The sequence below is a fragment of the Miniopterus schreibersii genome (genome assembly GCF_964146895.1).
Source record: "Miniopterus schreibersii genome assembly, chromosome: X".
NCBI lineage: Eukaryota > Metazoa > Chordata > Mammalia > Chiroptera > Miniopteridae > Miniopterus > Miniopterus schreibersii.
The window spans coordinates 16,039,909-16,162,279 of record NC_138104.1 but is presented as its reverse complement, the minus strand read 5'-3'; the positions used below and the strand labels follow the sequence as shown (position 1 = coordinate 16,162,279).

The 122,371-nt window shown below is 38.1% G+C and overlaps 2 protein-coding genes and 1 pseudogene across 7 annotated transcripts in view; 2 read left to right on the top strand and 1 right to left on the bottom strand.

Moving 5' to 3' along the window:
- Positions 1 to 29,657: 29,657 nt before the first annotated feature.
- On the bottom strand, positions 29,658 to 65,872 carry CUL4B (cullin 4B). 2 transcript variants are annotated; one of them, XM_081126375.1, is made up of 21 exons: positions 65,797 to 65,872; positions 64,506 to 65,048; positions 62,048 to 62,163; positions 51,176 to 51,279; positions 49,712 to 49,781; positions 48,200 to 48,273; positions 47,289 to 47,451; positions 47,054 to 47,143; positions 46,673 to 46,755; positions 45,966 to 46,033; positions 44,898 to 45,016; positions 44,243 to 44,435; positions 43,264 to 43,368; positions 42,378 to 42,488; positions 41,829 to 41,920; positions 40,675 to 40,782; positions 40,295 to 40,408; positions 39,525 to 39,630; positions 38,237 to 38,409; positions 36,344 to 36,496; positions 29,658 to 32,911 (listed from the first exon to the last, which is right to left on the bottom strand). In XM_081126375.1, the coding sequence occupies exons 1-21, from the start codon at positions 65,822 to 65,824 to the stop codon at positions 32,816 to 32,818; spliced, it is 2,709 nt and encodes a 902-aa protein (XP_080982501.1). In that variant the 5' UTR covers positions 65,825 to 65,872; the 3' UTR covers positions 29,658 to 32,815. The 2 variants fall into 2 exon arrangements, with proteins under 2 accessions (XP_080982501.1, XP_080982502.1); XM_081126376.1 differs by having other exon boundaries at positions 41,835 to 41,920; positions 65,797 to 65,839.
- Positions 65,074 to 105,054, top strand: MCTS1 (MCTS1 re-initiation and release factor). Of its 4 annotated transcripts, XM_081126420.1 has the most exons (10): positions 65,074 to 65,306; positions 65,711 to 65,849; positions 75,643 to 75,680; positions 77,673 to 77,902; positions 80,744 to 80,859; positions 96,827 to 96,979; positions 97,527 to 97,624; positions 101,957 to 102,090; positions 103,995 to 104,062; positions 104,848 to 105,054. In XM_081126420.1, exons 4-10 carry the CDS (start codon positions 77,852 to 77,854, stop codon positions 104,927 to 104,929), a joined length of 702 nt encoding a protein of 233 aa, XP_080982546.1. In that variant the 5' UTR covers positions 65,074 to 65,306; positions 65,711 to 65,849; positions 75,643 to 75,680; positions 77,673 to 77,851; the 3' UTR covers positions 104,930 to 105,054. The 4 variants fall into 4 exon arrangements, with proteins under 4 accessions (XP_080982546.1, XP_080982547.1, XP_080982548.1 ...); XM_081126421.1 differs by lacking the exon at positions 75,643 to 75,680; XM_081126422.1 differs by lacking the exons at positions 75,643 to 75,680; positions 77,673 to 77,902.
- Positions 105,055 to 121,415: 16,361 nt separating this feature from the next.
- Positions 121,416 to 122,371, top strand: part of LOC308551726 (GPN-loop GTPase 1 pseudogene) — a 1,238-nt pseudogene continuing 282 nt past the window's right edge. Inside the window, exons 1-2 of the transcript in view lie at positions 121,416 to 121,753; positions 122,018 to 122,371. The exon at positions 122,018 to 122,371 is cut by the window's right edge and continues 282 nt beyond it. The product of the transcript in view is annotated as a GPN-loop GTPase 1 pseudogene (transcript). The remainder of the gene's footprint in view (positions 121,754 to 122,017) is intronic.

Here is a 122,371-nt window from a genome sequence, read left to right as displayed (position 1 = left end):
CATCATTAATATAAGGGAATTAATAAAAAATTGATTTCAGAGAGAGGAAGGGAGAGGGAGAGAGATAGAACCATCAATGATGAGAGAGAGTCATTGATCAACTGCCTCCTGCATGCCCCCTACTTGGGATCAAGCCCCCAACCTGGGCATGTGCCCTGACTGGGAATGGAACCGTGACCTCCTGGTTCATAGGCCGATGCTCAACTACTGAGCCATACTTGGCCAGGCAATATAAGGAAATTTTAATAAACCATCTGTACTTATGTCACTGACTTGAAAACTGGATACTTCCCACAAGATAAGGTTTATTGGTGTGACCAGAGCAAAGTGGAGTCCTGCAGTTGGGATGCTGAAATGGATTTTTGGAACCCAATTCAGCCATCAGATTGCCATGCAACCTTAGGAAACTCAGTTCATGCTCTTTGTGCATCTGATCTCCCTCTTGGCACACATATGAAAACTATCCCCTGCCCCTCCAACCCCCACTTGGAGGATACAGGGATACAGTCCGCTTATAGCAAGCAGTTGCTTCTTGTAAGAGGGAGGAGTTAAAACACGAGTTGGTCTCTTGTGTGTATCACTTTAATCATGTAAAGAGGGGCAGCATAGTGCAGTAGTCACAAGCCAGGGCCCTGCCATTGGACTATTTGGATTTGATTTCTGCCTTTGCCACTTAATAATTGTGTGATCTCTGGGCCTCAGTTTTCGCATCCATGAATGAAGACGATAATAGTTGTGCCTGTCGTGGAGGATTATTGTAAGGATTAAATGAGGTGCCTGGAAAAAGCCGACATGTAGTAAGCATTCAACAAATGTTCTCATTACTGTTATTATTAGTAGTAATTACAGTGCTCCCTTCTCTTCCTGTCAGTGTATCGCAAACCAAAGGATATTCTCTTTGGTGCTCACTGATTAAGAGAGGGCCATTGTTAATATTACTCAGCCATAAAAAAGAATGAAATCTTATTTGCGACAGCATTGATGGACCTAGAGGTTACTATGCTAAGTGAAATAAATCAGTCAGAGAAAGACAAATACCCTATGATTTCACTTATATGTGGAATATAAAGAACAAAATAAATGAACAAACAAAACAGAAACAGACTCACAGACACAGAGAACAGACTGATGGTTGCCAGGGGGTAGGAGGTTGGAGAACTGGGTGAAAAAGGTGAAGGAATTAAGAAGTACAGATTGGTAGTTATAAAGTAGTCATGAGGATGTAAAGTACAGCACAGGGAATATAGTCAGTGATAACTGTGTATGGTGCCAGGTGGGTACTTGAAATATCAGAGGGAACACTTTGTAAAGTGTATGATCATCCTACCACTATGCTGTACACCTGAAACTAATACAAAATAATATTGAATATATACTGTAATTGAAAAAAAATTTTTAAATTTAAATTTTTTAAAAGAGAGGCCATTGCTAACCTTCATGTTTTAAAATTCTTTCTTTATAAATGTAATATATGTCCAATGAAGAACAGTTGAAAAACACTGCTAAGCATACCAAAAAAATTTAAAATAAACTGTAGTACTACTTCTGCATAAAATATTCCTTCCCCTTCTACCTCCTCCAACACCAGTCTGGCTTTTGCTTCTCCTTCAAGTGACATGACTTTCTCCAAAGAAACCTCTTTTAACCAGCCAAGGCTGAATTTTGGGGGATTTCGCCTCATACCCTGGACTTCCCTCATCATGGCATTCATCATACTATTATCATCTATTATTGGCCCAGAACCTATAGTAGCCTGTGAGCTTCTTTCAGGCAGAGAACATGGCCCTTTTTTTCATTAGTCTATTCTCACAGTAAGTGCTCAGTAAATGTTTATTGAATTAATAAATAAATGGCAGATCTAAGAATAGGTTCTGGCTTTTGGAGACTATATGACCTAAGTGCTGAGCTGGTGAAATGGTCTCCCGAGCAGAGTATTTCCCAGATTTTTTCCATCTGCCTCACATCAGAGAAAGTGGCAGAATATATGCTTTCTTTCCACTAGACTAGCCAGCTGACCCTTGACACACTTCTGACTTCCACTTCCATCACTTTCTCCTTGTCTGTACTGTGTGTCTCTCTTTGTCTCCTCTCCTTTTTCTGAGTCTTTCTTTACACCTCTCCCTCCCTTTCTCTCTCTTCACACACACACACACACACACACACACACACACACACACACACACACTTATGCCAGCTTTACTTATCTCTCCATTGTAATCTCTACCTTTTTCTTCAACTCAATAGATTATGAAGGAGAGTGATCCCAGGACATTTTGACCCATGAAACTAAAGCAATGTGTTGCTTAGGAAATAATCTCATATTGTTCTCTTCCTTTGCAGTAGGGCTTTAGAGGAAAGACTTCAGATTCAGAAATCATTACCTACTCTTTATGACACTATTGATGATGACAATGACCTGACTCTGCAGGTGTAAATGAGAAGGCTGCAGCTAGCAATTTGGCCTAAGATTGATAGTGGGGAAGGGCACGTAATAAGAATAGAGCCACAGATGTTTAATAATCATCCACCTTACTAACTATAGATAAGAAGTTTTCTTCCAGACCCTGGGAAACTTGAGGATGAAAAAAGGCTGTAAAATGATAAGATGCCTCGGTGGGTCTATTACTCAGAAAAGAAATACATTTTGAGAACAGACCAAGGACAGAACACACTTTGATTTGGTTGCTGTGCCCAGACCCTGACCCCCTCCGGGAGTTTGCCTCAGGATCGTTGAACATTCTTTGGTCACAAGAATAGGCTGAGCTGTTTGTAACATCATAGAAGATATGCATGGCCCCTGCGCAAGGATGGCACGCAAATTCGTGAAGCATTCCATATTTTTACTAAACAGAGAAGATCAGCACCTGGTTATAGGACTTGGCGCTCCTGAAGGCCAGACTGCAGCCCCCTCCCCTCCCCTTTCTGTTACACTTGCAGCTCACAGCTGCACGTAGTTATCTTCTCCCTCACTGGTATGTAATCAGTCAAATGGCAAGGAGTGGTCAGAGCAGAATTTCCAGCAATAATGGAATAAGTGCTCAAATTATTCAACCTTGTCTCTGCTTAATTGGCTGAAGTAGCGACAGGCAGCCCAGACCCATTGTGTCCAGTTTCTAGATGGCAGCCATTTGTTGCAGACTCTTGATATGGAATGATAGACATTTTAAAACCAGAAGAGCCCTTGTCTGCTTCAACCCTTTCATTTTGCCTAGGAAGTTAAGTTACTTGCCCAAGCAGGCACCAGAGCTGACAATAGAACTCTTACCTCTGTATTTCTTGTCTGGGGCTCTATTCTCAGTTTGCTCAGACCCTGTGCTCTAAAAGGCCCCCTTCATTAAAGTTTCATGTCAGTGAGAAAGGCCAGGAAAACACTGAAGGCCCTGTTCAGTTCCCATACAGAACTTATTAGATGGAGATCTTAGTACTCATATGAATTGAAATGTGTAAGTTTCCTAGCAACTTCATTCTTCCAAATGTTATTTATTCTGTTTTCCAGCTGACTGTTCAGGAAAGTACTTGCTGGCTTTACAATGGGCTTTCAGGAAGACAGCCCATCCCACTAACCCCTTCATTAGGGATTTACTAGAAGTTAAGAAAAGTGAGTACACTTCACTTAATTCCATCCCTTACTTTCGATCCATATTTCCCCATCCTTCCTCCCCAGACACAGTGATTTCTGGGAGCCAAGCTGGCTTTCAGGGGTAGACACATCCACCTGAAGACCTATAAACCAGGATAGAGACATCAACCACCTGGATGAATCCTAACTGATAGGTGTCACAGGGCTCTGCTGAGCCTTCCCCATAAACTGCCACATCTAGCACAGTGCTTGCACCTAACAGGTGTTCACTCTCCTGAGCATAAAAACCAGAAGAGCAGGTTTCTGATCCCAGTTTGGCGACCACTCACTCTGTGGTCTGCTCAGGTCACATAATCTCTTTGGCCATGTAATCACACCTTCCTGTACTGTCTGTTTCAATTCCATCAGCGTTTCTCAAAGTGTGTTCCATGGAGTACTTGGGTTTAGAAGAGGTATCTCTGAGCAGGTATGGAAGAGATTGGGTGGGCAGGACATCCTGCTTTTCACCCCACACCAACCAGAATGGATCCAGTTTTCTGTTTTTAGATCATGGATTTTTGGGTGAAATTTTGTTTGAACAAGGGGCTCCGTAGCTAAAACATTACATGAAACATTGGACTAGAAAATCACCACAGTCATTTTCAGCTTTAATAGTCTAAAATCCTAGGTTCTTTCTGGGTTTCCAAGTTGGCCCTGTCTCATAATGAAACAGTATGGTGTATTTTGCTTTAAAAATAGTAGCTCAAATGAGAACACTCAAAGAGCACATCCATGGCAGGCCTCTAGGATTATCTACCTCTAAGCTGGTAACACCCAAAAAGTAATAGTAGCTAGCACATCCTATATAGCAGGGACTGCTACAGCCTTGTACATGTATTATCTCATGCAATTCTCACAACTCTATAAAATAGGTATCACACCCGGCCGGGTGTGGCTCAGCAGTTAAGCGTCGACCTAGGATCCAGGCGATCAGGGTTCGATTCCCGGTCAGGGCACATGCCCGGGTTGCGGGCTGCAGCCGATCAATGACTGTCTCATCATTGATGTTTCTAGTTCTCTCTCCCTCTCCTTTCCTCTCTCTGAAATCAATAAAGATACATTTAAAAAAAAATAAAATAAAATAGGTGTCACTATCTCTGTTTTACAGATGAGGAAACTGAAGCACAGAAAAGTAAAATAACTTGCCTGTTTTTGTCAGTTCAAACTGCTATGACAAATTACCATAGACTGGATGGCTTAAACACAAACTTTTATTTCTTATAATTCTGGAGGCTGGGAAGTACAAGATCAAGGTGCCAGGAGATTCTGTGCCTGTTGAGGGCCCACTTTCTGGTTTGCTGTGTTCTCACATGGTAATGAGATCATTCTGTGGAGCTCCTGAGAGAAAATAAGATCATTTTGAAGTTACAAGGAGACAGGAGTCATTTCAGTAGGAAGGAAGGGTTTTTAACAATAAGACCTGAAAAGTTAGTAACTCATACTGACCTGTTCCAAGTCACTGGAAGTATTTAAAGAGAGGCTGAGCCCTAGCTGGTTTTGCTCAGTCATCAGAGCATCGGCCCACATTCTGAAAGGTCCTAGGTTCAATTCCGGCCAAGGGCATGCACCTCGGTTGCAGACTCAATCCCTGGCCCCGGTCGGGGCACGTGCGGGAGGCAGCCTATCGATGTGTCTCTCTCACAGTGATTTTTTTCTCTCTCTCTCCCTTTTACTCTCTCTCAAAAGCAATGGAAAAAATATCCTCAAGTGAGGATTTAAAAAAAAAAAAAATAATAATAAAATAAAGAGAAGCTGAATGAGTACTTGTCCAGAAAATGTTGAACGAGTTTCAACATTAAGGAAAAGTTAGATAAGGTGACCTCTAAGCACTCTATCAATTTGCATCTCACAGCTTTCTGATATTCCTTGTGCCCCAGTAGTTGTTAGAGAAAGGAATTTATAGTAATGAAAATACAAAGGACAGTGATATGATAAAAGGAAAGGGACCGCAAAATAAGGAAAGTGAGCGGCCTATATAAACTAGAAAAGGCAAAGAAATGGATTCTCCCCCAGAGGCTCCAGAAGGAATGTAGCCCTGCTGACACCTTGATTTCAGGACTTCTGACCTCCAGAACTGTAAGATAATAAATTTGTGTCATTTTAAACCACCAAGTTTGTGGTAATCTGTTAAAGCAACAGTAGAAAACTAATACACTGTTATTGACTATATTCCCCTTCACCTTTTTTACCCATCCCTCCACCTCCCTCCCCTCTGGCAATCATAAGTTTGTTCTTTGTTTCTGAGTCTGTTTTTGTTCTCTTTGTTCATTTGTTTGTTTTTTAATTCCACATATAAGTGAAATAGTCAATAATAGTCTTGTAACTTTGTACGGTGACAGATGGTCACTAGACTATGGGGCGATCACATCATAAGGTGCACAGATGTCGAATCACTATGTTGTACACCTGAAACTAATATTGTATGCCAACTATACTTTAATAAGAAATTAAATTAAATTAAAAAGAAAACTAATTCAACAACCCTTGTATGGAAGACTAGCAGGCTTTAGAGAAGAAGAGGTGGATCCCTGAGCATTTTGCCCCTGAAGTCAGTATTTATAAGATTTTATTTTTTTGGTTGGTTTGTTTGCTTCCTTTGCCACTTAAAAGTCCTAGGATAAGAGTGTATGCAAAGGCCCGGCCGGGCGTGGCTCAGCGGTTGAGCATCGACCTAGGATCCAGGCGATCAGGGTTCAATTCCTGGTCAGGGCACATGCCCGGGTTGCGGGCTGCAGCCGATCAATGACTCTCATTATTGATGTTTCCATCTCTCTCTCTCCATCTCCTTTCCTCTCTCTGAAATCAATAAAGATATACTAAAAAATAATAATAATAAATAAATAAAATTAAAAAAAAAAAAGAGTGTATGTAAAAAAAAAGTAAACACTAGTTTTCAATGGTCTTAAGACTTAGGTTTCTCATCTAGCCCTATAGAGACCCGCATGTCTGGACAATGATCATGGAGTGGTTTGAGACCCTGGCTCCATTTTATAGGTCTTCTCCACCTTCCCTTCCACCACTCAAGTTCCAAAAAGTCTATCTAGAATTGTCTTCATCGACAACTTCTTTCCAACTCAGCACCTGCTCAAGCACTCATACCTTCAATTTGCAGTATGAGTAGGGTTTTTTTTCATACTTGCTAACCATCTTGCTTTGTAATCACATATCTAGCCATTTATTCATTTAAGCAATAAACTTTGCTCCTTTCCATCAATGTTCATTGCCTTGCTGTTCTTCAGTTACAATTCCACTCCAGGGCCTTTTATACCAGCTCTTTTCTCTGCCTGGAACGTTCTTCCTCAGATATCCAGATGGCTAACTCTCTCACTTCCTCCAAGTCTTTGCTTACCTGTTACTTTCTTAATGAGGCCTGTCCTAACTATGCAATTTAATACTGAAACACACACACCCACATACTTTTCAAACTCTCTTTTCTTGTACTTCTTTCATAGAACTTATCTCCTCCTAACATAAAATATAGTCTATTGATTATTATGTTTATTGTTAAGGGTCTGTCTTCCCCCCATTAAAATGCTAATGATACAAAGTACAGAGATTTGTGCCTCTTTTGTTCACTGATATATCCTGAGCTCCAACAACAGTGCCTGGCACATAGTAGATAGTAACTATTGTTGAATGACTGAATTAATTCTCTTCTCTGTGCTAATGTTAGGCTGGATTCTGGGGTAAAACTATAAAAGAATAAGACACTGTGTGCCTTAGAATCCTCCTGCATAATACTGCACATGGGTTTGAGTTCATTGTAACTGGCTGGGCTGGAAACACTTGGGGGTACAAACACTGTTACTTTCCTCTAGTCCCCTGGAGCTCAATCCCTTTCTCCCCTTCCTCCCCAACCCTCAGTGGGAAGGAATGAGTGGGAAGGGAGTTAAATCATTCCCTTACCTCATGGAGGTACTTATGGATATATATGGTGTTGAAGCGCTTTGGAAAAAACACAAAAGATGCTTAGAACAACAGTTTTATAGTTTGGAGGTTATTTCAAATATACATTTGTAGAAAACCCTCAACTCCCAAACTTAAAAAAAAAGACAAGTGTGCTTTATCTTAAGCAAACCCAATAAATGAGAACTCAAAAACTTCTGCAGGGGAGCAGAATCTGCCACCCCAGCATGTGCCACTTTTGCATGTAGATTGTTTTGAGCTGAAGGCAGTTAAAATCCATCAGACTCAGGAAATGCTTCTTACCTCCCCCTTAACTACCTAAAATAATCTAGATATGGGTCCTGTGCCAGGAAGAGGGCTATTGCCAGAGATAACTTTTTATACCAGAAAGACTTATCTGCATAGCTTGGCAAATATTTGTTTGCCAACCATCCACACTTCTCATCTTCCTATGAATTGTTTTCTTCCCCTTTGAAGCCCCATAGCCCTACCCCCTTCTCTTTAGCTCAGGGTGGCATGCAGCGTTCAATTGCTTGGCTTCCTGTGGGTCTCATATTCTTATGGGACACCTATGTATAAAATTAAATGCTTTTTCTCCTGTTAATATGTCATGTCAATTTGAATATTAGCTAGCCAAATAACCTAGAAGGGGAAAATTTTCTATCCTACACTTATAAAAATAGATCGGGTCTGTTATAGGCAGTTAGACAAACATGAGCAGAGCAAGGACAATGGGCTAGGTACAGAAACTCACCAGTGAAGGAAGCCCCAGGTGCCTAGCAAGGGGAAAAACTGGGAAAACAAGAGCCTCACCCCCAGGGTAACCTATCCTCCCTAGCCTATCACTGGTCATACGGTTTGGACCCCTCATCTTTCATATCGATGGTCATGTGGTTTAGATCCCCTGACCTTTTCCTCTCTAAAGATAATATCTAGGCCTCATTTGTATTTCAGCTCAAGGCCCAGGAAAGCAGCAAAACCAGACAAGTGACACCATGGCTGCCTCAGGACCAACCAGCTACATTAACTAATGAGGACCAGCTACATTAACTAATGACCTCCTGGCCTTGCACTCACCAATCAATGGAGACCATAACCCTGAAAGAGCACGCCTGGAAAGCTAATGAGTATTCTATTGAGACCCTCCCTTGAGACCTCCCCTAAGATTTTTGCCTGCATGAGAGAGATAAATATGCTCAGGATGAAGAACCCAGCTTGTGCTCTGCCCTAGGGGAGCATGCCCTCGCCATTCCTTTCCCCCTTCTTCCCTCTGAGGGGACTCCACCAGACTAGCAACCAGGGGAGCAAAGGGCAGCGGCAGCTGGTCCGGGGCTAAGCCCCTGAACCTGTCTCCAAGGCCCCCTTTTCTCTGACTTCCCAGTGACCAAAGCAGCCCAGCCTAGGTTCTCCTGTTACTTCTTCTATGCACCTTCCTTGTTTCACTTTCCTAAGTATATTTTCACTGTGGCCAATAAATTCTTATTTTGCTACACTTTGTCTCTTGACTGAAATCTTTCCTTCAAGAAGACAAGAACTGAGGTCTCGAGGTCTCTTCATCTCGGTAACAGGGCTAGGAGTAGATATTTACGTTTCAAAGGATTCCTCACTACACAGAAAGAATTTACCACAGGGTTATTTTTTAAAAATATATCTTTATTGATTTCAGAGAGAGGAAAGAAGAGGGAAGGAGAGATAGAAACATCAATGATGAGAGAGTCATTGATCGAGCCCGCAACCCGGGCATGTGCCCTGACCACAAATCGAACCCTGATTGCCTGGATCCTAGGTCGACACTCAACTGCTGAGCCACGCCCGGCCGGGCCCACAGGGTTATTTTAAATAGTTGGCTCATTTGAAAATATTGAAGTTGAATGTTTCAAAATGGAAGATTAAGTGATGCATGTTACATTCATACAAGGGACTATTAAACAGTCATTAAAAGTTACGCTCTTGCCGGGCCAGGCGTGGCTCAGCTGTTGAGCATCAACTTAGGATCCAGGCGATCGGGGTTCGATTCCTGGTCAGGACACATGCCGGGGTTGCGGGCTTGATCCCCAGTCGGCGGTGTGCAAGAGGCGGCCGATCAATGACTCTCTCATCATTGATGTTTCTATCTCTGTCTCTCCCTCTCCTTTCCTCTTTCTGAAATCAATAAAGATATATTTAAAAAAAAAAAAAAGTTACACTCTTAATCCAATGGGAAAATGCTAACATTGTAATGAGGGAAAAGAAGTTGGAAACACTATTGAGGATGTGGAGAAAAGGGAACCCTTACAGGCTTTTGGTGGGATTGTAAATTGGTGTAGCCACTATGGAAAATGGTATGGAGATTCCTCAAAAAATTAAAAATAGAGCTGCCATACAATCCAGCAATACCACTTCTGGGTATTTATCCAAAGAAAACAAAAACATGAGTTTGAAAAGATACTTGCATCCCTATATTTATTGCAGTATTACAATAGCCAAGATATGGAAGCAACCTGGGTTCCCATTGATAGAGGAATGGATAAAGATGTGGTACATATACACAATGAAATATTATGCCATTTGCAACATGGGTGGACCTAGAGGGTATTATGCTAAGGGAAATAAGTCAGACAGAGAAAGACAAATACTGCGTGATTTCACTTATATGTGGAAGCTAAAAAAAAAGAAAAAAACAAAACAGAAACAAACCCATAGATACAGGGAACAAGCTGATGGTTGCTAAAGGAGAGGGGTGGGGGATGGGTAAAAAGGAAAAAATGTATATATAGAAAGAAGTTGGAAATAAAATTGTACAAAGTTTTTTTGTTTTTTTTTTTAAATCCATAATAAAGAGTGGAAAGCAAGACACCAAATTAATGACAGGGATAGTTTCCAAGTGTTGAGATTATAAATAATTACCTTTTTGTCTTTTGAATTGTCTGATTATCCATATTTTCTAAAATGAGTATGTATTTTTATTATAAAGATTAAAATAAATGTTTAAAAACAAAAATAATGGTTTGAGTTCTAAAAATTCAATTTGCACAAAACTTTTCAGAATTGTCACTATTGGGGTGCACCCACTATTGGGGGGGAGAGAAAAAATTCCAGGAAAACTGTTTATCGAGTCTTTATCTAATTATTTTATTTGCTTAAGAATATGGGTCTATAATAAGCCTGAACTAAGGTAGAAGAGTGGGGAAAAAACACACCTGATGATCCTTTGAAGAAAATGTGTGGCAGTTGCTTCCCTGGGGAAGGAGGGAGGAGACTGTGTCAAGTGATTATTTAAACCCCTATATCATTTTGCGGGCTTGAAATGAATTAAAAGGGTGATTTATTTGTTATTTGTATCAAATGGAAAATTCTGCTTAAATGTTCAAACAGGGTAGGTAGGGCTATACAAGAAAAGGTGAAGGCGGTGATGACAAACCAATAAAGTAAAGGAGGCTGAACGGAGAAATCGCTGAGTCATGAGTCGGGCAATCACGTGAAGTTTTTAATAAAAACGAAACTTAACCAGAAGTGGTTGTCTTTCTCTCCCTTGTCCACCCTTTCTGGGTATTGTTATTGGCGCCCGGAGTATCCGTTCAGTCTCTCGTTTGGATCCTGGACGGGGCGGACCCCAGCGGGTCAGAGGGAATGAATGGGGTGGCGGAAGGAGGGGGATTTGTGCTGGCTGGCGCGCATTGGATTGTCCGTCAGCGTTTGGGGAACACGAATACACAGATCTGGGTGAAACATTAGCTCTTCGTGTCAACAGTGTTTGGTACCTTTGGAGGGCTGGCTGCACCTTTGTGAGACCGAGCTCGCTGCCAGCTGTCGAGGGGACCTCGCTCCACAAAGCAACCATTGCACTTTGACCAAGTGACTCAGAAGCTCTGCCCTGGTCTGGGCATTCTCCCAGGCACTTTCTCCCCCTGGAGGCCTAACCTGTAAATGCAGTTTGTTTTTGCTGTGTGCTGGTGCTTTATTCTTGGCGTTGGCGCCCAGAGTAGTTTGTAATCCTTACCAGTTAATGATGGCCTTTCAGAGAAAACAACAATAAAGAGCTGTCCTTTATGTGCAAAGCTGGTGCTTCTGAGTTCACTGGCAGAAGTTGCTTTGAAGTTTTTTCCAGCCTACTGACTCACCTGGTATCCTTTATGACAGGAAGAACCTGTACCAAAGCCTAGTGCTTTCCTGGGTTGGCTATAGATAGATGACGTCCACATAAGAGACACCACCATGATTTTGTGGTAGGCAGTCAGACAAACATTAGCAGAGCAAGGATGATGGGCCAGGTACAGAAGGTCATCAGGGCAGAAAGCCCCGGGTGCCTAGCAATGGGCAAAACTGGGAAAACAAGGACCAGGCCCCCAGGATAACCTTTCTTCCCCTAGCATATCACTGGCCATGAGGTTTAGACCTCCTGACCTTTCCTCCTTATAGATAACATCTAGGCTTCAGTTGTGTTTCAGCTCCAGGCCCAGAAAAGCAGCAAAACCGGGTGGGTGATGCCAGGGCCAGCTGCATTGACTAATGATCCTCTCCCCTGGCGCTGACCAATCAGTGGAGACCAGGACCCAGAAAGAGCACACCTGGAAAACTGATGAGTATTCTGCTGAAACCCTCCCTTGAGGCCTTCCCTAAGATTCCATCCTGCAAGAGAGAGAGAAAAACCCTGAGTACAAAGGACCCAGCATGAGCTCTCCCTCTGAGGAGCACACCAGCACCATTCCCTTCCCCCTCTTCTGCCCCCCAGGCACCTCCTAAACTCTAAGGAACCCCAGGAGACTTGCAACCAGGGGAGCAATGGGCAGCAGCAGTTGTCCCGGGCTAACTCCCTGAACCTGTCTCCAAGGCCTCCTTTTCTATGACTTCCCAGTAAGCTAAAAGCAGCCCAGCCTAAGCTCTCCTGTTGCTGCTTCTATGCTCTTTGTTAAGCCCTTCCTTGTTTCACTGTACTGGGTGTGTTTTTGCTGCAGCCAATAAATTTTTGCTTGCTTTGCTGCACTTTGTCTCTTGACTGAATTATTTCCTTCAGGAAGACAAGAACCAAAGTCTTATCATCTCACCAGTAACAATTTCATGCAGATACGTATGTCATAACTTATAAAATCATACTCTTTAAATATGTGCTATTTATTGAATGTCAATTATATGTCACTAAGGCTTTTTTTTTTTTTAATTTTTACTGTGAATTACCTGTTTACATCTTTGCCTATTTTTATTTTATTTTATTTTTATTTTTAAAATATATCTTTATTGATTTCAGAGAGAGGAAAGGAGAGGGAGACAGAGAGAGAGAAACATCAATGATGAGAGGTCATTGATTGAGCCTGCAACCTGGGCATGTGCCCCTACCGGGAATCGAACCCCGATCGCCTGGATCCTAGGTCGACGCTCAACCACTGAGCCATGCCCAGCCGGGCTGCCTATTTTTATTATTAATTTGTAGGACCTTTTTATGTATTCTAAAATAATCATTCGTCAGTTATAATTATGGTAAATAGTGTCTTTCAGACTATTGTTTTACTTTTAATTTGTGGTGTCTCTTGTTAAAACAGAAATTTTGAATCTGAAAAAGAATCTGGCAATCTTTTTGACTTCTGGGCCAAAGAAATAAGTGAAGGTGTGGGTCTTATTGATCACTATTTATAACACACTTTATTTTTTCTTTTTTTCACCCATCCCCTAACTTCCTCCCCTTTGGCAACCATCAGCTTACTCTCGTAACGTGTCTGTTTCTGTTGAGTTTGCTTGTTTTGTTTTTTTAAAATGCCACATATAAGCAAAATCATACGGCATTTGCCTTTCTCTGTCTGACTTATTTTACTTAGCATAATAACCTCAAGATCCATCCATGTTATCACAAATGGCAAGATTTCATTCTTTTTTATTGCTGAGTAATATTCCATTGTGTGTGTGTGTGTTTGTGTGTATCATATCTTCTTTATCCATTCATCTATTGAAGGACATCAATAAGGCTATATAAAAGGAATACATTCAGAGGATTAAGTAATAAATGGTTAGTAGTAAAATACAAAAATGTATTTCTTTTACCTATGTCATTGACTAATGAAAAATAATACCTATTGTCCTTTTATTTGGTGAGTTAACGCTGATGTATTTTAAAGCCTTATATTTCTGTAAATATAGGCACATGGTTTTACTTGCACATTTTTTCCTAAATGAGGATATTTCATTAATATTTTATTTACTATGTCTGTGACACCTCATAAAACACAAAGCCATCATGCCTGAAAAAAAGAAAAAGAAACAAAACATCACAGCCCAGTAAGAGGTAACAGCACCAGAGTCAGAGGAGTCCGGCCAGGGAGTCAGGCCCAAGTCTGAACTCAAACTGCCACTCATTAGCTATGGGAACAGAAGTGAGTTCCTTTTCTCTGAGCCTCAGCTTCCTCCCAGAGTCCTGGGTGATTGGGATCAACAGAGAAGGAGCAGAAAGAGGAATAATTTGGCTGAAGCCTTGACTCTAGGTGGGCCTCAAATCTGGGCTGCTGCCTGGGGGTAAATTCCTGTGGAATTGCGGGGAGAATGATCATCACAAAGTTGATCCTAAGTGAAATCCATGGAACCCTGTACTAGTGAGTGGGAGGTTGGTGAATGTCTTCAAAATCTGAAAGCTTCCCTCGCCTTGAAGACCTTTAGGAATTAATGAGATAATAGTGAATGTGAAAGCTCAGAACAGTACCTGATACATGGTAAGTACTGTACTCAGTCAATGGTGCTTGTTTTTATTTTTTTATTATTGCTGGTAAAACCACCTACATCATAGTATTGTGAGCAGAGTACTAATGAAATAAAGCAAGTGAAGTTTCTAGCAGAGGGCCTGAGACATAAGAGGTGCTCATTGGTTGTTAGTTCTCTTCCCCCTTCTTGTTCCTTACTTTGAAATGTTCACCTCAAATTCAGCCCAGTCCATGAAGCTTGCCCTGTTTCATGTCCCCCACCTCAACACACGTGGCCTTTCCTGTGCCCATGGGTTAGGATACAGGGAAGCATGGTGTGGGGGACCTGGATTGGGTCACCAGGCACTGAGCTACTGGGAAGCGTCCAAGTTTGCACTGAGATTGCCCTGGACTTTGTGGACTTTTTCAATTTTTTCCAACTTTATATTTTTAATACAGAAAAGCTTAAAGAAGAGTATAATGAACATCTAAATAATTCCAACTAGGTTCAACATCAACATAACCTTAACAGAAAAAAATTGTAAATATTAACACCAAAATAAAATCTTTTTTTTTTCAGTATTATTTTGTATTGGTTTTAGGTGTACAGCATAGTGATTCGACAATTAGATACAAGTGTTCCCCCTAATATTTCCAGTACCTACCTGGCACCACACATAGTTATCACAATATTATTGATTATATTCCCTATGCTGTATTTTACATCCCTGTGACTTCTGCAACTACCAATTTGTACTTTTTAATCCCTTAACCTCTTTCACCCAGTCCCCAAACTCCCTCCCCTTTGGCAATCACCAGTTCAGTCTCTGTGTCTGAGTCTTTCAATTTTGTATATTCATTTATTTTGTTCTTTAGGTTCCACATATAAGTGAAATCATATGGTATTTGTCTTTCTCTGATTTATTTCACGGAGTATAATACCCTCTAGGTCTGTTCATGCTGTTGCAAATGGTAAGATTTTGTGGGGTTTTTTTATGGTCAAGTAATATTCCGTTATATATATGTACCACCACTTTTTTATCTACTCATCTATTGATGGACACTTGGGTTGCTTCCATTTCTTGGCTATTGTAAATAACACTGTAATGAACATAGGGGAGCATATATTATTTTGAATAAGTGTTTTGGGGTTTCTGTCAAAAGACAGTTCCATTTTTAATTTTTTGAGGAAACTCCATACCGTTGTCTGTAGTGACTGCACTAATCTGCATTCCCAACAAGAGTGCATGAGAGTTCCCTTTTCTCCAGATCCTCACCAACACTTATTTGTGGATTTATTGATGATAGCCATTCTGAAAAGTGTGAGGTGATATCTCATTGGGTCTTAATTTGCATCTCTCTGATGATTAGTGATGTTGAGTGTCTTTTTCATATGTCTATTGGCCATCTGTACGTACTCTTTAGAGAAGGGTCTATCCAGGTCCTTTGTCCATTTTTTAATTGGATTGTTTGTCTTCTTGGTGTTGAGTTGTATAAGTTCTTTATATATTTTGGATATTAACCCCTTATCAGATGAATCTTTGGCAAGTATATTTTCCCATTCAATAGGTTGACCTTTTGTTTTGTTGATTGTTTCTTTTGCTGTGCAAAAACTTTTTAGTTTGATGTAGTCCAATTTGTTTATTTTTTCTTCCATTTCCCTTGCCCAAGAAGATATATCAGAAAAAATATTGCTAAGACAAATGTCTGAGATTTTACTGCCTATGTTTTCTTATAGGACCTTTATGGTTTTAAGTCTTATTTTTAAATCTTTAATCTATTTTGAGTTTATTCTTGTATATAATGTAAGTTGGTGGTCTAGTTTAATTTTCTTGCATATATGTGTCCAATTTTTTTGACACCTTTTATTGAGTAGACTGTCCTTAGTCATTGAATGTTTTTACCTCCATTGTCAAATATTAATTTACTATGTAGACATGGGTTTATTTCTGGTCTCTCTATTGTGCTCCATTGATCTATATGTCTCTTTTTATGCCACTACTATACTGTTTTGATTACTATAGCCTTGTATTATAGTTTGATATGTGTTTGTATGATACCTCCAATTTATTATTCTTTCGCCAGATTGTGGTGGCTATTGGGGGTCTTCTGTGGTTCCAGAATCCATGAGAGGGAAGGACATTTTAAAGAGAATAGTATAATCAACTGGGTCAAAAGTTCTTCATCATGATATTATTACTCTAGGACACTGGTTAAGACCATGTGGAATTTTTAAAGGGGACTCAGTTTAAGAAATGATAACCCAGTGAGAAGTAATGTAACCAGGATGACTATATTCTTGGTTTGTCTGGGACAGTTTTAGTTTACACCATTTTCCTGCATCTCATCCAATTTAGCATTTGTATCACATTTTTTATTTTTGAACTAAGTATTATAATTAATAGTTGTGCTAAAATAATTTGGTTTGGGTTTAATAGATCTCCTTGAACTTCCAGTTTCTACAGAGCTCTTTCTCTCTTTGGTCTTTACGTGATTAAATCTGAAAGCCAGTGATAATTCATCTCTTTTCCTAACCCTTTCCAGATATAACATAATTAACCTCCTCATCAGGAAAAGCAGGCAAGGAGCTCACTGATAAAAAGGAAAAGTGCCCAGATAACAGCAGCTAGGGACAGCTAACAACCTCAGTTCTCAGGTAGTGGTGGAGGAAGTATTTGATACTGTCCGGCTGCCAGCCACGTGGTATATTGGCCAGGTTCCTTGGCCTGTGAGTTCCAGATGTGAGTTACAGAGGCTATCAAGTCTCCAGTAAGCAGGGTCAATGGGAGATGTGAAAAATTACAGGTTAGGTATACATGAAATATGTATAGGAAACAGAGGCTAAGCAGTCCTGCACACAGTATATAGAGAGAGCATTCTGAACATTCTTGCAACAGTGGTTGTGTAATTTATGCATGGTGTAAATCCATAAGTATTTATTTTGTTGTTTTATAATACTTCTCTATTTTGCAAAAATCGTCTTAGCAGAAATGAGCATAAATAAATGAAAGCATGTGTTTATGAAACTGTAGGTACTGATGTGATGTACATGGAACTCATGAAAATGTTAATTGCTGTTTCTCACTCATGGGAGCCACACAAAAACCAAGAGACACCTATCTGCTGAAGAAGCATCAGCATCTACCTTAGAATTTGGTAGTTATTTTAATGTGCTCAAGGACCACACATGCAGATACAGAAGGTTTACATGTAACTCTATGCAGCATAAATTTTCATGTTAATCAAATGATTGTTCTTCTAAACTCATTTTGCTCATTTTTTATTCTAAATTTCCTTGTGCATGTATGAAAAGTGAAGCAGTAACTGGTTGAATTAGCCAAACAAATGGTTCCATGACACCAGCTCTATATCAGTGTCTTCAGGTGCTTCAAACAGACCAGAAGTGAAATTAATAATGGTTCAATTATTTCATCCCATGCGTGGAATCACATAACAATTCTTATAACATTTTTTAATCCTTACCTGAGGATATGTTTATTGTTTATTGATTTTAGGGGGAGAGAGAGAGAGAGAGAAACATCGATCAGTTGCCTCTTGTACTCACCCCAACCGGGGACCGAACCCACAACCTAGGTATGTGCCCTGACTGGGAATCGAACCTGTGACCTTTCAGTGTCAGGATGACACTCAAACCAACTGAGCCACACCGGCCAGGGCATCAAAGAACAATTTTGGAAGTTAATTCTGATGAAGGAGAAACAAAATGCTATTATAAGTTCAGTAACAGTTTATCACTCAAGATAAAATAAATTTTATTCAGTGATAATATGAACACAAATTTTAGCAGAGGAAAATTTTTATATAAAAATAATGTTCTTACTCAGTTAAGAAATCTATATAGCAGGAACATCCTTGAGATTGATTATAGTGCACATATAATTGATAACTGCATCCAAACCAACTTCAATATTACGCCAATTGTGAAAGGAGCTATAGTGTCAACTTTACTAATATATTTTTCTATAGATGCAATTAGTGTCTGAACTACATTTTTTTGGATGTGACAAAGTTCATGTTGAATACCCAAAAATAAGAAATAAAAACTCAGCATGGCAGCATGTACTTTCTCTCTTTGCTGTTCATTATCAGATTCTAGAAATATTTGAGCTTTTGAAAAACTATTTTGTTAGTTAAGTTTCCTACAGTGATACTGGACTTTCTTTTAGGAGTTCTCTAAATTTTGGGTTTTATATATATATATTTTTAAAAAGCTTCTGTCATAAGACCACACAGTGTCTATCCCCTCTCCAGTGACCAAGTCCAGGGTCCAGTGTGGGGAAAGGGAACCGGCAAGTGATGAATCTAGGGTCACCCTCAAGTCCAAGTTTTTCTTCAACTGCAGCATCATCTGAGGCACCTCCAAAGTAACAACTGAAAAAGTCACCTTCCACAAAACTGAAATATAAAATTTGGCCAATTTCTATACCCCTTCTCGTCAAGCACAGTATCTGGAGTACCAGATTCAAAGACAAGGACATTTTATAATTGCCACCGGTTCTGTATTGTCAAACCTACAATTTTAACAGCCCCCAGCCTCCTAGACTGAGGGTTTCTGTCCATAACTAATAGGGACTATAGTCGAGTTAATGGGACATTGTCTCTTGAACTGATAAAAGTTGAACACCAGAGGGCGCTCTTTCCTTAGGATATCAACTTAGGTTCAAGTAGCAAGAAGGCACAGAAGGAAGATGCAAGTATCAGGAAGACTTGAGGTTTTTTTCTCTCTCCCTCTCTCCCTCCCCCCCCCCTTTCCTTCCACTCTCTCTAAAAATCAATGGGAAAAATATCCTCAGGTGAGGATTAACAAAAATAAATAAAATAAAATAAAATAAATAAATAAATAAATAAATAAATAAATAAATAAATTCAATAAATTTTTTAAAAAGAAGACTGAGGAATTGCTGGGTCATAAGGTAGTTCCATTTTTTATTTTTTGAAGTAATTCCACTTCTGGGAATATATTTGAAGAGCCCCAAAACGCTAATTTGAAAGAATATATGCACCCCTATATTCATTGCAGCATTATTTAGAATAGCCAAGATTTGGAAGCACCCCAAGCATCCATCAGTAGATGAGTGGACAAAAGCTATGGTACATTTACACAATGGAATACTACATGGCCATAAAAAGAAAGGAAGTATTATCTTTTGCAACAGCATGGATGGACCCAGAGAGTATTATGCTAAGTGAAATAAGCCAGAGAAAGACAAGTACCATATTTCACTTTTATGTGGATGCTAATAAAAAAATAAACTAACAAGCAAAACAGAAACAGACTCATAGAGAACAGACTGACAGTTGTCAGAGGGGAGGAGGGTTGTGTGAAAAAAGTGAAGGGATTAAACAAACAAACAAAAAAACCCTCATAGACACAGGCAACAGTATGGTGATTATCAGAGGGAAACAGGGGTGGGGGAGGTGGAAGAGCATAAAGGGGGGATAAATGGTGAGGAAAGGAGACTCGACTTGAGATGGGGAACACACAATATAGTGTACAGATGATGTATTGTAGAATTGTGCACCTGAAATGAACATAATTTTATTAACCGTCACCTCAATAAATTCAATAAAAAATAATTAAAATTAAAAAAAAGAAGACTGAGGAAGACAGAAGACACTGTCACTGTGGAGGCTATGGTAATGATATTAAAGCCATGGAAGAGAAATTAGAAAAGAAAGGAGGCCAAATAGGACTATATCAATGTATAAAACTTTTGTTTCATAATCAACAAAACTAAGATTAAAAAGTAATGTGGAAAAAATGTGTGTATGTATATTACACATACATACATATATCCTATACAAATCTATGAGACAACCAATGTCCAACAGCCAAAGTATATCAAGTTCATATTAGATGAAATAATAATAGAAATAATAATTGCTAATATTGATTAAGCACATTCCATGTGTTAGTGATCTTATAGGCACTACCTCATTAACACTTAAGCCTATGAGGCAGGTATAGAGAACTGTCCTCATTTTACACACGAGAAAACTGAGGCTTAAAATCTTAAATAATTTGCTGAAATTGACACTATTAAGTAAAAGAGACATTTGAGACTCTGTCGCCCTCCTTAGCGTTCAGCTACTCCTCACTTCTTCCCCATGGCTTATAAGGCCCAGTGAAGCCTGGCTCCCTCTTACCTCCCCAGTTTTCCTCAACACAATTTGTACTCAGCAGGACGGAAGTACTTTCAGTTCCTTGAACAGGCCATGTTCCCTGCACAGGATTCTCTTCATCTTTACCTGAATCAATCCTACCTGTCCTTCTGGTTTTAGCTTAGACATCACCTCCTCCAGAAGTCTCCTCTGCTTTCTGAGCCTGGATTAAGTGACCTGCTTCTGTGCTTCTGTAGCTCCCCATCACTTCAGCACACTGCATGGCAAGTGCCCATTTCCTGGTTGGTGCCCTCTGTTAGATTGACAATTTGGGGAGAGCAGAAACTAGCTGGTCTTGCCCCCACTGCATTCCCGGCTCTGGCACAATGCCTGGCATATAGTAAGTTCCCAAGACATGCAGAATCTCTTCTACTGGAGACATTTCCTAGAGCCACAAAGCTGTATGGAGAGCAAATGTCATAAACTCTCTGCCACCAGCAGACAGTTGTTGACTCTCATTTTGGTCTCTGGTATGGTGTTCATCAGGCATGTTTGCAGTGATTTTGCTTAGGTTTGAGCAATTTAGTGAACATTATTAACATATATCTGATACATAAAAAAGCAAGTGAGAGTGTTGAAAATTCCTAAGAAGGATCATAGGGTTACAGTAGAAATAAAATTAGAATATGAAAATTACTAGTGTTGCACAAAAATATACATGGATAATTGGAGAGTAGTAAACATTCTAATTGGCAAACACTGAGGCATGCAACATGTGAAGAATGCTGTGCCTATGAAGGTAAAAAAAAACCCCCAAAACCCATGTATTTTGATTGATGAAATGAGAGTCCTAAGCTAACTCCTAGGGCACATTATTTGGGGAGGGGGGGTGAAGGGTGGAGCTAGAGGTTTTTGCCCACTTTCCAGACATCTTTTTTCAACCCTTTTATGACACACTGCTATTCCAAGCTTCTCTGAAAACTATTATTGTGAAATATTGCATTTAAAGATGTAATGGCAAAGAGCCAGGATAATCAATCTTTATGAAGAAGGGCCACATCCTTACAAAAAAAAAAAAAAAAAGCAGCGAATCTCTCCCATTGTGCACTCCCTTGGTCTATTTGTAACGGATCTTACAAAATATGGTCACCTAGATTTAGTAATGGTGTTACCACTTCTTTTTTAAAAAATTTATTGCTGAAAGTATTACAGATGTCCCCTTTTTCCCCCATTGACCCCCTCCACCCCACACCCCCCTCCCCAGGCCTTCACCACACTATTGCCTGTGTCTATGGGTTATTACCACTTCTTGAGTGCCTATTAGAGGTTAGGCACTTCTGAACACTCTCATTTAATCCTTACAATGTCCCTGTGAGACTGATATTATTTAACCAATTCTACAGGTTAGAAAATGAGGGCTCTGAAAGGTTGTCTTCCGCAAATTCACGCAACTGTGGAGTGTTTATGTTGGAATTGGAAGCATCATTTTGTTGGGTCCAACATGCTTGTTATACCACACCAGAGTGTCTCACCTATTATCTAATTTTATCTTCACAACAATCATGTGAATGAAGGTAACAAAATTACTTCCCCCATTTTCAAATGAAAGCAGTGAAGCCCAGAAATGTTCAAGGTTCTGTTGGCTTTTTGTATTGTAACTATCTCTACCATATTGAGATTTGTATTAACTTTGCTTTTTTGAAGTTTCTTTTCCTCCCCCCTTTCTATGACTATTCAATTGATGACATTCCCCCCAATTGGTTTATACATTCTATTTCTTATTCAGATGCCCTTAAAATATTTTTAAAAAATTTAATCTACATAGAGTAAAATTAATTTTTTGGTGTACACTTGCAAGTTTTGACAAATACATAGTGAAACCATTGCAATTAAGACAGACTAGTTGCATTGCTCCCCCAAATTCTCTTACTATCCCTTTTTAGTTGGCCCTTCCCCATGCCAGCCCATGCTAATCACTGATCCATTTTCTACTCCTGGTTTTTCCTTTTGCATAACATAATGTAAATGGAATTATACCATATGCAGCCTTTTGACTCTGGCTTCTTTTACTTAGCATAATGCATGAAGATGTATTCATGTTGTTGAATATATCAATAGTTCATTCCTTTATGTTGCCAAGTAGTAATGTTCCACTGCTCGGTTGTACTACTGTTTAGTTATTCACCAGTTGAAGGACATTTTGGTTGTTTCACTTTTTGGGCAATTATAAATAAAACTACTATAAATATTTACATACAGGCTTTTGTGTGTACATTAGTTTTCATTCCTCTTGGGTAAACTAGGAGTGGGGTTTCTAGTTATCCTTAACTTTTAATATGCATAGTATCTTTATCCTTCTTCTTCACAAAACAAAGACCTTAATACATTTCAATTCCAAACTCTCCCCTTCCACCTTCCACCTTCCACGTCAGCTTGTGTAGTATGTAAGTACCAATCTTATTTTTACCTTCTCCAACAAAATTAGTCTGAAAATGACAATTAGTCACCATTGCTCCTTGCACCCCACTCCTTTAATCTAAATAGCACATTTTAATGGTTTGTGTTGGATCAGTAAATTAGAAATTAAATGAACAGAATGTTCTAGTATTATAATAAAACTTGATAGCCCCAAAACACACATTTTTGGCTGATAGAACCTAATGTTCTGTTCTATGTGGGGATTATATATACTTGTCTAGAACAATGAACTTTTCTAGTCCACTTCAATTGTGAAGGAAATGACCCTCTGTTTATTACTGCCTACGTAAGAGTAGGGGGAGAAGGCTAATACAGGCCCCTGGGCATTTAAGAGCCTTAAGGCTTTCATGCTACTCTTGTCTTTGGTTAAAACATCTGACCTACTTATACCTAATTTGCTCTTAAAGTAATAAAATGCAAAACCATGTTAAGCAAGACACTTGATATTCTTAAACATTTTCTAAATTATTAAGTATATTAAGAATTTAACATCTTTGAAAATTAGATAAAAGGGGAAAAAGTTTGTGCAGTATCGTTCTGCCTCATAATCAGAGCTCCTTAACTCAAACAGGAATTAGAAACAAATATTTGAAAGATGCTAACTCCACAGCCTGCACTGCAGTTAGTGTTTTAGGACAGAAGCCTCATTCATCGTGTAGATCTGATTCTTAAAAAATTTGCCTTTGTTTTGGCATTGTCTTTAAAAATCTAGCAAATCTCATGATGCCCTTTTAGGTATAATGTTAAGCATTATGAAGAATTTTCAGACAACTGATTATCTTTTAAAAATATTTTCACAAGATATAAACACACCAATGACTTAAAGAAATCAATAAACAATGAAATAGATGTCTTTGTACTTAATAAAAAGATTTTTACTGTCTTCAAAATGACCCAGTGATCCCAGTTCTAGGAATATATCCTAAGAATCCTGAAACACCAATCAGAAAGAACTAATGCCCCACCCCTATGTTCATAGCAGTGTTATTTACAATAGCTAAGACCTGGAAACAGCCCAAGTGCCCATCAGTAGATGAGTGGATAAAAAAGTTGTGGTACATTTACAGCATGGAATACTATGCAGCTGTAAAAAAGAAGGATCTCATGCCCTTTGGGACAGTATGGATGGACCTGGAGAATATTATGCTAAGTGAAATAAGCCAGTTAGAGAAAGACAAACATCACATGATCTCACTTATATGTGAAATCTAAAGAACTTAATAAACTGATGAACCAAAATAGATTCAGTAACACAGAAGCATGGAACAGACTGACGAATCTCAGAGGGAAGACAGGGGTGGGTGGGGAGAGATTAATTAACCAAAGAACTCATATGCTTATATGCACAACCCATGGACACAGACAATAGTGTGGCGAAGGCCTGGAGCAAAGAGTGGGTGGGGGGTGCAAGGCGTTAATAGGGAAAAATAGGGATATTTGTAATATTTTCAATGATATAAATTTTAAAAAAGGAAGCTAATAAACTGAAGTCTGGACTAAAATGTGTAATTTAAACACTGAATTAAGTATGCTCTTAAATTGGTTAGTTTTGGAAACTAGCATTTTTGTTCAGTAACTGTGGTAATGCATTGATATATATGAGGGAAAGTGCAAATTTATTTTTGTATTAAGTTTTAGAAAATAATTATCAATCTTTAAAAAATAAAAATAATTTTTGACATATAGTGATGAACAATAAGAAAATACTTTATGCATAGCAGGGATTTAATCAACACAAAACAGTTGAATACCTAAAAACTCACTCTTTGATACTTATATTGTTTTCAACTTAATGTCTCACTGGCTACATAAGACTGATCAAGAAACATGAAAAAGATTTTACCTCTGTGATAATGGACACACAATGTATAAAGATGTAATTTGTGACAATAATTACATAAAGGAGGAGGGGAGAAGGGGTACAAGGAGCACAGGTTTTATATATTACTGAAGCTAAGATGGTATTAATTAATAAAGTTTGCTATAAACTTAAGATAACAATTGCAATGCCCAGGGTAACTACTAAGAAAATAACTAAAAGATATATAGAAAAAGGAATGAAAAGGAAATCAAAATGGTATACTACAAAAAAATCAAACACAAAAGAAGGCAGTAATAAGGGTATTGAGGAACAAAAAAAGACAGAAGATATATAGCAAACAGAGAGCAAAATGGCAGTTCTTCCTTATAATCAATTTTTTTAAAAAATTACCTTTATTGTTGAAAGTATTACAGATATCCCCCTTTCCCCCACTGAGCCTCTCCACCTGGCTTCCACCCTACCCCCAGACCTTCCCCATACCAATGTCTGTGTCTATAGGTTATGCATATAAGCATGTAAATTCTTTGATTAATCTCTCCCCACCAACTTACACCATACACAAAAATAAACTCAAAATGGATAAAAGACCTAGGATCCAGGTGACTGGGGTTCGATTCCTGGTCAGGGCACATGCCCAGGTTGCGGGCTCGATCTCCAGTAGGGGCAGTGCAGGAGGCAGCCAATCAATGACTCTCATCATTGATGTTTCTCTCGCTCTCCCTCTCCTTTCCTCTCTCTGAAATCAATAAAGATATATTTAAAAACAAACAAAAACGATATTAAAAAAAGAATTAACACCAATCCTCAAGATCTTCCAAAACATAGAAGAGGAAGAAATAGTTTGTAACTCATTCTATGAGGTCAACATTACCCTGAAAACAAAGCCCAAAGACCACGAGAATACTATACACCAATATCCCTTATGAAAATGCAAAAATCCTCAACAGAATACCAGCAAACTAAGCCAGCAACATATCAAAAGGGTTATACACCATGATCAAGTGAAATTCATGTGAGGAATGCAGGGGTGGTTCAACATATGAAAAACAATCAATGTAATACAGTAGTTTCCCCTTACCCATGGGGGATATGCTCCAAGACCTCCATTGGATGCCTGAAACCAGATAGTCTAATCCCTATATACACTGTTTTTTGTTTCTATGCAAACATACCTTTTCACTTAAAAGAAGCACTTTATGGCTTCCCTCTGGCATATCCAAATTGCCAGCATTACTACTCTTGCACTTTAGAGCCATTATTAAGTAAAATAAGGGTTACTTGAACACAAGCACTGCAATGGCATGACAGTGGATCTCCTAACCTTGATGGCTACTAACTGACTAATAGGCAGGTAGGGTATACAGCGTGGATATACTGGAAAAAGGGATTCATGTCCTGGGTGGGGAGGGAGTAGGATGCTACAAGATTTCATCGTGCTACTCAGAAAGGTACACAATTTAAAACTTATGAATTATTCCTAGAATTTTCCATTTAACATTTTTTCTTTTTTAAAAAAAAAAAATGTTTTTATTGACTTCAGAGAGAGGGAGAGGGGAGAGAGAGAAACATCAATGATGAGTCTTTGACTGGCTGCCTCCTGCATGCCCTCCACTGGGGATCAAGCCTGAAACCCCGGGCATGTGCCCTGAGAATTGAACCGTGACCTCTTGGTTCATGGGTCAATGCTCAACCACTGAGCCACCCCAGCCAGGCCCATTTAACATTTTTGAACTGTGGTTGACTGTGGGTAACTGAAACTGTGGAAAGTGAAACTGTGGATAAGGAAGGGTACTACTGTACACCAATTTAATACAACCAAGGGAAAAAACTGCACGATCATCTCAGTTGATGCAGAAAAAGCATTTGACAAAATGCAACATTTAGTGATAGAAACACTCAGAAAACTACCAATAGAAGGGAATCTTCCTCAACATGAAAAATGGCATTTAAGAAAACACCCACAGCTAATATCATAATAGCAAAAGACTGAAAGCTTTCCCCCTAAGATGAGGAAAAAGAAAAGGATGCTTGCGTTAGCCACTTCTACTCAATATTGCATTGGAAGCTCCAGCCAGAGAAATTAAACTAACTAAATAAATAAACATACCCAAATTGGAAAGGAAGGAGTACAACTCTATTCATAGACCAGAGATCTTCACCCTTTTTCCCCCATGGCACACATAAACTAATTACTAAGTGAAAAGAGGTCAGTGCCCCTCCTTTCCCTTAGTAATTGCATGTTTTAAGAGTTCTTGGTGTGCTGTGGCACACCAGTTGAAAATCACTGTCATAGATAACAAAGATGCTACATATAAAAAATCCTTAAAAATCCACAATAATACATTAGAGCTAGTAAACAAATTCAGCAAACCTGCAGGGTAAAAGATTAACAAAAAATTGTATACATTAGCAATGAACAATGTGAAAAGTAAATTTAAACATTCCATTTACAATAGCATCAAAACCAACAAAATACATAGGAATGTATTTAAACAGGGAGATGTAAGACTTGTACAGTGAAAGCACAAAGTATTATTGAAACAATTTTTTAAATAACTAAAACAAATGGTTTAAAAAATGGAAAGCCCTGGTCAGTGTGGCTCAGTTGGTTGGGTGTCATCCCATGCACTGAAAGTTTGCTGGTTCGATTTCCATGTTGCCTGGAAATGTCAGGGCACATGTCCAGGTTGTGACCTCAATCCCTGGTAGGGGGCGTGCAGGAGGCAGCCGACTGATGTTCCACTCTAACATGGATGTTTCTCTCTCTCCCTCTCCCATCCTCTCTCTAAAAAAAAAAGTCAATAAAAATATCTTCAAAAATGGAAAGACATTTTGAATATATCTTTATTGATTTCAGAGAGAGGAAAGGAGACAGACAGACAGAAACGTCAATGATGAGAGTGTCATTGGGGATTGAGCCCGCAACCCGGGCATGTGCCCTGACCGGGAATCGAACCCTGATCGCCTGGATCTTAGGTCGATGCTCATCCGCTGAGCCATGCCGGCTTGGCGGAAAGACATTTTGTTTACATGGTCTGGAAGACTTAATATTGTTAAGATGGTAATACTCTCAAAGCAGTCTATAGATTTAGTGCAATCCCTATCAAAATCCCCATGGCCTTTTTTGCAAAACTGGAAAAGTTGATCCTAAAATCCAAATGGAATAGTAAGGGACTTGAATAGCTAAAACAATCTTGAAAAAGAAGTAGAAGACTCACACTTCCCAATTTCAAATCTTACTAAAAATCAATAGTAGTCAAAACAGAGTAGTATTGGCATAACAATCTATATATAAATCAATGAAACAGACGAGAGCCCAGACATAAACCCACAGAAATTATGGTCAATTGATTTTCAACAAGGGTGACAAGACCATTCAATGCAGAAAAGAATAGGCTCTTTAACAAATGGTGCTGGGACAACTGGATAGCCACCTGCAAAATAATAACTTTGAATGCTTACTTGATATCATACGTAAAAATTAACTCAAATGAGATTAAAGACCTAAATGTAAGAAATAAAACCAAAATTCTTAAAAGAAAATATAGGGACAAATCATCATGGGTTCCAATTTGGTGATGGTTTCTTAGCTATGAACCAAAAGCACAAGACACAGAAGAAAAAAAATAGGTTAATTAAATTGAAAATTTTTTAACTTCATTAAATTGAAAACTTTTGTGCATCGACACTATGAAGTCGACTATAACTGAAAAATAAAATTTTTTAAAGGCACTATCAAATGGGTGAAAAGACAATCCACAGAACAGGAGAAAATATTAGCAAACCATTATATCTGCTAAGGGTCTAGTATCCCTAATATATAAAGAATCCTTACAACTCAACAACATAAAGACAAACCAACCATTTAAAAAATAGCCAAAGGACGTGTATAGACATTTCTCCAACGAAAGTGTACAAATGGCTGACAAGTACATAAAAAGATGTTCAACATCATTAGTCATTAAGGAAATGAAATTCAAAAACTACTTTATACCCACTAGGATAGCTATAATAGGAAAAACAGAAAATAACAAATGTTGGTAAGGGTGTGGAAAAATTTAAACTCTTGTACACTGCTGTTGGAAATGTAAAATGATACAGCTACTATGGAAAGTTTGGTGGTTCCTCCAAAAGTTTGAAGAGAAGCAATTCCACTTCTGGGTATATACCCCAAAGACGTGCAAACAGGAAACTGAAGATATCTGTATACAAATCTTCATAACCACACTATCACAACTGCCAAAAGGAGGAAACAACCCAAATTTCCATCAACAAAAGAATGAACAAAATCTAGTATATACATACTATTATTCAGGCATAAAATGAAGTACTGAAACATGCTACATCATGGAGGAAACTTGAAAACATTATGCTAGGCAAAAGAAACCAGACACAAAAGGTCACATATTGTATGATTCCATTGATATGAAATATCCAGACTAAGCAAACCACAGAGACAGAAAGCAGATTAGTGTTTTCCAGAGGCTGGGTAGGTAATGTGGAGTTAATGCTTAATGTGTAAAGATTTTCTTTTGGGGATGATGAAAATATTCTGGAACTAGAGAATAGTGATGGTGAATGTACTAGCCACTGAATTGTATACTTTAATAAAATGGTTAAAATGGCCTGGCCGATGTGGCTCAGTGGTTGAGCATTGACCTATGATCCAGATCGAGGTTCAATTCCCAGTCTGGGCACATGCTAGGGTTTTGCCCTCGATCCCCAGCAGGGGCGGGCAGGAGGCCAAATGACCCTCTTTCATCATTGATGTCTCTCTCTCTCTCTCTCTCTTCCTTCCTCTCTCTTAAATCAGTAAAAACATATTTTTAAAAAAAGTATATTATGGCCCGGCCGGGTGTGGCTCAGCGGTTGAGCATCAACCTAGGATCCAGGCGATCGGGGGGGTTTGATTCCCGGTCACGGCACATGCCCGGGTTGCGGGCTTCATTCCCAGTCAGGGGCGTGCAGGAGGCAGCCGATGAATGACTCTCATCATTGATGTTTCTCTCTCTCTCTCTCCCTCTCCTTTCATCTCTCTGAAATCAATAAAGACATATATATATTTTTTAAAAGTATATTATGTACCTTTTCAAAAAAAGAAATACCTTTTTTTTAATAGCAAGGAAAATAATTGAACAAAGTGTCAAATTTGAACCAAGTATTTCAAGGTGAACAAATCTCTTCATTATTCAAATGCAAAGCAAAATTTTTTTGTAGGAAACTGAAAAATACTGATTAATGGAGCATTAGCATGGATACCATATACAGCATAATTATCCAAATTCCTGTTAGTTATGCCTTTTTTTTTTTAATGAACAATTCATTTTGGTAATTTTATGTAGATCAGAGAACAGAACATGTTTATAACTCTCCTGCCATTCACAGCATTAAACAGAATGGTCTTTAAAACAAACAAAAAACAGCTACTGTAAAAAAACACACAAAAAACTTAAGAAAGCTAAACACAAACTTCTGAAAATCTTGAGACGCAGATGCCTAAATAAACTGATTTCCTGAACTGTATACACATTTACAAGATGAGAATTTCAAGAGTATGGTGAGACATCATGTCGAGGCCTTTCAACAGACTCAGGAATTGGGTTCAAAAAGGCTTCTTCATTTCTGGTTTGGTAAAATTCTTGAGGAAAACCTTACTGTGAGAGTATATAGCCCAGAACTCATAACAGAAAAGGCAGATCAAGAGCTGTAAAAATGAAAGTATTTAATCTTTTATTCTGCCCTCCACATAAATCTAGACTAGTTTCATATTGACTTTGTATAAGTATTTGACTTTGAGGATTTGAATAGAAGAATGTTTATATTTCTATTTTTCTAAAATGACATTTAAGAATATCTAGCCACCTTGAGGATTCCTGGGAATTTTACTCACCCTTTACCATACCTTTCTCCCTCTTGCACATACTATGGCATTATCACTAAACCACCACAAAAGTGAAACAGAAGTTTGAAAAAAATAACAAAACTGGTAAGTGTGAATCCAGGAAAAGAAATCACTAGGAACCTAGATTTTAAGGTCTGTGGTTTTATAACTTTCTTACAACATTTGAATTTTAAAGGTCTTCTCTAGAAACTTTTTTTAAATAAAAGTTTTATTGAAGAAAAATAGAACCACCACGTACACAGGAAAAAGAGCACAAAAATTCAACTGATACAGAACAACAACTGAAAACTCACAATTATCCAATGTTTGCAATTACTTTTCAATTTCTTAAACAGCTCCCCTCAACTTGTTTTTTAATAGTCTTGCCAATTTTTCAGCTGAACCAGCATCAAGTTTTCAAAAAAATTAAAAGCCTCAGGGAAGGGACCAGCTTTCAAGATGATGAAGGTGACAGCAAGAGTCTCCTCCTAACAGGACCAATTCTACCTAAAAATTTCTTAAGAGTAACTACCAAGTCTTGTTGAACAGTCCACGTATCTCAGAGACCATCAGGGATGAGTTAGAACACTGATGTAGATGGCCCAGTATGGTGAATGGGTGAACAAAATAGTTGCATTTCCTAGTCAGATGAGGTCATGTAAGGAAACACCAAAATAGCTGAGAATATAAAGTTAATGGCTGTTCAAAAGAAAATTAGGAAGGATTAGAAATACCACATACCGTTACACAACAATGTGCACACTGACGCAATTAGAGAGACACAGGCAACTTTGTTAAAATAGCTGTTCACAGGTCTTTGAGAACTCAAGAAAATAATACTAGACACAAAAACCAAGTCTCTGGCTAAAACCTAGGTATTCTTCCTAATGGCTCCAAATAGTCAAGGAAATATACTGCTACAAAAAGCATTAAAGCAGTTCTAATTTTAAAAAACCAGAACAAAATTTTCTGCTTTTCCTTCATGATCAATAAATTTCAAAGCTTCAAGGAAAAACAAATACAAAAGAAAAACAAAACAAAACAAAAAACCCACTGGTGGTAAAGAGAATCCTTTTACTCACATTGTCAATTTGAAAAACAATACTTTTGCTATTTTCTATGTCTGAACAATCCTAGGACATTCACCTGAAAAGTAGGTGTCCCGGCGTTATAACTCTTCAAACAATTTTGAAAGGGATAGAATTTGAAATTCCCAACTAGAGGATGTGTGAAGAAAATGAGGGAGGACCTTTACATGTAAGGCTTTAGGAAGTTAGAATAAAAATGATAGTAAAGGCTTATTTACCAACAAAGAGTTGGGGTGCTTCCAAAAAAAAAACAACAAAAAAAAAACTCTGGTAGAAAAAATAGGAATGCTAAATCCTAAAAAGCCTATAACAATCTACAATTGGTCCAAGTTAAAGACAAAACTGTTCAAACAACATTAAAGTCTAAAGGAAGTTGAAAACTAGCTGATGAGTTTTTAGTTGTGTAAAAATTTACAAAATATGCGGGTTTTGGTCTCTTTTGCAATGCTCATATTGTATTCATTTTTAATATGAAGAAAGAGTTGTATTTTTCTCTCCTACTTTGTTCTTCTAGAACAAATGATCAGCAATTTTCTATTTCAGCTATTTTTAGAAGTACCTGTTAATTAGCACAGTAAACTCAGGGCTAAGCCATATACACACATCCCATAGCCATAAATGGAACATTTGAGGATGTGTATATACAAGAGGTTATATAAGCAACTGTCCCTCTACTTGAAAACTTGTTTCCAAATAAATTTTTCAAAACAACCCTTTGAGTGTAACAGAACATTACTTAGTAAAATATCATTAGCTGTGACAACTTATTTTTCTTTCCAAGGGAAATCACAAAACAGGTGAACAACCAAGTCCAGGGTGGTTTTTCTATTTGATAAATACATCCAGAACTCTGTACAGTAAATAAAGTTTGCATGCAGTTTAAGTATCTTTAAATGACATTTTAAGCAAATAAACCTTTGCTTCATAATTAACGGTGTATAAGAACGCCCCCTTTTTAATAGCCATAGGGACCTCTTCCCCATTTCCAAAGAGGAATCATGAAGACCAAGTACTTTCTTAAGTTTTCTGCACATCATACTAAATAACATGCAAAGAGTTCAACAACATTCTTCTTAAAGGTAAGTATTACTCTTTTAATGAGCATGTTAACCACTGAAAATGTCCACTCAACTATTTCCATTACACTGCTTCATTTGGTCATTGGTAGTATAAAAGAAGTCAAACAATATAGGATCAACAAGTTAAGTTTATCCACTGGCTACAGCATGAGACACAAAATGCTCCAAGGCCAAAATTTTATGCAATGTAGTTGTACTGATTTGGGTTTTCTTTGTCTCTTTCCATGTAGTCCCGGTCAATTAAGGATTCTATTCTCTTCTTAAGATCAGCAGGCTGTAAGAGAAGGTAAATTTTCAGTGCAAAGCTCATATTCATTGGCTCAGACCCATTTACCAACACCCCATTAAAAAAAGAACAGTTTTAGCTCACTGATTTAATGTACCTTTTTATTTTTACTTTTTTTTTTTCTCACCAGAGGGTATTTTTTTCCATTGATTTTCAGAGAAAGTGGAAGGGAGGGAGGGAAGAAGGGGTGGGGAGTGAGAGGAGAGGGGAAAGAAGAGAGGGGAGGGGAGAGAGAGGGGAGAGGGGAGAGAGGAAAGAGGGGAGAGAGAGAAACATAGATGTGAGAGAGACACATGGACTGGTTGCCTCCCACACATGCCCCGACTGGGTCTGGGGATTGCACCTGCAACCCAGGCACATGCCCTTTACCAGAAATTGAACCCGCAACCCTTCTGTGCATGGGCTGACACTCTAACCACTGAGCAACACCGCAAGGGCTAATTTTTGCTTTTAATTTTTTATTTAAAAAAATTTTTTTTAAAACATATGTCTTTATTGGTTTCAGCCAGAGGAAAGGAAAGGGAGAGAGAGAGATAGAAACATCAATGATGAGAGAGTCATTGATTGGCTGCCTCCTGCACGCCCCCAATTGGGGACCAAGCCCGAAACCCGGGCATGTGCTCTGACCGGGAATTGAACCGCGATCTCCTGGATCCTAGGCCAACGCTCAACCGCTGAGCCACGCCCGGCCGGGCTATTTTTTTTTTTTTTAAAAGATAAAGTATAATGAAAATAAACCAGGTTAAGAAATGTTTTAAACTATACACATACTGCCACACCTTGTCATATTATTATATAACACTTTCTATTTTAAAGAGGTCTTCTAAGAATGAGCTATTCTCTGCACAAATACAAAAGACTAACTCAAAACTTCACATGAGAAACACATTATAAGTTTAGGGAGACAGAATGTTATTTAATTTTGCCAAGACCATTTGCGAAGATAGGTAGACCTTAAATTTGGGCAAAAGCTAATTCTGAAAGTCAGGCAGCATTTTTATTAAATAAAAAATGTACTGCCCCTGGCTGGGTGGCTCGGTTGGAGCATAGTTCCGTACACCAAAAGGTTGTGGGTTTGATTCCTGGTCAGGGAGTGTATGGGAGGCAACCAATTGATGTTTCTTTTTCTCTCCCCCTCTCTAAAAATCAATAAACATATCTTCAAGTGAGGATTAAAAATAAATAAATATACTAAAGGACAAAAAATGTACTGCAGAAATCACTATTTATAAGAATACTAACAACAAATGGCTTGATCTTTGTATTCCAGGTTTAATGTAAGATTTAACTGTTACCTACTATAAATGATTTGGATTTTTGAATCCTACTTGTGGTTAAAAAAAAAAAAAATCAAGAAAGCTTATGAGTTTTTTTTATGATTGTATTCTTAGCTCTTGGGTGACAAAACTCCACTGTCTTTTGTATCTAGCCCATAAAAATACAATCTTGCTTGCTAATAGAGAGATTTTCAGATTGTGTATAATGACGCCTTGATCAAGAGGGTTAAAGAGGGAAAGTAGTCTGATGGGCAGCCAAAATTTCAGCCATAATATCACCCAGTAATTCCAAGGTTTAAAAGTCAAAATGGCTTTCTCTTAATTATGGGCAACCTAGAATCTCAGCACAATATTTATTATAGTGATCCTCTTACCTTCTCTAGCATCAGTGATCTCTGGCTGGAGGTGAATGGTTGTGACAGTGTGGTAATGACGAGGCAGTGTTAGGTTTGGAGAAGACAGAAAGCCTACCTTGTTAGCATTAACAGCTAATGAGCACTTATTATGTTCCAGGCCCAGTGATAAGTTTTTTTTTACATATATTGTCTCATTTAAGCCTCACAATAATCCTAACAAGGTTAAGTACTACTACTATCCTCTCTTTATAAAAGAAAAAACAAGCCCTAACTGGTTTTGCTCAGTGGTTAGAGCGTTGGCCTGCGGACTGAAGGGTCCCTAGTTGGATTCTGACCAAGGGCATGTACCTCAGTTACAGGCTCAATCTCCGGCCTGGTCAGGGTGCGTGCAGGAGGCAACCAATGGATGTGTCTCTCTCACATTGATGTTTCGATGTTTCTTTCTCTCTCTCTCTCTCTCTCTCCCCCTCCCTCCCTCCTCCCTCCCCCCTCCCCCCTCCCCCCCCTTCCATGCTCTCTGAAAAGCAATGGAAAAAATATCCTCGGGTGAGGATTAAAAAACAAGCCCAAAGCTCATGAGGACCCCAATATTCAAGGGTCTAGCCAAACTCTACCAAGTGTTTATCATCACAAGCATTTGGAAATTGTCTAAAATTTGGAAAACAGTGCAGCACACCACCACATTTTCTAAGCCTCTTTATTATTGGGTATTTACACTGGAACGTCCATTTAATAACCAATTTCAGTTTACTAGAACTGTTGCTAAACTTTTCAAAAAGATGGCTAATGATAGCTAGTTATTGGTATAGAGTTTTTAAAAGACACTCATTTAAGCTAACTAAACAAAACATTTAATTTAAAATAATACGATCTGTCACATACCAAGCTATTTCTATATATATATATATATATATATTTTTCAATTACAGTCGACATTCAGTATTATTTTATATTAGTTTCAGGTGTAGAGCACAGTGGTAAGACAAATGTATAATTTATGAAGTGATGCCCCTTATAATTCTAGTACCTACCTGGGACCATACACAGTAATTACAGTATTACTGACTATATTCCCAATGCTGTAACAAGTTATTTCAAGGAAAAAAAATAACAAAGAAGCTCAAAAAAATACAGTGAATAAACTTGAAAAATTCAAAGACTCATTTTGCAGCTAAACATTCAGGCATAAGAGCTTTTATAAAATGTTTTCCCAGGAGAGGGACTGGGGAGGAGGATGGGACCAGATGGAACGGGTCATTGGAGAGAAAAAGGGACATCTGTAATATTTTAAACAAAAATAAAATTAAAATAAATTTTAAAAAGTAAAAAAATAAAATAAAATAAAAAATAAAATGTTTTTCCTCTTTTGTCACAGCTGCCCACATATACCAATAAAGTTTTTTTGAATCATATATATGAACATGAGAAATTAAACCATTTGTCCCTTGCCCTGGCAGGTGTGGCTCAGTTGGTTGAGTGTTGTCCTGTGTATGGAAAGGTCGCTGGTTCAATTCCCAGTCAGAGCACATACCCAGGTTGTGGTTTTGGTCCCCAGTTGGGGTGTGTATGGCAGGCAGCCGATTGCTGTTTCTCTCTCACATCAATGTTTCTCCTCTCTCCCCTCCCTCTTCCTCTCTAAAATCAATTTTAAAAAAAATATTTAAAAAAACTTTCGTCCCTCCAAATGATCTTGAGGCTTTAATCTACGTTTGTAAGATTCATGTTTGAAAATCGAATGTATTCTTTTATATATAATAAGCTCAATATGAAAATACAGAAGTACCTACCTTTACTGGAAATTTCAACTGGTTGTACACTTCTGAAACCAGGAGATTGTGGCTAAGTGTCTTCCTCATCTTCATAATTCGAACAATTGCAGCATCGATTTGATACTGTCTGTCTTGGAATACTCGTTCTGTAGTGCTTGCTTGTTCCTCCACCTAATAAAACAGTTTCAAAATTTGGAATTGTATTTGAAGTAAAACTTACTTATACAAATTGTACATTTTATGAATGTGACACACTGTTAATGTGTTAAATATGCTGAATTATCTAAAGGAACTTTATAAATACGGAAAATGACAGGAAAAAACAACAAACAGAACTCCTTTCTGTCCTGATTATATTGCCCCATACCTATGAAGACAAATATTAGTTAACAGAAAAATACCGCCTTTGAGTTGCTTTTCTAGAAGTAGAGACCAGCTGATGCAAAATTTATCATTTTCTTTTACTCTCTCCTTGAAATCTTCTAAATATGCCACAAGGGGTTGTTGACTAGATTTCTGTTTGATATTAGCTTCTCTGTAAAAATTATTGACTCTGACCTCTGACTCAAAGTATGGTACTAACTAGCTAAACTAATGGAGTCAAAAAAATTTTTTAAATAATTTTTTGTAATTAAATCAGAAATGAACATTGTTAGTGCTTATATTCATTCAAGACTAACAAATTTAGGAGTTTAGGAGTCAGTTTACCAATTTTAATTCATCTTTAGCACATAAATCAAAAGAATAGTCTGGGCTTTTTGCCATCAGCTTCTTTCTGATATAGCCTAAATGTTTGAAAAGGACACTGTGATCTGCTAAGGGAATATCACACATTTGATGTGAATGTGAATAAAACAGATACTGTTTTGAGATACTGACCTCTGTCCCACATTAAAACATTCTCTCAAGCCCTACATTAAATCTACTGAAACTGAAAACAACTAGTTTCAAGAAATGCTATTCTTGTCGGTTTCCTTAATAAAGTCCTTACAGCCTGGCTAGCATGGCTCAGGAGCTGACCTTCAACCTATGATCTAGGAGATCCCGGTTCGATTCCTCGTTGGGGCACATGCCTGGGTTTAGGGCTTGAGGGCCTCATGTAGGAGGCAGCCAATCAATGGCTCTCTCATCACTGATGTTTCTATCTCTCCCCCTCTCCCTGCCCCTCTCTGGAATCAATAAAGATATAGATTTTTTTTTTAAAGTCCTTACAAATTCAAAAGACAAAAACCAACAAAATATTTACTGTTAATCAAAGAAATACTAAATCAATTAGATTTTTCATCAAGCAAGTTGGCAAAGATTTTAAAAAGAAAATACAATCTTTAGTGCTGGCGAGTGCACTGTTAAGACAGGCAGTCACGCTGCTAGACAGTGTAAATTGGTACAGCCTCTCTGAAACACAATGATATAATGTATTAAGACTTAAAATGTTCATACTCTTTGGCCTAAAAGGTCTTCTTCCATGAATTTACCATAAGGGAAGGCTGAGAGAGATTAAGATTTAGGTACAAAGAGTTTCTTACAGTTTTATTTACAATACTAAAAAGTTATTCATTTAGCTGCCCAATAGTGGACACTGGTTGAATAAATTATAATAGCCATGTAAAAGAATATTGTGTGGCCATCTGCCATTTTATCAAGATATTTAATGGCATGGAAAAAGTCTAAAGACTTAATACGAAACACAAAAAACAGGATATAAAACTATGTTGAGTATCAGGTCCAACTGTATGCACCTGCCCCCCCAAAAAACACAAAATCAAATAATGAAATACACTGAGCTAGCTACAGGCATAGGAAATTTAATGTTAGTGGTAGTATTAGTAGTATAAAATCTTCTTTATAAATGTTTATTACGAACGCATGTAATTCCAGTGCATTACAATGAGGAGAATGTAAAAGAAATACCGTTTCTTTCATCTGGATTTGATTGATCTTTATCCTGAAGAGTTTGTGTTTGAAATCATCATTACAAATGAACTTGTCACCATCTTCAATATCTTTGCCCTTTGGATTTTTCGCCAGAACTCTAGCTTTGCCGCAGGCCAAAGACTGCAGTGTTCTCCTTAACTCGCCATCCTCTGAAGAAGAAAATAGTGGCTGAGTCATTTATTACTAGCTTGTCAACAAGAAGAGCTACATTCAACCTCAATCTAGCTTCCACCCCATCCCTCTATTAAAACTGTTTCCTTTTTATCCCAAGGTCACCAGTGGCTCCCTCTCTGTTCTATCCAATGGCTTTTTTCCAGGTCATCCTCTGAAAATTCAATCATCATTCCATGTGAATGACTAACCAAACCTTCAGAAACAACATCTCGCTTTTTTCCAGTCCCATATTTAAAGGACACCTCCACCTGGCTGTTTTTACTATCATCAACTCCAGTACGTTCAAAATTTTATTCACCATCTTTCCCATAAAACTGGGTCCTCTTTCCAACTGTTAGTTGTGAAGCTACCAACCTATTAGGGTGAGAAACCCTGAAACCATCTCTGACTCTTCCTTCTCCTTCATTCTCCACTTATCTAGTAAGTTGTTGCTTAGAGACGCCTCTTCCCTGCTCTCATTGGCCTCGTTCTAGTCTAAGCCCCCATCACTTTATGCCTGAATCACCCCACTAGTTTCTGGACGGGAACCTCATCCTCTTCCAAGCTGCCCTACTGTCTACTGATTCCAGGGAAGTTGTCCAGGTAAGTCCCTTCCAATATGTCACACACTTGAGACCCTACAATGCAGGCTTCACTTGCCAGATCTGTAAGGCCCTCCATGATCACGCTCTGCCCATCTACCTATCTCCCTAGTCTGCGCTGCAGTTAAACTCTTCATGACTCCCGCTCCTGCTATGCTCATTCCTACCACCAAGTCTTTTCTCCCGATATTTCCACTTGCAGCACATGCTTTCTCCCTAGCTAAAACGTGAAGGCCCAGCTCAAGTGCCACCCCCTTCACGAAGGCTTTCTCAGCTGTACCAGTCCACAGTGATCTCTTGCATGCCGAATTCCTAACACACTACTAGTCAGCACCACAGATTGGTACTTGAAATTATTTCAAGTGTCATTTCCCCCTTTCCCAGTGGTTACATTATGAGTGCTGAGAAGAGGGATTATTCCTTTGTATCCCCCCCAGAGCTCTTAACCTAGCGGAATGCACATAGTGGACACTGAATAATGCTTGCTAATCGATTGATTTGACACAAACCTATTCCGGTAGCCTGCTTGATATCTTCTAAACTGAACTCCTCTCCCTCATTAAACATTAGCAGCACCAGTGTTTGAAAAAGAGAGACCTGGAGTTCTTTTTTACCCTGTTGGAGAAACGGCAGTGTTTAGCCATCATTTTAAAAAAAACACACGAAACGTTAATGAAATAACTAATAATCTCTTACAGAAAAAAGCATTTTTTTCAATTAGTGCTCTTAGAAACATGGAATTAGTATCCAGAAAAACCAGTATGTTCAGTGTAGGGCTTAGGTGTGGTCCTATCTAAAACAGGAGGAAGGACTGAGTGACCTTTCTACAGGTCTTTTTTAAAGTCTTAGAATTAAAACTGAACAACAAAGTAATGAAAATTAGTAACTTAGCCTTCTTAAGTGTCATTATAGATAATTCTCAGGAGCAGCAAGAAATCACTATTTCGAACGCATTTTTGGCTTTTGTTGATTCAGGTAAGTCGTGAAAAGCTGCAGAAACTCTATTCACTAGCCCCCAGCAACACAAAAGCAGCTTCCTGTCAAGAAGTGACAGTGAATTCTGCATCCACAGGTGGGGAAAGAGTGGGTGAAAGGGCTATTGTTTTTGGTTTTGCAGCAGGGTCAAATCAATTGTGGAAAAGACTACATTCGTATACAGAAAGCTATGACAAGCTATCACTGTCATACAGATATTAAGGATAAACATACACAAGTTAGAAGGGATGACTTCAATATCAAAGATGAAGGTGAAAACTAAGTTTGGGGAACATACACTTACCTCTTTAAATTCTGCCTTTAGCACACAGTGTCCTAGGGTTGACTGCCACTGAAGTTTCCTGCCACTATGTTTGCCTAGGTAAAATGTCTTGAAAATCTCCTGAAGTTTTACCATCTACAGTAAATAAAATAAAGCTTTATTTAAGCTCTGTTTCCAATCGGCCCTGAACCCAGAAACTTGGCACCTTTAGCTATGCTCTAATGATATTAATACAAGAGTAATATAAATAGAAGGAGTAAAATATTAAAACAGTTGGCACTTGGTATTGGTGTGTTCACTGACACCAACTTTTATAAACAGTATCTATTTTTCAATGACAAACAAAATGGAAGTGTCATGTATTTCTAAGCTTGTAATTCAAGTCCTAAACAGCAACTTACCTCTGGTGGTAAATGGACTTCCATAGGCACATATGTTGGCCAATAACCCATTGTCAGGATATTCACAGTTAATTCAATATTCCCAGGTACATTCTGGTTCTGCATATACTGCAATAAGATCAAACATACATACTGAGATCTTAAAACTAAAAGTACATACATTTCATTTCGTAATAATGACCCATTCAAGAAGTTCCCCATTATAAAATTACATGCAAATATACTGACCATCTCTAAAATAAAAGGCAATCCTATATTAAATGCACCACAAAAGTGCATTGGTTAACATTTTGTTACAATGGCACACAAGGATCGCATGACCTCGTTAGAGGCTGTTATAGGATCTCTTCTCCATTGTTTTCCCCATACCACCTGCAGTCCCCACCTTTGGAGGCCCCTATGTGGCTTGGAACACCTTGCAACAACCCCCATTCCTCACCCCACCAGCCAGCCCAAGTCTCCGGTTTTTCACTTGCTCCACCGCCTGTTTGCAGGGGGTGACCTGAAGTGGGGAAGGAAGAAAAAGGGGAAAGGGCAAAGCAGATAAACCCTTTTCTGTAGCTACCGTAGGGCCCATGATCCTACTGACCCTGATCTTTCTCTTGAGTCTTCACCTCTCACTTCCCACTGTAGCAATACAGTGGGAAAGATGTCATTATTAAAGCCCTGAGAGAAGAAAATCTAATTTGCTATCACTATACCTATGCTCTTAAATATTTCAAAACCACCTTCTAACAACATCTGTAAAACTGTGGATCTAGCTTTTCATTCCAAATGTCCCCAAAGGCCTTACACAACCATTCTGTCACTTCTCCTTCCTCTCCATTGCCAGCTTTCAACAGGCGAATCATCGGCAGTGATTAGATGCTGGAGAAAGTCCTGTTCTCACTAACTAGCTACAGCCTTTCTTGGCCTGACTTGAGCTCAACACATTTTATTTCTATTTTTGTGTTATCTTGGGTGTACATTGAGAATATTGAAGTAGGTCAAATATACTTACATTTCATTGGTAATTTTTCCTCTACTATAAATATTTAAGTTGCTATGAAATATTTACAAAAACATGTTTCTATTTATCCTTTTTGATATAAACCACAGCAAGGAGATAATTAAATATATTTAAATTCAAGGAATTAAGCAAGAATTTAACTCACTTTTACCTGTTTGAACTGAATCATGATGTCTTTAGAAAGTTCCATGTCTTTAAACATTCCTTCAAGTTTGCTGGTGAAGGCAGCTCCACATTCTATTAAAGATGTTTATACGTTTATAATATAGCAAAGTGGTTAAAAACAAAAAATTTAAATTTGAAAACATGAATGTAAAACTTACTTTAGCATGAAATATGATCTGTAACTTCACAAGAATAAAAAAATCCCTATCCCAGAGTGTTTGCCCCACTAATTGAGAACCAAACTCTTTAATCCTATAGTAACTTTATCTCCTATTTAGGAATAAAATAAATGGGAAATTTTTCATACAAATAATAAAAAAAACAATGTCTTATTTTTTAAAAATGGCAACAGCTCTGGATATGTTTGCAACAATAGATTGGAAACCTCATGAGCTTATTCAATTTACATTTTTATCATATGAACATAGAATAATTGACAAAACAGTAGAAATTAAGCTAACTGCCCCCCCCCCCCCCCGCCCCACCAGAAATCAAAGAAGAAAATGAACAGAAAGAATGACAAACATACCATGTTTAAGTTTGGAAAGCATTGACTTTTCAGCATCTACAGATGCACTCTTCCCAACTAACAGGCGTTTGGCTAAATCTTTCTTGTAGAAGGCCTCAAAAACATCCTTGCCTATGTTAAATAATAAAACAAAACTCTAATAATATTCCAATTAAAACTTCCAATTAAAACTGCTTCAAAGTATTTAATAAACCCCATGATTATTCCAACTTATTTAAATTTGTACATTTTATCCAAGTTTGTTAAATGCAAGGAACATTAGAGGCAGACATCTCAAAAGTTCCTTGTGTCCTGGCCGGTGTGGATCAGTAGTCAGAGCACTGGCCTGCGAACCAAAGGGTCCTGGGTTCAATTCCTGGCCAAGGCCATGCACCTGGGTTGCAGGTTCAATCCCCAGGCCCTGGTTGGGGTGCCTGCAGAAGGCAACCAATCTATGTGTCTCTTTCACATTGATGTTTCTCCCTCTCTTCCTTTCTCCCTTCCTACCTCCCTTCCACTCTCTCTAAAAATCAACGGAAAAAATATCCTCCAGTGATTATTAACAACAACAACAAAAAATTTCCTTGCTACAAAAAAATAAGACTGCATTAACTTTTCTTTAGAAAAGCTTTTAATCAACTAGTAGCTTTAGCATCAATACTCTAGAGATTAACAAGTAACAAAATTCAAGGCTCCTAATAATGGAAAATTCAAAACACAGGGCAATTAAATAATATTCTTCAGATACCCCAATGAATTAAGTACAAGGAATATAACAGAATTTTTAAATATCCCAAATAGAATATCAACTCCTAAATAATACTCCCTCCAGGTTGATTATACTTGCTAATTTCTCTGCTGAGTGCTTTGTTTTAAAAGAAAAATGTTAAAACAAAAATAAACTTACCATAGATAAATCTAAATATGATCATAATTTTATCCAACATTTTTTCAAGTTCCTCATCTGTAGCTTCTTTGTTGCCAGCACGAAGCTTTGAATCTACATACTTAGCTAAAATGGGGGAAAGTCTGTTGTTTAGTGATCATAGGTATCCATAATGTACTGGAGATTACATATACCCAAACAGGAGCATGATATACTGAGTTTTTCAATGCTTCAGAGATATACAAGCTTTTTTTTTTTTTTTTTTTTTTTAACAGTGTCACAGAGTTAGTAAATATCACAGCCTTAACTCAAACCCAAGTCTTCTGGCTCTAGTTCCACTAGAGTATCCATTTTACAATGATGGTAAGCAATCTTAAACACTACTTTTCTAATAAAACAAATCATATACATTCCAGAGTTGGAAGGCAAAATTTGCAAAAAATTTAAGTAAAAGTAGTACACCAATAAAATTTCACCTTTTTTGCAGAAAACCCTAGACATTCTGAGTACATCCTCCTCTGACATTAAGGGGTACCTGCGTGGGAAAACCTGAGCAGCGCTACAGTAAACCGCACCCTTACACTACATGGCCCAGATTATTAGGTGTTTGTCCTGGGCATTTTCCTTTTCTCACCGGCAATTTTAATTTCTGCTATCCTTTCTTGTATCCCTAACTGTGAGCCTCTAAAAACAGCACCCTGCCCCACCTCTAAATTGCTGTGGGCTTATTATAAAACAGATCTCAAGCTTATTATAAATCAAAGTAAATAGGGTCCAATGTACTTGTCTTAGCAATGAAAGAACATTATGCTTGACTGACTGGCTTTGAGTCTTTAGCTTCAAGGACTTATTCCTTACATCCGGGTTCTTAGAAACTACCAGCTAAGCAATATCAAATAAATGGTGTTAATACATTACAACCTTGTCAAAATTTTAGATCATCTGAAATTTTGTGAATAAAAGAACATTAAATAACTAGAAAAAGAGACTGGAAAAATACCTATAAGTTCTGCAGGTTTGTTTGGTCTCTTGTTAATGAAGGTTTCAAACGCTTCTTTCATGGCGTTGATAAACTTTTCATTCTTCATAAAACAGATGTCAATTATATGGTCCACCTTATCTTTAAAATCCAGCAATTCTTGAACCATGGTTTTATCTTTTTCAGGATTAATTACAATTGTGCTGCCATATGCCTAAACAACAAAAAATACCATTTTTTACTAGAATTGAATTATGCACGACGAAAACAATCCCCAAATCATATTTTAAGTAGGTATACATATTTTTAAATCTCAAAAAGTAAAATAAAGCTGTTTTTGAAGTCAGGAAAAGGAAAAATAAAGTGATAAAACATCTAGACTGATACCATTCATCTGCATCACGAAATAACATGACCACTGGGTATATAATATCACAATGGGGCATGATTATAGGTCTCTAGGCTCTTTTTCCTACTTTTAAAGAAGTCAGCTTTAAGTTTTTAAAAAATAGCAGTCTGCCTTCAGTATAAGACTTAAGCATATCCTCTGAAGATTAATTTTTTTAAAATATTGGATCTAACAAGTAAAAATGCTTGCTGATATGCACTCTGGATAGTACAGATGGCACGTAGTGGCTATGATGGAGAAAAAAAATCACAGGTTAATTGTTAATACCTTAATGTATTCAATCCACTGTTGCAAGAGAACCTGAACTCCTCCTCGAACTCTACTGAAGAGCTGATACAGGAGAGATAAATCTTGAATTCGGTTTTCATCAAGAAGGCTATTTAAACCTGAAATTTGAAACATTTTTGTATTTAAAAAGTAAACAAAAGTGTCAGGTATTTTCATAAAAATTAAGTTAAATTATTATTGCAATACTGATCTGAACTATGACTAATCTGTGAATTTTATTTAGAGACTTGTGCTTTGAATGAAACCCAAATAGACAACCACCTTTCTAAGTGAAAACTAAATATAGGAAACTTTAGCCTATATGAAAATAAAAATAATTGTGTAATGGTTTGTACCATTTAGCATGGTAGATCAGATGTATAAACCAATTTATAAAAATTGGTTTACATAAACCCACATTATAAATATCTCATAGCAGTAGCCTTATTATATCTGGCATTAGTGTAAATAGCTAGATTTCAGAGTACTGGATATGACCTATATTGTATCAAGAACCATAACATTAATAGGCCAAGTTTAAATGAGGTTCTAATGTATTTGATTTTCAGAATGAAATAACAGTGTAACTGTGTTCAAGTTCTAAAATATATCCATTTTATACAAAAGAAAAAAATTGTTGGAGAGAAACAAGACTTTTACCTATCTTTGGCACTGTCAAAGTAAATGCAGGGTATACTCTAAGATCACTCAGCAGTGCTTGGTAGAACTGCTTGGTGTTATATGCTATGAACAAAAACACTTTAATGCTAAAAGGAATGCCTTTCCTTACTGTAAGGTTTCAAATTAAATCAAAAATCCCAAAATTCCCACTGCTTCTTTACCAGTGTGGTGGACCCCTCTCATCTCAGTTCCTGTATGTTTAAGTTAAGGAAAGAGGGACCTCTTGAAAGTTTACTGTGATGAATAGGAAAAAAGGGTTGTGGTACATCCTCAGAAATGCAGCCACTGTGTGCTATGAAGCTTTTAAAAGGGCAATCTTCACAATTTGTTTCTAATTGTTTGCTGTTACCATTTTAAAAGTCATCTGATTTATAAATTGCCAATTACCTTTCTGAAGAATTGCTGCTAAGTGTTCACCTAGAAGTTGTTTTTCTACAGTAGCAATTAATGACTTCCTACAAGGAAAAAAAAGTTTAGAGTTATTGAGATTTGACTTTGCTGAAATTTTAAATCTTCTGGGTGAGAAAAATCAAATAGCTCATTTTATGTTCATTTTAATATTCCTATCCTACATATACATTTATCAGTGCTCAGCATTACTCTATGCCTAAAAGAAGGAAAAGATTGCATATTTCAAAACTTGATTTACATTATGAAATAAATATTTCCAAGGTCTTGCAATGGCTGCCTTTTCAAAATGGCAGTTTTTCTCTGCTTTTATTAGAAGGTAAAGAAACGATCTGTGCTGCTTACAGGAACTCCTTGCTTGGTAATATTAGGGAAGCACAGAAACAGTTTCTACTATGAACACCAACTGAATTTTAATCGGCCTGAAGATTTCAAAGATAACATCAGCTTTTACTACTATTTTTTAATTACATCCTAAATACATACACACAACCAATAATCATATCCTTAATCAAATCTAATTAACTAGGGAAAAATAACAACTTGAAGTTTGCATTATAAAAACAACTGTTAAAATCTCAAGTCATGCCTGAAAATAGTTACTAACACGTCTGGGGATGCCTAAAGTGCCTCAAGCGATCTAACAACGCAGGTTAAGGCTATTAGGCAGAGCATGTCATACTTACTGGGTGGTTTGATCTAAGTAAGTAATAAGTCTGTCTGCTTCTTCTTCTAGACGTTTGTTAACATGATGAAGATATTCAGGAACCTACAAAGATAGTTTTTTATATTATTGTTTTCCTCCCCATAAATCATTCAGAAAATGTCAAGTCCAAAAGATCCTGGGAGCAGCCCTGTCAAATGTGACAGGGTTGAATCATATGTAAAATTATAGGTAGAGTTTATGATCCAGAATTCTGGCCTTTAAGAAGAAAGAAAAGAAAGGAGCACCTAAGTGAGAGAAAAGCATCATAATGTTGGGAAGATAAATGCAAAGGGCAGTTTATGTTCTATAAGTAAGGTCTATGTGAGACATAGTGGACTTATTAATCATGATTTTTAAATACCTCTCTTTCCTGCATTAATTTTTGGCCCTCGGCTGCGTAAAGCCGGTTAGTTTCTTCCAAAAATCGTTGCTCAAAAGAATCCTGATAAATCTGGGAGGGAGAAACAAAATAAAGTTCATTTATTCATTAACTATTTATTGAATGTCCTCTATGTGAACAGCACTGTGAATGTGGTTTTTACACATCAAACTAGGGATAGCCATCAGCTCTGTAGTAAGTGAAAGAGTTAACTTACTTGCAAATCAGAGAGCATGCTTAAAAGGCTTCGGAGTAAACTTCTATCAATTGCTTCACCATTTCTTTCCCTCTCAATCAACAGAAGAATGCCATCAATTGTCTTATTCTGGACTTTTTGATCACTTATAATATGAGCCCTAAATAACTCCAGTCCCATGTCCCTAAAATAAAAATATATATGATCTAATTGACAATGATACCACTTCTGGAGAGACATACATGTTAATTAAGGATAAAATCCACACAATTAATTTTAAATAATATTATTAAACTAAAGTATACAGGAAACTCATTTTGTCTTTAATGAGAACTAAAGCTAAACTCCTGTCTTCCTCCATAACTAAGTTTTGTTATATTATCGTCTTCAGTGGATTTCTTCCTTGGTCAAATTTAGAGACAAAATTAGTTCAAAGTTATAAGATGGTCTTCACTGTACTCTGAATGAAGGCTTAATTGGTCATCTGTCATCTGGCTTTAGTACTCAAAAATCGGCACTATGATAATCGCTATTGGTAGATGCTAGGTACATGCTGGGGGGAAGAGCTCATTATAGTATTCTATTTTCCTGTATACATGGAATTTTCCATAAAAATGTTAAAAGATAATGAGCGAACTCTTGATCAGCAACAAAATAATACACACTCATAGACAGTTCAGAGCAAATTTTAATTCCCTTAGAAAAACTTCTTCATAAATTATTACAGGAGCAGGGAATATTAGCTATCTCCAACATCAGCATAGATAAAACATAATTAAGAAGGTACAACTGCTATAAACAGACGTTCAGAAGCCAAATGTGAGACTTTAGGAGAATATTCACAGTATTACTTATTCTCTTCAATTAGTATAATTAAGATTTGACTATGATTTGTAACAAATCTTTTCAAAAATTTCTTCTAGCATCCTTACCAAATGGAGGGTAGCATTGAATTCTGAAGAACGTAAGTTCTATCCAGAAACAAAAAAATGCTCCTGATCATGATCTGCCAATAAGAAAAAAAGAAATCAAGAAATTTTTATATTTTGTGAGGCCGAAATATTTGCACTCAATAAAATAAGAATAAAATTGCAGGATTCGCTTGAATATATACTAGACTACTAGGATTAAACATACACATAAACAGATCTACCTTAGAATATTCCCATACCATTTTTATTAAACTACTCTATTGTCTTAATCCTTGCTGCAGTTTCCAGAAAAGGGGCACTTAAAATGGTCCTATGACTTCTTTGCAACTTGAGTAGTAACTGAGGTCCTGACTGGGTAGCTCAGTTGGTTAGAGTATCATCCCAATGTGCCAAGGTTGCAGGTTCGATCCTTGGTCAGGGCACATACAAAAATCAACCAATGAATGCATAAATAAGTGGAACAAATCGATGTTTTTCTCTCTTTCCCTTCCTCGCTTTCTAAAATCAATAAATTAAAAAAAAAAGAAATGGAAAAAACACACCAGAGAATCAAGCTCTGGACAGTGTTTCTCAGTGGTTAGAGTGTTGGCCTGAGCACTGAAGGGTTGCAGGTTTGATTCCTGGTCAAGGGAACGTACCTGGGTTGCAAGTTCTATCCCCAGCCTGGTCAGGGCACGTGCCAGAGGCAACCAATTGATGTGTCTCTTTCACACTGATGTTTCTCTCCCTCCACTTCCCTCCCTTCCACTCTCTCTAAAAATCAATGGAAAAAATATCCTCGGGTGAGGATTAAGAACAATAATTTAAAAAATACCTTAAATTGTACTTGTGGGGTTGGGGCACAGGGATGGATTTTAAGATTTTTAATTTGCAGAACATATAGTATAAAATAATACCAGATAGGGGGAAAATAAAAGGCTATAATGTGAACAAGCTAAAATACAGGACCATCAGGTATCTTCATAGGTAATCAAATGGTGGGTAGGATATTCATAAAGATTGACAAAATGTGCCCTAGCTGGTGTGGCTCAAGTGGTTAAGTGGTGTCCCATGCACCAAAAGGTGATGGGATTGATTCCTGGTCAGGGCGCATACCCACTAGGGGCCATGCAGGAGGCAGCTGATCAATGACTCTCTCTCACATGGATGTTTCTCTCTCTTTCAAATCAATAAAAACATATTTTTTAAAAAAGATTGACAAAACATAACATTTTTAATGAGATAAATACTTTTTAAGTATGACAAAAATAAAAATGATCCTGAGATGTAATTCATTCTAAAATGCTTGTTTATACCCTGGCCAGGTGGCTCAGTTGGCTGGAGAGTCACCCCATGCACCTAAGCTTTTTTCTTTTTTTAAAATTAATTTTATTGTTGAGAGTTTTACAGATGTCCCCCATTTTCTCCCCTTTACCCCCCTGAAAAGCTTTTAAAACTAACATTCCTATATTTGAAGAAATTTATTTTTAAATTACAATATTTAGCTGAAATGTAATGCTTTTTCCAGCTTACCATTTGTCTACAGTGGTTCTGCCAGCATCTATCGATCTTCTTTAGAAAAAGAACACTATCCAATGAATCCATGAGATGTATGTCAAGGATATTTTAAAGTGCTTAGTATATTGCCTGGCTGGGCGTGGCTCAGCGGTTAAGCGTTGACCTAGGATCCAGGCGATCAGGGTTCGATTCCCGGTCAGGGCACATGCCTGGGTTCCGGGCTGTAGCTGGTCAGTGACTCTCTCATCATTGATGTTTCTGTCTCTCTCTCTCCCTCTCCTTTCCTCTCTCTGAAATCAATAAAGATATATTTTAAAAAAATAAAATAAAAAATAAAGTGCTTAGTATAAGTAATATATGCAAAGTAAGAGCACATTCGTCTTAAATATGGAGTACCTTACATACTAAATAAAATGAAACAGCACTTAATTATAGAACAAATTGTCATTTCTTAAACTGTAAAAAATATTAGATCTCACTAAAAATACCTTTAAAAAGAAATCTTAGACATAACTGAGCATTGTGTTTTTAGTTTATGATTTCCTTAGATTATCTTTTCTCACATGGAAATTTGTTAGGATAAAAAAAAGGTAAAGATGTAAGGACATCTTATTTACATTAATACCACAAAGTAGACTTAGACCCTCACTAAAGCTAAAAAATAAAAAAATTGTTTCTTTCTCTAGAAGCAAAATAAATAAAAATAACAAATCTACAAAACACAGGTACAGTGGAGCCTTAGTTCTCAAACTTAATTTGTTCCAGAAGGCTGTTTAAGAAGCGATTTGTTCAAAAACTGAATCATTTTTTCCCATTAGAAATAATGTAAATTGAATTAATCTGTTTCAGACCCCCAAATGATTCCATTTTACCCTTTCTTATATACAGTACACGTCTTATGTACGTCTTATGTTTGTTTAATCTATAAACAAACATTTTTCTTAAATTTATCGAACCACCCCCTACTAGTGTTAAAAGGAGTCACTTTCAGCAGCCGTTCCAGGGGTGTCTTTCAGGTCAGTGTGTGGCATCTTTGCTTATTCATATATCACTGCCTCCAAAATGCTGTCACCTGCTAACTGCTTTTCCTTTATCCAAAGCAACAACAGTTTTTCTACCTCTTCAATTGCCTGTGATCATTGTTTCTTTCACACCCTTAGCAACATTAGCACTCTTGATGGCCTCTATGTTTTAAAATTGTGCTAATTGTTGATTTCGCCAGCAACAAAAGCATTTTCTCCTTTATTTGTTGCCTAAGAGACGCTTTTTGTCATGCTGAGGTATCAGCAGGAAAGGGTTGTCAGGTTCAACAACTAAGACATTTTATTCCCTGTGAACAATCTGGTTGAGAACCGAATTGTTCAATATGGGAGACATTCAAGAAAGGAGGTCTGACTGTATTCAAGCTGGATTAAATAATGAGTGATAGGAAGGGAATAGAAGATAAAAATACAAGATGTTTTGTTTTTAAAAGGATATTCTCTGAACTGATGAATTTGTGCTTTGATGTGATCTTCACAAATCTGTCTCAGCTGTTTGTACAAGTTTGCAGAAATCTTGTAAGAACAGAGATTTTCTACAGCCTGTAAGATTAAACACATACTTGCTTAAGGAAAGAATGGGGGGGGGGGGTGTTTCTCAATTATTTACATAAAATCATTATTTTGGTCTTTCTACCATGTAAGCTTATTAAAAAAGGTTGTACATATATTTAAAACACAAAGTAAAACATCAATATATTCATGTGGGTGTTGAACTTTTTCATAACCAATGTACTGTACCAAAAAGCAAATTAATAAATTGATTATGGCTATAACGGTCTTAAGGATAGGGTGAATCAAGCCAAGTTCCCCATCCCTCATGAAGACATTCAATTTATAACAATTGCTACATATAAATGCTGTCTTGTTCTTTTAAAATGTCCATTGTTTTCACAAGCAGAAGTCCACTTTGAATCTAAAAAATAATTTCACCAATTTTTCATTAGAAGGGTTAGGCAGTCCAACCACCACTGAATAAAAATTTATACCTTGGTTTTCCTGAACAGAACAATGCAGAAATTAGTTCTAGCAGTATTATAAGTATGATATAATTAACCACTAAGAATTTTCCCCAACATTTCAGTTTAGAAATATTTAAATATATATGTTTTAAAATCTGAACTGAATAAACATTAATTACAAAAGAAAGGATTATTTTTACTCCATTCTAATACTTGAATTGGTCTTCTTTTATACTCAGCTCCTAAAAGGAAAAACTTCAGATTTCAGTGAGTTTCTTGTTATGTATATCAAAAGACTTTCAAACTTAAAACAATAGCCATGGTAAACTCTTTGGATGAGCCCTGATATAATCTACAATTCCAACTAGTAATAACTTAAGTATAACACCAGGATTCCTTTCTTACCACAACAGAAGGCAAAAATTCCATTAAAATTGACTCTAAGGGAGCATCCAAGTTCTGTTGGTTGGAATGGAATTTTATAAATATGTAGTTGCAAGTCATATTGCCAGTATTCAGGTCCAATAAATGAATTAGCAAATGAAAAGAAAGCTTAAAGGAAACCACTTATACCATTGGAGTCACTGCAACTCACCAGGAAACAGCAGTCCAATTAGATCCAGCGGCTAAGGAGGAATGAAAAGGCTGAGTCTCCACTGCCACTTTCCATGGGGCCTTGGGTTAGGCCACAAAAGCCTAAAAGGTGTCTTTATATATTCATGTGCCTTTTTTTAAATGGGTCCTCTACGGGCTCTCCTTCTTCCTCCTTTAGGGTTCTTCTCATTGTATCTTGGTGTTCTGTTCCTTTTGAGCAACTCATTTTCTCAGCATTTCTCATTTCCCTGCTTAGATTCCGTCTTCCTATTTCATCATCTCCCACCCACTTTCAACATTTCCTACCCACTTCCAGGACTTCTCCAAGTCCTATCTCTCCATTCCCTTCTGCTGTGTTCCTCCTTCTCCCATACAGTAGTTCTCGAAGCATCCATTTACCTTCTCACACAAGATACTATATTCCCTTACTACTCAACTAGACCTCACTTCTTCCTATAAAGCTCCCCTTAATTGCCTCAGCAACTAGTGACTCACCTGGCACTATTACCAATCGTTCCACAATGACTTGTCACTGAGTCATTACCACGTCTTCATGTGTATATCCTGTCCCCCAATTCTCCTTAATTACTGAAAGAGACCATGTGCTCAAATCTCTATATGTTCTTTAATACTTTTGGGGGCTTTGAATAAGGTGAATATAGTAAATACTCAAAAAAACTAACATACCTATAACTAGCAATGTGTCCTGCACATAGAAGAGACTTCTATAGTGTAAGAAGAAAACTGGCCAAAAAACATACAATTACAATACACTGTGCTAGGTGCTGTGATGGGGACAAGCATAGAGGTGAGGTCCCTAATCCAGTCTTTAGGTCAGGGGCAAGGCAGGAAATGCTTCCTGAGTAGTAAAGAGGTGGAGTCCCAAAGACCCAGAGGGAAATGGATAGAGCACTAGTGGGAATGGTGAGAAATAGAGAAGTAAGCTGGGCTTTATATGCATACAGCCTCAAATGTGTTTAGTTGGAGGGTGGTTTAAGATGTTAGAGGAAAGAAAAGCAGGAATGGCAGGAACATCTAAGGTTAATTTTGAAGGTCAAGTTGGAAGAGAACACTCTGCTTCTCTAATTTCGCTTTAACTGCTTAACATATAGACCAGATCTAGTGATTTCCCTTCCTCAACAACCTTCCATCAAGCACTTCAAGTACTATAATGGAGAAATTCCACAATAGGGATAAAAAATACAAAGAACTGAACAGTGCAGTGTGGTACATGGCCTACTATCATTTATGTAAAAAAGAGAAGATGAATAAAAGCACACACAGTTGTTTTTACATACATAAAAAATCTTGGAAAGATACCCTCCATGTAGTAACGTTTGTGGAGAGCGAAACTAGCTGGGGGTTGGAGGAGGGGGTGGAAGTGAAACTTTTTACTACATACTCTGTGAAACTTTTTGGGCTTTGAACCAGGTAAATATATTAAGTATTCAAAGTACTTAAATACTTGCCTTACCCAATAAAAGCCTTTCTATCTCCCTGCTCCCACACCACACTTTTTATTTTAGCATGACATTCAAGGCCTGCTTATCATTTAATCTCGTCTGTTTATAATCTACACAGCCTGTGATCTAAACACCGCTTCCCTTACTTTCAAGCAAGGATTATTTTAGGGCAGCCCTGTGTGCCTAAAACAGTGGCTTCCAAAAATTTTTGAGAAGCCACAGTAAGAATTACATTTTATGTTGTAATCTACTGTACCTAAAATAAATGTATGTGCCCATAGGTGTGGCTCAGCTGGTCTGGCATCATCCCATGCACCCAAAGGTCGCTGGTTCGATTCCCAGTCAGGGCACATGCCCAGGTTGCAGGATCGATCCCAGGTAGGGGACGTGCAGGAGGCAGCCGATCGATGTTTCTCTCTCACATCAATGTTTCTCTCTCACACATCAATGTTTCTCTCCCTCTCTCTTCCTCTCTCTCTAAAAATCAATTAAAAAAATCATTAAAAAATAAACAAAAATAAATGTATGTAAAACAAAATCTTCATGAAACTACACTTGATCATTACTATGTGTGATATACTCGGATATTTTCTATTTTATTTCTTCAAAAAACTGCTAGTCACAAACTACTAATTTCATGAACCCACTAGAATATAAGCACCTTAGGGGCAAGAACTAAATGATCTCTATGTGCCCACAGCTTCTGTCCAGCTTTGCACACAGGAAGTAGTCAGTGACTCAACAAGGATGGAATTTTTACTAAGAACTCTGTATCCTGTTAGGTGCTGGGATAGAAACATGCACAAGAAAGTTACATACCTACTTAGAAGTTTGAGATAAACTCTATCTTATTCCAGATCTTTGAAATGCACTTTTAGAAATGTACGAATTACTTTACATTTCACTGAATACTTTGGAAATCCCTGGAAGTTTGATCTAGTATAATTATTACAAAACTAACCTTGTTTCACAAGCAATTATTTGTTTTAAACAGATTCTAGATAGAGTTATACAAGTCCCCTAAATAAAACTATCTTTTTGCTCACAATCATTACTGGTAAAAATGCTGCCTTAAATCCTTTTTGAAGGTAATCAGGTATAAAATAAAAACATTCTAGCAAGGTTTTGACCTTTCTTCCTCCACATCCTAGCCCCTCCCCTCCAAAATCCACATATGTGATATCAAAAATGTGTTTGTCTGAAAGGAAAAATCACTCCAAAGAAAATATAAACATGTAGGAAATGAAATGCAAAACTATAGAAGGTAAAATTTGATGCTTTGGGAAACACAGGACTTAAGAAACAGCAAAGGCAAAGATTACATTTGGGACAAGGGAAGAAGTATAATGAGGGTGAGGAGACTATAAAAAAATACATTATTAAACAATACAAAGACTGCAAAAATAAAGAATTAAACGTAATGCCCTGGCTGGGTGGCTCAGTTGGTTGGAGGGTCTTCCTGTACACCAAAAGGTTATGCGTCTAATTCCCAGTCAGGACACATATCTAGGTTACAGGTTCGATCCCTGGTAGGGGGGCATATGGGAGGTAATGGATAGATGTTTATCTCTCACATCGATGTTTCTCTCTCTCTCCCTCCCTCTCTTCCTCTCTCTAAAATCAATAAACATATGATCAGGTGAGAATTAAATAAAAAAGAATTAAACATAGTAAGGGAGAAAATCTACAAATTTTTCTGATTTAACTGACAAAAATAAGAAAGATATTAAATTCCCACCAGGGTGCTGAACTCTGGTCATTGGTCTAATGGGTTGTGTCTTATTTTTCAAACCATATGTTTAGATATTTTTTTTCTAGTACCTGAGTTCTGGCTAGGAAAGAATTCAGAGCCAAGACTCCAACTATAAGAGAAATTTTATTTATAAAATCACAGAGGTAGAAGTAGTAATTCCTAGAAGAAATGGGCTTACGAAACAAGTTATAGAGATAAAGGGAGGGCCCTTGGAGCTTGGGAATGAGGAAGGTCATGGTAAAGCGCCTGGGGTAGGGGAGGGGAAAGGGAAAGGCGTGGGCGTGCTCCCTGGAGGGAGAGCCTCAAACTATATGTTTAAAGACACAAAATACATCAGAAAACTTTTCAACTGATACAGCAATAAAATCTAAATTAACTCTCTTTTTACATCTAGTAAAAATGGCTAACATAAGATACAATATATCAAAAACTAAGAATTTGTAGGAAGGAAGCCAGACAATGAAACCTAAATTATTTTTCTTTTTACATATAATAAAAAGGACTTAATTAAGACTGACATTATCCAGGCCTAAGAATTTGCAGTTGCACATTTTCTAAAGTAGCAGGGAAGGTATTGATTAACAATTCAGTAAAAGGAGGAGCATTACATTCACCTATCAATGGATACCTAGGTTGTTTCCAATCTTTGCTATCATACATAATGCTGCAATGAACATAGGGGTGCACAGATATCTTTCCAAATTGGAGTTTTCATTTTCTTTAGATAAATACCCAGAAGTGAAATTGCTACATCATATGGCAGTTCTATTTTTGTTTTGTTTTGTTAATCCTCACCCGAGGATATTTTTTCCATTGATTTTTAGAGAAAGGAAGAGAGGGAAAGAGGGGGAGAAAGAGAGGAACATCAACGTGACAGAGACACATCAAGACACATGGATTGGTTGCCTCCTGCATGTGTCCCCACCAGGACCTGGGGATGGAGCCTGCAACCCAGGTACATGCCCTTGACCAGAACTGAGTGTGAGGGCCGATGCTCTAACTACTGAACCGCACTGGCCAGGGCTGGCAGTTCTATTTTTAATTTTTTGAGGAACTTCCATACTTTTTCCATAGTGGCTGCACCAATTTACACTCTCCCTAACAGTACAGGAGGTATCCCTTTGCTCCACATCCTCACCAACCACTTATTTGTTGTCTTTTTGATAACAGCCATTCTGACAAGTGTGAGGTGGTATCTCATTGTGGTTTTGATTTGCATTTCCCTAATGCAGCGATTTTCAACCTTTTTCATCTCATGGCACACATAAACTACTAAAATTCTGCAGCACACCAAAAAATATATTATTATTCTTTTGCCGATCTCACAAAAAAATGGGTGTAATTTTGATTCATCCACACTGGATGGCTATTGTGTTGGCTGTTGTCATTTTTTTATTTGACAATCTAAAGGAAAATGAGGTCAGTGCCCCTGACTAAGTAGTCAGGTGTTGCATGCTTTATAAATTATTGTGGCACATTGGTTGAAAATCACTGCCCTAATGATTAGTGATGTTGAGTATCTTTTCATGTGTCTGTTGGCCATCTGTATGTCTCCTCTGGAAACAACCTAGGTGTTCATCAATAGATGAATGAATAAAGAAGATGTGGTACGCACACACACACTGGAATAGTACTCAGCCATAAAAAAATGAAATCTTGCCATTTGCGCCAACATGGATTGACCTAGAAGGTATTACGCTAAGTGAAATAAGTCAGAGAAAGGCAAATACTGTGTGATTTCACTTAAGTGAAGAATCTAAAAACAAAACAAAACAAATGAATAAACAAAACAGAAAGAGACTCGTACAGAGAACTTAGTTGGCAGAGGGATGGGGGTTTAAGGGAGGGTGAAAAAGGTGAAGAGGGTTAAGAGGTACAACCTTCCAGTTATAAAGTCAGTCATGGGGATGTAATGTACAGCATAGAGAACACACTCTGCATGGCGATAGATGGGAACTAGACTTATTGCGGTGATCATAAGTTACACGAATGTCAAATCACTATGTTGTACACCTAAAACTAGTATGTGAACTATAATAAAAAAGAGGAGTACAACATAACATGATAGACTAAGTTTAAAAACACCAACAGAGTGACAAGTTAAACAAACTTACATAAAATACAATATATAGTAGCTATCCATCTCTGCCAAGAATCTAACTGCTCTCCTATAACCAATGACTGCTTAATTAAGCAACCAGATTTTACAATGGATAATAAACTATATACTGAAATGGAAGAACTATTTGCTTCCAGTCTTGTGGTTATCTACTCGATAAATCAGGGGTGAGGAACATCCAGCCCACGGGCCGTATCCAGCCCGCGAAATCATTTGGCCTGGCTCTGCCAAGGCAACAGCAGCAGGCAGGACTCAAAATTCAATAAATCTAGGAGTTTTTTTCATAGCTAATTTTTAAGTTGATAATTGTGTGTGGCCCAACTGATGTTATATCCAAATGGCCCTTGGCAGAAAAAAGGTTCCCCACCCCTGAGATAAATGAATCATTAATAGAAAGGTTCATTATTTAAGATTTATTTCACAAAAAGCTAACCAAACAAGAGTTCCCATTATTAATACAGACAAAATTATTTTCATCAGAACTGAAATATGAACTAGGCTTGCCTTCAAAGTTAATAGCTAGACATTTATATTAAGAATGAATGTTATGCTTTCATACATAAAAAACTGAAAAATATAGATGTATGTATGTAGCCAGCTCCAAGAATGATAGATGACTTAAAAACACTACACAGCTATTCATACAAAGGCTGAGAACATGAGGAAAATAACCCTATTATTTAAAATATTCCTTAGTAAAAAAGTCACGTGCTAATACCAAAATTCCAGATACATTCTTGAGAAAGCGCAGAGGGACACTGTTCCTAGAGAGCTCGTCTCTTTTTCTATTATTTTTTCAATTTGGCTAATGGTGTCTACTGATACATATTTAGAATGTAATCTATTTATCAGCCAGCTGTTCTGGCTCTGTGTGGATTTAGAGCTTGAAAACATGTGTGGCTTCAGAGCTGTGTAATAAATTGTAATCTAAGATAAAGGTATCTTTTTTAAAGACTCAAGTATGTATTATTATTATCATCATCACCATTGATGACACCAGAATATATAGCAGGCACCATGGTAAGTACTTTTTTCCAGTATTTTATTTATAATTAAACAACCCTGCCACTTACGTTGTGTTAGTTTCCCCATTTTTCAAATGAGGAAAACAAGGCTTAGAGAAGTAACTTGCCCAAAGTTATCATGAGTGGCAGATATCGAATCTAAAGCAGGCTGATCAACTAAAAAGAAGTGCATTTAACCAGACTCCTACCTGTAGTCAATTAAAACAAGCTAACAAAAAAATCCAAACCCAAACAACATTAACCACTGCCTCACTCTTACAGGGTTCAAGTTTGTCCAGGAAAGATAATTTTCATACTCAGGTATAAGTCTCATTTAAAAATCACTTTTAAAAGACAATCTTTGCTTACTACAAATGCACTCAAAAGAGCAGGTTCTTTTACAGAAATTAAAAACTTAGAAGGCAGTACATGCAATCCACACTAGGGACTTTCATGCTTAAGCTTTAAAGCAAAATGGTTTGCATATACAGAAAAAAGTTCTACACAGATATATGCCAAATAAGTGGTGGCATCAGGGATAGAGAAAGGGTGGGATGGAGAATGAGAGGTTTGGAGAACTTTTGTTTGGTATACTACATACTTCTATATTGTTTCAATTTTAGGAGAGTGCTTTTAAACTACATTTCAACCAGTCAAAATCAAACAAACACCTGAAATCCAGATGGTATGAAATAATTTTACTCCCTTTACCCTTTTATCCTAGTTTTTGAACTTGAACATCTCAAAATAATCTTCCTGAGAATCCAAAGAAACATTTATAAAACCATGATCAAAAACAACAGAAGAGCTAGACATGATTGCTTTTGAATTTATTACAGCAGATGTAGTAAATCACTATAAAAAATGCAAATAGTGAAAAGTTATAACACTGATTTTAGGGAGAGAAATGCAATTGCACAATAGCAGGTAATAATTCTGAAGTACAAGAAAGAAAAAACATAAAAAATATAAGCTATGAGCTCTTGAAACATAAATGGATTTAACAAAATAAATTTATCAGGAAAAATATTTTCAAACCCAAAAGCTCTAGAAAAATATTCAACGTAAAGTAACAAGGTAAATTAACAACCATAACCAATATGTCATAAGTATGAACTATAAAAAGTACCACATTACTGAAATTAAATATGTTCTACACAGGGAATCCAAACGAACACCCTATATATGCACAAATGAAAAAAAAATCACCTTCTTTGATGACAGAGTTTTTTCTCCTAAAGTTAAACTATTTGTTTTAAAAACTGCACTAGAAGTATTTGAAGGGCTATGGTGTATTAGTGAAGCAGCATGGTAGGGAAAGTGCACTGAACTAGAAACTTGGGCATCTTAATTTGACTCCCCTGCTCTGCCAACATATGACTCTAGGCACATTATTTAACTTCCCTGAGACTCGGTTTCCTCATTAGTAGAATAGGGATAATAATTACTACCCTATCGACTTCACAAAGGGTTTCTATAATGCTTAAATGACATAAGAGTTGAAACTTTGTAGGCTGCCATGCACACTATATGAAGATATTGGACCACGTGATCTCTTAAGGCCTTTCCAACTTTAACTCTGTAATTCTACTTTTATTATTGCACAACTCGGGGGCCATGTAAGTAATATACCAACATAGCCAAATGAGGTAGGTTTACCCTGAAGTAATAGCTTAGGTACTACTACTACTACCTGACACTTACATAGCATTATAATACTTAAGATATCAGCAGTGTGATGCTTATAGTATTACATGGCATTATTATCATGTGTTGGGCATTGTTCTGAGTTTTTGCATGCACTGACTCATTTAATTTTCACAGCAACAGAAACTGGTGATCTCAACTGACAAATTACAAGTGAAAAAGCCACACTGTGGCTTATGAAGAAGTTTGGTCAAGGTATTTTTCACATTTGATTCTTATAAGAGACTCCATGAGGTAAATAGCACAGGCATTCTTTCCCCTATTTTACAGAGAAGGAAACTAAAGCTTAGTGAGTTCCTTCCCCAAGATCAAAAGGGTAATTGCAGCCAAAACTAGATCCTAATCCAGGGTCTGTCCATCACCATACTACCTCTGCAACTTAAATGAACAGATGAGCCCAGGCTGGTGTGGCTCAGTTGGTTGAGCATCTTCCCTTGCACTGAGAGGTCACAGGCTGCATTTGGGATCAGGGTACCTACCTGAGTTGCAGACTCAATCCCCCAGTAGGGGGCTCAATCTCTAGTAGAGTGCATGCAGGAGGCAGCTGATCCTGTTTCTCTCTCTCCCTCCCTCTTCCTTCTTCTCTTTCCAAAATCAATAAAAACATATTTAAATAAATAAAATGAACAGATGAAAACTATAAATTCTGATAAACCAAACAACATAATTTCTTAGAAGCTACTCATTAATACAAAAATTCAAGCCATTGGACTCTGAAATATTTTTTTAAATACAAAACTGCTGATGCTATAAATGCAAAATAATTTCTTGAGTTGGCTGTGACAAAAATACAGTAGGGCAGCCCTGGCCAATGGGGCTAAGTTGGTTGGAGCATCATTGGGTACACCAAAAGGTGGCGGGTTCGATTCCCAGTAAGGACACATACCCAGGTTGCAGCTTCGATCCCGGTCAGGGCTCGTGTGTGAGGCAACCGATCGATGTTTCTCTCCCCCTCTCTCTCCCTTCTTTACTCTAAAGTCAATTTAAAAAATACAGTAGGGCAAATATCTTGGTAGCAAGAAGTCTAAATCAGTAATTGTCCTTAATAGTATATTTAAACTAAACACTTCAAGTACAGACCCATTTGTTAAACAAAAGAAACAAACCTGAACCTCACACCAAGTTGCTGGGCTACAACCTGCAGCTCCTTTTTTGGCTTAGGTATGTCTTGTAGCCCAGGAGGTAAGAACATAAAAAGAAAAAGAAAAGGCTAACAGGAAGGAAGTAGACAAAAGTATATGGAGAATATCTGCATTTCTTGAGGCCTTTCCTATAGGTAGGTGAGTAACACAACTTAGCAAGAAATACAACAGAATGACATGTCACCAGAAATCATCTTTTGGATTCAGGCATAAGTAAAATCTCTATTATACCAATGTACTCCTAATTGTATATCCTAATCAGAAGGGTCCAAGATAAGACCAATTTACACCAACATGATTGTACCCACAGTTTATTAAAGTGTGCATAAATTAATCAAGAAATTGTAATTATAGGGGAACCTAAAGGCTCATTAAGGACCCATATCAGGGAGAACACTCTGTAAAGTACACGACTGTCTAACCACTATGCTGTCCACCTGAAACTAATACAAAATATTAAATGTAAACTATAATTGAAATAAAATAAAAAAGGTAAAAAAAGAAAGTTAAAGCCATATATATCCACCTCAATTTACACTTAATCTGGTTACCCATATTCATACATACCTGATAGAGTTCTTCTAAATTGTACTTAATTGAAGTACTATTCTGGATAGCTTCCACTGCTTCTTTCAGTTTCTGCCATGTTTCATCTGTGTAGTTTTCTGGTAATTTAGGCTTATCTAGATAGTATATAAAAGGTTGATATCAGAATAATATGTAGGATAGAGCAACAGAAAAATCCATAAGCTACAGTAACAATTGACTACTTTTTAAAGGTAAATTGTGATCTTTAAATTATTACACCTAAATATTATTTATTTTTTAAATATATTTTTATTGATTTCAGAGAAAAGGAGGGAAGAGAGAGAGAGAAACACCAATGATGAGAGAGTCATTGATCGGCTGTCTCCTGCACGCCCCCTATTGGGGACTGAGCCCGAAACCTGGGCATGTGCCCTGGCTGGGAATCGAACCGAGATCTCCTGGATCATAGGTTGATGCTCAACTGCTGAGCCATGCCGGCTGGGCTACGACTAAATATTAAACCACTGTATTTGGGCTTAGTATAAAGAATAAAATTTGAAATGGCAGAATACTATTTAAGTCACTTTGATTCAACTATTAAAACTGAAATGTTTTTACCCCCCCTATTGACTGTATTGCTTCAAAAAATAAAAATTCAAGAATGACAGATAAAAAAATAGCAATCTTGTTCTTATTCCATCATATGTAAAACCTAAGTCAGTCAACATGAGTTTTGTACCTGAGATTTAAAATACTGATAACCTATTATGTACAAGGTACTTTATAAACATCTTAATTTTCCTAATAATGCCCTGAGCAAGATATTATCCCTAGTTTACAACTGAGAAAACTGAGGCTGGAAGACTCATTTAGTAAGGTTTGCCCAAGGTCACCATAGTCAGTCAGTGACAAAATTGGGATTCTAATCCAAATCTGTTTGACCCCCACATTTATGCAGGGTCTACAGAAATGGAGAGAACCATTTTTAATTTAAGTTTGAATTTAAACTACATTTATAAGCACAGTGAAATTTAAAAAAATTAAAACACCCAAATAACTCCAGAACCTATGTAGCATTTTCAGAAAGGAAAGGAACATGTTAACCCAGACTTTAAATTTCCTTTACCAGCAATGAGTATTTTTTAAAATTAAAACATCTAAATGCCTTAATAATGTGTTTTCAGTTTAAGAGGGAGAGAAAAATCCAAACAAAATCTCTGAAACCAGTATGCAAATGCAATTAGGATCATAGCTCATCTCTTTTTAAATCCTTGGCTATTAAATTGATACAGTTTAAGTGAAACAGTGAACACAGTCAATTACAATTTGTATCTACTTCAGAAAGGTCTACTATTAAATCAGGAAGATTACAACACTCTTGAGAGCCTGGGAATGGGAAAGGATTGATAGAAAAAAGAAAAGGTTAAAAATAAACAACACTATAACCCTCTGCTTGAGACAAAATAGAGCATATTCCTGATTTCCACATTAACGTTGATAATTCAAACATGGAAAATCTAATTTTCTCAATACTGATATTTAGTCACAAGGCACTTATCTGATAAATATTACTTTAGTTCATTCATTTACTTCTCCATTTCACAAACAGTTTAGCATCTATTACCTGCCAGTTAAGTGTGTTGAAAAAGTAAGTCAGAAAAATAGAAACACAGCCAACAAATACAAAGTAATTCAGCTCAATTGACATTTTTCAGATTGCTAATTTTATATTTGTATCAATGCATTCAAAATGCTCTCAATCACATCTCTCAATCACAAAAATGAACCAATTTTCTGAAAAGCTGCTGGTCAGTACTTTAAAACCCATTTTAATGGTAAAATATAGATGTAGTAATTGTTCCTATCTTTAGACTAGTGGTACACAGAGTTACTACTTCTGTGTATACACAGCATTTTCACTTCTAAACCCTACCTTTGGAAAGAAATGCAGAGATCATAAAAATTTTTCTCCAAATATTGCTTCCACAGTGAGTTTCAAGAATATAGTATTCAACATTATAAATTTAACTATAAGTCTTCTTTGAGCATGAAAACATCACCATTGCTACCTGCATTTCTAGGGACTGGAGAATGTGGCCTACTGAAGCACAAAAATAAAAATCCCAGCAGTGCCAAGACTAACTACTATGCACCTGAAATAAAGAAAGCTCTTCAGAACACAAATTTCTCACCTGTACAATCCGGGTCACTCATACCGACAGTCAATATTATAAGGAACAACAGATTAGCTATAATAGGCTGAGACAGACCCCAAAATCCTGCACAGAATCACCCAGTGTATGCTTCAGCACAAGGATACCAAGCACCCCCGGAAAATGAACCCTCCACCCCAAAAAGGACCTCCCTCCACCTCATTGCTTATGCATAAAACATTAAGCCACCTCTATACTCTTTAATATATTAACATAAATAGAGCACGTGGCCGCTCAAGTGTCAAATCTTAGTAGGTGATGATGTAGATTTTAGCCTTGGTTACCTTTAAAGTTCTTGATCACTAACTTCTTAGCAGTGCCAGGCTTGCTGTTAGCAAAGCTAGAGACCGTGGTAGAAGATTTAGCCAGGCCGTTTGCGTGATGCACCGAAGCCACAGAAGAGATTAATATACTCTTATTTTTAAGTTGCTGCTGCTGAGATGTTGCAGCGGTTGGTGAAGATGAGGAGGACGACGAGGAGGATTCCTCAGCCATCTTCGCATCAAACCCTACAAACTCCAGGGTGTCTTCAAAACGCAGCTTCTTCTGTATCGGTACGTGGCTGGAAGCAGCCAACGAAACCCCCACGCAGAAGGACGAGGTTGAAGGGGATGCCGGATCCCTAGCTTGTAAAGGAGGAGTGGAAGAGGAGGGAGAGGCGGAATCAAAGTCTTCTCTCTCGTTACTACTGTTACTGCCGCTACTGCTGCTGCTGCTGTTTAACTTTCTCTTCTTGGCAGAGGTGGGCGGAGTGGTGCTGGTATTACCATCAGTGGCAGATCTGACCTCCTGAGCAGCAGCAGCTGAGGGATTGGGGGAAGAAAAACCTGTTGGAAACATGAAAATAGCGGGGTCAACAGGCAGAGGAGCATCAAAAACCTACGTTTCTGTGCCTGCGTGCGTGTAGGAGAGAAGGTGGCAATGCTAGAGGGGGAAGGGAAGAAAGAAGAGAGGAGAAGCACAGAGGACGAGAAGGAAAGTGAAGGGGGGGCTACACCGGGGGAATGGGAGGGTTTGGGAAGGAGGAGAGGCTGACACCAGGAGTGAGCAGAACAAGGGGGGAGAGCGAAAGAGAAGGCAGACAGGTAAGCGGCCCCGCAGTCCGCCTTTCCTGCTGTTCGGTCTCTCTCCCCCCTTTCTGCAGGAGCGACTCAGTGAGTCTGTGAGGCGGCAGCTCCTCCCCCTTTTCTCCCTCGCTAGGGGAGGGGAGCTGCCTTGGTTGGGGGGAGGGGGGAGTGAGCCGGGGCTTGTTATTGTCAATAGCACAAGAGGCTAAAGATGGCGCTACTTCCGGTCACGAGGCCGCGAGGGCGGGGCGCTGAGGGAGACCGGGCGGGGGGGTGGAGAGGAGCACTGCGGGCTCCAGGGGGGCGGGGGAGCTGGCAGGCGGCGGGAAAGCGGCGGTTGAGGCGCCCGGGATGCGCGGACTCCGGGACGTCCGCTCGCTCTCCCCTCACCCTCGTCCTCTCCCTCTCCCGCTCCTCCCCAGGCAGAGTTCTCCTCACCGGGCTCGCGGAGAACTCCCACCCTGTCCTCAACGGTCCCGCGGGAAGCTCCGCGCCACAGCGCCCTTACCGGAAGTGACCGAGCAGACACTTTTCATAGCGCCCCGATCCTGAAGCCCCCAGGTCCGCAGGACTTGGGGGGTTTGGGGGAGGGGGCAAAGGGGGGAAGAGAAGGGGACCGCGAGGAGGGGGCAGGCCTTCGGGACACCTTCGGAGCTCCTGATTGGAGCGTTGTGAACGTGAGGCGGCGGGGGGGGGGGGGGGGGGGGGAGAGGTGGTGGGAGAGGAGCGGGAAGGATCCCAAAGGGGAGGGAAGGTGGTGACGGGGAGGGGAGGGGAGGGGCGGGGTGAGCTAGCTGGGAAAATTGGGGAGGAGGGAGAGAGGGATGGAGGAAGGGAGGCAGTAGAAAGTAAGGGAAGGGAGAATGGAAACTTTGAAAGAGATAAAGGAATAAGGAGGGGTTGCAAGGAAAGGGAGGGAGTAACCCGAAGTGCAGAAAAACATAATCATGCCATTATGTCTGCTGCTAGGGAGGAATGTTATGAAGTTAAGATAGGAAAGGAAAAGAAACAGAGTTTAGATAGTAAGAAAAGGAGTTTTTTATTCGGTTGAGTTGTAAATTGTTTCCCTTTTATGTCAAGGACACCAATGACCCAATACCGAATAGGGCCTGAATTTTGATCCCTTTCTCAGTAATGTAGCTGCAAACCGTTTTACCTTCCTACCAGGAGCATTTCCTAAGATGGCTGGCTAGAGTTCAGGATGCATTCCAAAGGCCAAGAAACAGGAAGGCAACTAAAACCCCCTTCCCACACCCCCTCCCCCCCCCCCACACCACAATTCCCAGGACCAACCCCGACCCCATCAGTCATTAACTCAGTAGTTTATAGACTAAATAAACAAAGCCACATATTTTACTAAATCTCAGCTCATATACTTTGTCTCAAAGAAGAAATTTTGGAGAATATTGGCAAAAACAAATGTTTTCTACCAATGTATTCCACAAACCAAAATTTTAAAATGGACTACTCATAAGAACAAACCTCTAAATTTTGTTAAATTAGCAACAACAAACCTTGTAAATTCCCTGCTGGGAGTTTTCATTTAACCCAAGAGCATTGGGAGTGGGGGCAGAGGACAAAATGTCAAATAAAACTAAATTTGCCAACCTGTTGATCACTCTAACTGCAGAAACATTGAACAAGCATGTACTGAAAGACTTTATATGCCAGAAGCTATGCCAGGTCCCTGCCACTCAGAAGCCAGGGAGGGAAGAGAGTTTCAAAACTAATTTCTATAACATTATTATAACAGATGTACAAAGTACAGTGGAAACAGGTGAAACAAGAAATTTGGGGGGAGCAGGCCAGGTAGCTCCATTGGTTAGAGCATTGTCCCCATACGCGCCAAGATTTCTGGTTCCATCCCTAGTTGGGCACATACAAGAATAAACCAATGAATGCATAAATAAGTAGAACAACAAATCAAGATTTCCCTCTCTCCCTTTCTCTCTCTCTAGAACTCTAAACAAAAATTGAAAAGAAAGAAAGAAATTTGGGGGACTTTTGTAACAGAATTTCACAGAGGAATTGACGTTTTTACTTGGTCTCAAAGTGGGAGTTGCCAAAAAGACGAGGAGAGAGGGCATTCTGGGCAGTGAAAAACAGGCAAAGCAGGGAGTTGTGAGAGGGCCTGGCCTGTTTATAGAAATATGGAAAGTGTAGTGGCACTGGGGAAGCAGGTTGTCTGGTTGGAAGTAAGGTAGTTGAGGCTCAAGAGTGCCTGGCACAAAAAGCCAAAAATTTTGGAGTCTACCCTGTAGGCTAGGATAGACAGCATGGAAACCAGCAAGCAAGCTGGGCTTTTAAAAGCATGGGAGTGGCAAGATTGTGGGTGGAATAAAAGCAGTTTGTACCCTGGCAGGTGTCACTCCGTGGTTAGAGCGCCGGCCTGCACACAGAAGGGTCGAGGGTTTGATTCCCAGGCCATGGGTGGCAGGTTAGATCCTGGCCCTGGTCTGGAGAGTGCAGGAGGCGAACCAATGGAGGTGTCTCTCTCACACTGATGTTTCCTCCCCCCTGCTTTCACACTCATTGGAAAAAATATCCTTGGATAAGGATTAACAAAAAAAAAATTTTTTTAAGGAGTTTGTATCCTATAATTTGAGATAGGCCAATCCTAACCCTAAGAATAAATCAGTTTTCTAACTTTGTTTATACAGGCTCACTTTGTGGGGTTTTTTTGTTTGTTTTTTGTTTTCACTTTCCTTTTGTCTTGACAACTCCTTAGTTAAAATGCAAATCCTCCTAGAAAAGGTACCACCTTGGGCCATTATCAGCTTTGTGCTGTTTGTTGAGCCAGCTGAGAGCAAGGCTCTAGTGGAACTTAGGCTCCCCAGCCACAGAAAAGGGAGATAGAGGCCTGAAAGGGGGAAGATGGATTTCCATCTGTTTCTAATGTACCATATTGTTCTTGGTGCCTAATATGAGACTGTAAACACTCAACACCAGGGAAGGTATCCTAAAACGTTAACCCCTCCTTTATTGTGTCTCACATTTCACCGGATGCTGAACAACTGTGTAAATGCAGAGTAAATACTTACTGAATGGAATATTTCATTGAATGAGAATAAAATAATGCCATACCCTTATAAGGGAGGATTAACTGACTAGTTTTCGGAATTATGAACAAGATTGTTCTAATTCATGAGGTTATATCCTAAGAAGGGTGTATGGATGGGCCAGCTGATAATGGTCCAAAAGTACCTCTTCTAGGAGGATTTGCATTTTAACCAAGGGCTTTGCAAAACAAACAAACAAAAAAATTGGCCCTGTTCTAATGAATTATATTCCTTAGAATGATGTATGGGGGTGCTAACTTTTTTTAAAAAATTACAAATATTAGTGCAACTGAAAGGCGATGGACATAAAGATAGAAGAAAACTGCTTTGCCACACAAAGATAAACTTTTATAAGTAACAAAGGATAGCTGAGTCCCGTTAATATTGAACTACAGTCTAGTAGTAATAGCTCCTAATCTAACATGGTTATCTCAGCCCTTCACTCTCCGGAGTTATGTGTTAGTTCTAAAAGCACAGATCCTTGGCTCTTGAGCTCTAGTTTACTTTCAGTGGTCCAGTAGTCCAACCTACTATTTAAGTTTTCTATGAAATATCCTCAAGTGAGTTTTGTGGGGAAAAATATTTTTTCTTTTTTTTCTTACTGATTAATAATAATCTTCCTTTTGACACTTTATGACCTCATTTTACTTTGTGCCAGGTCAGTCCTCGCTAAATAGCACATCTTAATATGTATATGTGATTTTAATCTTCATTTTAAAAAATTCAGCATTTACATTTTATGGCACAAACTAACTTAGTTATTATTATATGATGTGTGAGAACCAGAACTGTGTGTCTTCTTGGCCCCTTGGACCAATCTAAAAGAAGAAAAACTTCCTACATTGCTTTGTAAAACATCATTTACTTCAAGAATCAACTAACTGGGGCTAGCTAATATGTAAGTGTATATTCTATACACCCAAACATTTGCCAACCAATGTTAAACACATTCTCAACATAAAAATATTTTTTTTAGCCTGGCCAGTGTGGTTCAGTGGTTGAGCATTGACCCATGAACCAAGAGGTCCCCGGTTGATTCTCAGTCAGGGCACATGCCCCATGCCTGGGTTGTGATCCTGATCCCCAGTAGGGAATATGCAGAAGGCAGCCTATGGATGTTTCTCTCTCATCGATGTTTCTATCTACCCCTCTCCCTTCCTCTCTCTCTCTCTTTTTTTAATCCTCACCAGAGGATATTTTTTCCATTGCTTTTGAGAGAGAGTAGAAGGGGTGGAGAGACAGACAGAAACATTGATGTGAGAGAGACACATCAATTGGTTGCCTCTCGTATGCGCCCCCAGCCAGGGCTGGGGATTGAGTGTACAATGCCCTTGGCTGGAATCGAACCTAGGACCCTTCAGTGTGCAGGTGACTGAGCCAAACTGGCCAGGGCCCTCTCCCTTCCTCTCTCTAAAAATCAATAAAAAACATTTTAAAAACAATCTGTCTTTAAAAAAGAAAGAAAAATATACATTTTGCAAGGTTGAAGTCACTGAAACCACAATAATGGAGACATGCAGTGTAGGACACCATACATTTGTGGTCATTTTCAGACTAAACCAGATTGGGCACTTAACACATACTCTATATATTAGAATATTTCATCTTATGAGTTCAATTCATACATTAGAAACATTAATTAAACTTTGTAATGCTGCCAAATGAGGTATAGTTATGATTGGCCTTCTTTTAGTTAAATAAATAAATTTGTAGGTATTTATAAGGGTATTAATATTTGCATAAAGGAAGAAATACAAACAATGAGGACTAGTTTTTCTAAATTCCATTTCCCTATTTCTGTAGGCATCTCTCTAAAAAGATAAGTGTAAACTGTTTCCCTTTTTCCATCAAGGGGATTTCCTTGAGTGCTGGATTTTTCTCCAGACATCTCAGAGCAGGGGCTCGTCAATGGGTGGACACTCCTGGAAGCCTTGTTATCTGTAAGTGCAATTTTCGCTAAAAATAGGAGATACTGCTTGCTCAGAATACCAAAGATGTTTCTGCAGCATGCTTTCTTTAAGAATGTGTCCAGGAAAAAACAGCTTCTGGGTAAAAGGTGGCCCATGTTCTCTATTCACTTTTTTGAAGGACCACCTTTGAAGCAGGGAAATATGGCAAAGGCCAACCAAGCAGTGGTGAGAAACACTATATCATAATAAGGGCTTTGTTATGCTATCAACAGCAAGGCGCTGCTCTGGAATGACTGAGGAGGCCAAAGCTTAGGCAAAGATGATCCAACCACACAATGTGAACTCACCCTTTATCCACCGTGGAGTTGCTTTATAAAAAACACAATAACAAATGCTGAACCCTCAGTGCTCAGTAAAATGTAAATAAGCAAAACATCTCATTTTTAACAAAATCATTATCTTCCATGTAAAATTATTTCATCTACTGAAGAATTACTGTCTCATGTACATCAACAAACCATTTGAGGACTTAGCTCCTTAGCTCAGAGATTTTATCTATGGTCATACCCATGAGCCATCTGGAAAGCAGATTTCAGGACTGATGGGGCCAGGCCGTTTGTCCTGGAGGTTTGGGAGTGGGGGACTGAATCAGCCATAGATTACTTCTTCCTTTGGTGCAGGGAAGCACTTGCTTAGGATGGAGTTGCTGGGTCTATTTTTAACCTTATGTTTACTTTATCAATGACTGTCACAGTCCCTCCACCCTCGCCCAACTTTAAGGTTTGATCTTCAAATGGCATTCAGTTTTTCTTTTTCTCCAGAGCAGGGCCAATTTAGGTTTAAATCAGTGGTTCCCAACTCTGACTGCACAACAGAATTGCCTGGGGAGCTTTTAAAAAAACGCCTTTGCTCAGGTCTGAACCTAGTCCAACTGAATTAGAATCTCTGTGAGTAGGGGCTCAACTTTCAGTATTCTTAAGAGGCTCTCTGGGTGTTTCTATATACTTCCAGGGTAGAGACTACAACCGAAGGTGAAGAAAGTACCATTGTGATTTGAATGGGGCTGATAAGCCTTTGTACTCCCTTTAATGCCTAAAATTTCAACCATTTATTCATTCTTTTAGATAAAAAAAAAAAAAAAAAATAGCCTCCTTCTCTAGGAATCCTTTTTTCAAGTGCAAATTAACCAGGGGGACTTTAAGGTGATTGCTTCTCAGGGAAGTAAGGATAATGTTAAAGTCCTAAGTGCCTGGAGGTAGACAGAACAGGGGGTAGGCATTGCATTGGGGGTGGGGGTGTAAAGTTACCAAGGGAGGACAGATTTCAGAGAGTACATTTTTGCTGACCTCACAGTATTGCCTGGGGCAAAAACAGCTTTGTGAACTAAATATTTAAGACCTAGTCAAATTTGACAGATCATTTTACCTGACAAAATCATCTTAAAAGAAAATTTAAATATTTTAAATAAGTAAAACAAAGAGCAGACATTAGGAATGTAGGCTTGGAACTATCCATAAATGCCCAACTTCTGAACTATTACTTACTGTATGGATGTTTCCATTGCCAAGTGATCCGTTTTTCCTGATTCTATTAAATGTTCTTTATTCCCACCAATAGCATTATTTCTCTTGCCAATTCATTTGGTCATTCAACAAAAATGTTTTGAGCAACTAACTACTCCGGGCAAGGCATGGTGCTGGATGTCATAAGGGAACACAGAACTAATACAAAATTCCATTTGCAATTGATTTTACAAGTTTTCAAGGCACTTTCACAGTCAATCTTATTTTGTCCTCATAGTCACAGGATGAGATAGGTCAAGGCCATCCCCATTTTACAGATGAGAAACAGGCTTAGGGAACAAGGTTAAAATGACTTGTCAAAGTCACAAATCCCACAGACTTAAAGCAAACCTAGTTTTTCCCCCCAATTCCAAATACAGTACTTCTCATACTTTACAATTTCGTAAGCAGACAGGCCATAAAATTGTCTCCAATAATAGACAAGTTAGGAAAAGATGTTCAGAGCCCCACTCACCAGGAGAAAAAAAAAGAATAGTAAAATAACTCCTTTATAAAGATGAGCCAAATCACAGTGCTCAAAGGAGGCCAAGCTTGGATTCGGTCCAGGCCATTCTCAAGCTGGCAGGACACAGCAGCAAGCAGTGTACATTCAAGGAGACAGTGGTGTCCTGGCCTGTTTGGCTCAGTGGTTAGAGTGTCAGCCCCCCACCCAGAAGGGTCACAGGTTCAATTCCCAGTCCAGCGCAAATACCTAGGTTGCAGGTTCAATCCCAACTCATTCGGAGCTGGTCTCTCCTGGCTTCCCACCCACTCTCTCTAAAAATTCACTCTCTTGAAAAATCAATGGGAAAAATAACCTCGGATGAGGATTAACAAACAGGAGACAGTGGGAATTTGACTCTAGAAAATCAATGGGCTCTCTGGCTGGACCCTCAGTCAGTGGCTGATCTTTACTGGAAGCAGAAACCAGCTCCTTCTGCCAGGCAAACACTGAATAAATGTAGTCTGAGGACCCGTTAGGATCTAGTCACGGAGTATACAAAGACAACCCTTGATCTCAAACAGTTCTCAATTGGCCCAGTGGGTGAGGACAGTTACAGAACTGAGAGATAAAAGCTGCTAGAGGAACACAGACAGGGTAGGGGTCAGGAGAAGAGCTTCCAGAGGGTAAGTGGGATTAGCCAGGCGAAGGGAGTAGGAGGGAGCAGGGGGCACAAAGAAGGAACACGGGGAGCGTGCTTAAATCCCTAAGGTGAGGGACAATAAGGCGCACTAGGGATGGTGCAAGGAGACTAGATCTCAGGGAATAGTTTCATTCTTAACCAGAAACTCTGGAGTGCTAAGGAGGGCAATCAAGGCAGCATCCCAGTCTCAGATCCCTCAAGCAGTGATTTTCTTTTCCTTTTTTAAAAAATAAATATGTTTCTATTGATTTTAGAGAGAGAGGAATAGAAAGAGAGCGAGAGAAAGATGAATCAGTTGCCTCCCACACGCACCCCGACCAGGATCGAACTCCTAATCTGGGCCTGTGCCCTGACCAGGAATTGAAACCTCAACCTTTTGGTGCACAGGATGGCACTCAACCAACTGAGCCACAACAGACAGAGCTATAAAGCAGTGATTTTCAACCTTCTCCATCTCATTGCACACATAAACTAATTACTAAAATTCTGGGGCACACCAAAAAATATATTTTTTGCCAATCTGACAAAAAATAGGTATCATTTTGATTGATATACCAAAAAAAATAGTAGTAATTACCCTTTTTGCTCCGAAGTGACTTTTTATTTTATTATTTTTTCATCACCTTTTATCCCCTCTATGCCCTCTTCCACCTCCACCTCTCTCTCTCTACCCCCACAATCACCATACTGTTGTCCTTGTCCATGAGTTTCTCATTTTCTTTTTCCTCAATCCCCCACCGTCACCCCCCCCCCACCCCCAGCTGTCTGCCTGCTCTCTATCTATGAATCTGTCTCTATTTTGCCTGGTAGTTCAATGTGTTCATTAAATTCCACATGTGAGTGAGATCATGTGGTACTTGTGTTTCTCTGACTGGCTTACTTCACTTAGCATAATGTTCTCCAGATACATCCATGCTGTTGAAAAAGGTAAATTTTTCTTCCTTTTTACAGCAGAGTAGTATTCCATTATGTAAATGTACCACAGCTTTCCATGTCTGTATACACAGATCTAACTCACCATTTTTACATGCAGCATAGTATACTGTATATAGGTGTACATACTCCTGTTACTTAAAAAAAAATTTAAACTATTTCTTGATTTTTTAGAGAAAGAGAAAAGGAGAAGGAGAGAGAGAGAGAGAGAGAGAGAGAATCATTAATGTGAGTGAGAAACATTGATCAGTTGCCTCCTGCACACACCTGGACTGGGGGATTGAACCTGAAACCTGGGTATATGCCCTGACCTGGAATGGAAATAGCGACTCTTTGGTGCATGGACCAATGCTCAACCAACTGAGTACACTGGCCCAGGCCTCCTGTCACTTTTAAAAAAATTCTAATCACACTTGATTGTGGTTTCTTCTTCCCCTTTCCTTACTTTTGCTGTACTGACTGAATTTCCTTTTTTTCTTTTTTTCAACTATTAATGGAAGCTCTACACACTGTTTACATTCTATTGATGGTTATCTTTCAGTTTTGTTTGCTTATACAAATGCCATACATACACATTCTTCTTTTAAAAAAACAAACAATATAGAAGAATGTAGGATAAAATGTGGAAGTGTTCCTTCACTGTTAAGTTTGGTGCATAGTCTTCCTCAGTATTTATGTACATACATATTTGTATATATACTAAAGGAAGCTTTGGTATTTTTTAATGGTATCATTACTGTACATATAGCTCTACAATTTGCTTTTTGTTTTCCACTTCAGGGCCTTTTTCTTTTATTGTTGAGGGTATTACAGATGTCCCCCATTCCCCCCTTTTTACCCCTCTTCCCCCAACCCCCCACATCACCCCAGGCCTCCAACACACTATATGTCCATGAGCTATGCATATATGTATATATGTTCTTTGGTTAACCTCTTCCCATCCCCCACACCCACCCCTCTGAGATCTGTCAGTCTGTTCCATGCATCCAAAATATGTCTTGACATATTTTATTTGGCAATTTATTTTGTTCATTAGATTCTACATATGAGTGAGATCATGTGATATTTGTCTTTTTCCGACTGGCTTATTTCCCTTAGCATAATAATCTCCAGGTTCATCCATGCTATTGCAAAGGGTAAGAGATCCTTCTTTTTTAAAGGTGCATAGTATTTGCCCCGCCGGGGGTGGCTTAGCGGTTGAGCTTCAGCTAGGATCCAGGACATCATGGTTTGATTCCCGTTCAGGGCAAATGCCGTGTTGCGGGCTTGATCCCCAGTTGGGGGGCATGCAGGAGGCAGCTGATCAATGACTCTCTCTCATCATTGATGTTTCTATCTCTCTCGCCCTTCCTCTCTCTGAAACCAATAAAGGTTAAAAAAAAAAAAAAGGTACATAGTATTTGTTTTTTCAGTGTTACACAGCTTTTAAAAAAAATTATCTTTATTGTTGAGGGAATTACAGATGTCCTCCTTTTTCCCCCCATTGCCTCCCTCTACATGGTTCCCGCCTCACCCCAGGCCTTCACCACACTATTGTCTGTGTCCATGGGTTATGCATATATGCATATAAGTTCTTTGGTTATTTTCTGCCTACCCCCCAACCCCCTTCCCTCTGAGATCCTTCAGTCTGTGTCATGCTTCCATGTCTCTGGGCCTATTTTGTTCATTTGTTTATTTTGATCATTAGATTCTACATATAACTGAGATCATGTGATACTTGTCTTTCTCTGGTTTATTTCCCTTAGCATAATACTCTTCAAGTCCCTCCATGCTGTCTCAAAGGGTAAGAGATCCGTCTTTTGCACAGCTGCATAGGATTACTTTGGGTAAATGTGCCACAGCTTTTTTATCCACTCTTCTACTGATGGGCACTTGGGGCTGTTTCCAGATCTTAGCTATTGTCAATAGTGCTGCTGTGAACATAGAGGTGCATATATTCTTTCTTTCTTTTTTTTAATCCTCACCCGAGGATATTTTTCCATTGCTTTTTCAGAGAGAGTGGAAAGGGGCGGGGGAGAGAAACATCCATGTGAGAGAGACACATCGATTGGTTGACTCCCCCTCAGGAGCTGACTGTGGCCAGGGATTGAGCCTACAACCGAGGTACGTGCCCTCAGCTGGAATTGGACACAGGACCCATCAGTCCACAGGCTGATGCTGTAACCACTGAACCAAATTGGCTAGGGCCATATATTCTTTCTGATTGGTATTTCGGGATTCTTAGGATATAATCCCAGAAGTGGGATCGCTGGGTCACACAGCAGTTTCATTTTTAATTTTTTGAGGAAATTCCATACTGTTTTCCATAGTGGCTGCACCAGTATGCATTCCCACCAGCAATGTACTAGGGCTCCCTTTTTTCCGCATCCTTGACAGCACTTGTTTTTTGTTGATTTATTGATGGTAGCCATTCTGGCAGATGTGAAGTGATACCTCATTGTAGTTTTATTTTTAAAATATTTTTTATGTTTTTAAATTGATTTTAGAGAGAGAGGAAGAGAGAGGGAAAGAGAGAAACGTTGATTGGTTGCCTCCCATATGTACCCTGACCCAGACTGAACCCACAACCTGGGCATGTGCCCTGACCAGAAATCAAACCAGCAATCTTTCAGTGCACAGGATGATGCTAAACCAACTGCATCTCTCTAATGATTAGTGACGTTGAGCACTTTTTCATGAGTCTATTGGCCATCTGTATGTCCTCTTTGAAGAAGTGTCTATTAAGGTCCTTTGCCCATTTTTTATTTGGATTGTTTGTTTTCCTGGTGTTGAGTTGTATAAGTTCTTTATATATTTTGGAAATTAACCCCTTATCACATGTATCATTTGCAAATATGTCCTCCCCATACAGTGGTTTCCCTTTTCATTTTGTTGATGGTTTCTTATGCTGTGCAGAAGCTTTTTAGTTTGATGTGGTCCCATTGGTTTATTTTTTTCCCTTGTTTCTCTTGCCGTAGGAGATGTATTGGTGAAAATAATGCTACTCGCCCTGGCCAGTGTAGCTCAGTGGTTAGAGCATCAAAGAGTTGCAGGTTCGATTCCCAGTCAAGGGCATGTGCCTGGGTTTTGGGTTCTCTCCCTCTCTCCAGTGGTGGTGGTGGTTCATGCAAGAGGCAACCAGTCGATGTATTTCTCTCACATTGATGTTTCTTTCTCTTGCTCTCTTGCTCTCTCCCCTCCCCTCCCTCTCTTCCACTCTCTCTAAAAAGCAATGGAAAAAATATCCTCAGATGAGAATTAACCAAATAAAGAAAAATAGAATACTGCTATGTGAAATGTCTGAGATTTTACTGCTAGGACTTTTGTGGTCTTGTTACTTACATTTAATAAGTCTATTAACCATTTTGAGTTTATTCTTGTGTATGGTGTAAGTTGATATTCTAGTTCCATTTATTTTTTTGCATGTTCTTATCCAATTTTCCCAAGACACTTTATTGAAGAGACTGTCTTAACTCTGTTCTATGCTCTTGCCTCATTTGTCAAATATTAATTGGCCATCATTTCATGGGTTGATTTGGGGGCTCTCTGTTCAGCTCCATTGATCTATACACTTGTTCTTATGCCAGTCCCAGGCTGTTTTAATTACAGTGTCTTCGTAGTATAGTTTGATATCCGTTATTGTGATCTAGATCTGTGAAATATGCTGTCAGTATTTTAGTAGGGATTACGTTGAATTTATAATTTTCTTTGGGTGGTATGGACATTTTAATGATGTTAATTCTTCCTATCCATGAACATGGTATATGCTTCCACTTGTCTGTCTCTTCCTCTACAGTGGTACCTTGGTTTTTGAATGTAATCCATTCCGGAAGACAGTTCGAGTTCTGAAACATTTGAAAATCGAGGGATCAACAGCTGACAGCTAGACCTCAGGATCTTGCATTCAGGGGAAGCCATGTGGCATGTTCGACTTCCGAGGCATGTTCAAAAACCAAAGCATTTACTTCCGGGTTTATGGCGTTTGAAAACCAAAATGTTCATCAATGGAGACTTTTGAAAACCAAGGTACCACTGTATTTCTTTTTTCAATGTCCTATAGTTTTCAGAGTATAGATCTTTTACCTCCTTGATTATGTTTATTCCTAGCTATCTTATTTTGTTGTTGTTGTTGCAATGTAAATAAAGTGGCTTTCTTAATTTCTTTTTCTGAAAGTTCATTATTAGTGCATAGAAATGCCACTGATTTCTGAATATTAATTTTGTATCCTGTTACTTTGCCGAATTTGTTTATTAGATCTGGTACCTTTTTGGTGAAGTCCTGAGGGTTTTCTATAAACAATATCACCTCATCTGCAAATAATTACAGTTTTACTTCTTTCTTTCCAATTTGGATGCCTTTTATTTTTTCTCCTTGTCTGATTGCTGTGGCTAGGACTTTCAGTAATATGTTGAATAAGGGTGGTGAAAGCGCACATCCCTGTCTCGGTCCTGATCTTAAAGGAAACACTTTTAGATTTTGCTCACTGAGTATGATGCCAGCTGTAGGTTTGTCATATATGACCTTGATTATGTTGAGGTATGATCCCTCTATTCCCACTTTGCTGAGACTTCTTATCATAAATGGGTAATGGATTTTATCAAATGCATTTTCTGCATCTATTGATATGGTCATGTGATTTTTATTCTTCATTTTGTTTATGTTATGTGTCACATTTATTGACTTCCAAATATTATACCAGCCTTATATCCCTGGAATAAATCCCATTTGGTCATAGTGTATGATCGTTTTAATATATTGTTGGATATGGTTTCCTAATATTTTGTTGAGTGTTTTAGTATTTATGTTCATCAGGGATATTGGCCTATAATTTTCTTTCTTTGTAGTTTCTTTATCTGGTTTTGAAATTGGGATAGTGCTGGGCTCATAAAAGGAGCTTGTAAGTCTTCCTTCCTCTTGAAATTTTTTTGGATAGTTTGAGGAAGATAGGTTGTAGTTCTTCTTAGAACTGTGAAGTCACCTGGTCCAAGAATTTTGTTTGCTGAGAGGTTTTTTGTTTTTTTAAATATATTTTATTGATTTCAGAGAGAGGAAGGAAGAGAGGAGAGAGATAGAAACATCAATGATGAGAGAGAGTCATTGATTGGCTGCCTCCTAAATTTCCCCTGCTGGGGATCAAGACTGCAACCCAGGCATGTGCCCTGACTGGGAATTGAACCGCGATCTGCGGATCATAGGTTTATGCTCAACCCCTGAGCCGTGCCAGCTGGGCTGCTGGGAGTTTTATTATTATTATTTTTTTTCCTGCTTCAATTTCATTAGTTGTTATTGGTCTCTTCAGGTTTTCTGACTCTTCCTAATTGAGTTTTGGAAGACTGTATGTTTCTAGGAATTTGTCCATTTTGCCCAGGTTGTCCAATTTGTTGGCATATAGTTTTTCATGGTATTTTCTTACAATCCTTTGTATTTCTGTGATGTCAGTTATTACTTTGCCTCTTTCATTTCTGATTTATTTATTTGGGTCTTCTGTCTTTGTTTCTTAATGAGTCTGGCTAAAAGTTTATCAATCTTGTTTGTCTTTTCTAAGAACTAGCTCTTGGTTTCATTGATCTTTTGTATTTTTTTTTTAGTTTCTATGTCATTTATTTCCACTTGATCTTTATGATTTCCTTATTTTTTTCTTACTCTGGGCTCACAGTTTGCTTTTTAAACTTAGTATACTTAAAAAAAAAAAACACCTTAATATACTTTGGAGGTCTTTCTATGACAATACATAGAGATCTATCTCATTCTGTTTAAGGGCTGCATACTAGTTTGTAGTAAAGATATACTACAATTTATTTAACAATTTTCCTATTTTTGGATATTTGGTTATTTCTAATTTTTTTTTTTTTACTACTACAATCATGTAGCAATGAACATCCTATAACACAGATCTTAATGAATGTGGAAAAGTATTTTAGAGGATTTATTTGGAGAAGTAGTATGGGTCAAGGGGAAAGTATATTTAAAATTTTGATAGATTGCCATATTACTCTTCAGAAATGTTGTGCCTACACTCCCATTTTCAGAATGACCACTGATTGCCCACACCACTAGCAACACTGAATATTATCAAACTTTAAAGTTTTTTTGCCAAAATATTACACAAATTCATTCTCACTATAAAACAACCACAGCAATGCAAAAGCAGAAGTGCCATCTTCACCACCATCACCTAATAACAATTCTCTGGACAAATTTATTTCCACCTTGCTACTAATTTTCTATTAATGGTTTAATTATGCTTTATCTTCTTAGGAATAATCTTTTAATAATTTACTCAAGCTTCCTAGACATATTCTTACATTTTTTGGACTTAGTTCTAAGTTTTATTAGTTCACTGACTCACCATTTTCTTCTGTGATGGCCTCATCGTCATTCTCATCCCCTGATCCAGGTGGCTGTGACATTGTCTATCTTTGGGGTGCTATGTTAGAAAACAGAGAAATCACTTTTACAGCAGCCATCTCCCATGTAGGTATGGTGTCACAGATTCATTGACTCTGGTTGCTCAATTTTATCCTATTTCATATTTTAAAAATAATCCTCACAATTTTGGCCTGTTAATCATACCCTTCCTTTCCTGTTATCTCTTGTGGTTATGGCTCTATTCTTATATTTTTTCTTCTTTCATTTAAAGCTAATTTGGGGAGAAAAACACATTTGTTCAGACTGACATCTTAAACTGGAAGTATAGCATACCCTTTTAAATATTATGATGGCCTAAGCCCCTGTTGGCTTGAATGCTAAGAAATAGTCTCCCTTTAAAGTGTCCTCCAGCTAATTTGGAGGATTCTCCAAAGTATAATCTTACTTGTGATCTGAACCAAATCTCTCATTATCTTCTATTTTGGTCTTTTCATCAGGCTATAGTGCTGTGGTTGTTGAGGGTCCTCCTGTGGTCACCACTTTGCTTGGGAGGGTTTTGTGGACAGAGAACTATGACTCTAACAAGTTCTTCTCTAAATTCTCCATATCACAGGTGAGTAAAGGCTGTTACTTCTAATATGCCTTTTCTAAATATTTGGGCATAACGAAAAGAAGTACAACATAAAGAATAATTAAAAATTGCCCAAAGATGTGACATTGTTTGGAGTTTTGGCTGAAAGCAGATGAGTAAGTTCCTAAAGGATACCCTCCCTGTGTTTTACCATCTCCAATAGGGGGCTAACTCACCGTCGCAGGAGGACCAATACGATTTATTGTCCTGCTCTTCTATATCTAGTCAAATCTGAAACCTGAGGGCTCAGAAGAAGCGTTTTAGTAAACATTAATCACCATGGCAACATTTGTTCCCTTTTATCACATGAAGTTCTACCCAGGATTTTCCGTATATTTAATCATTTCAAGGATGATTGACAACAGATCTGACCAATCCCTTCAGGGAAAACCCCACTAGCCTAGCAGGGGCCTAGTTGGCACCAAAAGCAAAAAAAAAAAACAAAAACCAATCTGAAATAGATACAGTTCCCAAACTCTGGGTTATTCTAGCTTAAATAATACTATCTACAGGATATTGGAAGGTCAGCCAAGGTGATTCTGGCCCAATTCCTCCTGACAGCACTGGGGACTCCCGTCTTCCTTTGTGACAACACACCAGTGGGGAGGGGGCGGGATTTCAGACTCCCCAAAGAGGGGGGAGGGGAGAGGAAACTGGGGAATGGGGGAGAAGATGGGTGTCTGCCATGGTTGGAAGTCTAGGCTCCCCAATTGGCTATTCCTGGAGTGGGTGGGGGTGGAGTCCCATTTTTTCCATGGCGAGTGACTATAGTAAGTCAGTTATCTAAAATCTTCTGCCTTGCTAAGTTGCTCCTTTCCTGATCATTTGTCTAGCAAGAGCAGAATTTTGTGGGAGCTTTAGACCTCTGTGCTGGTTAAGTGTTTCACACATATCTTTCTCCACTATTGTGAACGGGATACATTTTTTCCTGTTTCTATTTCTGTTATTGCTAGAATAAAAGAAAGTTATTGGAATATAATAATAGAATGTTAATTGTAAAATCTAAGTGGTGAGTATATTGGTGTTCACTGTAGAATTCTTTAAACTTTTATGTCTGAAAATTATTATAATAAAAATTGGAAAATAAAACAAAAGGGAACTACTTTATATTACTTTTTTAAAAACAAAGCTATGGGCCTGGGTGGGCGTGGCTCAGCAGTTGAGCATCGACCTAGGATCCAGGAGATCACGGTGTGGTTCCCAGTCTGGGCACATGCCCGGGTTGTGGGCTTGATTCCCAGCAGGGGGTGTGCAGGAGGTAGCCGATCAATGACTCTCTCATCATTGATGTTTCTATCTCTCTCTCTCCCTCTCCCTTCCTCTCTCTGAAATCAATAAAGATATATTTAAAATAAAATAAAATAAAATAAAATAAAATAAAATAAAAACAAAGCTATGGGATTTGGTATATTTATCTTGCATCTGGCTTATATCAGTTAAGACTCTTCTTTGCAGATGATAGAAACCCAACTTGCATAAGCTTAAGAAGAAAATGCAGTTTATTCATTTATATAACTGGGAAGGGCAGGGCAGATCTCAGACAGGCCAGGATCTAAAGACTCAAATACTATTAGGCTCTCAGTCATCTCCTCATCTCTTTTCTCAGCTTCTCTCTTTTCTGCATTGCCTCATTCTCTAAGATTCTTCCACATGATATAGACAGGGCTACAAACTGCTCTAGGGTCACATCCATATAGTTCAAGAACCAAAGGAAAGAGAAAGCTACTTCTTTTTATTTTTAAAATTATTTTTAAATGTTTTTATTCATTTCAGAGAGGAAGGGAGAGGGAGAGAGAGAAATAACAATGATGAGAAACAGTCATTGATCGATGGGCTGCCTCCTGCATGCCCCTACTGAGGATCTAGCCTGCAACCTGGGCCTGTGCCCTGACTGGGAATCAAACCATGACCTCCTGGATCATAGGTTGATGCTCAACCACTTAGCCATGCCGGCTGGGCGAGAAAGCTACTTCTTTTTAGAGAGTACTATTCTCTAGAAAGAGCAGAGAGTGCTATTCTCTGATTTGGAATATTCTAAAAAAGGACTTATATCTCTGGCCTGGGTCACATGCCTTCCCCTTGGAGTTGCCACTGTGTCCAGCAGAGTTTGATATTATGAGTAGCTCATCCGGGGTTAGGTGCTCAGCCACGTGTGTGTGTGTGTGTGTGTGTGTGTGTGTGTGTGTGTGTACAGGGAATGGGGAAGGGCAGTCTCATAGCCCATCCTACCATGACTATATTGACAGGACAGTGAAGGAGGAGCAGACCTCCAAAGGAAGAAGAATGCTATTACCAGAAGCAGGAAGAAAGGAATGCTGGGCAAACCAAAACAGCAGATGTCCACTGCATATACTTCTCGGTTTTAATGGTTTTAAAATTGCATTTGTTGGCTTCTCAATGCATATAATCATATCATCTGCAAACAATTATACTTTTTCCCATCTTTTTGTCTTTCTTTCCTTCTCTCTTTTAGATTTATACAGCATATTTCAATTTCTTGGTTTATTACATTTCAGAACCTTCAAAATACCATGGAGAACATCCGTGTTTTATTTCTGAATTTCATGGGAAATTACTTGATTCTGATGCTTGCTCATGGCTTTTTGATACTCTTTACAAAAAGTTCTGTTCTATCCCATTGAGTTTTTCTAAGGAATGGCTGCTGATTTTTATTAATTAATTTTTTTGAGGTAACATTGGTTAATAACATAAATTTCGGGTGGGCCACATTATATAATTCAATATCAGTATACTCTATTGCCTGCTCACCACCAAAAATCTAGTTTCCATCCATTAATATGTATTTAACCCCCTTTACCCATTTCACCTTTCCCCACCCCCTTCCTTTCTGATAACCCCATTCTGTTTGTATCAATGAGTTTGTTTTTGTTTTGTTACATTTGTTCATTTACTACTCTTTTGTTTTATATTCCAGGTATGAGTGAAGTCTTATGTTTTTTGTCCTTTTCTGTCTGACTTATTTCATAGCTGCTGATTTTTATCCAGTGGCCTTTGGCCATCTATTGACAAATTAGGCTACATAAAAATTAAAAATTTTGTAAAGAGTACAGAAGTGAAGTACAGAAACTACCTGAAAACAAGAAGGAAAGGAAAAACTGGAATGTAGACTCCACCTTCCATGTAACTAGGAGATAAATGTTACATGAAAGCACATTTATGAAGATGAAAAGCAGGTGATCAGGTGCCTGAATGGTGATAGCTAACACTCATAGAAGCACTCACACTATACTATGGACTGTTTGAAGTGATTCACATATGTTACACCAGGAAAGAGGTTTCTTATTTGTAGAATCTTAACCAGAGACATCTGGATGTTCATGATCCAGCTGGTTCTACTAGTCAAAATTCATTGAACTATACACTTATTCTTTGTACATTTCTGTATTTACAATAAGAAGTTTTAAAAATAGATGAAAAACAAATGATAATGACCATGAGTGGTTATAGACTTGTAGACAAATAAAGGTAATAGAGTGTACTAGACTGAAAGAGAGAGAATAGAGGAAAGTCAGGGATTCTTCCCACATCCAGTTTCTCAAATATAGGCAACTAGGCTTATATCCTAAGTAGGAAATTTAAACTGAAACCCCAGGGAAAAACTACTGATATCTCAACCAAAAAAGCATCTTGACATGCAATCACCATACAACAAAATCCCCCCAGCCCCCACCCCAGGCACACAGAACTTCTATTCAGCTTTTTAGTGCCCTATTATTCAATATGAACAAATAATCAATGATTTCAGACAGTTCAGGGAAAGTTCCAACATGAAAGCCAGAGGATTAAAAAAAAAAAAAAAAAAAGGTGGGAGGGGGGAACTGGGAAAAAACAGAGACAACGCAAGGAGCAGACAAAAAAATAAAGATAACTGGTGTGCTTCTACTCCAATTAATTTACTCAGAGAAATAAAAGACAATATTATACTCATAAAATGAAACAGGAGTGAGTAGAAAAGGCCACATAGAAGCATACCACTGTGAAATTTCAGAATCCTATACTTAAGAACAGACTTTAAAAGCTTCTGAGAGGCCTGGCCAGTGTGACTCAGTGGTTGAGTGTCAACCCATGAACCAGGAGGTCATGGTTCAATTCTGGTCAGGGCACATGCCCAGGTTGTGGGCTCGATCCCCAGTAGGGGGTGTGCAGGAGGCAGCCGATCAATGACTCATTGCTGTTTCTATCTTTCTCTCCCTCTCCCTTCTTCTCTCTGAAATCAATAAAAACATATTAAAAAAAATTTTTTTAAAGCTTCTGGAATTAAGAAAAATTAAAAGGTCCTATACAAAGGATTAGGTATTAGAATGACATTGGGCTTCTCAACAGAAATAGGCAAAGCTGAAAGGCAATGGAGCCATGCCTTCTATGTTCTTACTGACTATCATTTCCAACATAGAATTCTATATTCAGCTAAACTACCAATTGAGTAGAATATTCAATTAGAATAGAATAAATGTATTTTTTCTCAAAATTTCCTCTTTCAAGAAGCAATTGGAGGACATGCTTCACTAAACCTAGAGAGTAAACCAAAAAAGAAGACCTGGCATCCAGGAAATGATATCTGACACAAGAGATTGTATGAAGATAGGAGGCTTAAGGGAAAAAAAAAAAAAAGAAACTGATAGGTTATCTACTAATTTAACTGTAGGGAAAGTTATATTGAAAGTTTGTTGGATAGTTTGGTAAGACTTAGCCATAGGCAAACAGGGTTGATATGTTTAACTGCTCAGACTGTGCACTGCACAACTCCATGGAGCACCATAGAAAACTAAACAAGTGAAAAGGAGAGATAATTATTAAATCCAGGAAAATAAAAAGTTGTTTAAGAAAGGAAATGTAATCATAATACACTACCTGGCTCATCAGTAAATATTTATACATAATCATAATAATATTGATGAAAGGAAAGTTGGCTTGGGGTGGTGAACACACACACCAATAATCATAATCATAATAATGTAAACATAATAGTTTATCCATAAGCTGCTATAACTCTATTGAGAATGTGAGGATGGCATAAGGGGAAATGTAAGAGGGCTTTTAGCCATACAGCCATACCAGTCTGAACAAGCCGACTTTTGTCTGATCTTGGAAGCTAAGCAGGGTTGGGCTAAATATATCATGGTACTGGGCATTGGAACACTATGCAGCCACTAAAAACAAAGTTATGGAATTGTATGTATCCATCTGAAAGGTGTCTATGATGCATTATGTGTGAAATAAAAGAAAGTTGTAGCCCAATGAGTATTGACTAATACTATTTTTGTTTTAAAAATGTAGATATATTTGCCTTATATATTCATGTAAACATAGTAATAAGTCAAGAAGACAATGCAACAAACTATTGATATAGATAATTTCTGGGAGATGGTATTAGAGAAGGGCACATATATTACTACATCTACATCTATATATCTATATATCTATATATCTATATATCTATATATCTATATATCTATATCTATATCTATATCTATATCATCTATATCTATATCTATATCTATATCTATATCTATATCTATATCTATATCTATATCTATATCTATATCTATCTATATCTATCTATATCTATATCTATCTATCATCTCCTGTAGGGTTGCCAAGAGAATTACTTCTGGTATATATGCTGATAGTCCAGGTTGAATGAGTGGGGATAGATTGTGGGGGCAGGAGAGGGAGGTCAGTAGAGTCCTTGTCCATAGTTCCTGGGCATTTGCATTAAAGACTTCTCCTCTAGGTGCTGAGAGTGGCTCTATGAGAAGCAAGGAAGGCCTAGTTTTTAAAAGCAGAGTTCACCAGTTGTTGAAGGCAAGAGCTCAGGGCTGCTTTGTAATGTTGGCTCTGCAAGGGCTCAGGAAGGTCAGAGGCCTATGTCTTGGGGTGGTGGATGGCAGGGAGCAAAAGCTGCTTTTATAAGATGCTCACTTAAGGAAAATTTCTCTGAGTTTGAACCTGACCTTTCAGGCCTGTGCATGGAATTGGGAGAAACCCCAGAGTGTGGAGGCTTTATCTCTGGGCAGTTGTTTACCATATTTGGTTCTGCAGGGTATGCCCTGCACAAAGGTCCATGACTGAAGAGGTATGTGTGTGTGTGTTGAGGGAGGGATTAAATCTAGCCTATATTCTGCTAGTCAACAAGACTTGTGCCCTAATGCAGGGATGCCCCTATAAGCAGAGAAAGGTGAATATTTTTATACTTGGACTACCCAAAGGGGTGCTTTGTTCTAATTAATTCACCCCAAGGGGGTACTTTTTCTTTCACTTTTCTGTTCAAGGGCGGTGCCTGCTAGCTGGTGCCTTGGCTCTCTCAGAAGCACTGATATGCAGATACAGTACTAGATTTCTAAATCCTAATGGGCCTCTACTGCAAGTCCTGAGTAATCAGAAGCTATCACTAGAAGAGGCCCTTTCTCCTTGCCTCTCAGAGTGAGCCCTGGCCACTCTCCTTGCCTCAGGAAAATTGACATAAGAAAATGACTTTGGTCAGATTAGATCAAGATGGCAGCCTAAATGCTTGCAACTTTGTTCCCATCCTCCCCTCCTCAAATCCCTTAAAATATCAGAGTAGCAGAAAAGAAAACCCAAGAGTGGTATAATTAAAGGAAAATGTACCATCAGTAATTCAGAAATTGAGATGAATTTCTTAAGGATAGAAATTAGATATGATCATATTGATAAGAGAGGAGGAGTCATCCAATACAAAACCTGCAAGAGAAAAATCCCAAAATGCATAAATACAAAGAGCAGGGGTGGTGGGGCCCCACTCTGGTCAATTGAAGAAATGTATTCAGAAAAGAAGAACCAGTTGGGCCCCACTATGATTAGTCCTCTCCATCCTTCCCCCAATCCATCCTAAGGTTAAAGACAAAAATTTCATCATAAAGAGAGTGAGCTATTGCTTCCAAAAGTTTGCTAATCTGAGTGTAGGATCCTAGAAACAAAAAACAAAAACAGAGCAGACCTTGGTGTAATTTGGACTTCCACAGAATATATGGAAAAACAAAAGAGAAGCAGCTTTGTCCAGGAGAGAAATACACCGGAGTCCTCCACTGGAACAGTAAAATTGTTTTGGCAATTTGTGGGGAATAAGGGAACAGCCTTCTTGTCTCCTGCATACCCACCCACTTTAAAGTGAAGGCTGACAGGTCAACACATGCAACCCACTTACACAAAGCCCTCCCACTCATTTTGGTTCTTCTCTTTTATGTTGTAGGTTTTCTCACAATATTTCTGTTGATCCTTTGATGTCTATGCATATTAGTGAATATGCTATCTTTGCTGATGTACTTGTCCATTATTCACTAATATGTTGAGAAAACCTACAACATACAAGAGAAGAACAAAAATGAATAAAGAGAACTATTGACCTTGAGTGGGGAAGGGGATGAGTGAAACAATACACAGAACAAAACTCTGATTCTTAGATTCTAACTTTCCTATCTATTCAGAACACATTGCAGACATATTCAGAGCCTTTATGAATTACTCAAGTAGGTATTATAGCAAAATTTAAAAAATGAACCTTAAAAAGAAGATCATGTGGAATATAAGAAATAGTGGTGAGCAAAGGAACAGTAAAACTTTGATTTGTCCAAATACTAGCAAACAAAAAAAAAAAAAAAAAAAAAAAAGGACTATTTGAATCAGACAAAGATAGAATTCAGAGCTAAAAATATTAAAAGAGACAAAGAGATATTTAATATTCATAAAAGGTGCACTCCATTAAGAACATATGACAATTATGGACCTTTATGTACATAACGTGAATTAGAGATAAATGAAGCAAAGTCTGTTAGGAATACAAGTAGAATAAAAATTTACAAATAAACAATCACAGGAGAGGGAGATTCCCTTCTCCTGCTCTCCCTTTTCTCCTTCCTCCATCCTCTACTTCTCTCTTTCCTTCCTTCTCCCCTACTTTCTTCCAAAAATATATGTTTAGCACCTAATATGTGCCAGGCATTGTGTTAGTACTGTGAGTACAGTAGCAAGCAAACCAACCTTGATGCCTGCTGCCTGAAGCTTATAGTCTAGCCAGGGAGACAAACATTCAAATATTTATTCAAATACATGAAAAATTACAACTGTAATGAGTGTTCTGTAGGAGTGAGTGGTACACAAAAGTATGAGAGGTCAAGGAAGTTTCCCTGAGCAAATGAAACCTCCCCAGAGATCTGAAGAATGCACTGGAGTTAACTGGGTAAAGAGGGAAAAAAGACATTCCAAGCAGAGGGGAAAGCATGTACAATTGCATGCACAAAGGTTCTGTGGCAGGAGGAAGCCCAGTGCATATGAGGGACAAAAGAAAGCTGGTACAGCTGTAGCTCAGTCATCAAGTGGATATATTAAAAAAAATTGATTGATTGATTGACTGATTTTGGGGGAGGGAGAGAGATTTGTTATTCCACTTCTTTATACATTCATTGGTTGATTCTTTTTTGTTGTTGTTAATCCTTACCCGAGGATATTTTTTCCATTGATTTTTAGAGAGAGTGGGTGGGAGAGAGGGAGGGAAGGGGAGAGGGAGATGGAGAGAGGGGGAGAGAGAGAAACATTGATATGAGAGAGACACATCAATTGGATGCCTTCCAAATGCACCCCTATCAGGGCTTGGGATTGAACCTGCAATCCAGGTATGTGCCCTTAACCAGGAATTGAACCTGCGACCCTCTGGTGCACAGGCTGGCGCCCCAACCACTGAGCAACAGTGGCCAGGTCCATTGGTTGCTTCATGTATGTGCCCTGACTGGGGATCAAACCTGCAACCTTGGTGTATCAGGATGACACTCTAACCAACTGAGCTACCCAGCCAGGGCAAGTGGAGAATTTTATAAGGTGAAGCTGATGTAGATACTGGCCAGGTTATGCAAGGCCTCAGAGGCTATATTAATGATTTGTGTACCTATCCTAAGCACAATAGCAATTATTGAAAACATTAAAAGTGAAAAAGACTATTCTGTTTGTAAAAGGAATTAGATGACAGGCAAAAGTGAAAGCAAGGAGTTCAATTAGAAGGCTGTAACTATATGCCTGGTGAGAAAAGAAGATAACTTAGAGGTGGTGAGTGGTGGACATAAACACAGAAGAAGAAAGCTTTAACAAAGATCTAGCCCTGGCTGTTTTGGCTCAGTGGTTAGAGTGTGGGCCTGTGGACTGAAAGGTCCCAGGTTTGATTCTGGCCAAGGGCACGTACCTCAGTTGCAGGCTCAATCCCCAGCCCTGGTCAGGGCCTGTGGGAGGCAACCAATCGATGTATCTCTTGCATCAATGTCCCACTCTCTCTCTCTCCCTTCCACTCTCTCTGAAAAACAATGGAAAAATATCCTCAGGTGAGGAATTAAAAAAGAGAGAGAGATCTAGTAGGCAAAATTGACAGGGTTTCAGGATGGCTTGCACATGAAGATGAGAAGACATAGCAAGGATGTCTCCCTGGTTTCTGGCTTTTGTAAATAGATGGGTTATGATGCCATTCACTGAGAGAGGGAATACTGCAATAGGATCAATTCATTGTTTTGGGTTTTAGGGGCAGGAGGAAAAGAAGACTTTGGTTTTGAATATGTTGAATTTGAAGTGCTTTTGAGACATCCAAGAGATGTATAGTAGGCATTTGGAAAGAAATGTTTGGAGCTCAGAGAAAAGCTGGAGATATAAATTTGTGAGCTATATGAAGAGGTGGTAATTGAAGACCCATATACAGATGAAATCACCTAAAGAGAGATCATGAAATCTCTAGAGGAGAGGTTATAACTGAATATTTGTAGAGGTCTGAGGAGAGTCAGATGAGTAATGTGTCAGATAAGCCAAGGAAAGAGTGTTTCAAAAAGAGGGAATGATTAATTGTGACAAGAGCTGCTAACAGGTCAAATAAAATAGGGATGAAAACATGTCTATTGCATTTAGCAACATGAAGGCCATTTTAACTTGCAGTTATTTATTTCTGTGTAACACATCATCTCAAAATTTAGTGACTTAAAACAGTTATCATCACCATCATCATCACCATCATCATCATCACCACCACCACCACCATCATCATCATCATCATTATCATCATGTCTCATGATAATTTGGGTCAGAAGTTCAGATAAGGAACATCAAAGATAGCTCATGTATGCTTCATGACATCTGGGCCCTCAGTTGGGGTGATCTGAATGGCTAGAAACTAGAATAGTTGGGAGCAGGTTGAGCATCTCTCTCTCCAGATAGCCTCTCCACATGGTTAGCTTGGGTCTTCTAACAGAAAGATAGACTCTGGGTAGGCAGACTTGTTACATGGCACCTCAAGAGTCCAAGAGTGAGTGTTGCAGCCCAGTTTCAAGGAGAGGAGAATTAAACTTCACCTCTTGAGAGAGAGACATATAGAGATGGTGAGGGAGGGAGAGAGAGAGAGAAATTAAAAGAGAAAAGGGAAAATTGATAAAGGCATGTTTCTGAGAAAGCAGAAAGTTATGGAATTCAATTCAAAGATCAGCTGGAGAGATTGTTCTCAGAAAGAGAGAGAGCTATACAAATGAGAAAAGTTAAATGGAATGAGATGGGGTAGACAGTTTTTAAAAAAATTATCTTTATTGTTGAAAGTATTACAGGTATTCCATTTTACCCCCCATTGGTGCCCTCCACCCCACTCCCACCCCTTCCCCAGGCCTTTACCCCATTATTGTCTGTGTCCATGGGTTATGCATATATGCATATAACTTCTTTGGTTAATCTCTTCCCACCCCCCACCCCCCTTCCCTCTTCCCTCTGAGATACGACTGTCTGTTGCATGTGTCAGTGTCTCTGGGTCTAATTTGTTTGTCAGTTTCTTTTGTTCATTAGCTTCTTCTTAAAGAAGATCCTTCAACGTTTCCTGTAGTGCTGGTCTGGTGGTGATGAACTCCTTTAGCTTTTTCTTATCTGTGAAGCTCTTTATCTGACCTTCAGTTCTAAATGATAGCTTTGCTGGGTAAACTAATTTTGGTTGTAGATTCTTGCTTTTCATCACTTTGAATATTTCTTGCCACTCCCTTCTGGCCTGCAAGGTTTCTGTTGAGAACTCAGCTGACAGTCGTATGGGTGCTCCCTTGTAGGTAAGGAACTGCTTTTCTCTCTCTGCTTTTAAGATTCTCTCTCTGTATTTAACATTTGGCATTTTAATTTTGATGTGTCTTGATGTGGGCTTCTAACCTATTGAAAAAATAATGATAGAAAACTTTGCCTACCTGGTGAAAGAAATAGACTTACAAGTCCAAGAAGCACAGAGAGCCCTAGACAGTTTTAATTGTATGTTTGGTAGCAGGCAGATAAGGGCAATCCCATCTCTTCTATTTTATGTATAAAGTAGTATGTGATGAAGCAGGGAAGGGTGGTGGAAGTTTCTATCTCTCTATCCCTCTCCCTTCCTCTCTCTCTAAAAATCAATAAAAAAATGTAAAATAAAGAAATGAGAGGTCAGGTGAGGTGGAGAAGAAGTACAGAGAAATATGGGAATGAGATTAGAGGACAGCAGTAATAACAATAATAGTAACTTAATAATAACAATAATAACTCAGCAATATTTGCATGTATCATCTCATTTAATTCTCATACCCTCATAAAATAGAGCCTTTATTTTACAGAAGGAAAACAGTCACAGAATTAACTGACTTGCCCAAGGTCACATAGCAAATAAGTTGAACTGGGTGCTTACACATTGGGTGATGACAAAGGAAAGCAGGGATGTGAGTAAGGCATACTGGGTTTGGCTTATCTGAAGTTTGGCAAGATGGTTAGTCCAATCTTCTGATAAATAGGGGCCTCTCAGATCTCTCCAAATGCAGATGTATTTGGGACTGGAGGCCAGAGCTGCTGTTTTGTTGGTGTTCCTTATATTGCTCAGTATGGAAGTTTCCAGGCAGGGGCTGGGTCAACGTATTTTCTCACCAGAGTTAATTGGTGGTGGGGATAGTGCTATAATTCTTAGGTATGTTTTGCCCTTGTGGGGGATATAAAGCCAGCTGCAGGGGGCTGTAAGGTGTGAGGCTGAGAGGCAGTTTGTGGGAAATGTGACCCTAATGGAAGACTTCACAGGCTGTAGATTCTTAGAGATGGGAGGCCCCGCAGGAGTCTGGCAGTGGCCCAATTCTTTCTTGCAGTGAAAGCAGCTTTTCCAGTGTTTAAATCTGTGGCCCAGCTCCTAAAGAAACTATTCTTTACTGGGCACCCTGACGGGTTTTGGTGCCATGCTTATTGCTCAAGGAAGCTTATGGAGAAGAAAAGGAGGCCTTACTGCAAACTCCTTTGGGCAACATTTTATAGCCCCACATCAAGATGATCTTGCAAAATCATTTCAAAATTCTAAGAAGGCAAATACAATCATTAAATATTTAATGCTTGCTATAGCTGTTACTTATCTTAGTAAAATATATGATAGACTTGGGTTTTCTGTGTTCTGTGCTGTGTGTACATTGAGTACCCTTGTAAAGTAAATTAAATAAAATGTGTACAGAACACTTATGCACACATTATAGCACAGAGCATGTATGTATAAATCATAAAGTTCCTTTATAACTATTTATTGCATGAATAAAAGAACTTAATTATTTTAATTTTTGAAGAGGTTCATTTTGAGGTCTTTCTTCTTTTATGACATATTGTTTGTTGTAGCGATGATTTATTTGGAGATGAGTTCTTTGGCAGGAGCAACCCCCCCAGTTATAGCCTTGGAAAAACAGAATCACTTTATGATGATAACATTTACAACACAAAACCAGAAACACAATGTGGTGACAAGTGGGCCCTGCTTATGTGTCTGTGTAAGTGGGTTATGAATGAAGGTATTGATACACACATACAGAACTCAATACCTCATTAATACTAATGACCCAACTTGGCATTTTTCATAACTCAGGTTCAGTTTCTGTGATGATAAGACTGTATTAAAATGGATTAAAATATGTATGTACACCACCTGAAATTAATATATTATTGAATGTCAACTGTAATTGAAAAAAAATTATAAATATGTATGTACATGTAGCTGTATATCTGTTCCCATGCATGTGGGATTTATCATAATTTAGGTGTCTAATTTGTATAGAATTAAAAGTTAGTTATCATTTCTAACACTGCAGATATTCAGCGTTATACTTTCTAATAGGTCTAAAATTAGTAGGTTTCTCAAACCAAAAGTTCAAGAGATTAGGAAGTCCATCTAGGTGTTATTAATTTTGGGGTCCACCAAGTTAAATTTTGTTTCAGTGGAATATATAGTTATTGCATTGTGTTATGTATAGCTTGAATACAAATTATCTATTTTCACTCATCTTAAACTGCTTAATAGTAACGGTTTATTGCTGTTATAATGCATTTATTGTTACATGGCAGGCTCCCAGGGTGATGTGAGAATTGCCAGGGGAGGGAAGCTGTTTGGCAACAAGCCTGACACTGTAGCACTAACCACAGCTTGGGGTCTGGTCTTCAGTTTTGCATGTTCATAAACTCAATTGTCTAAAGGTCTGGGAGTTGATTGATGCTGAGAATGTGAAGTCACGATAAGGATGTTCACAAGAGCCCGATGTGTAAACCAGAATGGCAATTTATTAATTTACAAAGACAAACAATTGTTCATGGGATTTGATTTGAAAATAGACAGTTGTTTCCAGGCAGATCTTTATGGGAAGCTAAATTATAATCAGAAAATTGTTGCTACCATAGAATCAAGGCAAAGGGAGTTAGTTGCACAATTCAAATATATATGGTTTCTCCAAGCACCCATCTCCCCAGTAGAGACTAGAGTATTTGCTCCCTGGAGGGACTGGTGTATTTGCTTTACAGGTTAGGGCACATCTACCCCAACACCTGGGGGTAGTGCCTGTTTAGATTTTGGATTTTTCTATGCTTTCTTTGCTGATCAAAACCCTTGATTCGCTCCACTTTTAAAAATTACATAAGTAAAAAGTGTTTCTTTAGCTGTTATCTCTTCCATCAGATTAATCTTCTATTGCTCGCCTACAGGCCATTTTACCACTCAAGGATATCGCCTTTATTGATTTATTGCTCAACTCATAGGTATGGGTGTGAGGCAGGGGATGGCAACCTTGTGAATAATTTTATGGGAGCACTTTATTTTGGCCAGTGAATATGGTTGCCAGATTGAAATACAGGATGCCAAATTCAATTCAGATAACACATTTTTTAGCCTAAGTATGTCCCAAATGTTAGATTAGGTATAGCTATACTTTAATCAATATTCATTGTTATGTGAAATAGAAATTTAACTGGGTGTCCTGTATTTTTATTTGCTAAACTGGTGGGTGAGCACCAATCCACTCCGGTTCTCAGGGAAATCTTTTACTAGGTTAACAGTAGGTCGCACCGAAACACGGAAGAATCTTGACCCTTTGAGGAACCCGTAAGAATGCGAATGCTATAAATGCGGCTTTGATTGATCTCCCCGCCCCCTCCATTCTTCTCTTCCTGCAAGTAGAATGGCTGCTCTATTTTTTCTTCCTTCTCAAGTCCCGCCCTTTCAGCAGCCAGCTCTGGAGAGAGTTCGGTCGCCCAAAAAGGGCCGGCAAAAGCGCCGACGTGTTCGGAGCAGCGGAAGTAGTCAAATTTCGCCCAGAACCGGAAAGTGCTGCTGCCTGTCTCCCTTTCCGGAGACCGACGACGGCTCCGCCTGTCAGTGCCGGCCTTCCTCGTGGAAGGGGATCTGCCGGACCTTTGCTAATTCAATTTTATCCCCCATTCCGGGCCCTTCCCTACCGTCGCCCCCTTCACCTTGGATCATGTTCAAGAAGTAAGGACATGCTGTGGCCTCGATTCGCTGCTCACAAAGGTGGTGGGGGTGGGGGTGGGGAAGAGGGCGAGAGCGAAGATCCTCTTTCTCTCTTCCCCGCCCCTGCCATCCTTACTCCCTAAGGTTTTCTATAGTACTATGCTCTCACTCGCAACTTACAACACTTCTTTAAGCTTTCCATCCCTAATACTCAGTTGGGTTTCGGCTCTCCCACCTTTATTTTCCTGATCCTTACTCCTCTTTCTCTTTTGCCCCCTCTCCCAATACTATCTTCATTTCTAGGATTCTACCAATCACATCCTTGCACTGTAATTTAAGGGTATACCGTCTTTGGCTAAGAGGAGAGCCCTGCACTCACTGCCATATGTTTTATTACTTATGAACTGAATAGGGGGAGGCTTGACTTCCTGGGTCATGGGAGCGAAGGAGTCTGGGTGACAGGAAGCAAGCGGGCTGTCATGCCTATTGCTCAGCTGCCAGATTAACCTTGTCTTGAAACAGCGTGATTGCCCCATAGGCTATTGACTGTAAGGAAGACAAAAATTCCTTGGGAACCTACCTAGTGGGTTTGCCTTCCAGATTTGATAGACGCAAAAAGCAAAGGGGAAACATGGGCAAAGGAAGGTGGGTTTTGTTCATGACATTTTAAGAAAAATAAACAGGGTTCTTAGAAATCATCATCATCACTTTTAAAACAAAATCTCAGTACATAACATAGCCTAGCAGGGACCGCTTTTCTATGTTATATTTGGGTTGGTCTTCTGTATCTCAATGCTTAAGGGCTCTTTTGGTTTGGTTTGCTTTTGCTTTTTCACACAGGTTTGTTATAGGTGAAAATCTGTGTTTCTTCCTGGGTAGAGACGAATAAGATTTTCCATAAAGGGCTTTTGTGTAGCTGATTACAGATTATAATGTGAAATATGCCTCAGAGCCTCCCCCACCCCAAGCTAATTGTGTATGTACGACAGTTTATTTTAGTATTGTAATAAGACGTTGGTTGTGCTGGATAGAATAAAAGGTAAATTGTATTTTTAAAAACAACTTATTTCATTATGATTTTAGGCATCTAAATACTTGCTTGGGAATAGATGACTAATTAAAACACTACCTTTAGATATCCTGATGTCTACTTAGAAATGCCTTTTTTTTCTCCTTTCAAAAATCATTTGGCAGATTTGATGAAAAAGAAAATGTGTCCAATTGCATCCAGTTGAAAACCTCAGTTATAAAGGGTATTAAGAACCAATTGATAGAGCAATTTCCAGGCATTGAACCATGGCTTAATCAAATCATGCCTAAGAAAGATCCTGTCAAAATTGTGCGATGGTAAGTCTATTTTTCTCTATGTAAAACTCAGTAAGTAGCTGAATATTGTATAATTAGATTGCACTCATAATAAATGGAGTTATTTTCACATTATTGATAGATTATGGGAATAGATAAATAGAATAACTCTAAGCAATATTTACATTTTCAAGTGTTTTTTTTTTACATGAAAAATGTAGCTTTATGTACTGATTGTTTTATCAGAGTTAAATGTTTTGATTTACAGTTGTATTTACTTCAGTTTGTACTTTAGAAATTTGTTTTATTGAATTATTTAAGGATGAAATTAAAATAATAATATGTGAAACAAAACTGAGTGTAGCAGCTCATATGTTTTCTTTTTTCCTCTACTGGACTGGTGTGATAGGTAAAACAGTTTAAATAAGTTTTTTTTGGCCTCTATGGGCATCTTTATTGAAATTTTAAAAAAGCTTACTGTATCTCCATATATGCATGGTTCATATTATACATTATTTAGAGACTATTTGGCATATTCATTTTTGAAAGAAAATATCTAACGTGGTACTTTGTGACATTTGTCTTACAGCCATGAACATATAGAAATCCTTACAGTAAATGGAGAGTTACTGTTTTTTAGACAAAGAGAAGGGCCTTTTTATCCAACCCTAAGATTACTTCACAAGTGTAAGTCTTCTTAGAAAATACGTATTTGTTGATATGGAAAGACACAAAAGAAGCTGAAAGTGACTTCTGGTTGTTAACTTATTTATTAGTACAAGGTAATATGGAATATAAAAGTACAATGAATTCCCATCTTTTGGTAAATCTGAAAAATGCAATTCTCTCGTGCATTCTAGAAGGCCCAAGAAAGAACATTCATTCATTCAACAAATATTTATTGAAGTTACTATGTGCCAAGCACTGAGCTAGGTACTGAGAATATGACGGGAAGCAAAGACAGACATGGTCCCTGTGCCTATGAGACTAACAGTCTAGTTGGGAGAATAGACAACAATTACATAATTACACAAGTATATATTCACAAACTTGATAAGTGCTGTGAGCATTTTATTTTAAATTTATAGCTAGATTTGCCTCATAGAGATAATTCTATATAAGGGAAAACATTGTCTAATTGTTGGAATCAGTTATTGTTAGTTGAGTGCCAAGTTCAGGTGTTATGAAACAAAATAATGTTTATGTACCCACTTTTGCACATTCTTAGATTGAGTACATTACCCCCCCCCCCACACACACACACAAAAAGAAAATCAAAAGGAAGGTAAATCCCAGTGCCCTGGAAGTTTAACTGTGAAGTAAAATTTCTGCTTTTCAAACCAGTATGCACACCTGGGCTTCTAGCCAAGAAGCAGAAAGGAAGGGAGCGACTGGAGGATTCTGTAGGTGGTATTGGTGACTTAATGAATGAGTTTGATTTTTTGTAAGAGGAGATAATTTTTTAAAACTTTATTTTATTGAGAGTATTACAGATGTCCCCCATTTCCCCCCCTTTGCTCCCCTCCACCTATCTCCCACCCCTCCCCAGGCCTTCACCTGTCTATTGTCTGTGTCCATGGGCTGTTAATATATTCTTATAAGTTCTTGGGTTAATCTCTTCCTGCCCTCCTTCCCGCCTTCCCTCTGAGATCTGTCAGTCTGTTTCATGTTTCCATGTCTGTGGTCCTATCTTGTATGTCAATTTATTTTGTTCTTTAGATTCCACATATAAGTGAGATCATGTGATATTTGTCTTTCTCTGACTGTCTTATTTCACTTAGCATAATATTCTACAGGTCCATCCATGCTGTCCCAAAGGGTAAGATATTCTTCTTTTTTACAGCTGCATAGTATTCCATGGTCTAAGTGCCCCACAGCTTTTTTTATCCCCTCATCTACTGATGGGCACTTGGGCTGTTTCCAGATCTTAGCTATTGTAAATTGTGCTGCTATGAACATAGGGGTGCATATATCCTTTCTGATTAGTGTTTCAGGATTCTTAGGATATATTCCTAGAAGTGGGACCTCTGGGTCAAATGGCAGTTCCATTTTTTATTTTTTGAGGAACCTCCATACCGTTTTCCATAGTGGCTGCACCAGTCTGCATTCCCACCAGCAGTGTACCGGGGTTCCCCTTTAGGAGATAAGTTTTTTAATTACTTGGTGAAGCAGAGGCCCAGAGCCGTAAAGCTGTTAGGCAAGTCTTTAAAAGAGGTGAAGCATTTTATTTATTTACTTATTTATTTTTATTGAAAGAGGGGGGAGAAACAATGATTTGTTGTTCCACGCATCCAGGCATTCATTGGTTGGAGGTGAAGCCTTTTAATATTTATAAAGGAATATTTACAATTATTTGATTAAGTATTGATTGCATTCAGTTAAAAAACTATGATTGACAGAATTTGAGTCCTGATGCAATGGGAAAAAGTTTAATAAAAATATTTTGGTGACATTAAGACATTTTAATGACATTCCTACTTGACTAAAAGAGAACAGAGAAAATAATCAAATATATTACATGAATCTAGATTGGATCCTGGTTTGAAAAACAAAGTAAATTCAAGTCCTTCTCCTCCCTCTCAAAAAGATATAAAAGACTTTCTTGGGACTATTGGGGGAAATTTGCATATGGTTTGTTTATAAGATGATACTGCAGAACTGTTGTTAAATTTTTAGGTATGATAATAGTGTTATGGTTATGTAGGAGAATGACTTTATTCTTAGGTGGTGTGTGCTCATTATGGTGGAGAATGTCTGAAATTTAAAATAGTAGAGGAAAAAATATGTGTGTTTAAATAGAAAGAGATAAAGCAAATACAGCAAAGTGTAAATGAACAATTGTTGAATCTAAGTGGATAGTGTCCAGGTGATCATTGAACTGTTCTTCCAGTTTTTCCATACGTTAAGCATTTTCTTAATAAGTTGGAAGAAAAAGATGTTCCTATTTAGAAGTTTTTTTTCAGGGAACCAACCTTTTAGAGCATTTTAAAGTTATTCTTGTGCAAGAAGCAGGATAATATGGTGGTTAAAAGCATGAGCTCGGAGTTAGGCAGATCTGGGTTCAATTCCCAGTGCATGTCAGTTTTGTCAGGTCACTCAACCTGGTTAACCCTTGTTTCTTTGTCTTTTAAAATGGACATAGTTGTATGTTACATCTCCAAGGGTTGTGAGTATTAAATGAGATAATGCATGTAATATTCCTAACACAATATCTAGAACATAGTAAATGCTAAATATATGATAGCATTTATAATTATGTAGTAATTGTTTAAACAGTGTCCACTAGTACTAATCATCACCATCATTATCATTAAAAGGCATCTATTAATGAGAATGGAGATCTAGAAAGCAAGTTATGGCTTGTGAATAGTAAATGTATTCATTCAGGTTCCTTTTTATCAGTAAGTTGTTTAAAGTAATTTGGAGTCTTGGTAGGAAAAAGACTTATTTGTCATCTTGTAAGTGGGATGGCTAGTAGTAAAACATTAAAGTGAATACATTTTACCAATTATTGTTGGTATTACTCCTACAGATCCTTGAGAGGCCTAAAAGGTTTCCCCCCAGGCATTGTTTTAAATCCTCCAGGGATCCTTTAATTGTTGGGTTATGAATTATTTGTAGACACACATACACATACAGAAATATTTTTTTAAGATTATAAAACGAGTATGTGTTCATTTTAGAGATTTTGAAAATACAGAAGTAAAATCAACTGTATTCCCATAACCTAGAGATAACCATTGTTAATATATCGGTGTACATCTATCCAGTTATTTCCTATATTGTATATGTGTTTGTGTGTATGTGTAAATGTATATATTTTTCTTTATTTAAAAAAAAATCTTTATTGATTTCAGAAAGAGGAAGGGAGAGGGAGAGAGAGAGATAGAAACATCAATGATGAGAGAGTCATCGTTGATCGCTGCCTCCTGCACGCCCCCTACTGGGGATGGAGCCCGCAACCGGGCCTGTGCCCTGACCAGGAAGCGAACCCCCATCGCCTGGATCCTAGGTCGATGCTCAACCACTGAGCCACGCCCGGCCGGGCTATATTTTTCCTTTTTAAATTGGGCTCTCTGATATATAGTTTTTTAAAATTAATAGACATGTTTTAGAGAAGTTTTAGGTTTACAGAAAACCTAAGCAGAAAGTAGGGAGTTCCCATGTACTTCCTCCTCACCCTTCTCTTGTTATTAATATCGTGCATTGATGTGATACATTTATTACAATTGCTGAACCAATATTGATACATTATTAATAACCAAAATCCACAGTTTACATTAGGGTTCATTTTTTGTGTTGTACATTCTGTGGGTTTTGTCAAATGTATATGGTCACTGTTAAAGTGTACGGAATAGTTTCACTTCCCTAAACATCCTCTGCGCTCCACCTATTCATCCCTCCCTCCTCCCTCTCCCCGCTAACACCTAGCAACCACTGATATTTTTGGTAGTTTTTCATTCTGCTTTTCCCTCTTAACATTATATTATGAACACTTCCCAGGGAATTATGTATTTTTCAAAAACATGGCTCTATTATATAGACTTTGTGGATACACCTTAAGTCATTTATCTCTTAGTTTATTGTTGGACATTTAAGCTGATTCCAGCTTATTTCTATTATAAATATTAGTGCTGCACTGAATATCTTTCTAACTAAATATATTTTAAATCTCTCATATTTTCTTAGGATAAAGTCTTAGAATTACTGAGTCAGAGAGTTTGAACCTTTTCAAGGCTGTTGATACATGTTGCCAAGCAGTCCTAAAGAAAGGTTATATCCATTTTTAAGCCTTCTAGCAGTATATGGGAATGCTAGTTTTCCTACACTTGCTAGCATTGGAAATTAGTTTTCTTAAAAATATTTACTAATTTGATAAGTGAAGGGTGGTATTTGAGTTTTATTTTGCATCTGTCAGAGTACTGTAATTTTGGGAAATACTTGTTCATGTCCTTTTGCCTTTTTTTCAGATGAGTCATTAGTCTTATTAATTTATGTAATGTATTTCTTTTCTTCTAGATCCTTTTATCCTGCCACACCAGCAGGTTGATAAAGGAGCCATCAAATTTGTACTCAGTGGAGCAAATATCATGTGTCCAGGCTTAACTTCTCCTGGAGCTAAACTTTACCCTGCTGCAGTAGATACGATTGTTGTATCCTTCTCAGGCTGTACCTGTTGAAAAAATGTCATTACTGAAAGATCTATCTTCCAAGGGAACAGATGTACATTTTTGGAGGTCACTGTTATTATCTCATGCCTTTCTGGTACATTTGAAAATGTGGGCAGTAACATTATTTCTTTAGATTAAATTGTGACCCACTTTAGAAATTAAATGAGAACAAGTAGTAAAGAATCCCAGCTGCATTTCAGCCCAATTAGGGCCCAAATGTTATCAGATTCAGGACACAGTATAAAACTTTTGAGTATTAACAGAGAGGATATATCTGATATGATTGGATCACTTCTTTGGACATCAGCTTGCTACTTTTATGTTTGACATTGAAGTAAAAACACTCAAAAGGGAAAAGAACTTAGGTACCAGGTAGAATGTTAGAAGTGGGTAGTGGAAAATATTGGCAATTCCCAACTTTTATTTTAAATTTCATTTTAAGTTGGTTGTTTGGGCCTCAGAACATGATTTCTCAAAGAGAAATGTTAAAGTCCCAGATAGTCCTTAAGGATCTGTTCAACTCATGATATACAGCTGAACAATTCTGCATTGTTTCCATTTCTAATGGTGCTGTTTCAGCTATATTCTAGATTAAATAGGTTTTTGCCAACAAGTCTGGATAGAGCATTTTCTTTGTCATAGATAAAGTGGCCATTTGCTTCAAGTTGAGAAAAAGAACCATACTTGGTGGGAATGGGGAAGTCACTGTGGAGTGGGAAGGCCATTGGAATGGGTTTAAGAATGTGTCCTGTGCTCAAAAGGAGGCAGTCTTCTTGTTGTGGCAGTTGTATCTAAGGGGTAGTATAAGTTGTATGTTTATATCTTAGGAACAGTTTGTATTGACATAGATACTGGTCACACAATAGGTGCTTAAATATTTGTGGGATGTTGACGGAATGGAAAATCAATTCTTATTCTGTAAGGATAGGTTACCTTTTTGTGTTTATGATTTTTCTAAGTGTTATAAGTTTATAGTTCTAGAGTTCCTTTAAATGGAAAATTTTCCTAGTGCCTAGACTTTATTTTTAAAATAAGTTTTATTTTGAAATAATTGTAGACTTTTAGAAAGTTGCAAAGCTAGTACAGAGGGGTACTGTGCATCCTTGAGCCTTTACTTTTAAAAATATGTACTGCAGTGTTTAACATTCTAGATGCTTTCAAGTGATGACCAAGAATGTTCTGTTCTAGAAAGGTTGACACTTATATTGAGCTCTTAAAGACAGATGTGAGATATAATTATTGTTTTGATGTGTCCTTTATATAAGACCACCATTCAGTGATTAAAACACTAGAACAATTGATATTTATTTATGTCACAATTTTTAATATTTATTTGCAAGAGATTTTATTTCCTTTTTTGCATCTCTTATTCTGGTTTTGTTGGCATTGGGTTATAGTATTAACATTCGACTTAAAAACCAAGAATGATTATTAGATCCATTAATTTAGCATTTATTGAGTATTCATTAACAGCGTGCCCATAGACTCTGATAGGTCCTTGCCCTCAAGGAGTTAATGGTGTAGGCAAGGATATAAGATGGGTTCAACCCAGCTGGTGTGGCTCAGTGGTTGAGTGTTGACCTATGAACCAAGAGGTCACTGGTTCATTTCCAGGTCAGGGCACATGCCCGGGTTGTGGGCTCATCCTCAGTAGGGGCCATGCAAGAGGCAGCCATTCAATGTTTCTCTCTCATCAATGTTTCTATCTCTCTATCCCTCTCCCTTCCTCTCTCTCTAAAAAAAGAAATAAAAACATATTTTTTAAAAAAGTATTCAAATCAATATAAGAAAAAGATGGGTTCAAAGTGGCTTACCTAGTAATGTGATCATTTGACACTCCTTCTCCAAGGCATTTTGATAAATAGTTCTTAGCTGTGTGTTTTCAGGCCATCATGGCAGAAGGAAAACAGCATGCCCTGTGTGTTGGAGTCATGAAGATGTCTGCAGAAGATATGTAAGTCTCACCTTAGGCCCCCTTAGTTTTTGAGATATGGGTAATCTATACAGGAAGCATCAGAATTACAGGTGAACTTTGCTCTCATTCATACCACATCTTGCAAACATGTAAGCACAGAAGCCTCATTTCTGATTTTTCCTAACACTTAGAAAGCCAGTGAAACCTATTTTGTCTCCAGGATTGCATTCTTTTTTAAACACTGAAAAGAACCCATGTGCCAGTATAGCTGTTTTATATGTATGTATGTATGTATGTATATATGTGTGTGTGTGTATTTTAGGAATTTTTCATTTAGTATGATTTAAACTGAGTGGAAGGAAAGATGTTTTGCTACTAATTTTAAAAAACTCTGCCGTAGTTGGGCACCATACAGTATTTATCTTATATTTTGACCTGGTGGTATAGAATATTAAGGAAATATTAAAGATATATTATCAAACTGTAGTCAAGATATTTAAGAACTTTGCAACACATTTGAAGACCACAATATTCCTATGAATTTTGTTTCAGGGTTAATTGTAACACTTTGATTTTCTCCTGATATGATAACACATTACTCTGTTTCTATAGACCCACTAGTTAGATCACTAGAATCACTTGAAGACATGAACTTCCCCAGAGTAATGTAGTTTAATGTAGACAGTAATGTGGGTATAATACAAATAAATTCCTACATGTAGCTCAATAATTGCAAAATAGCAATGGACTTTGAATTACATTTACCATGACTAAGCCTATAAAAATTGCTAACAGTATGTTTATGTGTTTTTATCCTTCTACAGTGAGAAAGTCAACAAAGGAATTGGCATTGAAAATATCCATTATTTAAATGATGGGCTGTGGCATATGAAGACATATAAATGAGCCTCAGAAGGAATGCACTTAGGCTAAATATGGATATTGTGCTGTATCTGTGTTTGTGTCTGTGTGTGACAGCATGAAGACAATACCTCTGTGGTTATGCTGAATAAATTCAACAGATGCTAAAATTCTGTTAGCTTCAAAAATTATTTTCGTTTTTCTTAAACTCAAGTTAAAATTGGGTACTAATAAACTTGGACATTAAAAGGTATCTGGTAAGGAACCAAACTCAGACTACTTCATGTCCTTTCTTAGGCTAATAATGTAAGATGCAGGGCAGGACTTGGTAAATGAACTTGCCAGTATACGGCTGACCCCCCCAGAGAATCTGCAAACTTCATGGGGCTGGAAGCTAGATTGGTAATTTTATCCCGTTATCCCAGGCACCTAGAAGTGCCCCTTCTCTTTTTGTGCGTTGTTTGTTGTTGTTTTTAAACTTTTCACTATGGAAAATTCCAGACATACACAAAAGTATGGGGAGAATAGTATAATGTAATGGACCTTTTCTATATCCGTCACCTACCTTCAATTCATGACCAGTCTTATTTCATCTCTATCTCACTTATTCCTTCCCACCCTGCTCCCTGATTATTTTGAAGCAAATTTCAGATATATCATTTTATCCATAATTACTTTAATATGTATCTTTAAAAGATAAGTGGTTTTCTTTTAAAAAGCATAACCTCGATATCATTATCACACCTAAAAAATTTAACTTGACAGTGTCCAAATATGTGACAAATGGACTTGACTGTCTCTTTTTAATTTCTTTGATTATTGGTTTGCTTGAAAGAGATACCAGACAAGGTTCATTTATTGCATTTGGTTGTTTTTTTATTGAAATCTCTTTTAATCTATAAGTTCCCCCTCCTTTTCTTCTTTATTTAAGAAATTTAGTTGCTTTGTCTTATAGAGTTTCCTCCCACATTTTGGATTTTGTTGATTATATTGCTGTAAAGTAATTTAATTTGTTTTTATGCCTCCTGTCTAGCCTATAAACAGATAAGCTTAATTTGATTCAGGTTCCATTTACTTAGTCCGCTCTCCTGAAACTACATAGATGCCCAGAACTTCCAGATTTGGGTCCCTACTATATTCCTCAAAGAATGTGCATCTCCTATCATAAGTGGCATATAAAAACTGTGGACCTACTTAAGTAAGATTTGTAAGCAGTTTTGGGAGTTACATAAGCTGTTACAAACTTATATAGTAATAATAGGCCTTTCTTCCTAATAACCTTGCTGTTATTCTAATGTCTCAGCCATCTTTATTTGGTTGTTTACAAATATGTGACATGTGTTTTACTTTTCAGATGGATACAGATATTTATAAGATTGTGGTGGCCTGTGTTACAGTTAGAAGTTGGTGAGAAAGGTGAGGGACAGTAAAAAGAGAGAGACCATTTGGCTGGCTGTTGCAGCTGGGCCTCTCAGAATATAACATAGGTGAAGGTAATAGATCCAGGGTCTGACCCTCAGATTGAGAAACAATTTCCCACTAATGAAACTTGCAAGACTTGGAGATTCCCATGTTAGAATGTAGATGTATTAATTTATAGTGGTAAGTCTGCTTAGGGTAAATTAATTAGTAAACTGGAAGTTTCTTGGTGAAAATGGCTAAGAGCAAAGGAAGGTTGATAATTTGGGGGAATATTTCATCTGGGCTGGGGCAAGGCTTGGAGAGGTTTTCCAGCTCATCATTAATTAGAATTCTTATGTCTGCCATAATCTTTGTTTTCCGGCCTTAGAGGCACCTTGATATTTTATTTCCTGTATCCTTTTTAAGTTCTATGTAGAATATTTTCCTTATGACAGCTATATTCTACAGCCTACCATATTGTTATATTTTATTCTTTGTGTAAAAGTGTAAATAATGTCATTAGTAACACATTTATAAATCATCTTTCAGGGTAGTTTCTTCAAAAGATAGTCTCATTTTATGCTAATTTACCAGTTTCAAATTCAGATATCTCCCCATTTGGGGGAGGAGGGACCCTATTTGAGGCCTATAGCTCCTTATAGTATTATTAAATAGAGAATATCTGAGTCATTAGTCAAAACTAAACTTTGAAATGGAAAAGTACGCATACTTTTTTCCTTCTTTGAAAAGCAGTAAACAAACAAAAAACAATGCTAAACTTTGAACCTTTATTTTTGGTGCTAAGATGATGTTAATTGACCAAGATTGACTATGGAGTATGAGTAATGAAAAGCAAAGCACACACATATATTAGAGAAATTAAAACCTTTTATTGCCTTGGTTTCTGAAATAATTTACCCTTGTTTCTAACCACTGTTACGGTGGGTGTAGAGAACACTTTTTAAATATTCAACATCAGCATCTGTGCTTGTTTTTCTACTATGCTGAGGTACATTGACTGCGTTGCCTTGGTGATGTGCACTAAATATGTATTGTTTCCTGCTTCTCCTGGGTCTGAGGCCTCAGGTCATCGGTGTTAATCAGGGGAGCCTTATCAGTTTCTAAACATTAGGTCATGCAGGGAACCCAACTCACAGAGGTTAAACTAACAGACATATCAGCCTCTTTAGGCACTATGCTTAAAGGTAACCTAGTTTACCCACATTCCTGAGAGTATGAATACAGGGAGAGCCTGTTTTCTCTCAGGCAATGTGTCTTCAGTTCATTTTTAGTTTCAAAACTAATTTTGTGTCCAGTCAGCCTACAATCTCGTCATTTCTGTATATCTGACACACATTTACCCAGGCAAGGTCAGTTCAGCTCAATGGACATATTATTGAATATCTCCTAGGTTGTAGGTGATGTGGCACAAAGTGGAATGATATAAAAGTAGCCCTTGCCCTTAAGGGGCTTCCAGTCTAGTGAGTAAATTTACATTTTAAAAAAGTTGACTAATGATGGCAGCCCAATATCAATTTATAAAGCCAGTAGGAAGTTACTAATACTTTTCCAATTTTAGCCATCAAAATTTGCAAATTATACATGAACCAAATGTGAAAATATTCCCTCGATTGTATCCAGTGTGAGAAGGTTAAAAAAATCCAGATGTCTTGGAGGTTCAACAGTTCTGCATTGCAACTCAGATGATTGTCCCATTGTGCAGTAATATAAGGGCCTGATCAACCCTTTTCTAGCAGACTATTATAGTGGTTTGGTGGTATTCTGTTGGCAGCTACATTTTTCCTTTTTTTTTTTTTTTTTAAATGTTCTGGATCCAAAACAAGCAGCTGGATTTATCCCAGGGGTAGTCATGAACATTTCAGTTCAACGTATTTGATAGTCTCCAAACAGGAGGTCATATGGCATTTGTCAAATAAAAATTCTATCCAGCCAAGTTCCCTCTCTGTATACTGAGGGTACAGTATTTCTAAGCATAGTACTTTAGAAAACTATATAAGACTGTCAAATAACTAAATTTGCAGAGGTATTTAATTATAATAAATATTTTACTTTTTTGTTGTTCATGAAAATATTAATGGAATAGGAAATGAATGTATGTGCAAACAAAATGTAAATATTTTAACTTTATCTAGGTTCTTTAATTTTGAGAATATCTCTCTCAAGGCTTTTCAGGAAACTCAAAATATAGCAATTTCTATTTTTGCCTTTATATTGAATTTATTGGGGTGATGCTAATTAACAAAATTATACAGGTTTCAGGTACACAATTCCATAACACATTCATCTGTACACTATTTTGTGTTTACCACCTCAAGTCAAATCTCCTTCCATCACCATTTATCCCCCCTTTACCCTCTTCCACTTCCCTCAACGTCCCTCTTCCGGTAATCACCACACTGTTGTCTGTGTTCATGAGTTTTTTCTCTTCTTTTTATCTTTTTTGCTTAATCCCTCTACCCCACAGCCCCCAGCCTGGGTCCCCCCCACCCCCAACAGCTGTCAGCCTGCTCTCTTTGAGTGTTTTTATTTTGCTTGTTAGTTCATTTTGTTTATTACATTGCACATATGAGTGAAATCATATGGTACTTGTCTTTCTCTGACTGGCTTATTTCACTTAGCATAATACTCTCCAGGTCCATCCATGCTGTCTCAAAGGGTAAGATTTTCTTTTTTTTTTTTTTACGGCTGAATAGTATTCCATTGTGTAAATGTACCACTGCTTCTTTATCCAGTCATCTACTGATGGGCACTTGGGCTGCTTCCAAATCTGATTTATTGCAAATAATGCTGCATAGAACACAGGGGTGCATATATTCTTTCAAATTAGTGTTTCAGGTTTCTTAGGATAAATTTCCAGAAATGGAATTGCTGGGCCATAAGGCAGTTTCATTTTTAATTTTTTGAGGTAACTCCATACTGTTTTCCATAGTGGTTGCATCAATCTACATTCCCACCAGTAGTGTACTAGGATTCCCTTTTCTCTACATTCTTGCCAGCATGTGCTATTTGTTGATTTACTGATGATAAACATTCTGACAGGTGTGAGGTGATATCTCATTGTGCTTTTAATTTGTATTTCTTTGATGATTAGCTGATAATGAGCATCTTTTCATATATCTATTGGCCATCTTTGGAGAAGTGTCTACAGTATTTAGGTCTTCTGTTCATTTTTTAATTCAATTTTTTGGGGTGTTGAGTTTAAGTTCTTTATAAATTTTGGATATTAACCCCTTATCAGATGTGTCATTGGTGAATATGTTCTCCCATTCAGTGGGTTGTTTTTTTATTTTGTTTATGGTTTCCTTTGCTGTGCAAAAACTTTTTTGTTTGATGTAGTCCCATTTGTTTATTTTTTCTTTTATTTCCCTTACCTGAGTGATATATCAGGAAAAAAAATTTGCTATGAGAAATGTCCAAGATTTTACTGCCCGTGTTCTCTTCTAGGACTTTTATGGTTTAGAGTCTAACACTTAAGTCTTTAGTCCATTTTGAGTTTATTCTTGTGTATGGTGTAAAAAGGTGGTCTAATTTTATTTTATTTTATTTTCTTGCATTTATCTGTCCAATTTTCCCAACATCATTTATTGAATAGACTGTCTTTTCCCCTTGTATATTCTTGCCTCCTTTTGTCAGATATTAATTGACTGTAATGGCATGGGTTGATTTTTGGGCTCTCTATTGTGTTGCATTGATCTATATGTCTGTTTTTATGCCAGTACCATGCTGTTTTGATTACTATAGCCTTACTGTATAGTTTGATATCAAGTAGTGTGATTCCTCCAACTTTGTTATTTTTTCTCGAGATTGCTGTGGCTACTCGGGGTCTTTTGTGGTTCCATATAAAGTTTTGGAATATCTGTTCTAGTTCTATGAAGCATACTGAGGATACTTTTTCCGTTGATTTTTAGAGAGAGTGGAAGTGAGGGAGGGAGTGAGAGAGAGAAAGAGAGAGAGAAACATCGATACGAGAGACACATCAATTGGTTACCTCCCACGCGCACCCTGACCAGCATTGAACCTGCAACCCAGGTATGTTCCCTTGACCGGGAATTGAACCGGCAACCCTTGGTGCTTGGGCCAATGCTCTAACCACTGAGCAATACCAGCCAGGGCAACCATTGGTATCTTTGTAGGAACTGTGTTGACTCCATAGATTGTTTTGGGTAGTATGGACATTTTAATGATGTTAATTCTTGCTATTCATGAACACGGTATATGCTTTCACTTATTTGTATCTTCTTCAGTTTCTTTCTTCAATGTCTTATAATTTTTCAACTACAGGTCTTTTACATCCCTGATTAAATTTATTCCTATGGCCCAGCCAGTGTGGCTCAGTGGTTGAGCTTTGAACTATGATCCAGGAGGTCATGGTTCGATTTCCTGGTCAGGGCACATGCCCGGGTTGCGGGCTCAATCCCCAGTAGGAGGCAGCCAATCAATGACTCTCTCATCATTGATGTTTCTCTCTCTCTCTCCCCCTCTCCCTTCCTCTCTCTGAAATCAATAAAGATATATTTTTTAAAAATTTATTCCTACATATTTTATTCTTTTTGAAGCAGTTGTGAATGGGATTGTTTTCTTAGTTTCCCTTTCTGACAGTTCCTTATGGGTGTATAAAAATGCAACTGATTGCCTGGCCGGTGTGGCCCAGTGGTTGATCATCAACCTATGATCCAGGAGATCTTGGTTCCATTTTGGGTTGCAGGCTTGATCCCCAGCAGGGGGCATGCAGGAGGCAGCTGATCAATGACTCTCTCATCATTGATGTTTCTCTCTCTCTTTCCCTCTCCCTTCCTCTCTCCGAAATCAATAAATATTTTAAAAAATGCAACTGATTTCTGGACATTTATTTTGTATCCTGCTCCTTTACTGAATTCATTGATCAGTTCTAGTACTTTTAGTGGAATCTTTAGGGTTCTCTATATACAATGTCATGTCATCTGCAAATAATGACAGTTTTACTTCCTCCTTTCCAATTTGGATGCCTTTTATTTCTTCCTGTCTGATTGCTGTGGCTAGGACTTCCATTAGTATGTTGAATAAGCGTGGTGAAAGCAGATATCCCTTTCTTGTTCCTGATCTTAAGGGAAACATTTTTAGTTTTTGCCCATTGAGTGTGATGCTGGCTGTGAGTTTGTCATATATGGCCTTTATTGCATTGAGGTATGTTCCCTCTATTCCCACTTTGCTGAGAGTTTTTATCATAAATGGTTGCTGGATTTTTTCAAATGCTGTTTCTGCATATATTGATATGATCATGTAGTTTTAAATTTTCATTTTGTTTCTGTGGTGTATTACATTAATTGATTTGTGGGTATTGTATCAACCTTTCATCCCCAGAATAAATCTCACTTGATCATGGTGTATGATCTTTTAAATGTATTGTTGGATCTGGTTTGCTAAGGATTGAGGATTAAATGTTCCAACTCCTAAAGGAGTATCCACTAAAACTGATTTATAATGAAAAGAAAATAATAAAAATATATGCATCCTATATTAATATAACCATCACTTCTGAGGTCTCAAGCATTCAGAAACTTATTCAAGTTATTCAGTAACTTGTAAGAATTAGGCCATTAAAATATATTTTGAAAGTCCTTCAGAACACATGTTTAGTTTGTTATTAATTGTATTAAGGCTGTAAAAATTAGTCTAAATAAATTGTATTCTTAATAGAGTCTCTCAGCAATAGTTCCTTATGAAATCATGCCTGTCAACATGGAGACTGACTCATGTAAATGTATATTTTGTATTATGTTTTTACCCTTTGTATGTATATTATACTTTTTATAGCAGGTAAAAGAGTGAATAGATACAATGAACTATAACACTGTTTTGTTTGCTTTTGTATTTAAAGTAATTAAGTACTTGTGAAGGACTATAACTCTACGAGAACAGTAGTGATTGAGAACCAGCGTTTATATCTGTTGAGACTACTTGGCAGGTTGCTGGTTGAAAAGGCTGGCCTCTTGGAATATAATTTATGTATGGAAAAAGATATAGGAGATGACTGACTAGAATTTCTCCTAATATGTTCATTAGAACAGGGAGGAAAAATTGATAAAAACATATAAACTAATTAGTACTATTAAATTAGTTCAATTTAAGTTAGTGAAAAATTAAAGCACATCACATTTTATCTTTAAACACTTTGAAAATAAAAGATCAATTAGTGAAATAATTTCTACTTAAAACTTTAGTTGTTACAGAAAATGACATGCCTCACCATTGTGCAATGTTAATTAAGTGGGTTGTCTTATACACTTAAAAAAATCACATTTTATTTTTTTAAAATATATCTTTATTGATTTCAGAAAGAGGAAAGGAGAGGGAGAGAGAGAGAGAGAAACATCAATGATGAGAGAGTCGTTGATTGGCTGCCTCCTGCACGCCTCCGACTGGGGATCGAGCCTGCAACCTGGGCATGTGCCCTGACTAGGAATCGAACCCGGATCACCTGGATCCTAGGTCGATGCTCAACCACTGAGCCATGCCTGGCTAGGTTCTTTTTTCTTTTTTTAATCCTCACCCAAGGATATTTTTTCCATTGATTTTTAGAGAGAGTGGAAGGGAGGAGGGGAAGAGAGGGGGAGAGAAACATTGATGTGAGAGAGACACATTGAATGGTTGCCTCCCACACTGGGGTAAGGGATCAAAACTGCAACCGAACCTGGCTGGGCGTGTCTCAGCAGTTGAGCATCGACCTAGGATCCAGGAGGTTGCAGTTCAATTCCTGGTGAGGGCATGTGCCTGAGGTTGTGGGCTCGATTCCTTGTTGGGGGCATACAGGAGGCAGCCGATCAATGACTCATCATTAATGTTTCTATATCTCTCTCTCCCTCTCCCTTTCTCTCTCTGAAATCAATAAAGATATGAAAACAAAACCAAAAAACCAACTGAAGTACATGCCCTTGACTGGGAATCGAACCCATAACCCTTTGGTCCAAGGGCTGATGCTCTAACCACTGAACAAAACCGGCCAGGGAAAAAATTATATTTTAAAAGTAAAACAAATTATGATTTCCACATCATAATTTTATTACTTTTCTTGTTTCATTCCCCAAATATGTGACTTCTAAGGCATAATCATTTACCCTACTCCTTTTAAGTTCATTGTAAGTGATCTCAGAACTCTACCATACCCATACATTTAAAAGATACAAAGATTTACTTTTCTTTCCTTCTAATTTTATTTTATTTTTTTATCTCAAGACTTGATTATCAATTATAGCTATTAACTTTAACCTGTGGTGAAATAAGTAATTTCTGATTTTCACAAGCATAAGAGCAAAAGACTGGATTTTAAGCAATAAACATTTGTTTTTAACTAAGCACTTGCTTGGAGAAAGTGCCATTTCTCCAAACATCCGCCTTGAAAATAAATCAAATTCAGTTCCCTTGGGGAAACCATATTGGGGAAACTTTCAAGGTTGGGCAATCTATTTTTATTCTTACCAACTTCTGTTTCAAAAGGGGACACTTTCTGTCTTTGTTCCTAAATGCTGGTATTGTCCTTCCATGCTGATGCATGATGAAGCCCTGAGGCTTGGAAACTTGCAAACCAATAAGATGATATTGTGATGAAACTGCATGTTAGATTTACACTATTAGTAGTCCTTGAACGAGCTTAAATTAGAGACTTTTTAAAAATATGTTTTTATTGATTTCAGAGAGAGGGAGAGGGAGAGAGAGCTAGAAATGTCAGTGATGAGAGTCATTGATCAGCTGCCTCCCACACACCCCCTACTAGGGATTGAGCCCCCAACTTGAGCATGTGCCCTGACCAGGAATCAAACCGTGACCTCCTGAGCCACGCTGGCCGGGCTTGAGACAACTTCTAAAAGCAGCAGCATACACTTTCTTCTAGTTTTGCTTCCCTATCAACAGTGCTTGAAACTTTTATTTCTGCATATTGACATTTTAACAAATTTTTCTGAGTTGATTTCATATATGCTTCTTAGTCTAGATACTGTTTTCATCAGTTCTAATGTTGCCCCATTCAAAATTCAGTTTTAAAAACAAAATTCACTTAAACATATGAAGTGGATTGGGCAAGGTGAGGAGGATGGGGTTGGGAGTGGGAGTCCTATCTGCCCTGTAGGCGCTGGGCAGCTTTCTTAGAGTTCAGTTGTCCAAGATTAGGAAAAAGTATGTTTTGTATGACTAAGATCATTCTAAGGTTTGCTTGTGTAAGCATTTTATATTTAAGAAAATTCAACCTAAAATGTATTCGAATATAGAGGTAGGTAGAAACAACTTCATTTAGTGGGATAACAGCAATCTCAAACACATCAATTTAATATCACCTATCTCTTAAATAGCTTTCAAACAGCACACGACTAGAAAATATTTTTCCCGGCAATGCTTTGTTCTGTTTTAAAAATAGTCGGGGCTAAAATGTAGTAAAAACATGGACACTTATACTGTACTTATGTTGTGTTTTACAAGGTAAAATTTTATGTTTTGTAAGATGTTTTAAAAGGAGTCCAAAAAGTAATTCCACTTTCTGGCTTTCAAGTGCAGAGGTCTGAGAGAAGGCACATGGCCTCGTTAGCTTCTGGGTGTTGTCAAACCCAATGCTATCTCAAGTACTAAATGCCCAGATATATTTACTAGGGATGCAGGAGTCTCACTTAACCAGGGTTTTGTTTTGTTTTGTTTTTTGCCAATATAAAGAGAAACATCTTGATTAAAGTGTGAGGAGATAGAAACCATACCTATCTGGGCAGTTTTGGCTTCAATGATGTCTAATTTGTTGTGAAAGGGGAACATGTTCTAAGTTAATATTCTTAAAAGCAACTTCTGAATTTCTGCTTAAAAATATTTACTTTACTAAAATAGATATTTGAGGAAGAGCTATTTGATTACATGGCACAGATTAAATGTACAGATGTTATCTTAAACTATTAAGGTATTGAATATTCAATACCAGCTGTTATTAACATCAATATTTTAATATTTTACCATCAAGATATTTAATAAAAAGGATTGGTACATATTTAACTTTGTAAAGTGCTAGTTAAACTTGTAAGAGGGAATGGGAAGTAACATTCCCTGCGTGCCCACTATGTGCACAAGTTCTACTTCCAGGTCTTGCTTAATTTTTATAATGATTCCATGAGGTAGATTTTTAATTCTCATTTTACAAATGAAGAAACTAAGGCAGAGTCTGGCCAGCATGGCTCAGCAGTTGAGCATCAACCTATGATCCAGGAGATCACAGGTCAATTCCTGCTCTGGGCACATGCCTGGGTTGTGGGCTCGATCCCCATTGGGGGGCGAGCAGGAGGCAGCCGATCAATGACTCTCTCATCATTGATGTTTCTCCCTTCCTGTCTCTGAAATCAATAAAGACACTAAAAAAAAAAAAAAAAAGAAGAAGAAGAAACTAAGGCACCAGAGAGGTTATATAACTTTAGATAATGATACACAGCTAATAAATGGCAGAGTTAGGATTTGAACCTAGGTCTGCCTGACTGCAACGCCTGTTTTGCAGACAGTCTCCCCTCATTTTTCATAAAATGTTAACCTTGGCCCAGTTGCATCACCATTTTTGTTTATGGGTTACTGGAGAGAGAGATAAGTCGCCAAACCTCTGTTCCAATGTGGGAAATATGGGTGGGATGTGATTGCATGAGTGTGGGTTGCTTACACAGTGTCTTTGTGCTTTTGGGGGATTGTCTGTTTTCCTCTACATCAGCAGGGTATAACTTTTGAAATGGGACTCAGTCCTGAGGTCTGAACCTTTTTTGTTATTAGTCACCTTCATGCCAGGTGATCTGTGACTTTTTAAAGGTTATGCCATTCAGAAGCTATGGCCGGATCTTTTTAGACAAGGATACAAGGGGAAGGGTTAGTGAAGAAGTGGAGAAGATTACAGTGTAGAGTGTAATATGCAAAGGCAGGACTAGCAGCTGCTTTGTGACAGTCAATATGTCCAAAAGACAGATGGGGAGAAGGATTGGTGAGTATTAAAATTAATGACAGGAGCAGTTTGGTTCAGTTATAGTTTAAGAAAAAAAGCTGAAGGGTCTAATCTATATTTTGCTCCAGATCCAATGATTTAATTTTGAGAAAAAGGATCCAATGATTTAATTTTGATAAAGAAGATCCAGCGATTGTACTCATGCAAGGAGATGGCCTGGGGCCTACTAAAAGTCACATTGTAAATTCCATAGCATTTAAGACAGCCAGAAAAATAAACAGGACTTTTAGAAGAAACCAAGTTTCCCAATAAATTCAGTTAAAAAAAAGGGAAGAAACCAAGTTTTCTCCACTCACATATCATCCCCTGGGGGTGGGGGTAGGGTCCTTGCAATTATGGAGTTTTTTTTTTTTCATTGATTTCTTTATAGAGAGAGAGGAGAGGAGAGAGAGGATTCATTGGTTGCTTATTATATGTGCCCTGACTGGGGATCGAACCTGCAACCTTGGTGTATCGGGACAACACTCTAACCAACTGAGCTACCCGCCCAAGGCTTATGGGATTGTTTGGACCTGTGCTGTAACTGTAAAATACATACTGGATTTCAAAAACAATAAAAGAATGTAAACTATATTTTTCCCCCGTTGATTACATGTTGAAACGACAATATTTTGGATGTATTGGGTTAAATAAAATATAATGCTAAAAGTAATTTCACCACTGCCTTTTTACTATTTTGTTGTTAATCCTCACCCGAGGATACTTTTTTCATTGCTTTTTCAGAGAGTGGGAGGGAAGGAAGGAGGGAGAGACAAACAGAGGAGAGAGAATCATCGATGTGAGAGAGACACATCCATTGGTTGTCTTCCACATGTGCCCAGACCGGGGCGGGGATGAACCTGTAACCCAGGTATGTGCCCTTGACCAGAATTGAACCCACGACCCTTCAGTGTGAGGGCCAACGCTCTAACCACTGAGCAGCACTGGCCAATTGCCTTTTTACTCTTCTAATGTGGCTACCAGAAAATTTCAGACTACACACATGGCTCACATTATATTTCTACTGGACCACACTGAAATGGAGAATGGACAGTCTTTCCTGAAGCTTCCTTTTATTTATTTATTTTTGTTAAATGGTGGCAGAGTTTATTCTTTTTTAAAAAATCTTCACCAAAGGATATGCTTATTTTTAAAATTGATTTTATTTATTTAAATTTTTTAAAAAAATTTATCTTTATTGTTGAAAGTGTGACAGATATTCCCCTTTTTCTCCCCATTGACCCTCTCCATCCCGCCCCACCCACCTCCCAGGCCTTCATCACCCCCTTGTCTGTGTCCACTGGTTATGCATATATGCATCTAAGTTCTTTGGTTAATCTCTTCCTACCATCCTCCACCCCACCCCCAACCCTCTTTCCCTCTGAGATATTTTTTTATTTTTATTTTTTTTTTTAATTTTTATTTTTGTTTAAAGTATTACAGATGTCCCTTTTCCTCCCCAAAGACCTGTTCCCCCCCCGCCCCCCCCCGTCACTCTCCCCACCACTGTCCGTGTCCTTGGGTTGTGCATATCTGCATATAAATTCTTTGGTTACTCTCTCCCCCTCCACCCCCCCACCCCCCCACCCCCCACCCCCCTCCATCCCTTTGACTTTCCTCAGTCTCAACTATGCTTCCATGTCATTGAATCTATTCTGCTCATCAGCTTATTAAGTTCTTTTTTTTTTTTTTAAATATATCTTTATTGATTTTAGAGAGAGGAAAGGAGCGGGAGAGAGAGATAGAAACATCAATGATGAGAGAGTCATTGATCGGCTGCAGCTTGCAACCCGGGCCTGTGCCCTGACCGGGAATCGAACCCTGATCACCTGGATCCTAGGTCGACGCTTAACTGCTGAACCACACCCGGCCGGGCAGTTTATTAAGTTCTTTAGATTCCATTTATAAGTGAGATCATGTGATATTTTTCTTTCGCTGCCTGGCTTATTTCACTTAGCATAATATTCTCCAGGACCATCCATACTGTCCCAAAGGGTCCGAGATTCTTCTTCTTTACAGCTGCGTAGTATTCCATGGTGTAAATGTCCCACAGCTTTTTAATCCACTCATCTACTGATGGGCACTTGGTCTGTTTCCAGGTCTTAGCTATTGTAAACTGTGCTGCTATGAACATCGGGGTACATATATCCTTTCTGATGAATGTTTCAGGATTCTTAGGATACATTCCTAGGAGTGGAATCACTGGGTCAAACGGCAGCTCCATTTTTAATTTTTTGAGGAAACTGCATACTGTTTTCCATAGTGGTTGCACCAGCCTGCATTCCCACCAGCAGTGCATTCTTATACACCAACAATGAACTTTCAGAGAAACTAAAAAAGCAATACCATTTACCATTGCAACTAAAAAAATAAGATACCTAGGAATAAACTTAACCAAGGATGTAAAATACAGGAAGATTTAAACAAGTGGAAGAAGATACCATGCTCATGGATTGGAAGAATTAATATCATTAAAATGTCTATACTATCCGCCCGGCTGGGCGTGGCTCAGTGGTTGAGCGTCAACCTAGGATCTAGGCAATCAGGGTTCGATTCCCAGTCAGGACACATGCCCGGGTTGTGGGCTCCATCCCCAGTCGGGGGCGTGCAGGAGGCAACCGATGAATGACTCTCTCATCATTGATGTTTCTATCTCTTCCTCTCCCTCTCCTTTCCTCTCTCTGAAATCAATAAAGATATGTGTGTTTAAAGAAAAAAAAAAGTCTATACTACCCAAAGCAATTTATAAATTTAATGCAATTCCTATGAAAATACCAACAGCATATTTCACAGACCTAGAACAAACGTTTCAAAAATTTATATGGAACCAAAAAAGACCCCGAATAGCTGCAGCCATCTTGAGAAAAAAGGACGGAGTGGGAGGGATCACATTACCAGACTTCAAACTGTATTATAAAGCCACTGTAATCAAAACGGCCTGGTATTGGTACAACAACAGGCTTATAGATCAATGGAACAGAACAGAGTCCCCAGAAATAGACCCACACCATTATGGTCAGTTAATATTTGACAAAGGAGGCAAGAGCATCCAATGGAGTAAAGACAGTCTCTTCAATAAGTGGTGCTGAGAAAATTGGACAGGTACATGTAAAAGAATGAAACTAGACCAGCAACTTTCACCATACACAAAAATAAACTCAAAATGGATAAACTGATTTTAGAGAGAAAGGAAAGAGAGAGAAACATCAATGTGAGAGAGAAACATCATGCCTCCCATATGTGCCCCGAATAGGGATGGAACCTGAAACCCAGGTATGTGCCCTGACCTGGAATTGAACCTGTAATCTTCATGGTGTACAGGACAACGCTCCAACCAAGCTTCCTTTTAGAGACAAGTGCCTTAGAGTGGTAAATATGGAAAAGATTCTCAGTACTAGGATTGTCTTCCATCAAGCTAGGACCAGTTTTTCCCTTTTCCCTCAGATGGCATGGGGCTGGTGTTTTGACAATCAGAATGTCCTCATTCAACATGTTGATAACCTATATGGATGTCTCATCACTAAATCAGAACATTTATTTTTTTTCAAATGCAAGCCTGCCACATATTAAGGGCATCCCTTCCTCCTTTGCTGCCATCCATCCATCCAAAACCAGTCTTATTTTTAGGTCCTGCTCTTCCTGCCAGGGCTTTTGCCAAATTACCAAAGCAATGGCATAACCAATGTGGCCATTCTTGCATGGCATCAGTGAAAACTACAAAAGAAATGAAATTATGTGGGATAAAAGAAATAGTATTTATCACATTGAGGGCTTTTTTTTTTTTTTTTTAAAGTTTAAGCTTTGTTGATTTTAGAGAGAGGTAGGGGAACATCGATGTGAGAGAGAAACATCAATCATCTGCCTCTCATGTGTGCCCCAACTGGGAATTGAACTGGTCACCTTTTGGTATACGGGATGATGCTCCAACCAACTAAGCCACACTGGCCAGGGCCAAATTGAGGGCTTTTATGGCAAAAGGACCACCATATTCTAATAATAAACTATGGCTTGTGTAGTGTAAAGTGAGGATATAGCCCAATTCCTCTTCCCAGTTGGTGGAAAGGTATCCGCCTGGCCAGCAGCCAGAAGGAGCAGAGAAGCTTGGATCTCAGTCTTTCCCATGTCCTTGACAGCTAACAAGCTTCACCAGACCCTCTGTTTGGCCTTGGCATGCAGGCTGTTCCCAGCACAGCTCCCTCTCTGTCCCCTCTGCTAGCTGCTAGATAATCCCTTGCTGGACCCTGCCTGATGCCAAAACTCACCCTACTGGCTGCCATCATTGGGTCTTCCCTTATGTAAGTAATAAAGGCTATGTCTCTCCCCTCTGGTCCCCCACGTGGTTTTTCTGGACTAGCAAAGAGCAGTGTGGCACCCCTGAGGTTGGAGCTTCTACAGTACAGCTTGTTTTACTGCTCAGGCAAAGATTACACAGAGTGATTATTTATTTGACTCCCTGTATGAATCATGAATTTGGGCTCTTTTTGCTTTCCACAAAATACCAGGCCTAGTGTTGAGCTCATAGATACTGGATATATACAAGCATTATTATAGGGTATAGACTGCATACTAATAAAGGTGGATTTATCTCTCTTTTATTATGATAGAAACCCCAGATATACATTACCATTTCGTCATTTCATACTTTCCAAACAAGTCATTGTTCCCATTACCCTTTAAATACTTTATAGTATTTTATCTTTGATGATGTGGGAATTATTGAGTGATTCTTTTTAAATTAAACTTCGGGGGACTTCTTTGCAGGGAGGTTGGCAAACATTTCTGAATTTGTTTGCCAAAAGAAAGCTAAACTTTTACAAACATGCTCTTCATGTAACCACTCAGACAAGCATTGAACCATTAATCCAGTCCAGCTGGCCCTAAAAGGAACATCATATGCTTAACAAATGAAGGGTAAATTAGTGATACATCATCACCAGACTCTGCTTTCAGTAACTTTTCTAATACAGGTGTGCCCTGTTTTTTGTTGTTTTTTGTTTTTTAAAGCCCAATAGATGGGTTTGTTTAAACGCATTTGAGATATTGTTGCCTAGTAATTGTCATCAGTTTGACTCAAGTACAGGCACTGGGGATACAGCGAAAATGAGGTTGACAAGGTTCCTGCTTTCATAGAAGTACTTGGAGAGGCTCACAGGACACCTGCATAGGCAAGGTGTTCCACCTCATATGATCAATCTGGACCCAGCTGTGCGTGTTCTCTTCCCTGCCAATATTGATATTCCTGCACTGTGAAGTATAAAGTCATGAAACAATGTGGACTTGGGTCCAATGGGGGCATAGTGACCTCACTAAATCTCTTTGCTACCAGATTTGATCAGGTGATGAAATTTATTGAGAAGGCCCAGAACATGTCTAAATATGTTTTGGTTGACACACCTGGGCAGATTGAAGTATTCAGCTGGTCGGCTTCTGGGACAATCATCACTGAGGCCTTGGCATCCTCATTTCCAATGATCATCACTTATGTAATGGACACATCAAGAAGTATCATCTCAGCCCCAGCTGGTTTGGCTCAGTGGTTAGCGTGTCGGCCCTTGGACTGAAGGATCGCACGTTCGATTCCAGTCAAGGGCACAAACCTTGGTTGCAGGCTCTCGATTCCCGCCACGCCCCCTCTCCCCCCCAGGCCTTTGCAGGAGGCAACCAATTGATGTTTCTCTCTCTTTGCCTCTCCCCTTCCCTTCCACTCTTCCTAAAAAGAAAAAAAAAAATGGAAGAAACATCCTCAGGTGAGGATTAACAACAAAAAAAGTACCAACCCAGTGACCTTCATGTCCAATATGCTCTATGCCTGCAGTATCTTGTACAAAACCAAGCTTCCTTTCATTGTGGTCATGGATAAAACTGACAACATTGATCACAGCTTTGCAGTGGAATGGATGCAAGATTTTGAGGCTTTCTAAGATACTTTGAATCAAGAAACTACATATGTCAGTAATCTGAATCATTCAATGAGCTTGGTATTAGACGAGTTTTACAGCTCACTCAGGGTGGTAGGTGTGTCTGCTGTTCTGGGTACAGGCTCAGGTGAACTGTTTGTGCAAGTCACCAGTGCTGCGGAAGAATATGAAAGGGGATACTGT

Bases quoted from the DNA above. Each gene is read 5' to 3' on its own strand.
- CUL4B (XM_081126375.1), bottom strand. From the start codon at position 65,824: ATGAAAAGTGTCTGCTCGGTCACTTCCG. The intron at 43,369-44,242 runs GTATTTTTCCAG...CCCCCATTTTAG, and splicing joins CAAACCTGCAGAACTTATAG to CTAAGTATGTAGATTCAAAG. The intron at 38,410-39,524 runs GTTTGTGTCAAA...TTTCTTCTTCAG, and splicing joins CAAGCAGGCTACCGGAATAG to AGGATGGCGAGTTAAGGAGA.
- MCTS1 (XM_081126419.1), top strand. From the start codon at position 95,343: ATGGCTGCTCTATTTTTTCTTCCTTCTCAAGTCCCGCCCTTTCAGCAG. The intron at 95,654-96,826 runs GTAAGGACATGC...ATCATTTGGCAG, and splicing joins CCTTGGATCATGTTCAAGAA to ATTTGATGAAAAAGAAAATG. The intron at 96,980-97,526 runs GTAAGTCTATTT...TTTGTCTTACAG, and splicing joins CCTGTCAAAATTGTGCGATG to CCATGAACATATAGAAATCC.